This window comes from Sceloporus occidentalis, unplaced genomic scaffold (assembly GCF_023333645.1).
Source record: "Sceloporus occidentalis isolate IW3139 unplaced genomic scaffold, rSceOcc1.0.p SCAF_299, whole genome shotgun sequence".
Taxonomy (NCBI): Eukaryota; Metazoa; Chordata; class Lepidosauria; order Squamata; family Phrynosomatidae; genus Sceloporus; species Sceloporus occidentalis.
The window spans coordinates 563,894-708,072 of record NW_028317279.1 but is presented as its reverse complement, the minus strand read 5'-3'; the positions used below and the strand labels follow the sequence as shown (position 1 = coordinate 708,072).

Below are 144,179 nucleotides of genomic sequence, written 5' to 3'. Positions count from 1 at the left end.
ATCTGGCGCCAAACAGAAGATCCCGCCCCGAGCAGAGTCAAGGCCACGCCTCCAGACGTCCATCACGTCCACGGCGCCAGCCAGAAGGAGTAGCTGCGCCCCTAGTGGACGGACCGGCGGCCGGACAGCAGGTAAGGGAACCCCTCTGGGATCCGACCCTCCTTCTCCCGTGTCGGCGGTCGGTCTGTTCGCCGCCGGCACGGAGAGAACGTGTACATCCCTCGGGTGCCCGTGCGCCGCGAGCGGTAGTCCGCTCGCCGACCACGGGTCCGGAGAGAGAAGTATCGGGTCCCCGTGATCTGCGAGCAGACCCCCGCCCGCGGCCCAAGGACGTGACAGAGACACAAAATGGGCCCAAAGTGTCAATATTTTGTGTTGCCACCATTATTTTCCAGCACTGCCTTAAACCTCTTGGGCATTTAGTTCACCAGAGCTTCACAGGTTGCCAATGGAGTAATCTTCCACTCCTCCATGGCAACATCACGGAGCTGGTGGATGTTAGACAGCTTGTGTTCCCCCACCTTCCGTTTGAGGATGCCCCACAGATGCTCAATAGGGTTTAGGTTTGGAGACATGCTTGGCCAATCCATCGCCTTTACCCTCAGCTTCTTTAGCAAGGCAGTGGTCATCTTGGAGGTGTGTTTGGGGTCTTTATCATGTTGGAATACTGCCCTGTGGCCCAGTCTCTGAAGGGAGGGGATCATGCTCTTCTTCAGTATGTCACAGTACATGTTGCATGCATGGTTCCCTCAATGAACTGTAGCTCCCCAGTGCCGGCAGCACTCATGCAGGCCCAGACCATGACACTCCCACCACGATGCTTGACTGTAGGCAAGACACACTTGTCTTTGTACTCCTCACCTGGTTGCCGCCACACACGCTTGACACCATCTGAACCAAATAAGTATATCTTGGTCTCATCGGACCACAGGACATGGTTCCAGTAATCCATGTCCGTAGTCTGTTTGTCTTCAGCAAACTGATTGCAGGCTTTCTTGTGCATCATCTTTAGAAGAGGCTTCCTTCTGGGACGATTTGATGCAGTGTGTGGCGTATGGTCTGAGCACTGACAGGCTGACTCCCAACCCCTTCAACCTCTGCAGCAATGCTGGCAGCACTCATATATCTATTTCCCAAAGACAACCTCTGAATATGACGCTGAGCACATGCACTCAACCTCTTTGGTCGCCCATGGCGAGGCCTGTTGTGAGTGAAACCTGTCGTGTAAAACCACTGTATGGTCTTGCCCACCATGCTGCAGCTCAGTTTCAGGGTCTTGGCAATCTTCTTATAGCCTAGGCCATTTTTATGTAGAGCAACAATTCTTTTTTTCAGATCCTCAGAGAGTTATTTGCCATGAGGTGCCATGTTGAGCGTGCAGTAACCAGTATGAGAGGGTGTGAGAGCGAAAACACCAAATTTATTACACCTGCTCCCCATTCACACCTGAGACCTTGTAACACTAACGAGTCACATGACACCGGGGAGGGAAAATGGCTAATTGGGCCCAGGGCCAGCCTTAGGGGTGTGCGACCTGTGCGACCGCACAGGGCGCCATGGTAGCAGGGGCGCCTGCCCGGGACTTAACTTAAAACATTGTTTTTTTTGTTTTTTGTTTAAACTTTATTTAACATCATTCATGTTAAATAAAGTTTAAAAAACCCCCCCCAAAAAACGATGCTTTAATCTAAGTCCCGGGCAGGGGCACCGAGCGGTTGCTCGTGAAGTTCTCAGCAACCGCTCGGCGCCCCTTACTCTCCGTCGCGGTGCCGGCATCTCATGTTGAGCGCCGGACTATTCCGTCGCTAAACATGAAATGCCGGCACCGCGGCAGAGCGAGAAGACGGATGCCTCCTGCTCTCACCGCAGGACTCCGGCAACAAGGTAAGTGTGGGGGGGTAGTTTGAAGGGGCAGAGGGGGGGTAGTTTGAAGGGGCAGAGGTGGGGGTAGTTTGAAGGGGAAGAGGGGGGGTAGTTTGAAGGGGCAGAGGGGGTAGTTTGAAGGGGCAGAGGGAGGGGTAGTTTGAAGGGGCAGAGGGAGGGGTAGTTTGAAGGGGCAGAGGGAGGGGTAGTTTGAAGGGGCAGAGGGGGGGTAGTTTGAAGGAGCAGAGGGGAGGGGTAGTTTGAGGGGGGGTAGTTTGAAGGGGCAGAGAGGGGGGGTAGTGGGGGGGGCGCCAGAGGAGTAGTCCGCACAGGGCACCACAACGCCTAAGGCCGGCTCTGATTGGGCCCAATTTGGACATTTCCACTTAGGGGTGTACTCACGTTTGTTGCCAAGGTTTAGACATTAATGGCTGTGTGTTTGAGGGGACAGCAAATGTACACTGTTAAACAGGCTGTACACTCACTACTTTATATTATAGCAGAGTGTCATTTCTGCAGTGTTGCATGAAAAGATATAATAAAATGTTTACAAAAATGTGAGGGGTGTACTCACTTTTGTGAGATATTGTATCTTTTGATTTTTCTTTTAGATTTTGCCAGAACTGGATGGTTCCCCTGATGGTGACATTACTGCAGAATCGGCACTGTTTAAGCTTAGGAGGTGATCATTGATATTATTATGTAATGCTTTTTTAATGCCATGGCATGCCAGGCATGTCATTAGTCGTTAAGGGGTTAATACATACTTAAAATTTTCCACATTTGTGAAAGCCATGAGATCTGTGTTTTAGCCAACTATCAGGTCTTAAATCTTTAACTTGCAGGATGCTTGGACACAGTAGCGTACCTAGCGGGGGGGGGTGCCGCTCATCAGGGGGGTGCCACCACGCCGGCACCCCTCCAGAGATGGACACTAATGTCCACCGCTAGAGGAGCAGGCTCGTTTGGGGAGATTGGACAGAAAAATTCAATAACAATATTAATTTATACATGATTGCTAACAGCAATCACACTCCTATCATGACCAGGCAACCCATACATGCTAGAACCTGGACATGATAGGAGTGCGACTGCTGTTAGCAATCACACTCCTATCATGCTAAGTCAGCCAGTACATGCTGGAATCTGGGTATGCCTAGGCATGATAGTATTGTGATTGCTATTAACAATTATATATATATTTTGTTATTGATTTTTTTGTCTAATTTTGGCGTTACTTATTTTAAGGTTAGGGGGGGTATTTTCGGTTTCGGTCCAGAATTTCCATTTCGGTGCATCCCTACTATACACTAAGCCAGACACTGAAGCGGTTGTCCTACAGCACATCAATGTTTGGCTTAGTATACAGTGAAAGGGGTTATGCTGCATTATTGTAAATGTATGGCTCAATGTATAGTGATAGGGATTATGCTGAACCACCGTCAATGTGTGCCTCTGTATATAGTGATTGGTGTTATGTTGTACCCCCATCAATGTTTGCCTCAGTATATAGTGGTTGGTGTTATGCTGTACCCCCGTCAATGTTTGCCTCAGTATATAGTGATAGGTGTTATGCTGTACCACCGTCAATGTTTGCCTCAGTATTGTCAGGAACTGGGTCCATACAGACGACTGTAATGACCCAGAGCGCCCAAAGATGGAGTTCAGGAGGTATGGCGCAGTAGTGGAGCTGGACAGGGCCTGGTGCAGAGCGATTGCACTCTCCAGGGTTTTGAGCACCCAGGGTTTTGCGGCCACATACCAGGGCCCTGACATAGCAGCTGATGTTGTCCAGAACAAAGCAGAACTTGGAGATATCCTGCAGGCCCCCTGGAGCAGGCATGTGACATAGCACTAGAATCATGTGCAGGATGCTGCAGACTGAGAGTACGGAAGCTAAGCAGAGTATCAATAGAAATCCTCGGAGGCTTCTCCTTTAAGCAAGGATAGGACATTTTAACTGGGACATGGGGAGAGGAGAGAGGAACAGAAATCCTCAGATGATTCAGGGTAGGAGGGCAAAGGTACACAAATGGACGCAAATGACACGCATGGATCCAGGACTAGCCTAAGACTATAAGGCATTTCTGGAGGCAGGGAGACCACTGGTAGACCACTGGTCTCCCTGCTGCAACAATTCCAACAACAAAGTCGCTGATACGGACATTAAACTGATTGATTGATGGAGCAGGGAGACCACTGGTCTCTGCCGGACAAGTTGCTGCATTAGGATTTTAAAAGCCTGTGCGAGTGACCCCCCCCCCCTGCTGGCGACCAATAGAGTTGCTCATACGGACATTTAAATTCTTGGCGCCAGAGCTGCTGCGGTACGCGTTAACCCCGTAATAACCCCTTATACAAAACCGGAAAAAACGAACACGAAGAATGTCCGCGAATATTTGCCCGAAGAGAATACAGGAACGGGCGAATATTTGCAGAATATGAAGATTTTTTTTTGCCGAAGACCTCCCTGGTGCCCAAGTTTAATAGAAACTATGCAGTTTTAAAGTGTGTGTGTGTGGGGGGGTGCCACATACAGTATCCGCCCGAGGTGCCAAATACTCTAGGTATACCCCTGCTTGGACATAGACGCCTTTAATATTTGGGGCTCTTCTGAAAACAAATTTAGATCTAGAAGGTAAAACAGCCTCTAAAGCTGGATCATAAAGTAATATTGGTTGAAGGGTGTTGAATTTTTTTTTACTCTTACTTGTCCCTGAATTAAAATTAGTTATAAATAGACAGCTATGAGGCCTATTGGACCTATTTTACTAATAAGTCTTTTCTATTCAACTTGAAGGCTTTTTCATCTCGTCAAGAAGTTTAGTATCGGGGTTTTAAAAAAAAAATTTATTCCTCAAGATTTGTTTTTGTTCTAGAAACACACTATCAAGGAGTGTTATTCAGCCATTTGTTGTGGTGGCAGCTATTCCTTTTGATATAGCTGTGAATATCCACCTTTTTTTAAAAAAGTTGATGTCCCCAATTAACTATTTTTAACATAAAATGTGACATCAAAAAGTTAATAGATTGGGGTTGGAAGGGGCAGCGCAAGGACGCGATGACGTAATGCTGCCGGAAGAGGCAGGGAATAGGCACCCGCTGCGATGAGGCGCCCGCTTTGGAGAAAAATTCAGAGCAGCGTGTAACGACCTCGCTGCATCAGGACACCGCCATGTAAAGATCCTGCTTCTGTCTATTTATTTTTTTGTGTTTGCTCTCTACCGTTACCACCGTTGCCCGGAGAAATACTTACCGGATAATTGGTTGACTGAATGCCAACAGCAGGACAATATCGGGCACAGTTTGGGAACATGCAGGAACATGGCTGAGGCTCTGTCTCTCTTTGTCTCTCTCAGAGGTCGAACGTCGAACGCTGAAGGAAGCCTGAGATAAGTCCTTTATTATTTATTTAATACTCTGTCAGAGAACTTCCGAGTACTTCTATACCTTGGGGTTCCAAATTATGTAGATATCTTTATCGAGCGGCCCGAGAGAAATCAGACACACAGACAAGAGTGTTTGTATAATAAGATTCCTGTTTATTATGACGTATTATGAATATATTTATAAAATCATACCAGAAATAACGCCCTATCCTAAACCAATCATAATACATAAAATAGTTCTATGCCGTTATTAGTAAACATATTTATATAACTAATATCGAAGAAGGTCAGGATGATGTATCCAGACAAACCTTAGTGCTTAGTATCCAAACAAACTGGTGTTATCAGTAGTTAGTGGAAATATTCTGTTCAGGAGAACAGAATATGGGACATAGGTCATCCTGTATTCTTCCACAACTCTTTTATTTGCATCTGGCTGAATACACTTCATAAGGGGAGTAAAGGAGAGAAAGAGAAGAGAGGTGGTGGAGTGAAGGGAAAAAGAAAAAAAAAGAGAAAGGAATCTTCGTATTACCGACGGGCAGTTTATCACTAAATAGGGGAACTCTGTATGTTGTATGCGGATACCCTGAGTCCTCAGGCTATTTTGCAACATTTCCTTCTGATGTACTTTTTGTATTAAATAACAGAAATGGCACCAAAAAGAATACAGTAGCCCTAGTAACCAGGTGCCATATTTATCTCATGAAGCCCTGGAAGATCTGAATGTGAACAGAGATACAATTACACAGGAATTCCTGACTAATAAATTAGACTCCCTTCTAAAAACTATCAAAGAAGAAATAAATAACAGCTCTGAAATAATCAGCAGGTAGATTAAAAATCTGACGACTAAGATTACAATAATAGAAAAGAATGTGTCTTGAAGAGAAACAGAAAGAAGCCTCTAATAAAATTGACGTATTGGAGTTAGATCTAGGAGGAGCAATGTGAGACTCAGAAACATACCAGAAGAGGTATCTCAAGAGTCACTTGAAGAATACCTATTGGACTAGATATAACTGGGGCTTCCCTTCTAATCTAAAAATAATATGGAAAGACTCTCCGATCATCTTTGACTCTCCAGAAACGGTGGAAACCTGGCTAAAACAAATGAAGATCTTATAATGAGTAGAATTTAAGAATGCATGACGTTTTTTTTTCTTTTTCTTCTTGAAATTCTGATAAGAGGGGAGTTGGGGGTGTGATATAAGGATCATAATACACAAGTATCTTAGAGTAATAGAATTATGTAAGTCACAGCAACATATACACATTAAAGGAACACATAGAAATGGATACTTTATTATAAAAGTAAATAAGACAAAAACGAAGCGACTTTTGAGAAACAAATTAAAAAGCACTTTATGGAAAGAGGGTAAAGCAAGATAGACTGATACACTCATATTGTATGACTCATTCGAGTGGAAACACTAAATAATACTTTTGGGAAATACACTAGTTCACAAATCGGATAGGACAGACGTTCGGATATTTCAACATTAGAAGACACTTACTTAGAGGGGTATAATTTTATGAAACTTTATGAAGAGGAGGTTATAAAAAAATAAATAGTTTTACCTTGTACTCACTGAAGAGGTATATAGATGAACTCTTATATATACACTAAAGGAACACATAGAAGAGAACTACCAAGAACGAACCTCTCTAATATAAAAATTTCGAAATAGAAAATGATACTCTATCATAAATGTAAATAACACAAAAGTGGGGAGGCTTTTGAGAAAAGTAAGCTAAAAAGCATTTTTTGGTAATAGAAAAAAAAGCAAGATAGACTAATACACTCATATTGTATGATTCACTGAGAGAAAACACTAATAATATAATTTAGAAATATACTAGCTCTGAAATTGGACAGGATTGGAGTGAGAATATTTAATCATCACAAGATACTTACTCGGAGGGGTATAATCTCCTCTGTTATATGCCCATTTGGTTGGGTGAAATGACACGAAGAGGAGAGTATAGAAAAATAAACTCCAATAGTAATAGTAATAATAGAATAACGGAACATTCACCCCGTACTCACGGAAGTGGTATTCAGGGGAAATACTAACCTTTTTTATTATTATTATTTATTTATTTTTATGATAGAAGTTTCTTTAGAGGGGTGCTCACATGACGGGAGGATGCCTCCTGCTTTGTGTCTTATTAAATAGACACAGATTTTGCATCAATGGAAATCGGTTGCGAAAGGATGGTTCTGGGAAGGGACACCAGAGTCCAACCAATGACTGGGAAGGGTAGAAGGTTCACTAATTCTGTGACTTCGATGTTTTATGTTGTCCATGTCATGGCGCGGGACAAGGAGCGGGGAATAAATAGCGGACCCAATGCTGCAGGTTTCTAAGTCGCTCTTTATTAAGATTTGGAATACACGGATGGATGCACAGGGCAATTCTATCCATGTATTCAGATCCCTCGGCTAGGGTAGTAGGCCCAAACCTCTGCTCTCCATGGTTCCATTTGCGAAACGGCACCCGCCAGGGGTGCCCATCATCACCACTTTTATACATACTATCTATAGAGCATTTAGCTATTAATATCAGAAACAATGATAAGATCAAAGGATACCAAACTAGATCAAGAAGCTTAAAAATGAACATGTATGCAGATGATGTACTAATCACACTGACCCGGTCGAGTCTCTGAAATATCTGATGGAGGAAATTAGAAGGTATAGTGAGGTTTCATACTATAAGATAAATACAACAAAAACTGTTCTGTTGGGGAAAAATCTAGATAGAGTCACACGGGAGATGATAAACCAACGATATGAGCTCACCTGGGCAAAACGGGATCTTAAATATCTTAAATTGGAGGCAGCCTAATCCTCGAACAGATGATCTCTCTTTGGGAGAATCAAAAAAACCAATGGAATATAGATAAAAAATTGACTAACCTCCATCGATTAGATACCTTGGAATTTAATATGGATGACCTATAAAGAGATGGAGACAACAAGGTATTAACCCTACTGATCAATTGGTTGTAGGAGGTGAAATAAAAACCTTCCCTAATCTACAAGCCAAATTTCAGCTCCCGGCAGCAGAGATCTTTAAATATCTGAGAATAAAAAATGTCCTCAGGGGATCTTTCATGCAACCTACAGTGTTAACTGATCATCTTAGCGAGTAGTTCGAGTAATAGCTAAAGTCCTGAAGCTAGTACGAGAATGGGACAAGATAACAGACCTCCCTTATTTAAAATCATAGGAAAAGGAGCTGAATTGTAAGATCCAACCGTCTGATTGGTTCCAAGCACAATTGAATACAAATAGGGCTATACACTCCTTAAATCTTTTGGAGACCCAATATAAAGTCTCCAATAGATGGTACCTAGTCCCAACTAGAATAAAGACAATGTCCCTATCTAGTTCTTCTGTTTGTTGGAGGTGCAACAAGGAGAAGGGAACTTACCTTCATGTTTGGTGGAGGTGTGAGGCGATTAATAATACTTGGAAGAGGGTTTTTGATTTGTTAGAGTCCCTAATAAAAATTAAATTAAGACGATCACCAGAAATGGCACTACTCCACCTAAACTGGCTAAAGCTAGGAAAGAGAGACAACTTATTGCAAACCCACTGCTTAGTAGCAACAAAGATTACAATAGCTCACAATTGGAAACATCCTTCGCCACCCTTGTGGAAACAATTTACTGATCAATTAGTTTTTCACGTCAGAATGGAGAGAGCAATAAGTTGGCCTTTCTTAAACTCTTTTAAATCTTCCCAAGTGTGGGACTACTGGCTCAAAAAACTTGAGGGGTTGTTCTGACCAAGTAGGTGCATTTGCCCTGTCATATTCGATACTCCTTACTACGTATATTATAGATCCCCCCGCGCGCCATGACCGTTATATATATGTTATAGGGAGGTGTCAAAAACACCATGGGAGAATATGATGGGGTGAGAGTTTATGTCTGGGAAAGCAAAACTACCACAACTGTATTTGATTGAACATATGTAACTCCTCTATATGTTTGTGTACGTATGTTTTTATTTTTGTATTTTGCAAAATAAAGACAAAAAAAAAAAGGTTAATAGATTCTTTACTAAACTCAAACGTTTGTTTTATATTAAAATTGTTATTATTAAAGATCATTTTTAAAATATTACTTCCTTTCCAAACACAAAACATGTCATCTTATATAATTAATTGTATATAATTCTTTACTTGGATCAAATTATTTAATCTTCATTTGTTTTTAGAACCTTTGCCTATTTGGTACCATCTGTATTACAAATTGTGCGTAGTTATTTATGTATTTATTAATAATTTATTAATAAGAAGCAACTTTCAAGTGTAAATAGAAATTAATGATAGTAAGTAGCTTCTATCCTCCCATGAGATTCTGTTTTTAAACAATTGGTTAATTCAGTGCCCCTCAACCCTCTCCTCAAGGCACACTTAACACTCCAGGATTTAGGTATTACGCAGGTGTGTTTAAGGTGTTTTTGTTTTTTAATTTTGCAACACCTTAGACACACCTGAGTAATACCTAAATCCTATACTGTTCGGCGTGGCTTGAGGAGAAGGTTCAACCACACCACACCTTTTAATAAGTACTGCCACTTTAAATACAGAGTTAAACAATGACATTTGACATGCTCCTGAGAAAGCCCTATTAACGAAACGTGTTAGGTAGACGAAGCTACGTCCCATAAGTTGTAACATTAACACAAAGGCATGCTGCTTTGTATGTGACCCAAACTTTGTGCTGTGGAAGCAAGAGTTCAGTGAACTGCTTCACAATTTCCGGTTGTTAAAAGCAGGAAGGGACACTACATGCATTCTAAGTGCTACGTGTATATTCAAACGTAGCCTGCTTTGTGAGTAGTTTTTCATTTGTTAATAAATTATACATATTTACTCTACAGAATTACACTATTGTATCTTCCTTCCGATTACATATCACTTATAGACCAGGATCTCGTAACACCGAGGCGAACTCGCTCTCACATATGTTTGAATCACCAACCTCACTTAAATCCTCAGGAAGGGGGCACTGTACTAAAACCGGGACAGTTTCTGACTGTCACGCAATCCTTATGGGAAGATTTCATTCCTCCACTTTGACTCCTTCTGATACCACAAACATGCAATTAAGAGAAGGCTTATACTATCATAAAGACATGATCTATGTTCCTCCTGAAATACGTCTGAAGGTGAAGCATTTCCATGATACTCCTGCGGCTGGGCATGGGGGCATCAATCAAACCAATGATTTGATACAAAGAACATTTTGGTGGCCAAAGCTCAAAGAAGATGTCCAAAAGGTTGTACAAATCTGTAACATCTGTGCCAGGTCTAAAGGTTCTCGTAACAAACCTGCAGGCCTTTTGTGTCCACTACCTGTTCCTATGAAACCATGGTCCGAGATTTCCATGGATTTTATTACAGATTTACCTCAATCCAATACACCACTCTCATGGTTGTGGTAGATAGGTTTACAAAGAAAGCTCATTTTATTCCTGCCAGACATCTGCCTTCAGCAGACGAAACAGCTGATTTCTTCGTGAGAGAGATCTTTCGTTTACACGGATTACCGGAGAATATAGTGTCTGATAGAGAAACACAATTTATTTTAAAGTTTTGGAAGGCCTTTTGTGATGTTTTACACATTCAGCGTTCATTATCCACAGCCTTTCATCCTCAGAGCAATGGACAAATGGAACATACAAACCAGACATTGGAACAGTATCTCTGTTGTTACACCTCTCATCTACAAAATTACTGGTTTCAACTCCTACCATTGGCAGAATTTGCTTATAATAACCATATCCATTCCTCCACTCAAATGTCCCCATTTTTCTCCAGCTATGACTTTTACTCTTGTATGCTTCCTGGTTCTCCTATCCCCAGTACAGTACCCTCTATGACAGAACATATCACAAGGATGACTGATGTCTATAAGACATTACGTACTACTCTTATCATGGCTCAACAACGATACAAACAGCATTCAGATAAAGATCGTATCGCTGCCCCCATTTACAGACTTGGTGACAAAATATGGCTGTCGACTAGTCATCTCAAGTTGAGTTGTCCAACTAAAAAATTAGGACCCAAATTCATAGATCCATATACTATCATATGAGCAGGCCCGGACTGGCCATTAGGCCGGGCCAGTCTAGCTGTAATTGGGCTGTAACGTGAATAGAAAAGCGGACGCGGAGGAGACAGAGGGGGGCCTAGCAACCGCTCGGCGCCCCTCAGTCTCCTCCACCAGGCCTCTATCTCCGTCACGGTGCCAGCATTTCATGCTGAGCGCCGGCATATGAAGTCATATTCCGGTGCTCAGCAGTGAAGCCGCGCGCATCGCAACAGAGCAGGGTGATGGAGGCCTCGCACTCCCACAGCAGGACTTCAAGGTAAGTGAACTACAGGGAGGGGGGAGAGAGTAGATTGTGGGTAGGGGAGGGGGATCAGGTGTATAATTGTGAAAAGGCAAAAATGGCACAAGCAGGTGTTGGAGCCATGGGGACCAAGATGGTGTTTATGGGACAAAGATGCATAGGCCAGGCTGTTTGGGGACAAAGTTGACTCATACTGGGCTGTTTGGCGCAAGTCCTATATGTATAATTTGGGTTAGCTTTGGGGTGTGCAGCCTGTGATCTATGCCTGTAATTTAGGGGTTTTAGCTATACCGTTAATGCTGAGTTTTTACAAGTGAATTTCAATTGATCTATACATGCAAAGCTGGGTTTGTGTGTTAATGTGTTGATCTATAGCTGCTATCGGCATCAAGGTGTAATATATATATATATATATATATATATATATATATATATATATATATATATATATATATATATATATCGGCAGCAGGGTCTAGTATTAAAGAAACTGCCAGTTCAGCTGTTATTTTGAAATCATATTTCAAGAGATAAATACTTATTATGTAGTTAAAAATGCATGTCTAATCCGTAAATGTGATGGGGCCATCACATAAATCAATAATAAAGGGAGGGGCTTGCTTGGGGCATTAATACAAATAGTGCTGGCTGGAGGCGATCATCTGGGGGCACCACATTAATTTATACTAAAAAGGTGCTGGCTGAGGCATCAATACACAAGGGACAAAAACACTAAGGGGGGGTATCAACGACAATGCAGTGTGGAAAATCCTGGTGTAGATCTCTGTGTCGTAGATTGTGTCCTGCTGTTTGTGTGTTTTTGGTTATCAGTATAGCAGACCTGTCCTGGTGTGTGTGTGTATGGGTGTTGGTGTGACAGAGCCGGTCCTGGTGTGTGTGTTTGGATGTCGGTGTGGCAGAGCCTGTCCTGGTGTGTGTGTTTGGGTGTCGGTGTGGCAGAGCCTGTCCTGGTGTGTGTGTTGGGTGTCGGTGTGGCAGAACCTGTCCTGGTGTGTGTGTGTCGGTGTGGAAAAGCCCATCCTGGTGCATGTGTTTGGTTATCTGTTTCCTGGCACTTAATTTACAGTAGGAACTATTTCATTTTTACTTATCCAGAGATAAAACGCCCTCCTGAATTTGTAGTGACTTCAGGGGACAAAACATTCAAGGCCCTGAAATCATTTAGTGGAAAAGATAAGGTAATGTGTTATTATTTCAAGGATTAGTCGCACTAAATTGTGGCTTCAGGCTTCCCATGTTGAATGAATGAAGTATTATGTATGTATATGTAAATATATGTTTTTTTCATAAAAATGGGCTACTCAGCCTTAAATGCCCGGGCCTATTTTTTTGTCCCAGTCCGGGCCTGCATACGAGTACTCTCCCCGGTGAAGGGGTAGAATTGCAACTACCCCTTTCTATGAGGATACATCCTGTATTCCATGTAGCATTCCTGAAACCCTGGAAGGATAATCCTTTCCCTGGTAGACATCCTGACTCTCCTGCTCCTGTTGTCATCGACAAATCTGATGAATACGAGGTTGAACGGATACTTGATTCCAGAAGGCATAGAGGTCTTCTTCAGTACCTCATGCAATGGAAAGGTTACGAGGTCAATGAGAATTCTTGGGAACATGCATGCTGACAAGTTGGTTCGTGATTTTCATTCAGCTCATCCTCTTAAGTCTGGTCTATGATGGGAACGACCTGTACCAGAATAAGTAGCCTTCTTCTTACACAGTCTCTGTGTGGGAAATGTAGTAAAACATATAATAGGGGAAATCAGTAGAAAGTGGGTCCATGTACCTACTTCACCAAGAACAGAACCCCTTCCAATGTCAGGGCCCATTGTCAGCAGGCAAGAGGCTAGCCATCAGTCCCCTCCAAAAGCCCCAGTAAACGGAAGGTTCCGCCACATGGTCCCTTGAGAGTCCGGAGGTTTCTCTTTAAGGGGGGAGCCTGTCACAGTCCATGCCGCAGTCTGTCTCCCGCCTACCCGCATCTAGCGGGTACTCGTTACTTACAGTGGATATAAAAAGTCTACACACCTGCTGTTAAAATGCCAGGTTCTGATGTTAAAGAATAAGACAAAGAAACCATGTCAGAACTTTTTCCACCTTTAATGTGACCTATAACGGGAACAATTCACTCGCAAAACAAACCGAGGGGTGGGATAAAAACTCACAATAACCTGGTTGCATAAGTGTGCATACCCTTAAACTAATACTTTGTTCAACCTTGGTTTCATCAGACCATAACACATTTTCCCACATGGTTTTGGGGGACTTGATGTTTGTTTTTGCAAACTTCAGTCGGGCTTGGATGTTTTTCTTTGTAAGAAAAGGTTTCCGTCTTGCCACTCTTCCCCATTGTCCATTCATATGAAGAATACGGGAGATTGTTGTCACATGTAGCATGCAGCCACTACTTGCCAGAAATTCCTGAAGTTCCTTTAATGTTGCAGTGGGCCTCTTGTAAGCCTCCTTGACCAGTTGTCTTCTCGTCTTTTCATCAATTTTGGAGGAACGTCCAGTTCTTGGTAATGTCTCTGTTGTGCCATATTTTCTCCACTTGATGTCTTCACTGGGTTCCATGGTATATCTAATGCTTTGGAAATTCTTTTGTACCCTTCTCCTGACTGATATCTTTCAACAATGAGATCCCTCTGATGCTTTGGAAGCTCTCTGTGGACCATGGCTTTTGCTCTTGGATGCAACTAAGCAAATTTCAGGTAAATCCTACTAGAACAGCTGAACTTTATTTGTGATTAATCAGTCACTTTAAATGATAACAGGTGTGTAATGAATTATATATAACAAGAGTTTGATCACAGCCACAGCCCCAGTTACAAGAGGGTGTACACACTTATGCAACCAGGTTATTGTGAGGTCCCCCCCCCCCAAGATTTCAGTTTGTTTTGCAATTGAATTGTTCTTGTTATAGGTCACATTAAAGGTGGAATAATTTCTGACACGATTTAGCTATGTCTCATTCTCTAACATCACAAGAACCTGGCATTTTAACAGGGGTGTGTAGACTTTTTATATCCACTGTACCTTCTCCCCCGTGGTCCTGGAGATGAATAGTGGCCGCAGTCTGTCTCCAGAGTACCCGCATCTGCCAGGTGCTCGCTGTCTTTCTCCTCCACTATCGTCTCTCCCCGTTGTCCGGGAGGTGAGTGGCGCATCTCACCTCTCTTCTTATCCTTTGCCACCCTGGAGGCGACGTGACGAGCACAATGTGACGTCAGGTACCAGAGGCGGGGCTTGGGAGAGCGGTAGATTGAAAAACTGAGCACTCACTTCCATTCAGTGCTTGGTTGTTGTATTGGCTTTCTAGGCCACTGTCTAGCTTTGAACAGCTGTGTGTTATGTCCTCTGAACCCTCTCACCTGTTATCTAGAATTTATGCCCTGCTATTGAATGAGTATGGCAGTACTACATAGTAACATAGTTCATAAGGTTGAAAAAAGACCAAAGTCCATCAAGTTCAACCTATATACATATTGTGTCCCTAATGTGTTGATCCAGAGGAAGGCAAAAAACCCTTAAAAAAAAAATTATAAAACCCTTACATCCCATTGCCCTAGCATAACATCTAGCCAGTATAACCCTCCTGCCCCCGTTCAAAATCCCCAAACCCGTTAAGCCATAGGCATAAAAATTATACAAAAAATGTACACCTTATAGTATGCCCCCTGGTGTTGGGAAAGTATGGAAAATCTATATAAATTAGGTATTTCTGAAATCAGGACACCTGAATTGATAAACTTGGAGGGGATTTTCCATCACTTTACCTAATTTTGTGAGGGAAAATGTAAAAATTTTTTTTTCTAATTTTCACTAGTTTTTACTAAATTTCTCATTCTAAATTTTCAGCTAATCATCCAACTATGGTATCAAAAGAAAGCTCTATCTCTCTTGAAAAAACAATATATAGTTTACATGGGTACACTATTCACAGGAAAAGAGAATAATCTCTGAACTGACATAGCGCAAAATTGCTCTGGGCTTTGAGGTACCAAAAACCCCTGGAATTGAAGGGGTTAAAACTTAGTTTGGAAAAAATGGAGAAGGTTCTGGAAGGATTGCAGGGGATTTTAGTTGTGTTCCAGATGAAAGAATGGATAAAAGACGTGGGAAAGGGAAAGAACCAGACAAACACACAATTAAACAATTGTATCCTTGAATACGCTAATAAAAAATACAATTTGTACGGTACTTGGAGATTGAGTAATCAAATGGTGCTCTTTCTTCTCTGGAGCACATTGAAGAAATTACAGAATAGACATGATAATGGGTAATCCTTATGTTATTAATAAAGTTACAAAGTCAGAAATTAAGCCATTCGTCTGCTCAAACCACAACATATTAGTAGAAATAAAAGAAAGAATTTGTTGACCAATAACTACGTGGAGGCTAGACGAATGCATTTTACAAAATAAACAAAACAGTTTTTTTTGGACGAAAATAATATAGAAGGGATAGAAGCCACCACATTATGGTGTACTTATAATGCGGGTACAAGAGGCATAGTATAAATTTGAACTATACATCCGGTTCTATAAGCTAACACAAGAAAGAAAAAAGAGGACCCTAACTTTAATAAGCATGAAGAACTAAGTTGAATTAAAAAGAGTATAAAAGCAAAAATCTCTAAAAATGAATTATTACTTTAAACAAATTAGAGCAGATAAAATCCTAACAAATAAGCTAAAAAAAATAAAAGAAAATAGAATTGACAAGTTAATTATAGGTGAGACTCTTTGTAACTCTCCAAAAGAAATAGGGAGATCTTTCAACAATTTTTATGAAAAAGTATATAATTTACCTACTGCAGACTCTAATATCATCCAAAATCTAATATCATCACACTTAGCAAAAATAAAAATTCCAACAATAACTCCAGAACAAAATAAACTTTTAAATGAAATGATTACTAAAGAAGTAAAAAACATGATCGATAAGATAGTTCAAAACAAAACCCCAGGTCCAGATGGACTAAGTAATGCTTTCTACAAATTGCTGACATAAAAATATAATAGTATAATATAATATAATATAACATCTGGCATCTACGTTCACTCAGGCAGTAAAAAACAGCAGTTTCCCACCTGAAATGCTAAAGGCTAATTTGTTACCAATACTGATGCCTGAAAAATCTCCGACAGAGATTATGAATTACAGGCCTATCTCCCTGATTGACATGGATGTCAAATTATTCGCCTCAATCCAGATATAATACATAAGGATCAAATAGGTTTTAACCAAGGACGCTTATCAAGTCACAACACAAGAAGGATAATAGAGGTCTTAGATTTAGCTGCTCATTCCAGGAGGCCTCTGCTGACCCTGTCATTGGATGCTGTTAAATTTTCTTTTGAGGGAACTAGGGAATTGTGTTATTAAAATATCAATCAGATGGATTAATGCTTTATCTACAGCATACCATCTAAAAGACTTATGAATGTGTTATGTGTTTAAGATTACAACTGATCCAACAACAGATACATCCAAACACATATCAATGAAATCACAATATGTATTCGGATATATCTCCTGAAGGCTAATGTGTTTTCTAGCTACAATAACTACACTTATCCAGGTGAATGGGTGTATGAATACACTTATGAAATATGCACCGATAAACCCACCCACTGGCTTATTAAGTTAAACAATCCCTGTTCTATCTCTTCTAACTTTTAAGGTTTGAACTGAAAACTTTTGCTTCTTCCACAATGCAACAGAATATTTTGAAACAACAACAGGATATCCAAGAATCCACAATGCGGCTATGATACAACAATACAAACTTTTACTAGAACGTTCCAAATATAAAACAATACAAATAACAGTACAATAACAATAATCCCCACATTAATTGACACACTTACAACAAATATATATATAAGTTCCTATTTACAATATTCAAACATGCATGTTCATAGTTACCTTCCCTGAGAGCTCCAGGTTAGTGATGTTCCTTTGTCTCTTTACTTTCTCTCCTCCTTTCCTCTTTCACTACCTGTCCCTTGATATACTAGAGGGTCCCAATTGAGTCTACTGGGAGATCCCTGATTGGACCCTGTGGTTGCCGTAGTTACCCTTTGAAGTTATTCCCTTTGGCCAACACCACACCCTGGGGTTTTTACAATCATGGGGCAGTAAAACCCAAAGATCTCCTGATCTGATTATTGACATGACACTCTATTTTTACAATCCATTTCATGCGAAAACCTGTCTTTCTTCCACACACCCTTCATCACGCATATCAGTGTTATCTAAACTAAGATAAAAGGTTTCCCAAATATTTATCATTCCCGGCCACCTCCCATGCATCTTGATTTAACTAGTATTAGCAGAAACCATGATATATATATATATATATATATATATATATATATATATATATATATATATATATATATATATATATATATATATATATATATATATATATATATATATATATACATACACACACATACATACCTACATATGCATATCTACACACATGTACATCCATACACCCGCATACACGTGTCCATATACATATTTATTCACACAACTGCTTATAGTGTAACAGTCGCCCCCTTGTGACCATTCAACTTGATGCATGGTCACACATTAGACAATAATTGTTTCTGCCTAAATGCAATTAACATTTGCATCTTCTGTCTTTGGATTTTAAAAACCTTGTTTAAATAGATGACCATACCGATTACCACCATTAACACAACCACTTGTCCTATTAGCAGTCCTCGCAAACCAACTTCCATCCAAGTATTTGTTAAAACCAAGCTCACATCACCATCATGTAACAATTCATTCAACTCCACTCCTGCCTTCTCTATATTATTGCTTATTTGGATTAGATGGGTATCCTTTCTTTCTAACAATTTATGTAAATTCAGGGACAGTGGGTCTATGTGGATGTTAAATACAGGGACATATCTTCCTGGTTGGATATTGTCTGGTACACTGTCGAGGTACATATCATTCTTATAGATAGGGATTGGTGTAATAACGACCCCCCCAATGCTAGTGTACTCATGAGGTGTAAAGCAAAAATTTGGTCTGGGTATAGGACACCGCTGATCCCCATAGAGATACTCCCCGACATTGGTCACCACACAATATTGCCTTTCATGGTTGTATGTGACTTTTACCGTTGGTGTTCTCCATTTGGTCAGTTGGATTGGGCATCCGTTCCCGGTTATAGGATTGGTTATATTTGTTGTCTTGCTGGTTTCAGTCCTGGTTTTGGTTCTGGGTTCTGGAACTGGACTGTTGGTGCCCTTTATCTGTTCTTCTTCTGTTATGACCTCACTTTGACTTAGGCTACATATTGGAGTGATGCTCTTGAATACATCAGAACGACACAAGTACTGGCTGTCTTTACTAACGCACCATGCTTGGGCACCTTCCAATTCCCTTGAACTTTCGCCAATAGTTTTGCTTCAAATATCCGATAGATCTTACAGATGCCAGCGTGCTGACCAGATCTTCGCTTGGGTTGAAGATCGGTATTGACATGGTAAAAGACACATACAAGCCGTTAATTGAACAATTGGTATGACTTCCACTGCAAGGGTGCGCACCTCCAATCGGATGCGGCGTGACAATACCCAGATTACGGATTACTGTTACCGGTAGAGGTGTACAGTTCCCGTTGCTATAGTACCCCTGAGGACAGTACCAGCGGGTGAGGTCCTTATCCTTCAATATATCTGGAATTTTCCCTGACTGTATATCCCTTATAATATTACTTATTTTATTCAAAACAAAGCTCCCATAGGCTGTACATACAATCTCTCGCCCTTCTTTGTTTTCTGTAACTCTCTGATTGTTTTCTTCTATGAGCGCATTCAGTTTTACTTGCGTTCTGGAAAACAATTTTGCTGTCATGCATGTTCAATATTGTAAACGTTTCCTCTGCTGCAAGACCCTCGATCCCCTGCAGGACAGGTTTCAAAACGTGCTTTCCTTCTTGTTGTTCAAACTTATTGATATGAGCCCGTATTGCCTTTAAATCTGCCCTATTCCAAATGGACATCCCTGACCCAAAAAGTCCCGTGGCTGTCCCAATTATTCCCTCCAGACTCCTTACTCTCCTCAGCCTATAAGTACCTTTTAGATGGGAAACCTCCTGCCCTGTGAAGGGATCTTGAGTCCTGCGTGCATAGGATAAAACTAAATTGGCTAATAATGACGCTTTCACAATACCCGAATTCCGCCATATCCCACTTGGACAAATTTACCACCACCGGTACATGTATGAATTTTACATTATTATACAAAGTTCCAGGAATGGAGATAGCCGTGAGGCCACTTGTGGACCCTTCCTGTGTTACCGGGCATTCCATGGATCTCTTTGTTTTATGTCCCATGGTTGTTGTTGCCACCGTTGCAGGGACAGTTGATGACTTTGCTCTAGGGTATACCTTGAGATAAATCGTTCCAGGGACCTAAGACTCTGTGCTTTGTGAGGAAAGGTTCACGATAAAATAATATGCCCACTTCTCAGTATCCTCAAGGCGTGCGTCATGGAGCAACAGTGACCCATTCGGAAAAACGGTGACTCTATCTTTGTAGGTCGTAGCTTCCCCAACCTTTCCATTGGTCCACGCCATCTCCTTGTCAGCAGGCCCCCACCAAGAGATTTTATGATCTCTTGTTCCTTCCACATAGACAGGGAGGAAGACTGCTTCTCCCTCATTGCAGAATACTGGATCTTTGTCTTTATTGTTTCTTATGACGGGTTGTTGACATGCAACCACGCCCACGGCCCTCATCTTCCTGTATATGAGACAAACAAAAATTTTAAGAGACAGACACATGATCACCATGTCCTATATCATTTCTATATTTTCCTTTCTGTTACGTCAAACTGTTAATTTGTCAATTTCTTTTTAATCTCGGGGTCCTGTATTTGAACTTCTGATATATCTGGTGTTATAATTGTTAGCTTAGTTACGGCACAAACAGTGGGGCACACAGTATTTGTTTCTGGTATGTCCCACACGTCGCCCCCTTGTGCTCCCTGTTTTGCTAGTAAGTCAGCAGTCACATTTCGTTTCCAATGTGGTGAACGTGTTGAATGTGCCTTTATCTTGCATACTCCAGGTACGTGTGAAAACTTTTGCGCCATTGATAATAAAACATATCAAGTAGTTTACTAGTCTTAGAAAAGATCTTATAGTAGGAATACTGACAGGTAGAGGTAAACAAAGGATGGATTTTACCTTTTCTGACGCCACTGCTCGACCATCTGATGTGATGGAAATTCCTAAAAATGATACAGACTCACGTGATATCTGAGCTTTTGTAGGGTTACCCTTCACTCCAGCCTCTTTCAGGATTCCCCGAAGTTCATCCAGGAGTTGTATACGTTGCTGTTTATACCTAGTCACTAGGAGTAAATCATCCACATTATGCAAAAGATTCTTGTGGGAAGAGAATTTGGTTAAGTGATCCCTCATTTTGGAATGTTTTCCTAAAATGGCTTCTAATACTTCTTTGTCTGGATGGCTCTCTGTTAGTTTTAACAAATCATATTTAACACCATTTAGTTTGATGGCTGCTATTGCATGTGAATCTGGAATTACCACGGTCTTCGTACCTGTGTTGGGAGAACTTTGTAACAACATGAGGTTAGTCAAATCTAACATACAATCATTGGTTACCAAAAAATCAGATCCTAGCAGACTTGTACATAATGGTTCCCCTGATGATACTGGTGATTCTTGATGATGTTTAGTATGTAAAATGGAAATGGCAGCTCCTGTGTCAAGTATCATTTTGCACTGATGACCCCTTATCACTACTGATACTTGAGGGTGCCCACACCTATCCAGAGTTATAGGTGCAACATATTTGGGGCCTGTTCCCATCATTGATTATCTGGGACCAGGTGATGCTGGGAAGCCTTTAAATCACCTGCCTGGTCCTGGGTTTTTAATTCCATCTCTTTTAATTGTTCTCTTAATTGATGGTAAGATGGAACTGCATTGTGGGTACCATCTGTTTTGCCCTGTTCTGTTTGCTGTTGCAGTTCCCTTAATTGTTTTTTTAATTCAAAATAGGACGGAGTGTTTTGTTCTCTATACCTTTTGTTTTGATACCAGGTATGAGAAAAGTCCCTTCCTCCTTCTTTCCATTCAAGTCTAACCCAGAAAAACCTGTTTTGAGGCTGTGACCTTTTTACCCACTTTGGATTGTAGGGAGTGTTATCTTCCACTGGGCAGTATGGGCCTTCTAAAGGTTGTAAGGGTTGATTATGAATTGGTGCATTATATAATGTTCTCCCTGTACTGTCATAACCCAACATTGTATCATTTCCTCCTGTAGAAGGAAACAGACATGTTCTTATGGAGACAGGGGTTTTCATTGTCTCAGCCTGCCCATTCTCAACATTCTGTTGTTCTATCAATATGGAACATTCTCCCCTACTGTGTGGGTCAACAACTTCCCCTAATGCAATTGGTACACAATTGTTTGATTCAGTAGAATCATTGTCCCAGGTGTCTGGGTAGGGCTCCTCCCAATCATTCATTACGTATGCACACGTAGGAGCAGATGGTTTACATTTCAATTCCTGAATCATCATGTTTTGTTCTTTTAAAACAACAAGTGATTTTAACAACTGAATCTCTCTTTCTCTACATGGGGCATGGTCTATAGACTTATCTTGCCCCGCAGAACTGAGCTGGATGTGCATGTCCTTAAGACGTTTCTGCTCAGTCTGGCTCTCTGCTAGCATTACTTTATATTCACTATTTTCTTTTTTAACAACTTCATTTTCTTGTTGTGTCAACTCATTTTCTCTTTTTACTTCTTGGATGGTTTGCTGACACTCAATTAATTTGCCGTTCATTGCGAGGCATGCAGCAAAGAGACTAGCCACTGCCATGCCTTTCTTATTTTTCTTTTTCAATTTCTTTGAGGTAGTAACCTCTGTATCAAAAAGCTCCTGGACATAGGCCCAAGGATCATTTTGTAATTTTGTCTCACAAGCAAACTCTGAACTTTTGTGTTCATCAATATATTTGATAACAAAACTTTCTAATTGTGAAACTGCTTCCATATTTTACTCAAATCAAAGCTACCGCCAAACTAATTTTTTTAAACTAATTATTCAACCAGATTACACTGGCATTAAAACCAAAATCCGAATTTAAGATCAAAATAAAACCAAATCAATTACTCCAAAGTTACAAAATTATAGGCTAACCAATAGAAACCAAATAAAACAAAACCATAAGTCCTTTTAACTTTACGGATAACAAAATCAAAATAAAACAAAAAATATAGGCTTTTACCTTTAAGCAACAAAACAAAATAAAACAAAAATAGGCTTTTACCTTTAAAACAAAAAATAAAACTAAAAACCAGGCTCTTTTACCTTTGGGTTTTTAACCCCTTAACGACAATTGCCGGTCCTGGCACGACACGGAAAAGCATGTGCTTTACGACAATTGACGTGCCAGGACCGGCACGTCTTTAAACGGGTGCAGAAAGCGATCTGTTTTCGCTTTCTGCACCCAAAAAACGTTGCTGAATGCCTCGACCTCGAGGCATTCAGCAACGCCGCGATCGGAACGAAGGGGCCATCTCTGGCCCCTCCACGGGGCGTCAACATCCGCCATACTTTGTATGGCGGCGGACGCCCGTTTTAAAAGCGTTTAGGAGGCGATCGACGATCGCCTCCTAAACTTAAATGGTGTCGCTGGAATGCCTCGATCAGGAGGCATCCAGCGACACCAAACACTTACCTTTCGATGGGCTGTGACCGCTCCGGAGAGCAGTCACAGCCGCAGCTGCCGATGATCTTCGCCATCAAGCAAGATGGCCGCTGCCCTATAACAGGAACCAACAAATTTTAAAAGTTCGCTAGATGGTCCAGACCATCTAGAGAACTTTGGCTCCACTTGCAGGTTGAATACAGGTACTGCATTCACCATGCAAGTCAATGGAACCCAGCTTTCTAATCACAGTGTGATTAGTAAAAATAAATTAAAAAATAAAATAAAATTAATAATTAGAAAAAAAATAGTAAAAAAATAGTAAAATGTAAAAATCATTTCCCACTGATGTCACTATCAGGGGAACCTCCAAGTTGAAAAAAAATGTTAAATTTTTTTTTAAAAAAAGACAAAAAAAATAATATATATATATAAAAAATATATTTTTGTGAGCAAGTCCTAAAATTAGCATATTAGCTTAAAACAATTCTCACATGGAAAGAGTTAAAATACTGGCATATTAAATGCCCGTGGGGTGTCTACTTTTAAAAAAGGTATGATTTGATGGGGTAAATTGAATTGGCCAGGTTCAACAACGTCCCAATTAACACCGGGGGAAGGATGGCCACACACCTAATTTCCAATTAGAAAAATGCACACGTACCAAATGTGGCCTTTTAGTTCCCACAAAAATGACACACCCATGCATGTGGGATATCACTGCACTCAGGAGATGTTGCTGAACACATTATGGGGTGTCGTGTGACAGCGGCATATACCAGGAGCTGTAAATTCATACATAAAGTAGGTGTGTGTGGAAAAAATACACACACAAAAATACTACTGCAAACTTTGAAAACATGCTGGTGGTAAACTGTGTGCATGCAAAGAGTTAAAATACCAGCATTTAAAATACCCTGTGGTGTCTAGTTTTCAAAAATATATGGTTTTGTTGGGCACACTGAAATGGCCCAGCTCAAAGATGTACCAAATAGGGCATGGGCAGTGGATCCCCAAATGCCAAAGTTCAACATTGAAAAATGCGCATGCCCCAAATGTGGCCCTTTTGCCCCCAAACGCCCAGGCAAAATCATTCATGTGAGGTATCGCTGTACTCAGGAGATGTTGCTGAACACATATTGGGGTGTTTTGTGATAGTGACATAAACGAGAACCTTTTAATTCATACCTGAAGTAAAATGTGTGTGACAAAACAAATGCAAAAAAATGACTACCACAAAGTTTGACAAAAACTGGTGGTAGATATGGTGCATGGAAATAGTTAAAATACTAGCATTTGGAATACCCTGGGCTGTCTAGTTTTCAAAAATATATGATTTGATGGGGTAAATTGCATTGGCCGGGTTCAAAGATACCCGAAATGGCACATGGGGGGAAGAATTACCAGATTTGGAAAAAATGGCTTTGAAATAGCAAAACGCTACCTGTACTTATTGCCCCATAATGGGTAGAAAAAAGCAAAAAAACATAAAAACATTGGGTATTTCTAAACTCAGGACAAATAGTAGAATCCATTTAGCAGGTTTTTTCATTACCTTTTATAGATGAGTAAAAGATTTTTCAACTAAAAGTTAGAAACAGTCATTTTTTTCTAAATTTTCACCATATTTTATACTTTTTTTAGTAGTAAATAATATGATACAATCAAAACAATGTCATCTAAAGAAAGCCCTTCTTGTCCTGAAAAAAACAATATCTAATGTGTGTGGGTTCAGTAAACGGGAAAGAAGAAAATTACAGCTAAACACAAGCAGCGCAGAAATGTTAAAAAGGCCATTGTCACGAAGGGTACAAAAAGTAAAATCAGCCTTTGTCACGAAGGGGTTAACAAAATAAAACAAAACATCAACAAAAAAAATAGGTTCTTTCACCTTTTAACCCCTTAAGGACCGGGCTCATTTTTCGTTTTGTACCCTGTGGGACCGAGGCTGTTTTGACACTTTTGTGGTGCTTGTGTTCAGCTGTAATTTTCTCCTCACCCATTTACTGTACCCACATAAGTTATATATTGTTTTTTTCAGGACAAGATGGGCTTTCTTCAGATACCATTATTTTGATCATATCATCTTATTTACTATAAAAAAAAAATAAAAAAAACATGGTGAAAAATTGAAAAAAAACACATTTTATGACTTTTATTTGAAAAATCTTTTACTCACCTAAAAAAGCAAGTAAAAAAACTAGCTAAATAGATTCTACTACTTGTCCTGAGTTTAGAAATACCCAATGTTTTTATGTTTTTTTTTTGTAAGTTATAGGGCAATAAGTACAAGCAGCGTTTTATGATTCCAAATCTTTTTTAACAAATCTGGTCAGTCTGCCTCCATCTCCTCTTTGGAATATCTTTGAAGCCGGTTAACTCAATTTAACCCATTTAAACCATATATTTTTGAAAACTAGACACCCCAGGGTATTCCAAATGCGGTTATTTTAACCCTTTCCATGCACCAATTATAGAACTACACTTTGTCAAACTTTGTAATAGTATTTTTATTTTATTTTTTTTCACACAAATTGTACTTTAGTTATAGATATACAGGTCCTGGTATATGTCACTGTCAAACAACCCCCCAATATGTGTTCAGGAACATCTCCTGAGTACAGCGATACCCCACATGCATGGGTTTGTCAGAATGTTGGGCTGGTAAAAGGCTACTTTTGGGGCATGCGTAATCCAGGTGGTCATTTGGTCATTCTGCCTCCATCTCCTCTTTGGAATATCTTTGAAGCGGGTTAACTCAATTTAACCCATTCAAACCCTATATTTTTGAAAACTAGACATCCCAGGGTATTCCAAATGCTGTTATTTTAACCCTTTCCATGCACCAATTATAGAACTACACTTTGTCAAACTTTGTAATAGTAATTTTTTTTATTTTTTTTTCACACAAATTGTACTTTAGTTATAGATATACAGGTTCTGGTATATGTCACTGTCAAACAACACCCCAATGTGTGTTCAGGAACATCTCCTGAGTGCAGTGATACCTGACATGCATGGGTTTGTTGGGTTGTTTGAGATTTAAAATGCCACATTTGGGAAGTGCGCTTTTTTTCTCCATTTTGGTCAGTCTGTACCTATACCCTATCTTTGAGCTCGGCCACTCCAATTTACCCCATTTTATATATTAGACACCCCTTGGGTATTTGAAGTGCTTTTATTTTAACTCTTTGTTGAGATTTTTGAAATTTTAGCACTTGCTCAAAATAATAAACTTTATTTTTTTATTTTATTTTATTTTTTTAATACTTTTGTTATATTTTTTTTACACATTTTGCTGGTACTGGATGGTTCATCAAGTGACATCACTGCATAATTATTTTTAAATGTTAGCACATTTTTTTTTTTTTCCATTTTTTATTATTTTTATTTTTTTTGAATATTTTGCTAATCACATAGTGATTAGAAAGCTGGGTTCCATTGACTTGCTTGGTTGAATGCAGTACCTGTATTCAACCTGCAAGTGGAGCCAGAGTTCTCTAGAGGGTCAGGAGACCGTCTAGCTAACTCTTTCTTCTTTATTGTTTTTTTTCCCGGGCCGCCGCCATCTTGCTGATGGCGAAGATCACCGGCAGCTGCGGCTGTGACCGCTCTCCGGAGCGGTCACAGCCCATCCAAAGGTAAGTGTTTGGTGTCGCTGGATGCCTCCTGATCGAGGCATTCCAGCGACACCATTTAAGTTTAGGAGGCGATCGTTGATCGCCTCCTAAACGCTTTTAAAACGGGCGTCCGCCGCCATACAATGTATGGCGGCTGTTGACGCCCCGGGGAGGGGCCACACATGGCCCCCGATGCCGATCTCGGCGTTACTGAATGCCTCGACATCGAGGCATTACAGTAACGCCGTTTAAGCGAAGAAAGTGATCGTTGATCACTTTCTAAGCTTATTTAATTTTTTGACGGTTCAGGACCGTCAAAGGTCATTTAGTGACCTTCTTGTCATAGTAACATAGTAACATAGTTCATAAGGTTGAAAAAAGACCAAAGTCCATCAAGTTCAACCTATATACATATTGTGTCCCTACTGTGTTGATCCAGAGGAAGGCAAAAAACCCTTATGAAGCAGATGCCAATTGCCCCATACCAGGGGGAAAATTCCTTCCCGACTCCAAATATGGCAATCAGAATAAATCCCTGGATCAACGTTCTGTCCCTATTAATCTAATATCCATAACTTGTAATATTATTGCTTTCAAGAAACACGTCCAGGCTCCTTTTGAACTCTTTTATTGAGTTTACCATCACCACTTCCTCTGGCAGAGAGTTCCATAATCTCACCGCTCTTACTGTAAAGAACCCCCGTCTGTGCTGGTGTAGAAACCTTCTTTCCTCCAGCCGTAGAGGATGTCCCCTTGTTATAGATACAGTCCTGGGTATAAATAGGTCCTGGGAGTGATCTCTGTACTGTCCCCTTATATATTTATACATAGTTATTAAGTCCCCCCTAAGCCGTCTTTTTTCCAAACTAAATAACCCCAATTCTGATAATCTTTCTGGGTACTGTAGTCCTCCCATTCCCCTTATTACTCTGGTTGCCCGTCTTTGAACCCTCTCCAGCTCCACTATATCTTTCTTGTACACTGGTGCCCAGTACTGTACACAGTATTCCATGTGTGGTCTGACTAGTGACTTGTACAGGGGTAGAATTATTTCCTTGTCGTGGGCATCTATGCCCCTTTTGATGCACCCCATGATTTTATTTGCCTTAGCAGCAGCTGCCTGACACTGGTCGCTACAGGTAAATTTACTGTTAACTAAAACTCCTAAGTCCTTTTCCATGTCAGTCGTCCCCAGTGTTTTCCCATTTAATACATATTCCCAGCCTGGATTTTTCTTCCCCATGTGCATAACCTTACATTTATCTGTGTTGAACCTCATCTGCCACATCCCAGCCCAAGCCTCCAACCTATGCAGATCCATTTGTAATCGTGCGCTGTCCTCTATTGTGTTAACCACGTTACAGAGCTTAGTATCGTCTGCAAAGATTGATACTTTACTATGCAATCCCTCTACAAGGTCATTAATAAATATATTAAAAAGAATAGGACCCAAAACTGACCCCTGTGGTACCCCACTAGCAACAGTCACCCACTCAGAGTATGTACCATTAATAACCACCCTCTGTTTCCTATCACTGAGCCAGTTACTTACCCACATACACACATTCTCCCCCAGCCCAAGCATTCTCATTTTATGTACGAGCCTTTTATGTGGCACCGTATCAAATGCTTTGGAAAAATCAAGATATACGACATCCAGCGATTCACCCCGATCCAGTCTTGAGCTCACCTCCTCATAAAAGCTGATCAGGTTAGTTTGACAGGACCGATCCCTTGTAAACCCATGCTGATATGGAGTCATACACTTATTTTCATTGAGATACTCCAAAATAGCATCTCTTAGGAAACCCTCAAACAGTTTACACACAACAGAAGTTAAACTAACAGGCCTATAATTCCCCGGGTCACTTTTTGTCCCCTTTTTGAATATTGGCACAACATTTGCTATGCGCCAGTCCTGGGGAACAGACCCTGTCACTATAGAGTCCTTGAGTCATGACGGTCCTGAACCGGCAAAGGTCGTGAAGGGGTTAAAATAAAACTAAAAACCAGGCTCTTTGACCTTTGGGTTTTTAACAAAAATAAAACAAAACATCCAGTGGTCTTACTGTCCTCTTTTCAGTGTTCGCTAGCTCTTCTGAAATTATCCAACATTTGCCACCTTCAAAACTTAATGCAGCTGCTTCTTTTAATATTTAAAACCATAAACCAACAAAGTTGGGACATGGTGGTTGGCTGCTTCAGCCTGAAACCCTCCAAAACCCTTCAATGTCATACAACAAAGCTAGGTGTTGATCCTGGAAAAATACAAAAGATTTTCAGTCCCTTCGTGGTCGCCAATGTTACGTTTTCTTTTGAGGGAACTAGGGAATTGTGTTATTAAAATATCAATCAGATGGATTAATGCTTTATCTACAGCATACCATCTAAAAGACTTATGAATGTGTTATGTGCTTAAGATTACAACTGATCCAACAACAGATACATCCAAACACATATCAATGAAATCACAATAGGTATTCGGATATATCTCCTGAAGGCTAATGTGTTTTCTAGCTACAATAACTACACTTATCCAGGTGAATGGGTGTATGGATACACTTATGAAATATGCACCGATAAACCCACCCACTGGCTTATTAAGTTAAACAATCCCTGTTCTATCTCTTCTAACTTTTAAGGTTTGAACTGAAAACTTTCGCTTCTTCCACAATGCAACAGAATATTTTGAAACAACAACAGGATATCCAAGAATCCACAATGCGGCTATGATACAACAATACAAACTTTTACTAGAACGTTCCAAATATAAAACAATACAAATAACAGTACAATAACAATAATTCCCACATTAATTGACACACTTACAACAAATACATATATATAAGTTCCTATTTACAATATTCAAACATGCATGTTCATAGTTACCTTCCCTGAGAGCTCCAGGTTAGTGATGTTCCTTTGTCTCTTTACTTTCTCTCATCCTTTCCTCTTTCACTACCTGTCCCTTGATATACTAGAGGGTCCCAATTGAGTCTACTGGGAGATCCCTGATTGGACCCTGTGGTTGCCGTAGTTACCCTTTGAAGTTATTCCCTTTGGCCAACACCACACCCTGGGGTCTTTACAATCATGGGGCAGTAAAACCCAAAGATCTCCTGATCTGATTATTGACATGACACTCTATTTTTACAATCCATTTCATGCGAAAACCTGTCTTTCTTCCACACACCCTTCATCACGCATATCAGTGTTATCTAAACTAAGATAAAAGGTTTCCCAAATATTTATCATTCCCGGCCACCTCCCATGCATCTTGATTTAACTAGTATTAGCAGAAACCATGATTATATATATATATATATATATACACATATACATATACACACACACATACACATACATACCTACATATGCATATCTACACACATGTACATCCATACACCCGCATACACGTGTCCATATACATATTTATTCACACAACTGCTTATAGTGTAACAGATGTCGAGAAGACCTTTGACAGGGCAAGCTGGAGCTTTATGAAGCAAGCTTTAGAAGCCTCAGTATAAAGGGCTGGATTCAGACCATAATCTTGTCCCTATACGGAGCTCCTTCTGTCAGACCAAGTGGCTTAAATATCTGCTCCGATTGGCTTCATCTTAGAAACGGAACTAGGCAGGGATGTCCCCTGTCCCCCATCCTCTATGTTATAACCATAGAGATTATAGCTATTATGTTTAGGCAAAATAATCTTATCAAAGGATACCCATGAGGCAGGCTGCGGCAGTGTAAAAATAGGGAAGTACTTTGCTTCTTATTTCATTTTGATTTCTCTGCTTCACTTTATTTTTGACACGTGACAGGGTGTTAAAGGTTTATATTTTCCACCCTTCATTTCTTACAATGGGAACGTGGGAATGCCTATAGTTGAGTTAGTTTATAAAGCATCCTTAATTGCCCATATCTCATTATTACAAAAAGAGGCGGTTAAAAAAGAAAGTTGGTGGAGTCAGAAGCTACTTAAATACTCAACTTGGAGACGCCAATATGGGACTCAAGACCTAACCATCTTTCTCATAATTTGATATTAAAGCAACAGATCCCTATATGGGACAAAATAATAAAAAGGCTTGCCATTAATAACAAACTCTTAGCCTTCCAATCTACAGCCATTATCGAACAAAAAGTGGAAAACTTATCCCTGAAAACTTGGACAAGTAAAAATATTAGTTATGGAGTGTGTATAATTATATATATATATATATATATATATAAAAAACATCCAAAAATAGTTACCGGCACTCCAGGGACTTCTTTAAATAATCACTCCAGAAACTGCAGTTTTCCAATCAACGTTTCAGTCTATTTATTAGACTTTCATCAGGACATGTCAGAAAAGCAGTGTGAATCATATTTATAGCAAGAAATATCATCAACAAGACCTACCACACCTGTAGTGCTCGAGGTATTCAAGCCCGGTGTGTACCATTCCCAGATACGCATGTGCATAATATCAGCAATGCTTCCGGGTCTCAGACACACTGTGTGAGATCCGAATCGTCATGGCAACGTTTCCATTTACTCTGCATAATACGTGTCTCATATGCCGGTAAGTAAACCTCTTATTTGTGCCTTTATATTTGTGTATATAATGCTGTACTCCTGTATACAGGATCAGCAGTGATAAATTTGTGAATAAATATACATAAAAGGACAAAATTATAATGATTAGACAGTGTTGTAAAGAATAGTGGATATCTGTATTGTAAAATTAATAAATAAATATGTGAATGTGTGTATATATTATGATTATATATATATGTGTGGATTAACAATATACTGTCTTAGATCTGCAATCTGATCTCTGAAGTGTTGTAACAACTCGTACATTTGAACTGCAACTAATCTGCATACTATGTATCTCCTGTGCCGATCTGTGAATCCCTTAATTGTACTTTAGTGTGTATATATAGAGTGCTTTATTCATGTATACCACATCTACTATAATCTTAAAAAATAAAGAATATCAAGAAAGAAAAAACAGATCTAATTTTAGACCCTCTCTCTAATCTCCAGGTCGTCATGACAACGCTTACCTTTAAACTGCAGTGAATCTGCATGATGCGTGTCTCCTGTGCCAATATGTGAACCTCTTATTTATACCTTTACATATACATATATATACACACATATATATATATACACACACACACACATTATATATATATATATATATATATATATATATATATATATAGAGTGCTTTCTGTGTGTGTACAGAATCACCTGAGATGTATATATTAGAAAATACAGAATATCAAAACAAAAAAACTTAATATATATACTAAAATAAAAAATGGTGAATATGTATAATATATAATCACATAATATATATGTTAATGTGCTTGTGTAGATATGTTATAGTTACATATATATATGTATCAATTATAATATATAAAAGAACCTATAAATAATTATATGTTTAACCCAAATGTGTTGAAAACCCAGAATCATGTGAAAAAACCATTCATGTAAATATGAATAAATAATGTGATCATGTACCAAATAATAAATAAATGAATTAGTGCTATTTTGTGTAAAATCATCTTATTGCCTGATGTTGTATGTCTATTGATTAGAACACTAAATAATCATTACCCATTAAAATAATGCACTACATAACACATTATAGAATTATTCGAAACATATCAAAAAATATCGAAAAATACTTAACATCTTTCTAAACCTCAGCATATATACCAATTCCATCAAATTAATCTCTCAAACTGCTATATCTGAGAACTAAGTTAATCAACCTAATTTAGTATTATAGGTATGAAGCAAATGATAATTTCTCGTTTAGCCCACCTGGCGCCATGGTTTTTAACTGGACTATCCAAAATGTCTCGCGTTGCAATAGAATTTTACCTCTATCCCCCCCCACGTCGAGATTCAGGGATGTGATCTGTTGCTATAAACCGCAATGATGGCAAGGCATGTTGTTTCTCTAAAAAATGTTTAGCTACTGGTTTATCTGATACTCCATCTCTGTATGCAATTCTGATGCTTGAACGATGTGCCCTAATCCGTTCTCCTAATGTATTTTCTGTTTTACCAACATATGACAATCCGCATGGACAATGTATTTTATATATTACATGTGTTGTTTTACATGTAATCCTATGTCTGATATTAAATATCTTTCCTGTATGTGGATGGGAGAACGTTTTGCTCGGTATCATATGACTACATGTGACGCAACCCAAGCATCTTACACTACCATAATTGCTAAATTGTTTGTTTTCTTTGCTATAGCTATCGACCGGATCGACTTTTACTAGTAGATCCTTTAAGTTCTTATTACGTCTATAGCTGCTCACTGGTCTATGCCTAAATGTAGTGGGCAACAGAGGACTCTAAATTATATTGTATGACTACATATAATGTTAACAGCCATGAGCTCACTAACAGTATACATAAAAACTGGAATATGGTAGCTAAAGACAACACACTCCCCACTACATTTAGGCATAGACCAGTGATCAGCTATAGACGTAATAAGAACTTAAAGGATCTACTAGTAAGTCGATCCGGTCGATAGCTATAGCAAAGAAAACAAACAATTTAGCAATTATGGTAGTGTAAGATGCTTGGGTTGCGTCACATGTAGTCATATGATACCGAGCAAAATGTTCTCCCATCCACATACAGGAAAGATATTTAATATCAGACATAGGATTACATGTAAAACACCACATGTAATATATAAAATACATTGTCCATGCGGATTGTCATATGTCGGTAAAACAGAAAATACATTAGGAGAACGGATTAGGGCACATCGCTCAAGCATCAGAATTGCATACAGAGATGGAGTATCAGATAAACCAGTAGCTAAACATTTTTTAGAGAAACAACATGCCTTGCCATCATTGCGGTTTATAGCAACAGATCACATCCCTTAATCTCGACGTGGGGGGGGATAGAGGTAAAATTCTATTGCAACGCGAGACATTTTGGATAGTCCAGTTAAAAACCATGGCGCCAGGTGGGCTAAACGAGAAATTATCATTTGCTTCATACCTATAATACTAAATTAGGTTGATTAACTTAGTTCTCAGATATAGCAGTTTGAGAGATTAATTTGATGGAATTGGTATATATGCTGAGGTTTAGAAAGATGTTAAGTATTTTTCGATATTTTTTGATATGTTTCGAATAATTCTATAATGTGTTATGTAGTGCATTATTTTAATGGGTAATGATTATTTAGTGTTCTAATCAATAGACATACAACATCAGGCAATAAGATGATTTTACACAAAATAGCACTAATTCATTTATTTATTATTTGGTACATGATCACATTATTTATTCATATTTACATGAATGGTTTTTTCACATGATTCTGGGTTTTCAACACATTTGGGTTAAACATATAATTATTTATAGGTTCTTTCATATATTATAATTGATACATAAATATATCTAACTATAACATCTACACAAGCACATTAACATATATATTATGTGATTATATATTATACATATTCACCATTTTTTATTTTAGTATATATATTAAGTTTTTGTTTTGATATTCTGTATTCTCTAATATATACATCTCAGGCGATTCTGTACACACAGAAAGCACTCTCTCTCTCTCTATATATATATATATATATATATATATATATATATATATATATATATATATATATATATATATATATATATATATATATATATGTAAAGGTATAAATAAGAGGTTCACATATTGGCACAGGAGACTCGCATCATGCAGATTCACTGCAGTTTAAAGGTATGCGTGGTCATGACGACCTGGAGATTAGCGAGAGGGTCTAAAATTAGATCTGTTTTTTCTTTCTTGATATTCTTTATTTTTTAAGATTATAGTAGATGTGGTATACATGAATAAAGCACTCTATATATACACACTAAAGTACAATTAAGGGATTCACAGATCGGCACAGGAGATACATAGTATGCAGATTAGTTGCAGTTCAAATGTACGAGTTGTTACAACACTTCAGAGATCAGATTGCAGATCTAAGACAGTATATTGTTAATCCACACATATATATATCATAATATATACACACATTCACATATTTATTAATTTTACAATACAGATATCCACTATTCTTTACAACACTGTCTAATCATTATAATTTTGTCCTTTTATGTATATTTATTCACAAATTTATCACTGCTGATCCTGTATACAGGAGTACAGCATTATATACACAAATATAAAGGCACAAATAAGAGGTTTACTTACCGGCATATGAGACACGTATTATGCAGAGTAAATGGAAACGTTGCCATGACGATTCGGATCTCACACAGTGTGTCTGAGACCCGGAAGCATTGCTGATATTATGCACATGCGTATCTGGGAATGGTACACACCGGGCTTGAATACCTCGAGCACTACAGGTGTGGTAGGTCTTGTTGATGATATTTCTTGCTATAAATATGATTCACACTGCTTTTCTGACATGTCCTGATGAAAGTCTAATAAATAGACTGAAACGTTGATTGGAAAACTGCAGTTTCTGGAGTGATTATTTAAAGAAGTCCCTGGAGTGCCGGTAACTATTTTTGGATGTTTTATGATTTGCTGTTGCACCTACTTGGCACCGGGATAAAAAGGTGGTGATTGGTGTGCAATTGTTAATTTTGGATATATAATACATACATACCGTATTTGCTCGATTATAAGACGACCCTGATTATAAGACGACCCCCCAAAATCTAAATATTACTTTAGGAAAAAAAAAAGCCTGAATATAAGACTACCCTATAGGAAAAAAGTTTTACTAGTAAATATTCATTCATGAAACAATTTTTTCATATTTAATAAAAGCTATGCTGGAGAAAAATATATATATTTTTATTTTCTTTTATTTGCCAACCTGCCCCCCCCAGTTATGCACATCTGCCCCCAGGGTCGCCACTCTGCCTCCAGAAATGTCTTATACCTTCCTATATGCCACTCTGCCCAATGATATGCCTTTTAACCCCCAATATGCCAGAGTGGCATATAGGGGGTTAAAAGGCATTTCTGGAGGTGTGTATATATATCTGCTAACAGCAATCACACTCCTATCAAGCCAAGGCAGCCAGTACATGCTGGAACCTGGGGATGATAGGAGTGTGAGTACAGCCTCCCTATGCCATGCTACCACCACCTTACACATCCATGCTATCATACACACACATTCACAAACATTTAAATACTCATTCATTCCATTAATCACACATACTTGCTCAAAAACCCTCCCCCACCCCCTTACCTGAACTGCAGATCTCTCACTCGAAGACTTCTGCAGGGGCCCGGCTGTGCGAGCAACTTCTCTGGCCCCGCCCCCAGAGGAAGGAGGGGGGAGGCAGAGCTATGTGACACTCTGCTGGCTTCCTGTTATCCTGCTGCTAGTAGAGGAGACGCTGCTCGCGACCAAAGCACCGGTAAGCAGCCTGACCCCAGCGGACATTTTTTTGAGGTCTGATTAGAAGACGACCCCGATTATAAGACACGATAAGGAATAAATTTCCTTTTCATTTACAATTTTGCTATTATTAATATATGAAATGAGCCTTAAAAAGGTAAATGATTTTCTTTTTTAGTACTTAAAAATATACTATATATTGTAAGCAAATACTAATTTCACGTAAAATGCATGTGGTAAACTTGCATGCTCCAAAGTACCCAAATAATGAGTTTTATATGCATCTATATGAAACTCTGAACGCACTAGCCACTTTTGGTATTGTAATAGGCTGGGATTTTTTAATACCATACTGGACAACAGACTGGACAGGACAGGACCAAGTGCAGGGACCTTGACCTCAATAAAAAGATATTCACCACCATCTGCACTCCTTACGCTTAGTGGACCCATGGAGTGTCATGCACTCCACACAAAAGGAAAACACGTATGTCCAGGGGTTATAACTCCTTGTCCAGACTGGATATAATCCTGTCATGACCAGTACTACACTGATTGATCCTATAATCATCTCAGTTTATGCCCCAAACTCATGCTCCAACTTCCATCAGTGTCATGTTTTCATGCACTTGCGGTGTTTCCCACAATTTTTACTAAAAGGATTTCTGGGTCTTTTGGTAGCATCTTGGCCCAACTATCAGGATGACAACCTAGAGCATATCGACAATCCCTTCCTTTTCTGGAAAGCATGCAAGGCTGTCATACAAGGGCACAATCTCCTTTGAGGCTAAAGATGAGCCACATAAGACCAAATATATACGTGGTCAGCTCTTGCACGCTCTATTACAGGAGAGAGCACAATATTACTTAGGTCAGGAAAACTCTTGATAACAAATAATTTATATAGTGATCAAGCGCTAAAGTATACTGATATATAACTCCAAAAAATATAAATACTACTAAAAAGAATAAGTGGATGCTGCAGGAAAACTCTTGGCCAACATCTCTAAATCCCAGACACCATATTTTAAGGATTATATTAGCTAATGGGGAAACTCTTGTAGCATTTGATGCTATTAGAAGGGCCTTCACCTCATATTTTAAAGCATTAAACGTTGCCGATCAGGATGTGAACCAGGGAATCAAATTATTACTGGCAGTGAATTTAGATAAATTAACTAATGATCAGAGAGCTACTAAACTCTGAAATCACTCAGTCAGACAATAAAATCACTCAAATGGTAAGACCCACAGCCCAGATGTATTCTCTTCACCTTTTAGCCCTGCACATTATACCATGTCAAACACTGAACAATAACATATTTTTACACAATTCCTTGTAGAAACTCTAAACACTGCTAGAACAATTGTATTACCTAAGCCGAACAAAGACCTTGCTAAAGTGCAGTCTTATAGACCCATCTCGCTTCTCAGCCAGGATCTAAAGATCTTTACTAAATGAATAGCTGTAAGATTGCAATAATAGCTGCTGCAATTGCTAGTGCAACATCAGTTGGGATTTGCGAGGTAGCATCATGCCGTTAAAGGCATACGCGCAAAGCTAGCTGCCATAAGGCTAGGTTTCCACTTTTTTTTTTGCTAAAAACGCCCATAAAAATGCCAATAGCGCCACCTGGCTTTTTTTTTGTGAAAAACGCTGCAGCCAGATGTTAAGCTGTTCTTCAATAGGAAATCGCAGAATGCCATATCCACTTGGCGTTTTTTTGTTCGGCGTTTTTTTCAGTCCTCTTTGGCGTTTTTTTGCTTTTTTGGGCTCTGGCAGTTTTTCAAAATCGCAGCATGTTGACACTCTGGCGTTTTTTGCAAGGAAATCTTGGCGTTTTTCTCCAATAGAAGTCAATGGGGGAGAAAAAACGCCAAGTTTTTTTCCACAGTTACAATGCAGAGGATGGACCCAGTATCTGTGTGTCCTACGAGAAATAGGCTGGAAACAAACAGTTTCACACAAAACAAAGTTCACAAACCACAGAAAAGAGACAAAAGGGTCCGCCGGGGCGTTTAAGTAGAACTCTATCAAGTAAAGGACATCAGGAGGGGGCAGATACTTGCCATTTATCCTAATCCCTTTTAGCTGGGTGAAACTTCTAACTTGTAAAGGCTGGAAAAACTGCCTAAGGTCAAAAAAAGCAATTTCCACAGAAAGGCTAAAACGCCAGAAAAAACGCCAAAACGCAGGTAAATGCAGTGGCAGTTTTCTTGGCAGTTTTCGTGGCGTTTTTCATCAAGAAAAAAACGCAGGACAAAAACCCAAGTGGAAACCTAGCCTAATACAGTCCCAAGACACACCTCTCAGAATATTATAGAATAGTAGCATGGCCACACCTTTACAGAATACTCAAAAATAGATTTGTTAGACAGAATTTACACACTAACCTGAAGACCTTGATAACCACTAAAGGGCTTGACTCTGCCGAGTTCCATCTGGGCCTGTGGGGCTTGCCAGGGCTGCCCATTGTCACTACTTCTTTTCAACATAGCCCTTGACCACTTACTAAGAATTCCAACTTCCTCAACAGGGTTCAAAGGTATTCACATTGGCGCTAGGGAACAGAAGCTAATTGCCTATGCAGACGATATACTCTAATACATCTGACACACTGTCCCCCCAATATCCTTACATTACTAAATTTGTATGGCCCGGTGATGGGTTTCAATCACAATGCCCAGTAACACTCCTGGCTTTGGTTTTCACCAGGCAGTGTATTCTATCAACTATCTAGGAGTCAGGCTCCCCAAAAATTTGCCTCAGCTCTACTCCATAAATGTCTCCAAAATCTTGAATGATGTTATAAATGAGGTAATTAAACAACAATTGTCCAAAATGTGCATCCCCTAATTCCCTTCACTGCTTCTGGCAATGCCCACTTAAACAATCTTTCTGGGTGCGGGAGCATAACTATCTCCTCACGCACAAGATGGCATCTCTCACACGATCTCCTTAATTGGCAATATTTGGAATGAGACAACTGTAACAAGATTACAACAAAAATGGGCCATAACACAACTGCAGTAGCAAGAAAAGTATTTTATAATACTGGATAAGACCAGAACACCCCACGTTGGCAATTTTCAAATCCAAACTATATACTCTATTTAGAATGGCTTGCATAGAGGCCACTCTGGATAAATAGTAAACTACTAAAAAAAAATTTTGAACTCTCAGGACCCTATATTAACACTGTTATGTAAATTGATAAAAGTAACCTTTCAACACACTGCTGGTACAGCCTTCAATTGCTTAAACAAAAACTCCTTATAATGCCCCAAAATCTGCAATAACTACCTTTACCAACGTGACTTTTAGACGAGACCTTAGCTAAACGATGACAGGGTGAAATCCTACCTTCAATGTTTATAGTACACGGATTGAGTGGCCTCTGATGGCTGCTAAGGGAAAGTTGGGTGCCCTTGAGTTTGTTTTTCTCTTTTTTTTCCTGTTGTCTTCATGCACAAATTATGTCATGTGTTTGTGACTGGTGTTTCTTTGCCCAGTTCTCCCTCTACTTTATTTTAAACTATGCACGTTATACAAGTACAGATCTGTAGCCTGACCTTTTATGTGGATTGACCAACGATCGATTATCTGGACCTGACCATCAACAGTTTAAAGCAGAGGGAGCAGTATGGAAAACAAGACTCAATTAGTTGCATAATCTTATTGCTGTGACATAACATACAATTTTGTACCATAACATACAATTTTGTACCATTGCTTGGTGTAGATAATGTTAACACAAATAGCTAATCAGCCAATCACATGGCAGCAACTCAATGCATTTAGGCATGTAGGCGTAGTCAAGATAACTTGCTTAAGTTCAAACAGAGCATAAGAATAGGGAAGAAAGGGGATTTAAGTGACTTTGAGGGTGGCATGGTTGTTGGTACCAGACGGGCTGGTCCGAGTATTTCAGAAACAGATAATCTACTGGGATTTTCACGCACAACAAAGAATGGTTTGAAAAATATCCAGTGAGCGGCAGTTGTGTGGTTGAAAATGTCTTGTTGATGTCAGAGGAGAATGGGCAGACTGGTTAGAGATAACAGAAAGGCTCAAACTCAAATAACCACTTGTTACAACCAAGGTATGCAGAATACCATCTCTGAACGCACAACACGTCAAACCTTGAAGCAGATGGGCAACAGCAGCAACGGGTGCTACTCCTGTCAGCTAAGAACAGGAAACCGACGCTACAATTCTCACAGGCTCGCCAAACTTGGACAATGGAAGACTGGAAGAATGTTTCCTGGTCTGATGAGTCTCGATTCCAGCTGTGACATTCAGATGACAGCGTCAGACTTTGGCGTGAACAACATGAAACCATGGATCCATCCTGCCTTGTATCAAGCGACTACTTCTAGCAGGATAATACACTGGGTCACAAAGCTCACATCTCAAAACTGAATTCTTGAACAGGACAATGAGTACGCTGTACTCCAGTGGCCTCCATAGTCACCAGATCTCAATCCAATAGAGCATCTTCCTGGTGGAAAGGGAGATTTGCATCATGGATGTGCAGCCAACAAATCTGCAGCAAAACCTCTGAGGAATGTTTCCAGTACTTTCTACAAAGTATGCCAGAAAGAATGAAGGCAATTCTGAAGGCAAAAGGGGGCCCAACCCGGTACTAGCTAGGTGTACCCAATAAAGGTGCCAGCGAGTATATATATCTGGTTTGCCCTCCAACAAGCAAAAAAATGAGTTGTGAAAGTGACTATCGATATTTGTTCTAATGTGATTGTATTTGACTTACTGGAAATTGTTACACACCCGTTGTAGTTATGATCTTCACTATGATGGTTTTTCTTAGTAAGGAGCATTGTATATTTACACAAGATCACCACCCATTTAACGTATATTATTTAGTGCCCCTAGACATGAAAAAAATGCTTTTTCCGTCATTCGTATGAATTAACGAAGTATACAAGTTTCATTAAAAATTTACATTTTTATAAATCCGAATGCACAGGTCTATTAGATATATTCATATTGTCATAAGTGTGTTTTTATCTTGCTTTCTGCAAGGGGCGGTTGTCACTTTTTTGGTCACTCTAAAAATACACTTAAAGGTTTGAAAAAATACCACAACATAAATACTGATATTTCACACTATTTATTTTGACAATTATATTGAATGATGCATGCAAAACATGCAGGAACTGTTTCAGCAGTGCTGGATCTTTCTTGGTTCTACTGCCTCAAGATATGGACTGCACGCAACATAGCAAAAGTTGTGCTCCTTAGTGACCATACCTAACAAAAAACAAAAAACAAGATTAGGATTATAGTGTCAAACATGCACCACTAGCCACCAGAGGTTTAAGGTAAAAAACAAATGCCTAGCATAACCGCAATTAGAATTAAGGACACAATTCTAATTGTATTTTGGAAAACTTGCACCTTGTAGCTACTCTTCTACAAGAAAAAATGCTCAATAAAGCTTTGCAGGCTCTTTGTTATACAAGCAGGATGCGTATGTCTAATTTTACAGATTAATCTGTAAAATCAGGTTTTTGTTCAGCCTTCTTATAAATCAAATTTAAAACGAAAAAATGCTCTGAGGCCGTGGCAGCATTGTGCTAGTAAGGAATCCTCTGACTTCGGAAAATGTGGGGATATTCTGAACTGGCATATAACTGTTGCAAAAATCCTAAACAACTTAATGAGTATGTTCTGATTTGCATCATGCGATTTCCAAAGGGAAACAAAAAATGAAGAGCACATAGCCTGTGCAAAAAAGTCCTAAGCAATACAGAACTGTTTTTCAAAAAAGGCATAGAAAATGATTACAGCTGCAAAACGTCTTCACAACAAGCAAACGCCCCTTACATTTTTTAAGGTGCGTCCTGGTGCATTACTTTATGTACTATAGACTGCAAGATTTGTATACATTATAATAAAACGTTTTTAGTTTATGTTGCAGGCTTTGCAGTGTGAACATTTTATATTGTTTCCATTAGTATGTCTTTTTTGATAGTGCTTGACATCTCACTCCCTCCCAGTAAGCTTGTACATAGGAGCTTTTTTATATGGTGAGCTTTATTTTTTCCCAATGGAGTTTGATTGAGAGCGCATATATTTGTTTCACATTCTTCCTTCTCTGAGTAAAAATAAAACTGAAAACTTAATATTGTGTACATTCAGATGTGTCATATTGGAAAGCCCATAAAGCTTTGGAGGCTCTTCATACAACACGCCTAAAGACTGAAATTAATCCTTGCTAGAGGACCAGTTAGCACAACTGGAGGCTAACCCCTCCCCCCAGTTGCATTACTAAGCGCATCGATAACATATGGGAAATCCACTAACAGACTTGAGACAGCGTAAACAATTATTTTATGCTGAAGGAAATCAGACAGATGCTAGGAAACTTACTGATCTTGAGCAATACACCAACTGACAAGCATTTTCCAAAAAATAAAACAGAAAAAGGACAGAGCAGTGTGATACAAGAACCCAACTACTTTTGATGCTGTGTTCATACTTTCTATACTGCAATATATAGATGACTAACTCATTTTATATACTTTCCTATCTTAGGTTTAGTGTATTGAGCATTTTTTTGTACGCAGAGAGAAGCACTTAACATAACTCAAATCAACCAATGAAAAGGAGAGAGCAGAGAGCGAGAGCGCAATATCTCTATGTGTGTAGCAAGTATATTGTTTGTGTAAGGATTCTATCTAAACTTGTGTTTGAAATGTGTAAGTAAAGCCTTATAAGATAAAAATGTTCTAAAAAGGTGCCCCTTACCACTTCCACTATAATAATACCCTACCTCCAAACCTTAAGTCAATAGTATTGAAAATACATAATATAGGGTAATATGTAAAGCATGGGACGTAGCCCTCTGTAACATAAAAAATATGTATGGGGGTATGATTAATCAGCAGATAAGTGGCTAAACAAATTGGGTCACTGTTTAGCTGTGGCAACTCCAGTATAGAAGAAAACATAAGATAGCAAAAAAGTGATTTTTTTTCAATTTTTATATACTTTTTGTAATCTATTAATCACTAATAAACATCTATGTATGTCTATTTTAAAAGGACCTACTTCTCCTCATCAAATAAAAAGGGGAATCATGCTTTAAACAAATATCAAGTTTTAGGTCTAGGCTCAAAGCTATGGCAATTTAAGAAAATTTGACATACTTCTGAAACTCCCATTCTCGATTATCCAACGGACAAACCTGCCGAGTCTTCAACCAGCGTGAGATGCAGTGGAAGTGAAATGCATGCTATTAAAAAAAAAAAAAGGGAAAAAAGTTTCATTAACATATGATTTGCACATGTGAAAAAGGATCCGAAATATAATTCAGGTCATGAGTCCAAATCAGTCACATTGAAAATGTTGCTGCTGTACACTCTGCTGGTAAAGTCATCTATCCTTACAACTTAGAAATAAAAATGCAAAAGGGCACTGTTCACAGGTATGGAGGGTCTCTTAAGAGCAGAATTTAGTTATTAAACAGTACTACTAAAAGATATAGTGAAGTAATGTGTACATATAGTGTTTGTGTACACACCCACTCGTGGCCAACAGTTTTGAGAATAACATTAATTTTCACACAGTCTGCTGCCTCAGTTTTGATATACTCCATGTTATAAAGAGTGATCAGTTGAATTGCAATCAAGCAAAGTCCCTCTTTGCCATGAAAATTATCTTAATCCCAAAAAATGAATAAATTCCACTGCATTTCAGCCCTGCCCCAAAAGGACCAGCTGAGCATTTGAAGGAGGATAGAGTTGGTGAAAGTCGGACAGCCCAGGAAGAGACTTCCAGAGGGTTGGTGCTGCGCAAGAGAAGTCCTGTAGGTGGGCATGGGAGGAGGTGATAAGTGAAGATGCGAGGAGCAGGTCATTGTTGGATCTTAGAGGGCGGGCTGGAGCATATTTGCTAATGAGGGAGGATAGGTAGGGGGGGAGCGGTGTTAGCGAGAGCTTTGTAGGATAGAGCGAGTCATTTGAATTTAATTCTGCTATGGATGGGAAGCCAGTGGAGGGACTCGCAGAGAGGTGCGGCAGATGCAGAGCGTCGGGTGAGATAGATAAGTCTGGCAGAGGCATTGAGGACAGACTGGGGGGGGGGGGAATAGTCAGGAGAGATGGAGGCCACTAAGTAGGTAATTACACTAGTCTAGACGGGAGATTACAAGGGAGTGGATTAGTTGTTTAGCGGTGCTGGCAGTCAGGAATGGACGGATTTTGGAAATGTTGCACAGTTGGTTGCGGCAGGATTTAGAGTGATTTGACGTGATAAGTTTGAGTCAAGAGTCGGTCCGAGGCAGCGGACATGTGGTGAAGGAGAGATAGTGGTACCGTCGACAGTGATGGAAAGGTCAGAAGGGGGAATAGAGTTAGAGGGAGGGATTAGAAGGAGCTCTGTTTTAGACATACTTATTTGGAGGTGGTGAGAGGCCATCCAGGAAGAGATGCCAGATAGACATCTGCTGATCTGAGATGCAGAGAGATTGGGGGGTGGAGAAATAGATTTGTGTGTCGTGTGCATTGAGGTGGTATCTGAAGCCAAAGCTGTTGATAAGTTTTCCAAGTGAGAAAGTGTAGATGGAGAATAGTAGAGGACCCAGGACAGAATCCTGAGGCACTCCAACAGACAGAGGCATTGAGGAGGAGGAGTCACCAGCAAAAGACACAGAGAAGGATCTGTTGGAAAGATACAAGTTAATCCAGGAGAGCGCGCAGTGTCCGAGACCTAGAGAGCTGAGAGTCTGGTCGACTGTGTCAAAAGCAGCAGAGAGGTAGAGTAAGATTAGGATAGAGCAGTGGCCATTGTTTCTAGCAGATAGAAGGTCGTTCGTGACCTTCATGAGAGTGGTTTCAGTTGAGTGCTGTGGGCAGAAACCAGATTGCAGGGGGTCGAGTAGGAGTTTGAGGACAGAAAGTTGGTTAGACTGTCAAATTAGTTTTTGTAAGAGTTTAGATGTTATAGGAAGTAGTGATATGGGGCGGATGTTAACAGGGGAATTTGGATCAAGGCAGGGCTTCTTGTGGATGGGAGTGACCTGTGCATGTTTGAATAGGGATGGGAATATATCAGAAGAGAGTGAGGAGTTGAAGATGTGAGTGAGGGCAGGAGTAAGGCTAGAGGACAGTGATGGCAGTAGGTATGATGGGATGGGGTCTAGAGGGCATGTAGTGAGGTGTAAGGAAGACAGTAGAGCGTGAGCTTCGTCCACTGTAGTGGGGGGGGGCGCAGGGAGAGGTAGAGGGCTTGATCGCGGAAGGAGGAAAATGGAGACCATGCGCTGGAATGTTGTTGCGGATGGATTGTGTTTTTGTTTGGAAATAGTCCGCAAGATCCTAGGCGCTAAAGGCAGATGAGGGAGGTGGTGTGGGTGAGGAGAGAGCAGAATGTGGGGAAAAGTTGTTTGGGGTTGGAAGAAAGAAGAAATGAGGGAAGAAGAGTATGCTTGTTTAGCTAGCTGAAGGGCAGATGTGTAAGTGTGGGGGATGAACTTGTAGTGGATGTAGTCAGCTTCGGAGCAAGATTTCCTCCAGACACGCTCAGTAGTGCGTGAGCATTTTTGTAAATAGCGCGTCTGTCTTGAGTGCCAGGGCTGAAGCTGATGACGTGGAGCTTTGCGAAGTTGAGGGGGAGCAAGTGTGTCAAGTGCAGTTGATAGAGTGTTATTGTAGTGTGCTGTGGCAAGGTTATCGTAGAAGTCTGGAAAATGCCAAGTTGAACATCGCGCAGATTTCTACAGGTACTGAGGCATGAAGGGGGGGGGGAGCAGGTTTGGGTGTTAGTGTGAGATTGTAGGTGAGGAGGTGGTGATCGGAAATGAGGAAGGGGCGACAGGTGAACTCTGATATGGAGCAGAGATTAGAAAATACAAGGTCTACACAGTGTCCATCACGGTGAGTAGGGGTTAGAGAAGATTGTAGGAGACCAAATGAGGATGCGAGAGAAAGAAGTTTAGTGGCAGCAGGGGAGGGTGGGTTATTGACGGGGATATTGAAATTGCCGACGATTATGGTTGGGATGTTTGGAAAGAGAAAGCAGGACAGCCAGGTGGCAAAGTTGTCCAGGAACTGTGAGGTAGGTCCACAAGGGCGATATATGACTGCCACTCTGAGGGAAAACAGGCGTATGGAGTGAACATCAGAGGAGGAGAATGACAGAGACGGCAGGTGTTAATAGGAACTGGAGGGGGAGAGCAGGATTCCAACACCTCCCCCAGGTGTCTCTCCTGGCCTAGGAGTGTGGATAAAGTGGAGGCTGCCATATGTGAGAGCAGCAATGAAAGCAGTGTCAGAGGAGGAAAGCCAGGTTTAAGTAATAGCTAGGAGGTTGAAAGAGTTTGTAACAAATAGGTCGTGGACGGCTGTGAGTTTGTTACAGACTGAGCAAGCAGTCCATAGGGCACAGGAAAATAATGGGGATGAGAGCTGTGGTTTAATGGTAGTGAGAAACTTGGCAGTGCGGGACCTGTGATGTTTTCTGTGGTAAGGTGAGCAAGAAAGGATGAGACTCTGCTACAATGTAAAGTAGTCAGTGTATAGCCTGTATAACAGTGTAAATTTGAAAGCAACACAGCCATTAATGTCTAAACTTTGGCAACAAAAGTGAGTACACCCCTATGTGGAAATGTCCAAATTGGCCAAAAATTGTCAATATTTTGTGTGGCCATCATTATTTACCGGTACTGCCTTAACCCTCTTGGGCATGGAGTTCACCAGAGATTCACAGGTTGCCACTGGAGTCCTCTTCCATTCCTCCATGACGACATCACGGAGCTGGTGGATGTTAGAGACCTTGCGGAGGTGCCATGTTGAACTTCCAGTGACCATTATGAGAGAGTGCGAGAGCGATAATTTAACACACCTGCGACCTCATAACACTAACGAGTCACATGACAACGGGCAAGAGAAATGGCTAATTGGGCCCGATTTGGACATTTTCACTTAAGGGTGTACTTACTCTTGTTGCCAAGGTTTAGACATTAATGGCTGTGTGTTTGAGGGGACAGCAAATGTACACTGTTATACAGGCTGTACACTCACTACTTCACTTTGTAGCAGAGTGTCATTTCAACATCTCAGGTGGTTGCCTTCCTACGATCAACCAGTGCACCTTTCAGAGGAAGTTAGTCAGAACCTCCGTTAATGGCTCCACCACATGGAAGCCTGGGAACGGTCGAGCAATATTTGGAGATCAACCATATTTTATTCTAGAGTCAGATGCGAGCCTGATTGGTTAGACAGCAGTTTCCTCTACGATGGCATTTGGTCTCCGGAAGAAAGACCAAACTTCCGGTGAACGAGCCCGCCTGGAACTGATGGCGGGCTCGTTCACCATCAGGAGGTTGGCCAAAGATCAAAGGAATTTGTGTCTGTTAAAAAATGGACAATGTTCAACGGTTTCTAGGGACGTGATGACGTAGGACGCGCACGGAGGAGGAGCGCGTTAGGCGAGGGCAAAGGAAGAAGCGATGAGGCTCCCTATCGTGGACCTGCTGGTGCTGCCCGGAGCTGCTACGCTATGACCGAGACGCCTGATGCCGCCGATACCGCTGCCACCATTGTTCCTTACCACTGCTCCGTAAGAGTACCGGTAAACAGCTGCTGCTGATACGTCCGCTGTTACTGCCGCTGGTGCTATCCCCGCTGCCGTTTCGTCGCTGCTGCCGTTATTACGATCACGGCCACCACTGCTACCACTGCCTTATTACTGGGGTCCTGCATAGCGGGTGCCTCTGGCTAATTGCGTCATATATCAGCCCCGAGGCAGATCGCACGAGGACGCCGAAAGGCCGAAAATAAATATACAAGAGGAGGAGGCCATTGACGGAACGTGGAAGGCTGAGAAAGGCCGGGGAGCTAAGAGACGGCGTAATAAAATAAGAGAAAGCAGGCGAGCGGTAAGAAGAGCGGAGAATAAGACAAGACAAACACGGAGATACACAGTGGGAATAAAAGATGAAAAGATTATTCTGACGTACAGAAACTACAGACATCTCAAGGGAAGTATTCAAGCAAGCTTTTAGTGCCATACTTGATGTTGCTAAATATCTATACTAATGAATTGGAACTTTCTGCTTAAATAAGAGGATCCATTTGATTACTGATATATATTTAATATATGAATTTATCATAAATTTATATTATTTATTTACAATCTATTTTTCCATAAAATGAATTGACATAATTTTGACGCAAGTTGGAAAAAGTAGAGAAAAAAAAAAATATAAAAAAAAAATAAAAATCGCTGGACCATATTATTCAGGATTCCTGATTAGTAAGATAAGATTTCGATCTGCGCAAAGAAAGAAGAAGAAGAGTTATCATTATGGCGACGAAAAAAGAGGAATCTAAATATAAAAAAAGAGAAAAGAGTTAAAAAGAGTTAAAAAGATTACAGCTTTATTTTCACCTCAAAGCTCAAAAAAGTTAGAGGAATCACTATGCTTATCTGATATTACAATTGAAGAACATGGAAGACCATCATTAAGCCCGGGCGTACAACAAACACAAATGATTACTAAAGAGTATCTTCAGCAATGTATGGACTCGCAGCTTAACCTTTTTAAAGAAGAGATTTTGAAGTTACATAATGAGTGGAAAGAGGAACATAAAAAAATGGATGATTGCTTAAAACTAAACGAACAAAAGATGGAATACGAGATTAAAACTATTAAAGAGGAACTCAACTGTAAAGAGGATACGATCAAACACCTCGAGCAAAGATTAGTAGATACAGAAGATAGATCTCGTAGGAAAAATCTAAGAATCCGAGGTATACCAGAGGATATAAAACAGGAACATATTAGAGGATATCTGAAAGAGCTATTTAAAGACATGGACATCCGAGGAGGAGAAACAGAAGAAGAAATAGAGCGAGTACACAGGACAACTAAGCCAAAGAATATAGCAGAAGCGATACCACGAGATATAATTATACGTTTTTCATCTTTTTTGTTGCGTCAAAAAGTTCTTAAAGCATCAAGGAACTATGTGTCAAAAAAGGACAAATTTCAAAATTTATTGTTTTTTCAGGATCTCTCTTCATATACTAGGCAAAAAAGAATGGAATTTAGAGAAGTAACCAAAACTCTTAGAGATCGTAATATTAATTACAACTGGGGATTCCCAGTAAAACTGATTATCAGAATGGGAAAGCAAGTAGTAAAAATGTCTTCCGTGGATGAGGCTAAGCAATGGTTACAGGATAATCATATGAAAGATTCATGATAGGGTAGCAATTTAATAGAGGCTGGGAGGGTAATATTTTATTATTTAGGTTAATGTTTTTTTTTTTGTTTTTTTTTCTCTTCTTCCATGGAAATGTAATAGATTAGTATGTTATTGAGATATTGGAAATGCTGATTTTGGAGATGACATATTTGGATAATTAACTACGCTAGTAAGATATATGTTTAGTATAAGAGGTATAATGTGAACACTGAAAGATATGAAATAACACTTATTGTAGCACTTTTTTCCCCTAACACTATTTGACATTTAGAAGTGAGAAGTAAATACCGAGTATGATTCACGGATGTCCGAAACTATGATTGAGAAGATGACATATCTAGATAAGTAATTATATTAGTAAGTTAAGGGGTTAATATAAGAGGTATAAATATTCACTGTAGCATTTTTTTATTTTATTCTTTCTTTTCTATTCTTTTATATAACACTATTTGATATTTGGAAATAATTAACTAGGATGATACACGGATATTTGAAATGAGGATTTTGAAGATGACATATATGGATAACTAAATACACTAGTAAGATATATGTTTAGCATAAGAGGTATAATGTGAATATTGAAAGCTATAAGATACCACTTATCGTAGTATGTTTTCCTATTGTCTTTTATTTATTTTTTAACACTATTTGATATCTGAAGCGGGAAGTAATTATCTAGTATGATATACGGATAGCTATAAGGATGATTTTGAAGTTGACACGTCTGGATAATTATAATAGTAAGGTATATGTTTAGCATAAGAGGTATAATGAGAACATTGAAAGTTATAAGATAGTATTTATCGTAGTACTTTTTCTTATCTCTATTTTTTTTTTTTTTTTAATTCTATTGGATATATGGAAGCGTGATGTAACTATCTAGTATGATATAGGGATATCTGAAATGATGATTCTTAAGCTGATATATTTTTACATTATGAAGATATATGTTCAATATAAGAGGCGTAATAGCAATATTGAAAGACAGATTATATATATATATTGATGCATTGTGTGTTTTTTTTTTTGTTTTTTTTCCTCTCTCTTCCCTGCCCCCCAGCAGATGGTATAGAATATAATGACTTTGCGTCTCGCCTTAATAGTTGAGGACGTACTTGAACCCCGGAAAGTTTTTGGGTTTATTTCCGTTTTTTGTATTAAGTACTTAGTCCGTTGTATAAATGGGTTTTAGCAAGAATAGTATGAATTAATTTTGGATGGTAAGTAAGAGAGCATGGTTTGAGAAAGAGTGGAATATGGCATTTTCAAAAAGGGGGATTTCGTTTGATATATCATGATGTTAAGAAAAAGGGAAGACTGGATTAAAATTACTTCGTTGAATGTACAAGGCCTTAATCTTCCACATAAAAGATTTTCTTTATATGATTATATAAAGAAGGAACATATAGATGTGTGCTGCATACAGGAAACCCATTTAAAGAACAGTGATATACATAGACTGAATAATAAGAAATATATGGTAGCAGAATATTCATCGTTACCAAAAAAAACAAAAACGTGGGGTAGCAATCTTAATATCTAATAATATTAGAGATTATGTATAAACAAAAAGATTTATACGCTAGATATGCCTTCTTAGTATGTAAATTAGATGATAAAACATTTTCAATATTGAATATTTATGCTCCCAACACTAAACAGATACATTTCTTAAACAAAACACTGAATGAAATTCAGAAATTTATTCAAGGAACTTTTATATGTTTAGGAGACTTCAACTGTGTGATAGACTATGAATGGGATAGTACAAGCAGTAGAAAATTAAATAGATGTAACCAGAATAGGATGTCTAATGTCTTCCAAGAAACATTAGGGAAAAATGGTCTATATGATATTTGGAGAACTTTAAGACCACTAGACAAAGAATATACATATTTTTCACAAAGACAAAGTATTCACACGTATTGATTTAATACTAACTAAGGCCAATTCAATAAAAGAATGTAAAAAAATATCGATTGGGAATGTAGCATGGTCAGATCATGACCCTGTTTGTCTTGAAATTAGTAAAAAATATAAACAGAGTTTTCAGTCATGGAGATTAAAGGATTCTTTTTTAACTAATAAAGAGGATTTAGAATACATTAACCAACAGACATCTCAATTTTTCCAAGAAAACCTCACTAATGAAACTAGCCTAGGAAATGTGTGGGCAGCTTATAAATGTGTTATGAGGGGTTACCTAATTAAGAGAGATGTATCTTCAAGAACAAGAGGAAACAAAAAATTAGCTGATTTGTATGTTTCTTTATATAACACAAAAAAAAAAGTAGAGAAAATCTAAACGATCAAGATATTTTAAATATGATTAATATAAAGAAAGAGATTGAGGATAGACTTATAAGTATAGCAAATTATAATGTGATTAAAATGAAACTAAAATTTTATTATACAGGTAATAGAGCAGAAAAACTCCTTACAAACCAATTAAAAAAAAGGAAAGGGAAAACTAGAATTTATAAAGTTATAAAGGGAGATAAATATGCGTATAGCCCCGAAGATATAGGGCAGGTTTTGGGGGATTTTTATTCTAATTTATATAACATACCTTCCCAAAATCAAGATAGAGATAAAATTAGAAAATATTTAATAGAGTCCAAGCTACCAAAAATATCAGAGAATGAAGCAGAGCAATTGGACCTTCCCTTTTCAGAGACAGAAGTAAGTAGAGCAATTAAAAGATTAAAACAACATAAAGCACCGGGCCCAGATGGCTATACAGCTCTGTTTTATAAAAAAATAGATAAGAAAATATTACTATATTTAACCAATGTATTTAATGAGATACGTATAAATAAAACATTTCCTAATGGTATGTTGGAAGCAATTATACTCCCCATCCTGAAAACAGGGAAAGACGAAATAAATACAGCAAATTATAGACCGATCTCATTGATCAATATAGATACAAAAATATATTCTATGATATTAGCAGATAGACTAAAATTGATTTGCCCTCAGTTAATACATGGTAACCAAACGGGATTCGTAAAAGGAAGACAATCAAACGATAATGTTCGGAAAATAATAGATTTAGTGGAATTTGTCTCTATACAAAAGATTCCCTCGCTGTTTCTGGCCCTGGATGCGGAGAAAGCATTCGATAGGGTTAATTGGCTTTTTCTTGAAGAGACGCTATATGCATATGGTTTAAAGACGGGGTTTATTGATTCAGTATTATCATTATATTCAAATCCGATTGCTAAAGTTGTGGGACAGGGCTTTAGTTCAAAGTGGATTAATGTTTATAATGGAACTAGACAGGGATGCCCCCTTTCACCTCTCTTATATATCCTTATTATTGAACCTTTGGCATCCAGGATTAGAAACAATGGGGAAATCAGAGGTATAAAAATTGGGGACATCGAAAATAAGATCAGTTTGTATGCAGACAATGTTTTAATATCAATGTATAACCCTATAGTTTCGTTAGGCAAACTGATAGAGGAAATCTCAGTATTCAGTAAACTCTCAAATTATAAAATAAATATAAAAAAGACTCAAGCAGCCATAGTGAATATCCCGGAACAGATAAAAATAAGGCTAGAGGGAGAATATGATTTTTCATGGGAAACAGTAAAGTTTGAATACTTAGGAATTATCATCCCATTTAATATAACACAAATCATAGATATTAATTTTGGGAAGCTGCGAGATCAAATGCTAAAACAGATAGAATGGAAAGGGCTCTTTATTTCATGGATGGGGAGAATGAATGTGATAAGAGCATATATAATCCCTAAATGGTTTTATCTATTACGAATGATACCGATTAAACTCCCTAACTCATGGATCCAAATTTTTTAAAAAAATGCTGAAAAATTTATATGGGCAGATAAGAGACCTAGAATCTCAAAAAAGTTTTGTATACAAGCAAAAATAAAGGAGGGTTGAATGTCCCCTGCCTCGAAAGATATGCACAGGCGAGCATTTTAATGCACCTATTAAAGTTACAATATAAAAATAGTGTAAATGAAGATTGGTTCATGGTTGAACAAGAACTGTTGGGAATGAACAATTTAGAATGTATTTTATGGAAACAACATGATAGAATGAAATCAATTATAAACACGCTTCCGATATCTTTAAAAAGTGCAATTGAGTTTTGGCTTGCTTTTAAACAACGAATAGGATGTCATAATAAAATAATTGTAACAGCGCCCTTAGAAATCCTTCAAAATAACATCCCTCAATTAAGTCTTAGGAAATGGAATAATTTTAGAAGTAAGAGAATTGAAGATATCTATACATTAAAAAAACTAAATCCTTTCTTCCGATTATCGGAAGATTTTGATTTGGATAAATCAGAATCTTTTAATGTATGTAGAATTAACCATTATTTAAAGTTCCATCTATATGATAGTGAAGAAACGTTAATAAATCAAAAGATAAATGATATGTTCTCTCGTGAGCTAATTTTAAAATGTATGAGAAAGTGGTACCTTTTATTAGAAGAATTAGAATTGCCAACTGAAAGCTCTGCCTTAAAAACCTGGAAACAGGATTTGAGACTTCATATAGAACAAAAAGAGTGGATAAGCAGTTTAGTGGAAGTCAGCAAATACTCACACTGTTTAAATATGATAGAGCTCCAATATAAGGTTAGTTTAAGATGGTATATGATACCTGAGAAATTAGCGAAATTTAATGTCAATGTAGTATCTACGTGCTGGAGGTGTGAACAAGAAAAAGGCACATATATGCATATCTGGTGGTATTGTAATGACCTCCAGAAAATCTGGTTTGAGTTATTTAAGTTCATATCGGGAGTATTAAATTGTCATATAATTCCCACCCCAGATAAAGCCCTGTTACATCTGAACTTGATTAATCTTTCCTATAATCAGAAAGCACTGTTTATCCAATGTGTGCTGGCTTTGAAAATAATAATTACTAGACATTGGTTACAAAATAAATATACAACAGGTTATTAATCAAATTAACTATCAATGTTTAATGGAACGCGGATACTATCAAGCGCAATACAAATTATACAAATTTCATAAAGTTTGGAGACCATGGCTGTTAAAATATTCTAACTTAGTACCTCCTGAAATAAACGAAATCTGAAAGAGTATAAACTACATATGAATGGAAATGCCTATGGAATGAATGATGAGAATGTCCAGTATGAATGGGAGTAAACCTCATCTTTTGTTAATTTAATTTATTATAATTATTTAATTATTATTTCAATTTCTTTTCTGACTCTTTCTATGTTTGTTTGTTTTTTTTCTTCTCCCTATTTTCATTGATAATTATGACTAGGAGATATCTTATGAATAACCTAGTCTAAAAAAAAAAGTAAAAAAAAAAAAATGGACAATGTTTCGGCAGCGCTTAGGAGGGACTCATTCAGAACTTCTTACGGAATTAACGAAACAAATTTATATATTTAACTGTGACCATGAGGTACCTATGCGTTTGTGCCAAACCCCCTTCGAGTAGTTATTGCCAAAAAACTATTTTGGTTTAATCTGACCATAGAACCCAAACCCATTTTAAGTTCCAGTAGCATCTGGAAAACCGAAGACAGTTGCGTTTTCAGATAAAAGTAGAAGCTTTTTGTTCTTGAAACTTTTCCAAACAGTGGTGCAGGAGACATCTGTTTGTAGTTTTGGGGGTCTCTCTGAAATCTGGCATGTGTTACCCAATACTTAACCCTCTGTGAAGCAAGAAATCAATGGTAAGATACCTCAAATAGTTTTTCCCATATGAATTAATACAAGTGCCAGTACTTGCGCATGCAATTATTTTGGTATCCATGAATAGTTTTGCATTTTGATCTTTTCAACAAAAGGTGTTTTTTTTGTTTGTTTGTTTTTTTTACACAACCTTTGCGCATATTTTCCACGGTTACCAATATCGGCTACCTACCTAAGCTGAGAGTTCACAATTAAATGGAAAAGACTCATATTAAATATTAAAACATATTTTTAAGACAGACATCGAAGACGAATACAAAAAACCCCTCCAAAAGAAAATAAAAACAAACAAGGGTTAAACACAGAAAACCACACCTAAGTAAAACAACCCTTGCGACTCTCCAGGTGTTAGAGCCTTGCGAAAATAAGAGAATTCAAAGTCTTTTGTCCTCAATTGGCATTCTTATAGGAATAACTTTCCTTTGTCTCTAATAGAGCATCCATCTAGTGGCAAGGGAGTGTGTAATCCCATGTCCAAAAACCACCTCATATTTAAAGGTCAGTTATATAACCCATTCTTACTGCCCAAGCCCTGTTTAACACCCTCTTGTTGTTTCCTATCATTCTGGAGGGCATACTGTCAGCATACAGAACATCTTTGTTACGATTAATTGATATTTGACAGGAATAATAAAAGTCAGTGCTTCTATATAATGAAGAAGGTAAAAACAATTACAGAACAGCACAAAAATAAAAGTAAAAACATGTGGCAATCTCACTAAATCCAGTGGCAAAATTATGTTACAGGAAATTCAAAGTCAAATTCTCTGGTTCCCATTCTCATAGAAATGTTTTGTCTCAAGAAGAAAAAACATTTTGACACTGACTTCACGGTGGGGTTTGAATATGAATATTAAATGGCCTAATCAAAAGTTATATTGTCTGGTATTCATGCATTTGTGCCTTGTTATCTCTTCCTACTTCCCAAATGTAGGCATTCTGCATAAAAGATGGTGTTATTGCTTCAACAGGAAATAAAGGATTCTTAATACACAAGTACTTGTCATACAAGGCTCCTGCTTCAATCTCCAATGTAGAGGACAAGTAGTATGGCAGGTGCCTTTCAGCCTTAACTGTACAATATCCAGCAACAAAAGGGATAGTCCTGTCCCGGATGCAACAAGAGTACTGAAGACGAAGGTGGTCCTGAATTTAGAGTTCCTCGATCTGAACAAAGACACTTGTTTGGCTGTACTACAGGTCACAGTCTACCTTTAGGATCATTCATGGGCCTCTTACAGATAAACTCCAGCTACCATAAGCATTGTAGTGTATATATCACTGCCAAGAGGCCATATTGAATGGATGTGGTGTTCCTTTTCCAAATGCAAGTTAAATACAATAATTTTATCAATTGCATATTATATATATATATTTATATATATATATATATATATATATATATATATATATATATATATGCGCATGTATTTGCCAGTCCCCTGCACTCACACTATTTTCTGCACAGGTAATGCTTAAGCGATGCATGCGACATACTGCCAGTGTGCTCCAGTGCTGGCTTGGTGAATGGTGTGGGCAGGGCCGGCACAAGACAATGTCGCCTGGGGCGGTTTAAAATGCCGCCGCCGCCCCCCCCCCGGGTCATTATCTACCCTTCCTCTCCCTCCCTCCCTATTATCTACCCAATTCCCCTCCCCTTTGCACTTACCTTGCAGCAGTCCTGAGGCAAGTCTCCCTGCTCTGCCACGGTGTGCGCTGCTTTACTGCTGAGCCACGGAAACTACGTCATTTTCCTGGCGCTCAGCATTACAAGCCAGCACCGAGACCGAGCTAGAGGGCTCTCAGAGGAGAGAGGGGTGCCGAGCGGGTAAGCTAATACCCCTCTCTCCTCTGCAAAAAAAAAGAAAAATTATATATATATATATATATATATATATATATATATATATATATATATATATATAGCTGAAACGAATCGATAAAATCGATAATCGATAACGGAAATCGTTGTCGACGATTTCCATTATCGATTAATCGATTCGTTGTTGGAGCACTCGGCTCCTTTTACTTACCTCCGCGAGCGTTCCCCTCTTCCGCTACACGCTCTGCACTCTCCGCCTTCTTTTAGTTGCGTGACGGATGTGACGCGTTCCGGAGGTAAGTATTCTTCATGTCTGTGCGAACCGCTCTGTGCGAGTGGCTCCGTTCGCACAGAGCGATTCGCGGGGGTGGGGTTTCAGGGGATGCAGGGCAGGGTGGGGGGGCAGGCCAGGGTAGGAGACTGAGTGCAGGGCAGGGTGTGAGTGTGGGGGCAGGGCAGGAGACTGGGTGCAGGGCAGAGTGGGGGTGGGGATGCAGGGCAGGGTGTGATTGTGGGGGCAGGGTGTGATTGTGGGGGCAGGGTGTGAGTGTGGGGGCAGGGTGTGAGTGTGGGGGCAGGGCTGGGTGCAGGGCAGAGTTGGAGACTGGGTGCAGGGGCACAGTGCAAGGTGCTGGGTGCAAAGTGCCAGGGCTGGGTGCAAAGTGCTGGGTGCAAAGTGCTGGGTGCAAAGTGCTGGGTGCAAAGTGCCAGGGCTGGGTGCAAAGTGCCAGGGCTGGGTGCAAAGTGCCAGGGCTGGGTGCAAAGTTTCTTGAACAGTAATAGTCCACCTCTTTTCAGAATGTTTGGGGTTATTTTGTTTCATAAATATTGTGTTTGGGTTTTTGTACTTTGAAAATATTGTTTTTTTATTACATCATAACAAAATAAGAATGTTAATGTAAATTTTAAGTTTTTTAACATCCAGTTCATTAAATTATTTTAAATAAACGAAATTTGCATATTTTTTTTTTTTATCCGATTAATCGAAAAAATAATCGGCCAACTAATCGATTATTAAAATAATCGTTAGTTGCAGCTATATTTATATATATATATATATATATATATATATATATATATATATATATATATATATATGTATGTGTTTGGGGCGGCAAAGTGCCCCACTCTTCAAAAGTGCCCCACTCTTGTCCATGGTAGGGCCGGCCCGGGGTATGGGCCTGTTTTAGACTCCTGCGTGCATGCAAATAAATCGTTCCCGTTTGTTTGAATCCCTAATGGAGAACTTTAAGAATACGGATTGGCCGCTTTGAGCAGTGGCAATTATCAATGGACAGAAGAGGCGGCTGGCAGCTGTACTTACCTCAGGCAAGTAACCTTTCTTCAAATTTATTTACAAGGTAGTTTTGTACCGTATGTTTAGGAAGCTCCTTGGGTCCCTTTAACATAGGATTATTTTGGAAACAGTTTTCTTTGGGCTGCCCTTCATATGAGTCATCTCAACATTAATAAAAACATACTCCAACAACTTGCGTGAGAAAGCAAAAATTCAGTTTAAATAAAGCTATAAGTAAGACAGCATATAAAATGTTACCTGAATGTACAGTGCCATGAAAACATTTGCTGCTTCATGATTTCTTCTATTGTTTGCATATATGTCTCAAATGTTTAAGATCATCCAACTAACTTTCATATAAGACAATGAAAAATACAAAGCATGCATGGAAGGGGGGAAAAAAAAGGCTATCGCCAGCAGGCCATTTGTGACCAAGTAATCTCAAAATCTTGCCAATTTGATTTACCACATCATATACCAGCAGTGCCCCCGCGATCACCACGATTGTGGAGACATTTTTTTGGGCTGACGTACCAGGTATGTCACAGAACCTCCTGGAGTATATGAGTTTGGAAATAATTACACTAACTAAACCCATTAGATTTAATTGATTAAAATCTGCTGGAGATTTTGTTGACTAAAACAATTCAGATGACTAAAATACGACTAAATCTAAAATGCCATTTGTGACAGAATGACCTGTCATAAAGGGCCCCAAGGTACTTAGAGATGGCTCCAGCCTGGCTGCCAAACAAAGATGGCACAGGTAGGAATAATCCCATCAATAGGATTGCTGCCAGGGGAATTGAAGGTCGGGTTATATACATGTATCTGTTAATCTATGTTAATGCAGTTCTGTGGATAAATGTTCATTCTTGCTGTACTCAATTCAAGGTAGTTGTGTCTACTTTGGGTACACATAGCAGGGTTCCAATGTAAGCATGCTGACTGGTAGCAATTTCGGGGACAACAGGAGGATACATCTGGGGGATCTCTGGAAGTGACTACAGCTCTTAGTGAACCCGTTACAGCATTTCAGTCAAAAGACTGACTAAAACTAAATCGAAATTTCCCGTCAAAATTAACACTGCTCAACATCGAAGCATTACAGCAAACACCATTTGGGGGAAGAAAGCGATTTAAAGTCATGATGTACCAGGCATGTCAGTTGTCATCAAGGGGTTAAAATTAGTTGATCTGAAACATTTAAATGTGAAAAATAAGCAAAGAAAAAAAAGCGGGAAGAATTTTTTTTCTAACAGCACTGTTTCATACACATGCTATTTCATCCTCCAGCATAAAATAGAGTGCTTTCTACCATACCATGTTGACTTGTGTTATCTGATAACTTGACCTCCTTTTGTAGGTATAAGCGTCTGGGTTTTCAGTGTCAGGAAAAACGCTGCCATTGAAATGTTTGGAAAGCCAGTGCTGGAGCTGACTGGCAATAAGCATGAAATGCAGCTGTGTGCTCACCGTGGGTGCTGCCCTAGCCTTGACCCAGGTCAGTCTCTCCTCACTGAGTGCTGAAAAACATTATATCCTGGCTCTTCCCAAAAGGCAGGATTACCAGAGAGCCCACTTTGCCTCCCTCTGGATTGTGGCTCTGACAAGGACAGCATTACATTACATTATATTTATAAAGCGCCAGCCGACTCCGCAGTGCTGTTACATTCATTGGATTAATTTATAAACATATACAATAACAAACTGGTGCAAAGGAGAAGAGGGCCCTGCTCTTGTGAGCTTACAATCTAGTCGGTGGCTGAGGGGAGTGAGACAATAGGAGAGGAATGCTTTTTGGATGGGGATGAGTTGATCTGGTTGTGATGTGTTGAAGCTGTTTGTTCCTAATCAAAGCCATTTGATGATGGTTGGGAGCACTGTAAAGGAATGTTGTACGCTTCGCTGAACAAGTGGGTTTTCAGAAAGGTTTTTAAAGTCGCGTACGAGGCAGAAAGTCTGACGGAACGGGGAAGGGAATTCCACAGGAGGGGAGTGGCACGGGTGAAATCCTGAATACGGGCGTGGTAAGAGGTAACAGTAGAAGAAAGCTGCAGGTCGGCGGAGCGAAGAGGGCGGGTAGGGGTGTATTTGGATAGGAGGATAGAGATGTAAGGTGGCGCCGAGTTGTAGAGGGCTCTATAGGTCAGAGTCAGAAGTTTAAATTTGATTCTGAAGGGTATGGGGAGCCAATGAAGTCATTGACATAGTGGATGAGGAGCGGCGGCAGAGAAAAATGTATCTAGCTGCAGTGTTGAGGATGGATTGAAGCAGTTAAAGGCGGGAGAGGGGGAGACCGGTTAGTAGGGAGTTGCAATAATCCAGGCAGGATATCACAAGGGAGTGGATTAGTAACTTGGTGGTGTCTTGCGTGAGGAAAGGGCGGATTCGTGAGATGTTTTTTAGGCGGAGGTGACAGGATTTGGTGAGGGACTGAATGTGAGGGATGAAGGAGAGAGCAGAGTCGTGTGACACCAAGGCAGCGAACCTGGTCTGTTGGTTGGATAGTGGAGTTGTCAACAGTAATAGAGATGTCTGGAAAAGCGGACAGAGCAGATGGCGGGATTACCATGAGTTCGGTTTTAGAGATGTTGAGCTTTAGGTAACGCCATCCATGATGCAATTCCTGATAGTCAGTGAGGCGAGTTAGGGGGAAAGGTCAGGAGCAGAAATATGGAGTAGGGTGTCATCTGCACATAGGTGGTACTGGAAACCAAAGGAAGAAATGTTTTCCGAGGGAAGAAGTGTAGATGGAAAATAGCAGAGGCCCAAGAACTGAGCAGTGTGTAAGTAGTGGAGCTTCCCATCATGTTTAGCGTTGCATTCATTTCTGCATGTTTGTGGTGGGAGTAGAGTCTAAGATGCGCACTCTGGCAAGGGCCTTCGAGAGACTGTTGTCTGAGCATGCAGTCTGAATTACAAATGCACAGCCTGACAGACGCATGAACAAGCGGGTGTGAGACGGGATCAGTCCATTTTGATGCTAATGCTCTACCAACATCAATGAAGTAGAAATGACTTTTTTGGAACTTGCCAGAAGAGGACATTGAACACTTATGAATCTCTTTTGGACATTGATAAACATATCTATGAGATTTACCTTTTTTGTGTATTATGTATTTGATGTTTATTCTGGACCAATTGAGATATTTTACTAGATTACAGATTTGCGAGAATATTTTGAATACTTAAATTTGATCATGTGCTCCGATTCATTACAATATATACCTAAAATCATGCCCATTTAGTTAGATTTATTTCCTCTTATTTGAAACCAGGTATTCATTGTAGGCATTATGAACCTCTTTTGTTGGGACATACTGAATTTTGGTCTGTGCATTCTACCGATTTTCAAGGAAATAAGTAAGCAATTCCTATGGTGTATATAAGAGCAAATAAATTAGCAATTCATATAGTGGAAGCTGTGGTATAGGTTAAGTACATTTCTCATTAGAGTATACAACTCTGTAATCTACATTTGAGTGTTACTTCCCAAATGCCCTAACCACTTACTGTATTCGCCAAAGTTTTGTCACTATGTTGTCAAGTATGAGTTCTCAAAAAGGAAAAGCTACGTACAACTTACATTACATACTCCCCATGCTACAGTACATTCCTCTGACGTAGCTGAAGCCTGGTTTGCTTGACATTCTATGCCTGCGAAATACAGAAGGTAGAAAAGGTTGCATTAAGCACGTATATTTAGTAGAGTAAAGGCGGATTGTAAAGTCAGTCATTCAGGAAAATACCAGTACCCTTAATTCATGTGGCAGCCCAACAATAGGTTAATCTGCTGATCCTACTGCAGATAACATGCAATTCCTACAATGAAAAGTCCTCTTCAAATCCAGTAATTACTCCGCCTCATCTACCTAGGGGTGTTGCGTAAACATGGACCAAAAATGTACCGCCAAACAATTAAACAGGCTGCCATTAAGGACCCTGATCCCAGAAAAGCGGTAGCTCAGTGTTCTGGTGGGAATCGCCTATAGATCACGGGAATGTATTAAAGAAAATCACTACACTGCTACAAGGCAATCACCTTATACAATCCAACCATAACTATGACAAAAAAAATGGATGACAATATCATGTTTTAATGAAGCAAAGAAATGTCTGCATGAAAGATACAGTATCCCAACCAAAAAGACTTAAGGTATTTTGGCTGAAGCAATGGACACTAAAATTTATATTATATATATATATACACATATACACATATACACACATACACGGACAGAGCACAGTGCAAAAGTTTTAGGCAAGCGTGAATCCAATGCTGTAGAAGAATGCTTTCAAGGTCAGGTTGCTGAAGACAATAAGACACTGCATGGGCTTGGCACAGAATGGGTTAAGGATTTGACTACAGGGCTCAGTTTTTTATTTTTATTTTATTTAAGTCTGTTTATTAGCATTCGTTCATAAAAATGAAACAGATACAGAAAAGCGTCACATATGCGTACAAAACAGGATTGTCACAAAAGGTCTTTACCAAGATTACCATTTACCCATAACTGCACAGAGCTAGGGACACCCATGGCTACAGTATCTGCTAACAAAAATGTATCATGTCAACCATGCTTGTAATTTGCTTTCTATTTACCGTATTTGCTCGATTTTAACACAAGGTTTTTTCCAGAGCAAATGCTCTGAAAAATACCCCTCGTCTTCTAATCGGGGTCGTCTTATAATCAGACCTCAAATAGGTCTGTCTATGAGACTAAGATCCAGATCCCCTGGATCCTCCGGTGTATGCCCCCCCCCTCCCAACTTAACGGTGCTTCTGAGTCTCCCGGTACTTAGTCTGGGCAGCGTGGACAGATGCAGGGGACCTGGATCCTCCTGTGTTATGCCCCCCCTTCACAGAGCTCTACGCGATTCGCGTAGATCGGAAGTTGTCTACGTGAATCGCGTAGAGCTCTACACGCTGCCCGGACTAAGCACCGGGGGACTCAGAAGCACCGGTAAGTTTGGAGGAGGCGGGAGTGTTAAATGGGGAGCATAAGGCATTTCTGGAGGCAGAGCGCTCTGTGAAATGCCTTTTAACCCTTAATGCCACTCTGCCTCCAGAAATGCCTTTTAACCCTCTATACGGCACTCTGCCTCCTGAAATGCCCTATACCCCCCCCATTTGCCACTCTGCCCCATAATATGCCTTTTAACCCCCTAAATGCCAGAGTGGCATATAGGGGTATAAGGCATTTCTGGAGACAGAGTGGCACATAGGGGGTCAAAAGGCATATCATGGGGCACAGTGGCATATAGAGTGTTAAAAGGTGTATCAATGGGCACAGTGGCATTTAGAGGGTTAAAAGGCATATCATGGGGCACAAGGCATTTCTGGGGCAGAGTAGCAAGCCTGGGGCAGATGTGCATAACTCGGGGGCAGGTTGAAAAAAAGGAAATAAAAACAAATATTTTTCTCAATCATAGCTTTTACTAAAACAATTGTTCACATAGTTTACATAAATTAACATTTACTGGTAAAACTTTTTTCCTATAGGGTCGTCTTATATTAAGGCTTTTTCTTTTTTCATGAATATTCAGATTTTGGGGGGGGTCGTCTTATTATCGAGCAAATACGGTATTAATGTGAGAGGGGAAACCGACTCAAAAGGTGCAACTTTCTCCGCGTTAGAGTATGTAGTAACCCGGGGGTCCCAGATGGCATCAAATGTATGCATTTCATTGTGTAGCTTAGCTGTGATCTTCTCCAAGGTAATGAGGTTCCAGATATTGGACTGAAGTAGGGCTGCAACAACTAATCGATAAAATCGATAATCGATAATGAAAATCGTTGCCAACGAATTTTATTATCGATTAGTTGAATCGATTTTATCGATTATAAAATGAGGGTTTTTTCAGAGCAAACGCTCTGAAAAATCCCCCTCATTTTATAAACCGTTTCAGTGACTCACAGCAGCAGCTCCTACTTACCAGTCCCTCTCTGTAATCACTGTGACAACTGGCCCCGCCCCCTTCCTTCTCCCAGAAGGCCAGAACCACATGGCTGTGACACTCATCTAACTGTAAGTATAAAATTAATATTTGGGCTGCTGAAAGTTAGGGGAGGTGGGGGTTAATTTAGGGGCAGTTATGGTTAATGGGGTGTTTAGGGTTAATTTAGGGGCAGTTATGGTTAATGGGGTGTTTAGGGGCAGCTATGGTTAATGGGGTGTTTAGGGTTAATATAGGAGCAGCTGTGGTTAATGGGGTGTTTAGGGTTAATTTAGGGGCTGTTGTGGTTGATGGGGTCTTTAGGGTTAATTTAGGGGATGCTGTGGTTAATAGGGTGTTTAGGGTTAATTTAGGGTAGTTGTGTTTGATGGGGTATTTAGAGTTAATTTAGGGGTAGTTATGGTTAATGGGGTGTTGAGTGTTAATTTAATGATGAGGACTGAGGGTTAATTTAATAAAGTTTAACTTAAGGCGCAGTTAGAGGTAAAGGGGGGGCAGACTAAGGGGAATCTAAATCCTGGGGGCAGTGAAGATTAACCCAGTACTTATTTATAAAACTATGGTGTCAGTGTGATGCGAACAGGTCTGTGACTCTGAGGGGACTATGAGATATCTGGGGGTATAAGGCATATCTGGGGAGGATGGAGAGACATATCTGGGGGTATAAGGCATATGTGGGGAGGGCAGCGTGGCATATCTGGGAGGCAGTGTGGCATGTCTGGGGAGGATGGAGTGGTGTATCAGGGGGTATAAGGCGTATCAGGCACAGTGGTATATGTGGGGATAGAGTGGAGTGGTATATGTGGGAGGCAGCGTGGAGCGGCACATGTGGGAGGCAGCGTGGAGCGGCACATGTGGGAGGCAGCGTGGAGCGGCACATGTGGGAGGCAGCGTGGAGCGGCACATGTGGGAGGCAGCGTGGAGCGGCACATGTGGGAGGCAGCGTGGAGCGGCACATGTGGGAGGCAGCGTGGAGCGGCACATGTGGGAGGCAGCGTGGAGCGGCACATGTGGGAGGCAGCGTGGAGCGGCACATGTGGGAGGCAGCGTGGAGCGGCACATGTGGGAGGCAGCGTGGAGCGGCACATGTGGGAGGCAGCGTGGAGCGGCACATGTGGGAGGCAGCGTGGAGCGGCACATGTGGGAGGCAGCGTGGAGCGGCACATGTGGGAGGCAGCGTGGAGCGGCACATGTGGGAGGCAGCGTGGAGCGGCACATGTGGGAGGCAGCGTGGAGCGGCACATGTGGGAGGCAGCGTGGAGTGGCACATGTGGGAGGCAGCGTGGAGTGGCACATGTGGGAGGCAGCGTGGAGTGGCACATGTGGGAGGCAGCGTGGCATATGTGGGAGGCAGCATGGAGTGGCATGTCTGGGAGGCAGCGTGGCAAGCCTGGGCTCAAATGGGCATGTGGGAGTCAGCGTGGCATATGTGGGAGGCAGGGTGGAGTGGAATATGTGGGAGGCAGGGTGGAGTGGAATATGTGGGAGGCAGCGTGGAGTGGCATATGTGGGAGGCAGCGTGGAGTGGCATATGTGGGAGGCAGCGTGGCATATGTGGGAGGCAGCGTGGAGTGGCATATGTGGGAGGCAGCGTGGAGTGGCATGTCTGGGAGGCAGCGTGGAGTGGCATGTCTGGGAGGCAGCGTGGAGTGGCATGTCTGGGAGGCAGCGTGGCAAGCCTGTGCTCAAATGTGCATAAATTGGGGGGGCTGGTTGGGAAATAAAGACAAGAAATGCATTTTATCAGTTTGTTTTTTTTTTTATTCTGCGTTTGTATTTAACATCATTTGTTTATTAAATTATTTTAAATAAATGAAAAATGTACATTAATTTTTTTTATCCGATTAATCGATCAAACGAAAAAATAATCGGCCAACTAATCGATTATGAAAATAATCGTTAGTTGCAGCCCTAGACTGAAGCTCCCCTAACAGCTGCACATATCCTACGAATAAGCTTCTGATTTGGTACGATCAGTTTCGGTGCGGTGACATCCATCAATAGCAAAGCCGCTTCTGGTGAGGGTTTCACAGCTGTCCCCAGAGCCCTACAGATCTGTCTAAAGAATTCCTCCCCTACGGGAAAGACAAATCTACAATACCACCAAGCATGCAGGTAGGAACCGCTCATCCCACAGCCCAGGAAGCAGCGATCACCTTCACCCATGACCACATAGGTCGTCCTCACTTTATAGTGACTTTATAGGCTCTTTGATCAATGTATTGGTAGTTTTTGTATGTTTACAGTTGCCTTGCACCACTCTGCATCTGAAACTTCTTTGTAATTCTTCATGCCAGACATTCCTGTATTTCGGGGGACCACCGTGTTTAAGTGTTAATAAGAGTGTAGAGCAAAGAAAGAGTGCCTTGCCCTTATACGAGCCAGGAAATGCCTTTCGAAGACTGTCAGTGCAGAAAGACCCCCCCCCCCGATCAACTGCGAGTGTACAAAGTGCCTGATTTGTAAAAAGCGGAAGAGTTCTGTATGGAGGTATTTTCTTGATCTGTACCAGTGCACCCAACCATCCCAGGCCAGCTTCAATCCATCTAAACTTATTCACTGCCCTTCCCTCAGAGAATAACTGATTACAGATCAGAGGCGATAGTTGGATACCTTTCCCATTAGTTGTAGGCTGCTTCTCATTCTCCTGCACAAGCAGTAAGAGGATTTCATGGTTGATAGGATGGTGGTTCCAGGTAGTCCCAGGAGTTACATCCAGAGGACTAATTGTAATTGATGGTGGGAGATGCAACTACGCTCAATATCTACCCACAGTAATGTGCCGTTGGGGAAAGACCAGGCTTCCAACTGCGATAATCTAGTTGCGAGGTAGCACAGGTAAATAAAAAAAAAAAAAAAGTTCGGCACTGCCAGGCCTCTCCGCTCTTTAGTTACATTCTCTTTCTCTATTAATTCTCGCTCTTTGATCTCCCCATATGAACTGGAATAGGCGAGTTTGAAATGCGGCAAGATCTTCCTTTTGAATAGGGGTGGGTATGGCCCGAAAGATAGAGCAACCTTGACAACATATTCATCTTTACCGCATATATGCGGTCCATCCAGAATATAGGCTATCAAGACCACTGCCTCATTTCACGTCGGAGCATTGCCAATCATGGTAGTTTCTGCCATATAAACTAAGTTCAATGGTTCAATAAGGTTTATGTTCAGGGCTTCACATTTAGAGTTATTGATTTTGTAGCCTGAAATCTGGGAAAAATCATGGAGCATGTAGTATAGATTCAGGAGAGAAATCTCTACAACATGGTTGGATGATAGCTATGACTGGGCGGTTAACATACAGGGGTATAGTCTATTCAGGAAGGATCGGAAAAAACGAAAAGGGGGAGGAGTTTGCCTTTATGTAAAGTCCAGCCTAAAGGCCACACTGCGGGAGAATATATGTGAGGGAAATGATAATGTGGAGTCATTATGGGTAGAAATATATGGAAAGAAAAATAATAAAATACTGATCGGGGTTTGCTATAAGCCACCAAATATAATGGAAGCAGCAGAAGATCAATTATTAAAGCAAATAAACAAGGCAGCTGATCACAATGAGGTGGTTATTATGGGGGACTTTAACTATCCCGACATAAACTGGGAAACAGAGACCTGTGAATCTCATAAAGGAAACCGGTTTCTCACTATAAGTAAGGATAATTATCTGTCCCAAATGGTACAGGACCCGACCAGAGGGGGCGCCCTACTGGACTTAATATTAACCAACAGACCTGACAGAGTAACTAATGTGCAGGTCAGGGGGCATCTAGGAAATAGTGATCACAATATGATGCATTATAACTTGTCCTTCAATAAGGGAACTCTTAGAGGAGCCACAAGAACTATGAACTTTAGGAAGGCAAAGTTTGATCAACTAAGAGAAGCCCTTAACACTGTAAATTGGGAAAATGTCCTCAAAAACAAGAGTACAGACACTCAATGGGAGATTTTTAAGAATATCTTAAATTCTCACTGTGAAAGGTACATACCGTATGGGAATAAGAGTCAGGAACAAGAGAAAACCAATGTGGATAAATAAAAATGTAAATGGCAATAAATGGCAAAAAAAGGCATTTAAGCTACTAAAACAGGAAGGCAGTGAGGAAGCACTAAAGAGCTATCGGGAAAAAAATATGTAAAAATCAGATAAAAGCAGCAAAATTGGAGACAGAAAGACTCATTGCCAAAGAGTAAAACAAACCCCAAAATGTTCTTTAACTATATAAATAGTAAAAAGGTTAAAAATGAAAGCGTTGGCCCCTTAAAAAGTAATGAGGGAGAAGTTATAGATGGGGATCAGGAAAAAGCTAATCTATTAAATATATTCTTCTCTGCTGTATTCAGAGGAAAATGAAATGCCAGGTAATATACAGCAGGATGAGATAAATGCCCCGTACATGTCACCTGTCTAACCCAGGAAGAAATGCAGTGCCGCCTAAAAAAAAAATCAAAAAAAAAAAAATCAAAATAGACAAATCACCAGGCCCAGATGGCATTCACCCCCGCGTTCTAAGGGAGTTAAGTAATGCAATAGACAGACCCCTATTTATAATATTCAAGGACTCTATAGTGACAGGGTCTGTTCCCCAGGACTGGCGCATAGCAAATGTTGTGCCAATATTCAAGAAGGGGACAAAAAGTGACCCGGGGAATTATAGGCCTGTTAGTTTAACTTCTGTTGTGTGTAAACTGTTTGAGGGTTTCCTAAGAGATGCTATTTTGGAGTATCTCAATGAAAATAAATGTATGACTCCATATCAGCATGGGTTTACAAGGATCGGTCCTGTCAAACTAACCTGATCAGCTTTTATGAGGAGGTGAGCTCAAGACTGGATCGGGGTGAATCGCTGGATGTCGTATATCTTGATTTTTCCCAAAGCATTTGATACGGTGCCACATAAAAGGCTGGTACATAAAATGAGAATGCTTGGGCTGGGGGAGAATGTGTGTATGTGGGTAAGTAACTGGCTCAGTGATAGGAAACAGAGGGTGGTTATTAATGGTACATACTCTGAGTGGGTTACTGTTGCTAGTGGGGTACCACAGGGGTCAGTTTTGGGTCCTATTCTTTTTAATATATTTATTAATGACCTTGTAGAGGGATTGTATAGTAAAGTATCAATCTTTGCAGACGATACTAAACTCTGTAACGTGGTTAACACAATAGAGGACAGTGCACGGTTACAAATGGATCTGCATAGGTTGGAGGCTTGGGCTGGGATGTGGCAGATGGGGTTATGCACATGGGGAAGAAAAATCCAGGCTGGGAATATGTATTAAATGGGAAAACACTGGGGACGACTGACATGGAAAAGGACTTGGGAGTTTTAGTTAACAGTAAATTTACCTGTAGCGACCAGTGTCAGGCAGCTGCTGCTAAGGCAAATAAAATCATGGGGTGCATCAAAAGGGGCATAGATGCCCACGACAAGGAAATAATTCTACCACTGTACAAGTCACTAGTCAGACCACACATGGAATACTGTGTACAGTACCGGGCACCAGTGTACAAGAAAGATATAGTGGAGCTGGAGAGGGTTCAAAGACTGGCAACAAGAGTAATAAGGGGAATGGGAGGACTACAGTACCCAGAAAGATTATCAGAATTAGGGTTATTTAGTTTTGAAAAAAGACGGTTTAGGGGGGATTTAATAACTATGTATAAATATATAAGGGGACAGTACAGAGATCACTGCCAGGACCTATTTATACCCAGGACTGTATCTATAACAAGGGGACATCCTCTACGGTTGGAGGAAAGAAGGTTTCTACACCAGACGGGGGTTCTTTACAGTAAGAGCGGTGAGATTATGGAACTCTCTGCCAGAGGAAGTGGTAATGGTAAACTCAATAAAAGTTCAAAAGTAGCCTGGATGTGTTTCTTGAAAGCAATAATATTACAAGTTATGGATATTAGATTAATAGGGACAGAACGTTGATCCAGGGATTTATTCTGATTGCCATATTTGGAGTCGGGAAGGAATTTTCCCCCTGGTATGGGGCAATTGGCATCTGCTTCATAAGGGTTTTTTGCCTTCCTCTGGATCAACACAGTAAGGACACAATATGTATATAGGTTGAACTTGATGGACTTTGGTCTTTTTTCAACCTTATGAACTATGTTACTATGTAAGGGTCTCGTCAGCATAAGCAGGATATCGCCGGCAAAGAGTCCCAGTTTATATTGCTGATCACCCACGCTTATATCCATAATGTCCCGAAGTTGCAGCCAGTGGTTCAAGACAGCGCGAACAAGAGAGGGGAGAGCGGCATCCCTGCCTTGTTCCATTTCGTATCTGGGTCGTGTGCGACTCACATCCCATCAATGCAATAAAGTGCCGGAACCCCCTGCAGGAAGCTCTCCATGAAGCCAAATGCCTCCAGTACTTTCCACATATATTTCCAAGTATAAATTGGGGAGAATAAGAAGCCTACCTCACCACCCTTCCTGTCAGGTCTGTCACCATAGGAGAGAGTAGCAGGAGTATATTAGATTAGTGTCATTGTGGATTACAGTACATAGGAAGTATTAGACCCCTAAAAAATTAAAGTTATATATATAAAAATGTAAAAGATATCCAAAATGAAATAAATTTAGCGGGTATTCCAACTACAGACTCTACATCCAAATAGTCTAAGGCTAATTTTGATCTCTAGGTTTTTTGGTTTTTTTTATTATAAATTATAGAAAATCCAATTTAAGTGTTCAAATATTTTTATTTGATTCAAAACATAAAATGCTAAAAAACCTCAACCTGATTAAATAGTAATTGATTTTAAGATACAATTTAATGCCAAGCTTATTTAATTTTGAGCACATTTTAAATACATTTTGCATATAAAACATAACAGAAAATAGATCAGATTCTTCCCATTACAAGGTCAACTCTCCTCTTCAGTTCACCCAACAGGTTTTCTAATGGGGTTCAAGTCAGGAGACTGGGATGGCCATGGCAGGACCTTGATTTTATGGTTGTTAAAAAAAATTTTGTGTTGCTTTTCTTTAGGATCATTGCCCTGTTGGACAATCCAACCATGGCTCCATGATGCCAAGTATTCTAACAACGTCCAGATGGTTTAGCAGAAAACACAGCATTAAAGAGCCACCATCAAATTCAAACGTGAGCAGGAGGTTGTCATGACTAACTCATGGGATATATTGGATGCAGGGAAGGGTAATCCAACAGAGCTGGTTAGTTTCTTTGTTTAGGCATTCAATTAGTTAATCTATTGGATTTAAATCAGTTTCTTTGTGCATGCCCTCTGTATCTGTTCTGGCTAGGAGGACCTAGCCAGAACAGATACCCCTAGAACAGATAACCCTGTTCCCAGGACCCCTGTGGTGATTCCTGGCCTAACTGATAAGGATCCCGAGTTATAGGAATTCCATCATAGCTTAAGTGGATGGGGTTTTCCCATCACCTTTACCCCACCATAAAAGGTGTCTTAATTGGTCATGTGGCCAGAGGGGTGTTTTCTTGCAAAAGTCTGATTTAGGATAAATGCAACCTCAAATTAGAACTCCACAATTTACTCTCATAGGAACAACATCGTGAGAAGCCATCCGGACTTTCCACAGGGCTGCTTATTGATGAAACATGAGTGAGGGTCCTGTGTTTAAGTCCCATTGGTTTTAAGAACCGTTTGCTTGTTTTGTTACATTTGTTGGTCTTTTTTGTAATTGTGGCACTGTGTAATTTGTCTTTGTTATTAAAATAATCCAATTCTTATATATTACCGCAGGGCTCGACAAATCCCAATGCGCCAGGTTGCCATGGCGACTGATAATTTTGTCCCGGCGCCTAGGTTTGCGAGCCAAACCGGTGGCCGAAACACATCTTCGGCAAAACGCAGAAATAAAAAAATAAAAATAAATAAAAGACGAAAATAATCACTGCTCAACTGTGTTGTACTGTGCAAGCAGCGTCTCTTGTGCTGGCCACAGGAAGCCAGAGGAGTCGCATGAATTCATCTCACGTCACATGACTGCTCCATTCCTCCTCCCAGTGGGCGGGACAAGAGAAGTTCGTGCGAAGAAACAGAATCAGCAGGGCCCCTATGGAAGTCTGCGTGTGAGAGATCTGCAGTGCAGGTAAGGGGTGTATGAATGAGTATATGAATGAGAGTGTGCGATAGCATGGATGTGTAAGTGGGGGGAGGAGCACGGCACAGGGGGCTCTAAGTGATATGCAGCAATAATACACAAGGGGGGGGCAGCAAGCCAGGTTTCAGCATGTACTCCTATCATGCCCAGTCAGCCAGTACATGCTGGAACCTGGGTATGTCTGGGCAGGACTGTGATATATGAGTGCTGGGGCAAAGTGTGAGTGCTGGGGCACAAAAAAAAAAGTCCCGGCTCCTAACTTTTTTAGATGGCTCCTATATTTAAAACAAATTTGTCAAGCCCTTTATTACTGTATTTGCTCGATTACAAGACAAGGTTTTTTTTTTTCCAGGGCAAATGCTCTGAAAAATGAGGTCTGACTAGGAGACCAAGATCCAGATCTCCTGCAGCGCTGCACCAGCAGAGGTTGTCTACGTGCATCGCCCATACCTTCCCGGCTGCCAGAGAGGAAAACTCCCTGCAGTGCTGCAGGGAATTCTCTGTCAGCCGGCGAACATGCGCTCGGTGGATGCAGACAACACCCACTACTGCTTGTACTTCCGCCGTAGCTTCTATGATGCAGCACCAGCGTCGCATGACCTTCCGGTGCTCATAGAAGTTCCGGCGGAACACCCGCAGCCCCCACCAGACAGCAGAGAGTCAGAAGCACTGGTAAGTCGGGGGGAGAGTGTTGTATGGGTGGCATAAGGCTTTTCTGAGGCAGAGTGCTCCATGATATGCCTTTTAACCCCCTGTATGCCACTCTGCCTCCAGAAATGCCTTCTACCCCCCTCTCCCCTATATGCTACTCTGTTCCATGATATGTCTTAACTCCATATATGCCAGAGTGGCATTTAGGGATATAAAGACATATCATGGAACAGAGTAGCATATAGGGGAGAGGGGGTATAAGGCATTTCTGGAGGCAGAGTGGCATATGGGAGGGTAAAGGGCATATCAGGGAGGCAGAGTGGCATATAGGGGTGTATAAGGCATATCAGAGAGGCAGAGTGGCAAGTCTGGGGGGGGCAGGTTGGCAAATGAAATAAAAACAAAATATATTTTTCTCAATCATAGCTTTTATTAACCCTTTAACGTCAAAGCCTGTACATCGGCGGCTTTGCAGCATCCAGCATATAAAAGTTAAAGGGAACAGAAAATTTTTAAAAGAGCCATCGTCCCACAATGTACTACGAGTTAGAAACATTGTCTTTAAGGGGTTAAATATAAAAATTAAAAAAAAAAAAAAAAAACTTTATATGAATTAATATTTACTAGTAAAAAAAATTCCTATGGGGTCATCTTATATTCAGGCCTTTTTCCTAATATTCAGATTTTTTTTTGGGGGGGGGTCGTCTTATAATGGAGCAAATACGGTTATATATCTAGATCTATTGCTATCATATCTCTCACATATATATATATACACACACACACACACACCGTATTTGCTCGATTATAAGACGAGGTTTTTTTTCCAGAGCAAATGCTCCGAAAAATACCCCTCGTCTTATAATCGAGGTCGTCTTCTAATCAGACCTCGATTAGGTTGCCAGGCTGCTTACCGGTACTTTGGTCGCGAGCAGAGTCTCTTCTATTAGCAGCAGGAGAACAGGAAGCTAGAAGAGTGTCACATAACTCTGCCTCCCCCCTCCTTCCTCTGGGGGCGGGGCCAGAGAAGTTGCTCGCACAGCCGGGCCCCTGCAGAAGTCTTCGAGTGAGAGATCTGCAGTTCAGGTAAGGGGGTGGGGGAGGGTTTTTGTGATTAATGGAATGAATGAGTATTTAAATGTTTGTGAATGAGTGTGTGTATGATAGCATGGATGTGTAAGGGGGGTGGTGGTGGTGGTAGCATGGCATAGGGAGGCTGTACTCACACTCCTATCATCCCCAGGTTCCAGCATGTATTGGCTGCCTTGACGGGAGTGTGATTGTTGTTATACAGATAGGAGTGTGATATATTATACACACCTCCAGAAATGCCTTTTAACCCGCTATATGCCACTCTGCCCCATGATATGCCTTTTAACCCCCTATATGCCACTCTGGCATATAGAGGGTTAAAAGGCACATCATGGGGCAGAGTGGCAAATAGGGGGTATAAAGCATTTCTGGGGGCAGAGTGGCAACCCTGGGGGCAGATGTGCATAACTGGGGGGGCAGGTTGGCAAATAAAAAAAATATATATTTTTCTCAATCATAGCTTTTATTAGATATGAAAAACTGGAAGTTCTACTTACCGAGAGCTTCTTTTCCCTGTCAATCCCTGGTGACACTAAGGATAGACTCCTCCTCCGTACCTGATAGGGCAGGACTCAAACACTTTAAAAGGGCCCTCCCCTCCTACTAACACCAGTGAATACCAAAGACCACACAGGCAAAGCAATCTGATGCAACAAAATTTATTGAAAAGAAGGGAGGGAACAAAAACGTGTCACCAGGGATTGACAGGGAAAAGAAGCTCTCGGTAAGTAGAACTTCCAGTTTCCCTGCCATCCCAGGTGACACTAAGGATAGATTTACCAAAGAAGGGTGGGCAAACTAAGGAGACAAAACAGCCTCAAGGACCTTCCGACCGAAAAGAGAGTCCTCCTGAGCCATTTGGTCGAGACGGTAATGCTGCACAAAGGCGTGGAGAGTCCGCCAAGTAGCCGCCTTGCAGATCTGGTCGGGCGAAAGACAACATCTTTCAGCCCAGGAAGTGGAGACTGCCCTAGTAGAGTGGGCACGGATCCCCACAGGAGCAGGTCGGCCGGCTGCAGAATATGCCAAGTTGACGGTTGCAACAATCCACTTAGCGATGGAAGACTTGGAGATACTGATGCCCCTGTTGGGCCCTGAAGAGGCCACGAATAAACGAGAGGACTTACGCAGGGGTAGAGTCCGTTCCAAATAGATGGTGAGGCATCTCTTCAGATCCAGAGTATGAAGAACTTCTTCAGCCGAGCCAGGAGCAGGAAAAAAGGTAGGCAACACGATCTCCTGGTTTTTGTGGAAAGCCGACTGAACCTTGGGTGCGAACTCTGGCGGCAGAGAGAGAACCACCTTATCTGGGAAAAAACGCAGAAACCGTTCCTTCATAGACAAAGCCTGGAGTTCACAAATCTGACGAGCGGAAGTAATCGCTACTAAGAAGGCTGTCTTCAGCGATAATAGATACAGAGAAACCGAATGAAGAGGCTCAAAAGGAGGTAATATGAGTCTTCGAAGGACGAGATTCAGGTCGTTCGGTCACCATCCTGGTGACCGAACGAGGACGTATCCCGACGATGGCCTTGGCAAAACGTCTGATCACAGGCAGAGATATAAGCTCGAACCCGAGGAGAGCACTGATGGCAGAAATCTGCACCCGGATCGTAGAAGGCTGAAGTCCACAGTCGAATCCTTCCTGGAGGAAATACAGAACAGAGGCAGAGGAACAGGAAGTTGGCAAAATCCCCTTGGAACAACACCAACTGTGAAATCTCTTCCAAATCTTAATGTATCGCAGAGAGGTAACCTTCTTTCTACTCTACAGAAGAGTCTCAGCCACATGACAAGAAAAACCTTGAGCTCTCAGCAGTCCGCGTTCAATCTCCAGGCCGTCAGGTGGAACACGGCAGGGTTTGGGTGTAGGAATGGACCCTGATGTAGAAGGTCTTTCCAAGCTGGGAGCTTCAGAGGGGGAGAGAGACCTAGAGCGATCAAGTCGGAATACCAGACTCGCTTCGGCCAGTCTGGTGCTATCAGGATCACGGAGGCGTGGTCCTTCTTGATCTTCTGTAGGACCCTGGAGATTAGGGCAAACGGAGGGAAAACGTATGCGAGACGGAAATTCCATTCCTGTGAGAAGGCATCTATTGCCAAGGGATGATCCTGAGGCCTGAGGGAAAAGAAGACCGGAATCTGAGCATTGTCTCTGGATGCCATCAGGTCTATCTCGGGCAAGCCCCACCGTTGGACGATTAGATTGAAGGCTATCGGATGCAGAGCCCACTCGCCGCTTAGCACAGGAGTTCTGCTCAGGAAATCTGCTTGAGAATTCAAAGTTCCTCTGAGGTGAACGGCGGACAGAGTCATGTGATGGAACTCTGCCCAAAAGGAAATCCTGAGCGATATACGGAGAAGCCGAGGACTTCTTGTGCCCCCTTGTCTGTTGATATAGGCTACCACTGCTTGATTGTCGGAACGAAGCAAAATGTCCTTGCCGGCGAGCAGATGCTCCCAGTGATGCAGAGCTTTTTCTACTGCAAGTAACTCCAGACAGGTCTTGATACGTAGCTCCCCATCCCTTGACGCTGGCGTCGGTGGTAAGAAGTACCTTGGAGACAAGAGACCATCTTCTCCCTGCGGCAAGGACGTTCTGTTGGAGCCACCAGGAGAGGGAAGCTCTGACCTGCGGAGTTAGACAGACACGCCTGTCCAGAGCCAACGGGTTGTCTTCCAGATGGTTGAGGACAAATCCCTTAAGTATTCTCATGTGGGCCAAAGCCCAGGGTACTGCATAATTTGCGGAGACCATCTTGCCCAGCAGGGACATACATAACCTTAAGGAGCTGCGGTGCGCAGAGCGAATCCTGCGTACTAGGAATCGAATCCCCTCTATTCTGGCAGTCGGCAGGAAAGCTTTCCCGGAGCAGGAATCCAGACGAAGACCCAGGAACACTAGATGTTGAGAGGGAACGGTGCAGGATTTGTCCCAGTTCAGAATCCAGCCGAGATCTTGTAATGTGTTGACCACTGTGGAAAGATGAACTCGAAGAATCTGCGCCGACCGGGCATGATAAGGAATGACTGAAATTCCCTGGACACGGAGATGGGCCGCCACGACTGCCAAAAGTTTTGTGAAAACTCTTGGTGCTGCCGACAATCCGAATGGAAGTGCTTGAAACTGGAAATGCTGGACAGTTGAACCCCGAGGAATCGCCACTCAGGAAACGTTGATGAGACGGATGGATGGGAACGTTGAAATATGCATCCTTTAGGTCTAATGAAGCCATGAAGTCGTTGAGGCATAAGGTGTCAAGGGTGGATCTTACGGTTTCCATCCTGAACCTGATGAACTGGAGGTGACTGTTCAAAAAACGCAAGTCTATGATTAAGCGAAGACCACCCGGTCTCTTGGGGACCAAAAAAACCGGAGAATAAACCCCTTGGCCCAATTCTGGCCAGGGGACAGGAACCAGGACTCTGAGGTCTGACAACTGCTGAATGGTGGATAACAGGACCGACCGCCTTGCCTGGTCTGGAGGAAGGTGGGAGATCAAAAAACGGTCTGAAGGTCTGGTCCGGAATTGAAGTTGATAGCCGTGCGATACAATGGCTCTCACCCAGGGGTCTCGGGTGAGTGAGAACAAACTGTCGGTGAAAAAAAAACGGAGCCTTCCTCCCACCGGAATGGAGGAGGCGTCATGCAGCGTTCTTGGGGTCTTGAAACGCTTTGGGGAAGGCGATCCTGTCAAATCTCCCCCTTCCACGAGGGAATCTGCCTCGAAAGTTTTGTTCTCTAGACGAGGGGTTGAATCTAGAACTATGGCCTCTAGATTGTCCCGGGAAAAAAGGCCGAAAGGACTGCCGTCTTTTTGAAGGAGGCTTTCGTTGAGGCATCCAATGCTTGTCCCCTGTGGTCTTCTCCAAAAGGGACTCCAGCTCTTCCCCAAATAAAGTCTTGCCCTTAAAAGGGATATTAAGAAGCTTGTTCTTAGAGGCATTATCCGCCGCCCAGGCCTTAAGCCACAAGGCTCTTCTAGCTGCCACCGAAAGCGCCGAAGCTCTGGCCGTCATTCTGATGTTTTCAATTGAGGCATCACAGAGAAAATCCATGGCCAATCTCACGGCAGCAACATTATTGAGGATAGTCTCCCTGGAGGTTTTGGGAAGCAATATCCTCCTCGATCTGGGAGAGACAAATTTTGACAGCTCTGGAAACTGAGGCAGAGGCAATTCCAGGTTTAAAGGTCGCAGCTGAAGCCTCGAAAGATTTCTTAACTGCAGCTTCGGCTTTCTTTTCCATATGGTCAGAAAAATGAGAGCCATCCTCAAGCGGCAGAGTAGTCTTCCTGGAGACCTTCATAACAGCAGTATCCACCAGCGGGGTAGCACAAAAATCAGCAAAGTTCTCATCAAAGGGAAACATGCGTTTAACCCGTCTGGACAGGTTAACCCTCCTTTCCGGGTGGTTCCATTCCTGCTTGATAATGTCAGAAAGCGCAGGATGAACAGGAAACGAGGCAGACTGCTTGGAGAAGCTGGCACCAAAGAAAGTCATTTTTCTGGGTGGAGGCCTCCTCCAAATGCATAGCTGACCTCACAGCAGAAATTAAAGTCTCAATTTCCTCCACCGGGAATAAAAAAAAAGAACTTTCCTCCCGGATCTCTCCTTCCTCTGAGGAACCTTCCTCTACCTCAGGATAATCAAACTCAGAGTCTGAGAACAAAGGCTGAAGCCCCAGGAGAGCAGGGTCTTGTACCGCGGGAAGGTGATGATAGGCAGGAACAGGAACAGGAAACGTCTGACGGAAGGCAGAGAAGGTAGACTGCATTTCCTCTTTAAGCCAAAAATTCCCTACCCCCAGACGGCTCAGAATCCGCTACAGATCTCAGGCAAGCGGAGCAGAGTTTCTTCCTTGAATCCTGCAAAGCCTTGTGACACCCAGAGCATTGGGCATGTTTAGACTTCATAACAGCTTTCTTAGGCTTGTCCTCAACAGAGGGCGGCTCAGAATTGTCAGGGGCCGACATGATGAAAGATGCAACAGCACCTGACCAAAAGAAAACAGAAGGAACACACACAGCATCCAAATCACTTACCTTCTATATATACAGTGAAAAGGAACTGAAATTAGGCTGGAATCTGCAACAGCAGAGAGTTTGCCGCCAAAATTTTAAATTTTGACCAAAACGAGGCTTGGAACGCACAACCAGAAGAACCGGAAGACATCAGATGCCATATTGTCCGAAGCCAGTAAGCCGCAACAGCGGCATCTAGACGCTGAATAGCCAGACCGGCAGGCGTCCCCGGCTAACCACCAGGACGGCGGCCACGATCACCGCCGGGACACCGCCGGTGCAGCCGAACACCGCCGGGACACCGCCGGTGCAGCCGAACACCGCCGGGACACCGCCGGTGCAGCCGAACACCGCCGGGACACCGCCGGTGCAGCCGAACACCGCCGGTGCAGCCGAACACCGCCGGTGCAGCCGAACACCGCCGGGACGCCGGCGCCACCGCAGCCCGATCACCGCCGGGACGACGGCGCCACCGCAGCCGCGAACACCGCCGGGACAAGCGTTGGGCGACGCAGCACCAGCCATCAGGCCGAGGTGCAAGGTATCCCCCAGGAATGGGGGCTTAGCCCGGGGAAACGGCTCAACCTAGAGCCTAGAAAAATAATAAAAGGTAAACGTGTCCCCTACCTGGTAGGGCAGGAAAAAAACACTGGTGTTAGTAGGAGGGGAGGGCCCTTTTAAAGTTTTGAGTCCTGCCCTATCAGGTACGGGAGGAGGAGTCTATCCTTAGTGTCACCTGGAATGACAGGGAAAATTGTTTACATGCATTAATATTTACTAGTAAAACTTTTTTCCTATAGGGTAGTCTTATATTCAGGCTTTTAGTTTTTTCCTAAATTAATATTTAGATTGGGGGGTCGTCTTATAATCGAGCAGATACGGTATATACACACACACGTATATATACATACATACAGTGTAGGTATTTGTGTGTTTGTAAGCTGGTGTGTGTAAAGACAGGGGAGTGTACATGTTTATGGGCACGTGTGTAAAGGCAGTGTATATGGATAGGTGTGTGTAAGAGCAATGTAGGTGTACAGTATATACGTGTAAAAGGGCTAGTGTGTGTGTAAGGGCAGTGCATGTGTATATGCGTATTAATGGGCAGGTGTGTGTATGTGTTTATAGGCAGTCATTTGTAAGCTCAGTGTGTGTGTGTTTCTAGACAGGTTTGTGTAAAAGGCAGTGTGTAAGGGCAGTGTAAATAAAACAAGCTCAGAAAAAAATAAAATTATAAATAAATAAAAAGCTAGGGGGCATAATATTCCATTTTTGCCCCCGGTGCAAAAGGAGCTAGCTACGGCTCACCAGCACCAAAACAAAAAATGACCACAGAATCAAATATTTAGAACCAGAATAATCTATAATGTATGTTTAGCGCACAAACTGCTTTTTCTTTACTTAGGGATTACAATAAGTGGTGGGTATCAATGTATCGGTATTATACAGCTATAGGGAGGGACAGCAGGGAACCATGAAGATTGGAGGGTATGCATCTGGGTTTACTTCCAACAGATGCAGATTTTTTTATAAAATCTGGAAGAGGGTCAAAGGTACATTTTCTTAAATGTTGGCAGAGGTTTAAAGCACAGAATCAAATTAGTCAAAATTATAAGATTGACACTTACACAAATCCATGATATGGTTTCTGCAGATGGCACAATTGTCAACTACAATGTCCCAGGCCCAGAGTGCAACCGCATTCCACTACAAACAAAAATGGCATTAATGAGAAAATATTTTAAGAGTAATTAAGCATATCACTTAAAATGTAGAACGGAACATCTTTTCCCCAAAGATCAGTATTTTGGACTCTCCACACCCACCGCCCAATTTTTAATGAGATATTCTGATAATTTCACAGTCAACAACACAGATGCAACCAAAGATCCCTGGGCATGCAGTACCTGGACACTGCACAAGGTAGACTACACTGATCTCTGAACGAGGGGGAATAGCCCCACAGATCCTTTAGTGGGTGGAGAGTGGGCATTAGTCTCTACTGCAGCTGAACAGAGTGAGATCTGTACACCACTGCATTTCCTACCTGTGATCAGCCAGCAAGAGAACTTACTTTGATCATTGTTTTGAACAGTATTGGTGCCTCACACCACCTTGATCATCTGTGTACCGATGGGAAAACATGCCTGCCAGTTCAAAACACATTCACCTGCACAACCAGATCATCAGGACTCCATTAGCATGGTCACACCTCCAGGGATGTGACCGCATAGGACCAAGGCCTGTTCGTTGTGCGGATGAGCCTCTTCAACCCAGTATTGTGATTGCGGGAAACATGGGTGTCATGATTAACACATAATGATAGTGGATGCATGGAAGGGTAATCCAGCAGAGGTGGTTAGTTTGTGTTTTAGCATTCAATGGGTTAATCTGATGTTGATATTGTAAAAAGGCATGATTGACAACCAACTGTATGCCAATGAAGTGAAATGGTTAAGTGTCTGATGCAGAGATCCAAAGGGCACATCCTCTCTATACAAGACCTTAAAACTGTCTCAAACATTAATGTAGATTCTCTCTGCAGAGCACATGGCAAATCATTTAAGGCCTTTGGTCACCTTCCACTCCCTCCCCCAGTGCAATAGCCTTTCCCTTTTCTATCACCTTGGTCTTTAAGGGTCACTGGAGAAGTTGGGTTACCAGGGGAGTGCCCAGCAGAAGGAGGGGCACTTATTGTGTGTATAAAAAAAGTCTTGCTAACTCACTCTGAGTCTGCGTGGAGATGATCACAAGGGAGTGGTAATTGTATCACATCCTGGTGTTTTTGTTATTTCCATTCAATCAATGAATAGATTTGGCAACAGCACATACTAACTTAAATCAACTTGTATATGTACTGTTAGTTTGTTTAGCCTCTCAATAAATAGTTTATTGCAGTGTGGACTGACTTTACACTGAATAGTTAGTGGTTATTGATGGCATAACAGTGTGTAGATACATACATAGACCATATTTGCTCGATTATAACGCAAGGTTTTTTCAGAGCAAACTCTCTGAAAAATATGATCGGCATCGTCTTATAATCAGACCTCAAATAGGTCTGACTATGAGACTAAGATCCAGATCCCCCGCACCGCTCCTGGGGACCTGGATCCTCCTATCTGGTAACCTAAACGTAGGCAACTTCCACTGCAGCCATAAGGAGGTGCGGTTTGCAGCGGGGGTTTTCTGCGTCCATCGTGCAGGCCTTCCCTGACTGTCAGAGGGGAGAGTTCTCTGACAGCCGGAGGGTGTATGCGCAATGGACACAGACAACCCCCGCTGCTAACCGCACCCCCTTCCGGCTGCAGCAGAAGTTGCCTATGCAAATCGCATAGAGGTCTACCCGCTGCCCGGACAACACACCGGAGAGTCAGAAGCACCGGTAAGTTGGGGGGGTGTTAAGTGGGGGGCATTAGGCATTTCTGTAAGCAGGCAGTATGCTATACGATATGCCTTTTAACCCCCTTAATGCCACTCTGGCTCCAGAAATGCCTTATACGTCCCTATATGCCACTCTGCCCCATAAGGCTTGGCTTTTGCAGTTGCATTTAGCTTGGACACAAGCGAATACTGAGCTGGGGCGAATCTCCTAAGTGACATCTCTAAGTGAGGAGTTACAAGCAAAGAAGGAGAGTATATTCATTACTATTGCAAGGGGGAGCACTGTTTGTTTGTGTTGTGTTCAGTGTAAAGTTTTGTTGAAAAAAGCAAAAAAAAAAAAAAGGGGTAAGGGCTATTTCAGGTGTGTTGCTAATTAAGTAACCTTCTCTGTGAGTTCTGCTTGGCTTTTGCAGTTGCATTTAGCTTGGGCGAATCTCCTAAGTGACATCTCTAAGTGAGGAGTTACAAGCAAATAAGGAGTTAAAAAGCAAGAAGGAGGGTAAAGTATAAATCCTTGTGATTCCATATATTTATATATATATATATATTGCACCTTACTGTCTGTTTTTGCCAGTTATTTGAGCTATCCCCATTGCCAAGATGTCCTCCATGTTTGACAATGCGGTCAGGTGTACATCTTGCTCAATGTATGCAATCCTTGATCAGCGCTTCGAGGGGCATATTGCTGTGCGAGATGTGTGCGGGTTGCTCATTTGGAAGCACAAATCCTGAGTCTAGAGGAGCAACTGGCAACACTGAGATCTATTGACAACTTGGAGAGGAGTCTGCTGCTCACTGAGCAAGCTCTCTCGGGGGTAGAGGTGGGGGAGGATAGCGGGATGGAGGTACAGGACAGTCGGGCAGCTAGCTGGGTTACAGTTAGAAGGCGGGGTAGGGGGAAAAGCGCCAGGGAGGCTAGTCCTGATCTAGCACACCCCAACAAGTTTGCCCAGTTGGCAGATGAGGGGGATGTTAGTTCAGAGTTAGCAGTACTGCAGCAAGTCACTGCCTCTGACCACCAGAGGGGTGTCTGCTCCAGTAAGGAGGGAAGGAGGAGGGCAGGCCAGACAGGTGCTGGTAGTGGGGGACAGACAGGGCGATCTGTCACAAAGACCGGGATCGCCGAACAGTGTGTTGTCTGCCTGGCGCTCGCGTTCGGCACATCGCGGATCGGGTTGACAGATTACTGGGGGGGGGCTGGAGAAGACCCAGCAGTCATGGTGCACATTGGCACCAATGACAAAGTGAGAGGTAGGCGGAGTGTCCTTAAAAATGATTTCAGGGACTTAGGTAGCAAGCTTAAGGCAAGGACCTCCAAGGTAGTATTTTCTGAAATATTACCTGTACCACGTGCCACACCAGAGAGGCAGCAGGAGATTAGGGAGCTAAACAAGTGGCTCAGAAGCTGGTGTAGGAAGGAGGGGTTTGGGTTCATGGAGAACTGGCCCGACTTTTCTGTCGGATACAGGCTCTACGGTAGGGACGGGCTGCACCTCAATGGGGAGGGTGCAGCTGTGCTCGGGGAGAAGATGGCCAGAAGGGTGGAGGAGTGTTTAAACTAGGTAAAGGGGGGAGGGAAACTACAATATAGAAGGGGAAGATAGTGTAGATAGAAAGCTGGGGCTTATAAATGTACCTGGGGGTGGAGCGGAGGGAGGGGTTAGAATAGTCAATAGGGATAGGCTTCATAGGGAAAAAAACCATACACCTCTAAATTGTATGCTTACTAATGCCAGAAGTCTGACCAATAAAACTGACGAACTGGAGTTAATAATGTCTGAAGAAAACTATGACATAGTGGGTATAACAGAGACATGGTTGGATGATAGCTATGACTGGGCGGTTAACATACAGTGTTATAGTCTATTCAGGAAGGATCGAAAAAACGAGAAGGGGGAGGAGTTTGCCTTTATGTAAAGTCCAGCCTAAATGCCACACTGCGGGAGAATATATGTGAGGGAAATGATAATGTGGAGTCATTATGGGTAGAAATATATGGAAAGAAAAATAAAATACTGATCGGGGTTTGCTATAAGCCACCAAATATAATGGAAGCAGCAGAAGATCAATTATTAAAGCAAATAAACAAGGCAGCTGATCACAATGAGGTGGTTATTATGGGGGACTTTAACTATCCCGACATAAACTGGGAAACAGAGACCTGTGAATCTCATAACGGAAACCGGTTTCTGACTATAAGTAAGGATAATTATCTGTCCCAAATGGTACAGGACCCGACCAGAGGGGGCGACCTACTGGACTTAATATTAACCAACAGACCTGACAGGGTAACTAATGTGCAGGTCAGGGGGCATCTAGGAAATAGTGATCACAATATGATACATTATAACTTGTCCCTCAATAAGGGAACTCTTAGAGGAGCCACAAGAACCATGAACTTTAGGAAGGCAAAGTTTGATCAACTAAGAGAAGCCCTTAACACTGTAAATTGGGAAAATGTCCTCAAAAACAAGAGTACAGACACTCAATGGGAGATTTTTAAGGATATCTTAAATTCTCACTGTGAAAGGTACATACCGTATGGGAATAAAAGAGTCAGGAACAAGAGAAAACCAATGTGGATAAATAAAAATGTAAAGGGGGTAATAAATGGCAAAAAAAGGCATTTAAGCTACTAAAACAGGAAGGCAGTGAGGAAGCACTAAAAAGCTATCGGGGAAAAAATAAAATATGTAAAAATCAGATGAAAGCAGCAAAAGTGGAGACAGAAACTCTCTTTGGCAATGAGTCTAAGACAAACCCCAAAATGTTCTTTAACTATATAAATAGTAAAAAGGTTAAAAATGAAAGCGTTGGCCCCTTAAAAAGTAATGAGGGAGAAGTTATAGACGGGGGATCAGGAAAAAGCTAATCTATTAAATATATTCTTCTCTGCTGTATTCACAGAGGAAAATGAAATGCCAGGTAATATACAGCAGGATGAGATAAATGCCCCGTACATGTCGCCTGTCTAACCCAGGAAGAAATGCAGTGCCGCCTAAAAAAAAAATCAAAATAGACAAATCACCAGGTCCAGATGGCATTCACCCCCGCGTTCTAAAGGGAGTTAAGTAATGTAATAGACAGACCCCTATTTCTAATATTCAAGGACTCTATAGTGACAGGGTCTGTTCCCCAGGACTGGCGCATAGCAAATGTTGTGCCAATATTCAAAAAGGGGACAAAAAGTGACCCGGGGAATTATAGGCCTGTTAGTTTAACTTCTGTTGTGTGTAAACTGTTTGAGGGTTTCCTAAGAGATGCTATTTTGGAGTATCTCAATGAAAATAAGTGTATGACTCCATATCAGCATGGGTTTACACGGGATCGGTCCTGTCAAACTAACCTGATCAGCTTTTATGAGGAGGTGAGCTCAAGACTGGATCGGGGTGAATCGCTGGATGTCGTATATCTTGATTTTTCCAAAGCATTTGATACGGTGCCACATAAAAGGCTGATACATAAAATGAGAATGCTTGGGCTGGGGGAGAATGTGTGTATGTGGGTAAGTAACTGGCTCAGTGATAGGAAACAGAGGGTGGTTATTAATGGTACATACTCTGAGTGGGTTACTGTTGCTAGTGGGGTACCACAGGGGTCAGTTTTGGGTCCTATTCTTTTTAATATATTTATTAATGACCTTGTAGAGGGATTGTATAGTAAAGTATCAATCTTTGCAGCCGATACTAAGCTCTGTAACGTGGTTAACACAATAGAGGACAGTGCACGATTACAAATGGATCTGCATAGGTTGGAGGCTTGGGCTGGGATGTGGCAGATGAGGTTCAACACAGATAAATGTAAGGTTGTGCACATGGGGAAGAAAAATCCAGGCTGGGAATATGTATTAAATGGGAAAACACTGGGGACGACTGACATGGAAAAGGACTTGGGAGTTTTAGTTAACAGTAAATTTACCTGTAGCGACCAGTGTCAGGCAGCTGCTGCTAAGGCAAATAAAATCATGGGGTGCATCAAAAGGGGCATAGATGCCCACGACAAGGAAATAATTCTACCACTGTACAAGTCACTAGTCAGACCACACATGGAATACTGTGTACAGTACTGGGCACCAGTGTACAAGAAAGATATAGTGGAGCTGGAGAGGGTTCAAAGACAGGCAACCAGAGTAATAAGGGGAATGGGAGGACTACAGTACCCAGAAAGATTATCAGAATTAGGGTTATTTAGTTTGGAAAAAAGACGGTTTAGGGGGGATTTAATAACTATGTATAAATATATAAGGGGACAGTACAGAGATCACTCCCAGGACCTATTTATACCCAGGACTGTATCTATAACAAGGGGACATCCTCTACGGTTGGAGGAAAGAAGGTTTCTACACCAGCACAGACGGGGGTTCTTTACAGTAAGAGCGGTGAGATTATGGAACTCTCTGCCAGAGGAAGTGGTTATGGTAAACTCAATAAAAGAGTTCAAAAGGAGCCTGGACGTGTTTCTTGAAAGCAATAATATTACAAGTTATGGATATTAGATTAATAGGGACAGAACGTTTATCCAGGGATTTATTCTGATTGCCATATTTGGAGTCGGGAAGGAATTTTCCCCCTGGTATGGGGCAATTGGCATCTGCTTCATAAGGGTTTTTTTGCCTTCCTCTGGATCAACACAGTAGGGACACAATATGTATATAGGTTGAACTTGATGGACTTTGGTCTTTTTTCAACCTTATGAACTATGTTACTAATATGCCTTTTAACCCCCTAAATACCAAAGTGGCATATAGGGGTATAAGGCATTTCTGGAGGCAGGGTGACAAGCCTGGGGGCAGATGTGCATAACTGGGGGGCAGGTTGGAAAAATAAATTCTCAATCATAGCTTTTATTTAAAAAAAAAAAAAAAGTTTACATGAATTATTTTTTCTATAGAGTCGTCTTATATTCAGGCTTTTTTCCTGAATTAATATTCAGAGTTTTTTTTTGGGGGGGGGGTGTCATCTTATAATCGAGCAAATGCAGTGTATTCATACAGTAAATGTTATTCAATAACTACAGAAAGATTTATAAAATAGACTTGTTTGGAACAGATCTAAATCAGTTCCTTTGTGCATGCCCTCTGTATCTGTTCTGGTGATTCATGGCCTAACGATAAGGATCCCGAGTTATAGGAATTCCATTCCTAGCTTAAGTGGAGGGGTTTTTTACCACAACTTATTGGCAGACAAAAGATGGGAATCAATTCTTGGAAAAGTAGTCACAAGATTTACTCTCATCAAAAGGAACCACAGGCCTGTGTTATATCCTTAACGTAATAATGCAATGACCATTTCAACATGTAACTGATGCTTTTATTATACTGTCTGCTAACAGTTACAAACAAAAACTGGCACATGGCTTTATATACCTGCCAGCTCTGCACAGTTGACATGCTTGTATAGAAGCCTGTGTCATCCATCCAAGCAGGCAGCAAGCACAACACTACATCTCCTTTCCTACTTTTTTTTTTGTTAAACGATAACTTAAACAAAATAATTAGTCATCTGTAGTTTCCTCTTGTGTTCACTTGAAAGCCATTTCTGGTTTCTTATTTTGACAAAGCTTCCTTTGGTATATGGCATGTTGTCTCTGGCTAGTGTCAGAGATTCTCTTCTGGATAGCAACTAGCAACAGGAATACTTCTTCTGGAGGTACGAACATAACAAGTCTGGTCCTGGTTATAAATGGACTCGTTAAGGATTTCCTCTTTACTGGCATTACAATGATGATCCTCATCAGATTGTTCTCTCTTCTCTAACCTTGGTCATAACTGATTCACATGACGTCGACACACCTGATTGAGTGTTTATCACATACATCTTTGGGCCTTCAACCCGCCCAATTAAGCCTGGTGCCCATCTTTCATTTTTATGATACAATCTATACCATACCAAGTCTCCTTCAGTGTATGTTCTCAAAGGGTTTCCCACTCTTTATCATGCATGATGCGGACTGTTTCTGTGACATCTGGTGTGACTAAATCTAGCTTTGTATGGATCTTCCTGCCAAACAATAGTTGAGTAGGTGCAACTCCTGTGGTGGGGAGTTGAGTAACTATATTGTTGTAAAAATTGTAAAATGTTATTAGTATTTAACTGTTTTTTCTGATTTTAGAGCCTTCAATGTGGACAAAACTCTGCTTGTCCATTTGTGGCAGGATGATAGGGTGCCTAATGTGGATAAGACTTCAGTATTATAGTACGTGTCATTGTGCATCAATTATTATTAAGTATGAAATTCCATCAATAGGACCAGCAAAGTCCAAATGTCATCTCTCCCAAGGTGTATTAGGCCATTCACATGGTTGTACAGCTCCTCGTGGCAGCTGTCCTTGGACTTGAATGAACCCTTTGCATGACATGACAATATTCCTCAATATCTTTATCAACCGATGGCCACCAAACATAACCCCTAGTATTTTGTTCCATTATAACAATGCCAGGGTGATCTTCATTAAGGAGATGAAACAAGGCTTGACGTAACTTATTAGAACGCTTTTGAACGCTTTTGCCCCATAAAATACATCCATCGCGTAGTGCGAGTTCTTTGGCTCGTAATACGCATGCTTGCTGTACATCACAGCTTTTTCTTGGCCATCCTTCAACTAATCCAGTATCACAAACTGTCTCATTGGTAATCCTAGCGTGTATTACACCTGTAAAAAAGACTTTTCTGTACAACTGGTGAGGAACTCTTTAGTGAAAGCCTTCACATGGCATCGGCATTACTATGGAAATTACTTCCCATGACAAGCCCGATATTTGATAAAGTAGTGATATGCACCCAAGGTTAAAGCGTATTGTTGTAATTTGGTGGCTGTTGTAGTTGAAATTATTTTTCTTGGATTAAAAATGGTTAACGGTTTATGCTCTGCAAACAGTAAATATCTTGCCATAAATGTAGTTGTGTAATTACTTTGTCTAATTGATAATTCTTCTTGGCTGGTGTGTGATAAGACAGCCCCCTAAACCATACAGTGAAGCATCACATGCTAATGTGAGAGGATATATACCGTATTTGCTCGATTATAAGACGACCCCCCAAATTTGATTAAAAAAAAAAAAAAAAAAAAGAAAGCCTGAATATAAGACGACCCTATAGGAAAAAAGTTTTACCAGCAAATGTTAATTCATGTAAACTATATTTTTAATAAAAGCTATGATTAGGGCTGAAACAACTAATTGATAAAATTGATAATCAATAATGAAAATCATTGTCAACGATTTTCATTATCGATTAATCGAATCGATTTTTATCGATTATAAAAATTATAATCCGACCTCAAACAGAGATTGGATTATAACACTAGAATCCAGATCCCCCGCAACGCTGCAGGGGACCTGGATTCCCCTCACTGTCGGCCGGTCTCTCACTCCCCGTCTCTCTCCCCCTCCCATACACCCCTCTGACTCCTCCCCCCTCCCATACATCACTCTGCCTCTCTACCCGGTTCCGTTACTGACTTCATAGAAGCCTCAGCGTAAGTGAAGGGCAGTATCGGAGGGTGTCTGTGCGCATCGTACAGACCCCCACCGGCTGACAGAGGATCATCCTCTCTGTCAGCCGGTGGGGGTCTGCATCGCACAGACAGCCTCCGTTACTCACCTTCACTTACGCTGAGGCTTCTATGAAGCTGCAGTGAGAGTTCCTGTCAGTAACGGAGCCGGGTAGAGAGGCAGAGCGGTGTATGGGAGGGGGGAGGAGTCAGAGGGGTGTATGGGAGCCACCCTTCCATACACCACTCTGGCTCCTCCCCCTCCCATACGGAACTCTGCCTCTCTACCCGGCTCCCTGGTGTCTTGTGAACCTCCGTGGCTGACAGGAGGCAGAGTGGAGTATGGGAGGTGGGAGGAGCCAAAGTGATGTATGGGAGGGGCAGGAACCAGAGTGATGTATGGGAGGGGCAGGAGCCAGAGTGGTGTATGGGTGAGTTATAGTGGTGTATGGGGGGGTATTATGAATTTCAGGGCATATAGGGGGTATAAGGCATATCGATATTAGGCATATCAGGGGGGTATAAAACATATCTGTGGGTAAACAGGGGGCTCAGTTGCATATCACTGGCATATAAGAGGTATAAGGCATATATGGGGGCACAGTGGCAAGCTGGGGGTCAGATGTGCATAACCGGGGGCAGTTTGGTAAATAAAATTTAAACAAGGCTTTTTTCTCAGTTTTTATTAAATATGAAAAATAGTTAACATATGAATTAATATTTACTAATAACTTTGTATTTAACCCCTTGATGACAATTGCCAGTCCGGGCACATCACGGAAAATCATGTCGTTAACGACAAATAACGTGCCAGGACGTGTCAGAAAAAAAAAATAAAAAAAAAATAAAAAAATCCGTGATCGATTTTTTTTACCCAAACGGCGTTGCTGTAATGCCTCGACCTCGAGGCATTCAGCAACGCCATGATCGGAATCAGGCGCCATGTCTGGCCCCTCCCCGGGGCGTCAACATCCGCCATACAATGTATGGCAGCGGACGCCCGTTTTAAAAGCGTTTAGGAGGCGATCAACAATCACCTCCTAAACTTAAATGGTGTCGTTGGAATGCCTCGATCAGGAGGCATCCAGCGACACCAAACACTTACCTCTTGATGGACTGTGACCGCTCCGGAGAGCGGTCACAGCCGCAGCTGCCGGTGATCTTCGCCATCAGCAAGATGGCGGCGACCCGGGAAAAAAATAGGGGAAGTTGAAAAAAAAATTAAAATATATATATAAAAAATATATTTTTGTGAGCAAGTCCTAAAATTAGCACATTAGCTTAAAACAATTCTCGCATGGAAAGAGTTAAAATACTGGCATATTAAATGCCCATGGGGTGTCTACTTTTAAAAAATGTATGATTTGATAGGGTAAATTGAATTGGCCGGATTCAACAATGTCCCAAATAACACGGGGGGGGGGGGGGGGGGGTTTGAGGATGGCCACACATCTAATTTCCAATTAGAAAAATGACAAACCCATGCATGTGGGGTATCACTGTACTCAGGAGATGTTGCTGAACACATATTGGGGTGTCGTGTGACAGCGGCATATACCAGGAGCTGTAAATTCATACATAAAGTAGGTGTGTGTGGGAAAAATACACACACAAAAATACTACTGCAAACTTTGAAAAAATGCTGGTGGTAAAATGTGTGCATGCAAAGAGTTAAAATACCAGCATTTAAAATACCCTGGGGTGTCTAGTTTTCAAAAATATATGGCTTTATTGGGCACACTGAAATGGCCCGGCTCAAAGATGTACCAAATAGGGCATGGGCAGTGGATCCCCAAATGCCAAAGTTCCACATTGAAAAATGTGCACGCTCCAAATGTGGCCCTTTTGCCCCCAAACAGCCAGGCAAAATCATTCATGTGGGGTATCGCTGCGCTCAGGAGATGTTGCTGAACACATATTGGGGTGTTTTATGATAGTGACATATACCAGAACCTGTTTATTCATACCTAAAGTAAAGTGTGTGAAAAAACAAATGCAAAAAAAATGACTACCATAAAGTTTGACAAAGGCTGATGGTAGAATTAGTGCTTGGAAAGGGTTAAAATATTAGTACTTGGAATACCCTGGGCTGTCTAGTTTTCAAAAATATATGACTTGATGGGGTAAATTGCATTGGCCGGCTTCAAAGATACCCGAAATGGCACATGGGGGGGAAGAATTACCAGATTTGGAAAAAAAGGCTTTGAAATAGCAAAACGCTACCTGTACTTTTTGCCCCATAATGTGTAGAAAAAAGCAAAAAAACAAAAACATTGGGTATTTCTAAACTCAGGACAAATAGTAGAACCTATTTAGCAGGTTTTTCATTACCTTTTATAGACGAGTAAAAGATTTTTCAACTAAAAGTTAGAAACAGTCATTTTTTTCTAAATTTTTCACCATATTTTATACTTTTTTTAATAGTAAATAATATGATACAATCAAAACAATGTCATCTAAAGAAAGCCCTTCTTGTCCTGAAAAAAAAACAATATCTAATGTGTGTGGGTTCAGTAAACGGGAAAGAAGAAAATTACAACTAAACACGAGCAGCGCAGAAATGTTAAAACGGCCATTGTCACAAAGGGTACAAAAAGTAAAATCAGCCTTTGTCACGAAGGGGTTAAACCTAGTTTGAGAAACTGTGTTTGGGTTCTTGTAGCTTTTATTATTATGTCAGTAAAATAAGAAGGTGAATAGAGAGAGGCCATTGCAATAAAGAGATGAAAGTGTAAATTGTACGTTTTTTATTACATTATTTTAAATTGAAAAAAAAAAAAATTTGTTTATCTGATTAATCGAAAAAATAAATCGGCCAACTAATCGATTATTAAAATAATCGTTAGTTGCAGCCCTAGCTATGATTGAGAAAAATATTTTGGTTTTATTTCCTTCTATTTTCCAACCTGCCCCCCCAGTTATGCACATCTGCCCCAGAAATGCCTTATACCCCCTATATGCCACTGTGCCCCATGATATGCCTTATACCCCTATATGCCACTCTGGCATTTAGAGGGTTAAAAGGCATATTATGGGGCAGTGTGGCATTTAGGGAGGTTTAAGGCATTTCAGGAGGCAGAGTGGAGTATAGAGAGTTTAAAGGGCATTCCTGGAGGCAAAGTGGCATTAAGGGGGTTAAAAGGCATTTCACAGAGCACTCTGCCTCCAGAAATGCCTTATGCCCCCCATTTAACATCCCCCCCCCCACAAACTTACCGGTGCTTCTGAGTCCCCTGTCATGTAGCCAGGGCAGCGTGTAGTAGACAACTTACGCTGCAGCCGGAAGGAGGTGTGGCTAGCAGCGGGGATTGTTTGCTCCCATCGCGCAGACCTTCCCCAACCAGTGCGGGGAACTCTGATCTCTGACAGCTGGGGAAGGTCTGCGCGATGGACGCAGACAACCCCCGCTGCTAGCCACACCTCCTTCCGGCTGCAGCGTAAGTTGTCTACGCGAATTGCGTAGACATCTACACGCTGCCCCGGCTACACACCGGGGACTGCAGCTGCGGGGGATCTGGATCTTAGTTGTCTCATAGTCAGACCTATTTGCTCTGAAAAAACCTCATCTTATAATCGAGCAAATAAGGTATATCATAGTGCATTAACATACGAGAAGACAAGTACCGTATTTGCTCGATTATAAGACGACCCCTCAAAATCTGATTAATTTATGAAAAGAAAAAGGCTGAATATAAGACGACCCTATAGGAAAAAAGTTTTACCAATAAATGTTATTTCATGTAAACTATGTAAATAGCTTTTATTAAAAAAAAACCTATGAATGAGAAAAATTGTTTTTATTTCCTTTTTTTCCCCCCCAACCTGCCCCCCCCCAGTTATGCACATCTGCCCCCTGGCTTGCCACTCTGCCCCAGAAATGCCTTATACCCCCTATATGCCACTGTGCCCAATGATATGCCTTTTGACCCCCTATGTGCCACTGCCTCCAGAAATGCCATATGCCCCCATTTAACACTCCCTCCCCCTACCTCCTCCAAACTTACCGGAGCTTCTGAGTCCCCAGTGCGTAGTCCGGGCAGCGCGCTATGCAATTCGCGTAGACAACTTCATCCATCGCGCAGACCTTCCCCAGCTGTCAGAGCATGGGGAACTGGTAAGTGGGGGGGGGGGTTTGGAGACAGGAGGATCCAGGTCCCCTGCATCGCTGCGGGGGATCTGGATCTTAGTCTCATAGTCAGACCTAGTTGAGGTCTGATTATAAGACGACCCCGATTATAAGACGAGGGGTATTTTTCAGAGCAAATACAGTAGGTTCTTGGAATCCTGGAAAGAACCAGCGTTGATTTGTCTGATGTAGCGGGTGTAAGATATGTGCTAATCATGGAAGAAAACTGTGGTAACAGTCGAGTAGACCCAGGTATGATCCCAACTGTGATGCATTTTGTGGTACAAGAGCTTCTTGCAAGGCCTCGACTGTCATCAGCAGAATGGATACCACGGCAATCAATTACATGGCAACAAAATTCTAGTTTGTCGCACATGACAGCACAGTTCTCTAGGTTGACCTTCAATCCGTAGGTCATTCGTCTCTGCAGTACTCTCTACGTTGTATCGGTGTTCTTCCTGTGTTGCCCATGATTAACTTGTCATCTAAAAGGCACCGAACAAGGGGCAAGCAATTTAACAATTTTTTTCCCACTGAACCTGGATTGATATCGACAAGGACCAGTTGGACCACAGCAACAAGTAGTGGTAAACATAATGGTTGTATTATTCTGAATAGAGGTGAATTTTGTCTACTTCAATATAGAATTCCCTTCTGGGAAATAGTATGTGGCATTATTGTATATGACGGCTTGCGAGACTGCAGCTTATAACCTGTGATAATGACAATCACTGATACTCTTTAGACATAAAAAAACTGTCATATTAGTAAGCCTAATATAAAGAGAGATAGTGATCTTTTTATTACCACCTTGATTATTATTTCTGTTTGCCGAGTGGTGTGGAAATTCATTGATTTGATATTAACAAATGCCATTTATATAAGGTGATAATTGATCAAGCTAAAATGTTTATACCATGTGCTTTTTCACCTGTTGCATTTTGTATCTGTCAGACTCAAATAATTCATATTTGATAACTCAATAGTGTATTTTGGATTTGATTGATTTTGACATGTTTTAAAGATAATTTGTCTGTTTTATATTGTGCACAGCACGAGTAATATCGATATTTTGTAGATTTGTTTTTACAATAAATAAAATTTGGATTAACTATCGTGGTGATATAATCTCAATATTAATATTGTGGATGTGGTCCTACAATAATGAACTATGATGAACTGGTGATATAATCTTTAACTCTAACTTTCTCAGTTCAGGATCAACTCCTGCCTTTAAAGCAAATGGTACTGTCCGAGCTTTGCAAAACGTCTAGCTCCAGGTTATAAACTTAATCAAACCCTTTTGTTCTTAACTTTTCCCAGAACATCTTCAAACACTTGTTTAATTTTAATGTTCTCAATCAATTGAGCACGATCAACTTCCATAAATTGGACTTTAGTGTTGCTGAGACTCTCAGGCATACCAAGGGCCCGTATCCAGTCTCTTCCATATAGAGGTGATCCACCGATTTAAGTATGTACAATGTAAGATTTGAAGTTTTACCATTTGTACACACAGACACAGATGCACATCCTACCGATGTCAATATTTCTTTAGTATATGTCTGTAGCGTCAAAGTAGTTGGCTGTAGATATTGGAATATTTAATGTTTTCCAGACTTTAACTGAAACTGCAGCCCCAGTATCTATGTCCATGGTAAGATCTTTCCCTTCCATATTAACCAGGATAGCCAAAAGCTCAGACCTTCCTACCATGGTGTATACAGTTAACCGCTGAACATTCAGGTCCTCTTCTGAATCTGATGTTTCCTCTATAAGCCATGTGATAATTTCCTTTGTCTTTTTTTTTTATACATTCTGCTGATACCCTCTGTAAGTCTTCCTTAAGTGTCCTATTTTACCACACGTCGCCAATTATGTCCTTAACATAATAATGCAATGACCATTTCAATATGAAACTGGTGCTTTTATTATACTGTCTGCTAACTGTTACATAGACAGTTGTTTTTCTTTGTATCTGCCAGCTCCGCCCAGTTGACGACATCATGCTTGTACGGAAGCCATCATCATCCATCCAAGCAGGCAGCAAGCACAACACTACAATATATACACACACTGGTTGCTAGGTACACACCTTGTTAGTACTGGGTTGGACCCCCCTTTTGCCTTCAGAACTTCCTTCTTGGTATACTTTCTACAAGGTGCTGGAAATATTCAATTGGTACTAATGGGCCCAAAGTGTGCCAAGAGAAGTATCCCCTCACACCACCACTAGCCTGAACCATTGATACGAAGCTGCACACAGCTTTTATATGCTCAATTGCATCAACATGCAAAGGGGGAGATCCACGCAAAATGAGGAAGCAGTCGGCCAATATAAAACATACAGCAGAAAAAACTGGAGTATGTTTTTTTTTGTTTTGTTTTGGTTTTTTTTTTATGAGATTTGTTAGCAGATCCTATACAAATTTTTTCCTCCTGAGGAAGACAAGCTTGAATTTGGCAAAACATGTTGAGTTCTGGACTACTATATTGATTTGATATATTTATAAGGGCTGCAACTAACGATAATCTATTAGTTCGCCGATTATTTTTCGATTAATCAAAGTAAATTTTTCATTTATTTAAAATTTAACAGGATGTTAAAAAAAAAAAAAAAAAAAAAAAAACCCAGCAGAAAAAGAAGAAAAATGCATTTATTGTTTTTATTTCCCAATCTGCCCCCCTCCCCCCCCAGTTATGCACATTTGAGCCCAGGCTTGCCCCACTGCCTCCCAGATATGCCTTATATCCCCCATATGCCAGTGTCCTCTGATATGCCTCATACCCCAGATATGCCACTCTGCCCCTGAATATGCCTCTCTTCATATGCCTTATACCCCCAAATATGTCCCCCCAGACTTGCCCTCCCCACTCCAGACTTGTGCTCCGACCCTCAGGACCACAAAACACTGTATCCCACTACCCAGGCAAAAACCCACTCACTGACTTTTCCATGGAGCTACTTGTCACTGCAAGGGACATGAAAGAACTGACGAGTCTTCTGGTGTTTTATAGGTAAGGGGCAGGGTTTTTAACTCTGGTGGAAAGAACAACCCATACATACTGCCACTATACGTAAGGGGGGAAAAAAATATATATATAATAAAATAGGTAAAATAAGACAAGAGGATAAGATCCTTAGAACTCCAGTGGAAATAGGACAAGCCTTTAATAGTTATGAACAACTTTGTAATTTAAAATCTACAAGTTTAGATATACAAAAATCTCTCAGAAGTTAAGACTCCAACTATACCCCAGGGCTTGACAAATTTGTTGTGAATCTAGGCGCCAGCTAAAAAAGTTAGGAGCCAGGATTTTTATTTTTTTTTAAACTAACAGTTGGTTCGGAGTGATCTGATCATCATCATCAGCCCACTTACTAAACTCACAGTATTTGACCTGGAAGCACCCTGGACTTTCAGGTCAGTGCTGGTTTTTGTTGGGGTTTTTTTTATTTTTCTTTTCAATGCTGATGTTCCATTGGAGCACAGCATTGACTGATATTTAGTCCCCACAAGCTTGTGGGGACAAATGTTAACCCCTGCAATGCCACGAATGTGTTATACACAATTGTGGAATTGAAGGGGTTAACGCTGCACTCACTCTCATGGAGCGATCAGGCAGCAGGGGGGTGTTGGGGCTGGCCTCCACACTCATGTGGAGACCAAAGAACTAGGGCTGCAACAACTAATCGATAAAATCGATAATGAAATTCGTTGGCAACGATTTTCATTATCGATTAGTTGAATCGATTTTTATCGATTATAAAATGAGTTTTTTCAGAGCAAAAACACCCCCTCATTATATAAACCGTTTCAGTGACTCACAGCAGCAGCTCCTACTTACCAGTCCCTCCCTGTAATCACTGTGACAACTGACCCCGCCCCCTTCCTTCTCCCAGAAGGCCAGAACCACATGGCTGTGACACTCATCTAACTAAGTATAAAATTAATATTTGGGCTGCTGAAAGTTAGGGGAGGTGGGGTTTAATTTATGGGCAGTTATGGTTAATGGGGTGTATAGGGTTAATATAGGTGCAGCTGTGGTTAATGGGGTGTTTGGGGTTAATTTGAGGCAGTTGTGGTTAATGGGGTGTTTAGGGTTAATTTAGGGGCTGTTGTGGTTGATGGGGGTCTTTAGGGTTAATTTAGGGTAGTTGTGTTTGATGGGGTATTTAGAGTTAATTTAGGGGTAGTTATGGTTAATGGGGTGTTTAGTGTTAATTTAATGATGAGGACTGAGGGTTAATTTAATAAAGTTAACTTAAGGCTCAGTTAGAGGTAAAGGGGGCAGACTAAGGGGAATCTAAATCCTGGGGCCAGTGAAGATTAACCCAGTACTTATTTATAAAAGTATGGTGTCAGTGTGATGCGGACAGGTCTGTGACTCTGAGGGGACTATGAGATATCTGGGGGTATAAGGCATATCTGGGGAGGATGGAGAGACATATCTGGGGGTATAAGGCATATGTGGGGAGGGCAGCGTGGCATGTCTGGGAGGCAGTGTGGCATATCTGGGGAGGATGGAGTGATATCTGGGGGTACAAGGCATATACGATATATAAGGCATATGTGGGGAGGGCAGCGTGGCATGTCTGGGAGGCAGTGTGGCATGTCTGGGGAGGACAGTGGTGTATCAGGGGGTATAAAGCATATCAGGCACAGTGGCATATGTGGGGGTAGAGTGGCGTGGCATGTCTGGGAGGCAGCGTGGCGTGGCATGTCTGGGAGGCAGCGTGGCGTGGCATGTCTGGGAGGCAGCGTGGCGTGGCATGTCTGGGAGGCAGCGTGGCGTGGCATGTCTGGGAGGCAGCGTGGCGTGGCATGTCTGGGAGGCAGCGTGGCGTGGCATGTCTGGGAGGCAGCGTGGCGTGGCATGTCTGGGAGGCAGCGTGGCGTGGCATGTCTGGGAGGCAGCGTGGCGTGGCATGTCTGGGAGGCAGCGTGGCGTGGAATATGTGGGAGGCAGCGTGGAGTGGAATATGTGGGAGGCAGCGTGGAGTGGAATATGTGGGAGGCAGCGTGGAGTGGAATATGTGGGAGGCAGCGTGGAGTGGAATATGTGGGAGGCAGCGTGGAGTGGCATGGGGGGGCTGGTTGGGAAATAAAGACAAGAAATGCATTTTATCAGTTTGTTTTTTTTATTCTGCGTTTGTATTTAACATCATTTGTTTATTAAATTATTTTAAATACCGTATTTTTCGCTCTATAAGACGCACCTGCTGATAAGACGCACCTAGATTTTAGATGAGAAAAAAAAGGAAAAAATATTTTGAGCTAAAAAATGGGCTAAAATATTTATTACAATAACTGAATAAGCTATGAACACAGTAAGACACACACAGACACACAGTAAGACACACAGTAAGACACACAGTAAGACACACAGTAAGACACACACACACACAGTAAGACACACACACACAAACACAGTAAGACACACACAGTAAGACCTCCCTCCCTAACCCCCCCTTCTCAGGATCTCCCCCCCCCTTCTCAGGATCTCCCCCCCCCGCCCCGGTCACTTACCTTAAACTCCTGTGTTGGAAGCGTGAGGCGTTTGTCTCGGGTGCCGGCGCTTCACTGCTGAGCGCCGGCGTCTGACGTCATATGCCGGCGCCCAGCGTAAAGCGCCGGCACCCGAGACAAACGCTTCCAACACAGGAGTTGAAGCGCTGAGGCAGGCGGCGGTGGCGGCCGCCGCCAGCAAAGGATTCCTGTATATCTGTCAGGCAGGGGGGCCCGAGAGTTGCCGAGCGGTTGTCTTCAGCAACCGCTCGGCACCCCTTGGGCCCCCCTGACTGGCAGAAATCCAGGACTCCTCTGCTGGCGGCCGCCGCCGCCTGCCTCAGTTGCGACCCCGGATTTATCGGCGTATAACACGCAGGTAGGGTTTAAGCTCCGGATTTTAGTTAAAAAAGTGCGTGTTATACGCCGATAAATACGGTATATCGTTGCCCCCCCCCCCCTCCCTGCCTGCATCTTCGCTCCATAAGACGCGGCTGATTTTTCATCCTACTTTGGGAGGAAAAAAACTGCGTCTTATGGAGCGAAAAATACGGTAAATGAAAAATGTACATTCATTTTTTTTATCCGATTAATCGAAAAAATAATCGGCCAACTAATCGATTATGAAAATAATCGTTAGTTGCAGCCCTACAAAGAACCCTCTCCCCCTGTCCCTGAAGCTGCCTCTGGCAGCTGGGATGCAATTGCTGGTCTATAGACCAGCCATTGCAGGGGGGGTGGTCTCTGATGACTGCTGTAGGCTTCCATGCCTACAGGAATCAAAGGGCTTGTGGGGGCAGACCACCAGCAGCAGAGCCCCATACAAAACGTGAATTAACCCCTAAAATGCAGCGATCGCGGCATTGAAGGGGTTAACGCTGCACTTTCAGGCAGCAGGGGGATGTTGTGTCAGGTCCCCACACTTGTGTGGGGACCCAATCATCACTCAACCCCCTTTCCTGAAGCTGCCTGTGGCAATCGCAGTTTCAGCCTACAGAATCACTCCGTGGGAGTGATCTCAGGCTCGGGGCCGGGCTTTGAGTGGCTGTGCTGTCTGCCCAGACTCCTGTCTGTCCTTCTCCGGTAACTGTCCTTCCGGGAATTATCCATCCAGATCAGAGTTTATTCCTGGAAGGGCAGCAAGTAATAATGTTCGGCATCTGATTAAGGTGCTTGATGCCGCATCCTGAGAAAACAGATCAGCTGGAGTTTTATGTATGCGGCTCTAAGAGCCTTTCGTTTAGCTGGATGGATTCTCTCAGCTATTGGAACTTTATATGCTTCTCCATCTGCAAGAACAGTAGGACCAAATGTATGTTCAAATACGCGCCCCCAAAGAATGGCACTAGACAGGGGTGCCCATTGTCTCCAATTTTATATACAATAACTATTGAAATAAATTGATTTAAGGACAACCAACATCACAGAAAGATCTTAAAATCTCTTTCTATGCTGATGACATTTTGTTAATTGTTGACCCGGTTAAATCGCTTCCTTTAGTTATGAATGAAAGACCTATAGTAGGGTCTAAAATTATAAATTAAATGCAGCAAAGTCTTCAGCTCAATATATCAATGTGAATAAGAGTGAAATTAGATTTATCCAGGACAAATACAAATTTTATCACCCAAAAAGTTTTATATATCTGGGAGTGAAAATTACAAAACATTTAAAGAAAATTATGGAAACAAACGTTATGCCTCTTAAGAGAAAACTAATAACTTAAGAGTGGCGTTCGATGGAGATAAAATGTTAACTCTACCCCACCATAAGAGCATATATTTTGCCCAAATGGACATACCTATTATATTTTAACACGACTGATCCCACTATGGAGTAAGATTAAAAGAAGATTGAACATAGAAACAAATACTAGATTTTTCTAGTCGAGATGCAAGTTAAGTTATTAAATAAGTTGTATCTAACACCAGTAAAATTAGCTAAAATACATTCTTCGCATGAAGACTGGTGTTGGAGGTGTAAAACGGGAAAAAAAGAAAATTACCGTATTTGCTCGATTATAAGACTAGGTTTTTTCCAGAGCAAATGCTCTGAAAAATACCCCCTCGTCTTATAATCAGGGTCGTCTTATAATCAGACCTCAACTAGGTCCCGACTATGAGACTAAGATCCAGATCCCCCGCAGCGATGCAGGGGACCTGGATCCTCCTGCCCCCCCACACACACACTTACCGGTACTTCTGAGTCCCCGGTGCTTGGTCCGGGCAGCGTGTAGATCCCCGGCTGTCTGAGATCAGAGTTCCCCGTGATCTCTGACAGCCGGAGAAGGTCTGCGCGATGGACGCAGACAACCCCCCGCCGCTAGCCGCACCTCCTCCCAGCTGCAGCGGAAGTTGTCTACGCGAATTGCGTACAGCTCTACACGCTGCCCGGACTACGCACCGGGGACTCAAACACCAGTAAGTTTGGAGGACGGAGGGTGAGGGAGTGTTAAATGGGGGGCATAAGGCATTTCTGGAGGCAGAGTGCTCTGTGAAATGCCTTTTAACCCCCTTAATGACACTCTGCCTCCAGAAATGCCTTATACCTCCCTATATGCCACTCTGCCCCATAATATGCCTTTTAACCAGAGTGGCATATAGGGGTATAAGGCATTTCTGGAGGCAGAGTGGCACATATGGGGTCAAAAGGCATATCATGGTGCACAGTGGCATTTAGAGGGTATAAGGCATTTCTGGGGCAGAGTGGCAAGTCAGGGGCAGATGTGCATAACTGGGGGGGCAGGTTGAAAAAAAGAAATAAAATTATTTTTCTCAATCATAGCTTTTAGTAAACAATTGTTCACATAGTTTACACGAATTAACATTTACTGGTAAAACTTTTCCTATAGGGTCGTCTTATATTCAGGCTTTCATTGTTTTCCTACATTAATATTCAGATTTGGGGGTCGTCTTATAATCGAGCAAATACGGTATATACCCCTTTGGTGGCAATGTATTAAGATTAAATCTTTGTGGGATATGACTTTAAAAATAATGCAGAGATTAGGAATTGTGAAACTCCCAATAAAACCTGAAACAATACTTTTACATTTAAACTGGCCTCTTTTAAGTAACACACAAACTACTCTATCTACTCATTGTTTAATTGCAGCAAAAATTTTAATTGCAAGGAACTGGAAAAATGATCAAAATTTCTATGAATTACATCTTAAACAACTTATATCAGCTGCAAAAGGAAAGAGTTAGTAGAAGATCCCAGTTGTCAATAAGCGACATACAAATCTGGGATAGGTGGATTGCAACATTACAAAATTGGGAAGAACTATAAAGTTTACGAAATCTAGATGACTTTGCATTGTTTACATGGAAATAGAGTGTGGGACTCCCAGTGGGCTGTTTTTTTTCCACTCTGATAATATACCGTATTTGCTCGATTATAAGACGACCCCGATTATAAGACGACCCCTCAAATTTTGGATCTTATTGGGGAAAAAAAGAAAAGGCCTGAATATAAGACGACCCTAATGGGAAAAAAATCAAAACCACTGTTTTTGTGTTTTTTTCTTTTTTCTTTCTCACCTGTCAGTGGGAATAGCAGATCTATATGTCCCATCAACATGTCCCATGCTCCTCAGTCACGCTTAAAGGGGTCTGGGAATCATGGGAAATGTAGTTCACTAGGTTGTGCCCCTAATTGAACCAGCTATGCAAATCATTCCTACCTGACAGTCTATGCTCCTCTTCACAAATTGTGAACAGAAGCACAGACTGTCAGGTAGGACTGATTTGCATAGAATCATAGGCACAAAACGTAAAAAACGAAGCTGGGTCAGGTGAGAACAGCGCGACCCACGTGACCCGCGCATCTGTTATGGTCACAGCTTCCGATTCGGCCGCATTGGAGGATGCTGAAGCCGCGGATTACGGAGGCGGCGGCTGCTGCCGCGGATTACGGAGGCGGAGGCGGCGGCTGCCGCTGATACGGAGTCGGCGGCTCCCGCGAATACAGAAACGGCGACGGCTGCCGCGAATACAGAAGCGGCGGCGGCAGCTGCCGCGAATACAGAAGCGGCGGCGGTGGCTGCAGCTGATACGGCGGCGGCGGCTGCCGATGGAATTGTGAGGTATCGTGGGGGATGATCTGAGGCCTGATTACAAGACGACCTCGATTATAAGACGAGGTCGGTTTTTCAGAAGTTTTTTTCTGGAAAAAACCTCGTCTTATAATCGAGCAAATACGGTATTATGTATTCTTACTCTTTAACCTGTATGACTAAATATTTTTACGTTTATTCATAATGTATGAGTATTGTTAACTTTAGATCTTTCTTCTCTCTGTTTTAAAAATTGAAATATAAAAAACAAATATATATATATATATATATTATATTATATTATATATAGTTTGATGGAGTAAATTGAATAAGCTGGGTAATTAAACTCAGGACAAATAGTGGAATCTAGTTAGCTGGTTTTTTTGTTGGCTTTTTCAGATGAGTAAAAGATTTTTCAAATTTTGTTTTATATAGGAAATTAGATAACATGAACAACAATATATAAAACTTGTGTGCGTATGCTAAATGGGAGAGGAGAAAATTAAAGCTAAACACAAGCATCGCAAAAGTGTTACAACAACATTGGTCCCTAAGAGTACAAAACATAACAGCCTGGTCTTTAAGGGGTTAAAGTAAGCATCCTTACATTATTATGTCTCCACCCCTCTATTATATTATGACCTATTTCAAACATTTCTCCACCTGTATCTTTGTAAATATTTAAATGTGTCACATTTCCCCTCTCTCTCTCTCCTCCAAGCTATAAACAGAAGAGGGTCATGCTGTTGCAAGCTTTCAATCTACCGGTACTAGGAGGTTGAGGAGAATAAGAGGGAAGATGAGGGACTGCTTTGGCAAGGATTTTACTAAAAAAAAAAAAAAAAAACAAAAAAAAAAAACATATTGAAAAGTCAATGGTGTAGAGAACCTGAAGATGGGAGAGCGGATTGATCTCAGGTAACAGGTTGGTGCAAGTGTCCAGTAGACATACCTTTTACATAAAACCCAGAGCGCAGCCAAAATGACCGTCTTTCAGATTAAATATACCAAACGTCAGCATATTAAAATAAGTCTCATTAAACAAAATAAAAAAAATACGAGTCTCGAAACGTTACCCGTGTTAGTACCCTTTCAATTGACGCACATATGCGGCAGTATATTTCAGTTCCACGCGTTGTCCTGTAACCAGTTTGAAGCACGAAACAACATTACGCAAAACAAAATTAAAGCGGTAAAGACTTAAAATGCGCTAAAAAGCCGCAACACAGTTAATCGAACCTCTCCATCCGTGGTTTTCGGCGCAGATAAACAACGTTTATACAGTCAGCAGAATATCTATAAGATCGTTCAGCTGAGACAATATTTCATAGTGACAAACACGACAAAAACACGTTGTACACTGCAGAGTGTTTCGAACAAGTCGTACATACCTTTTTCACCTCGAAGCGCTTTTTACCAACGCTATTATTTGTTCCACTGGGTGTATCAACCTCCATTGCAGCTGCCATTATCCTTTCTTTCAAGGAACTCAAACATCAATTTGCGCGTGCGCTTACAAATATCGCCTTTAAATAACGCGTGATTTGGGCAGGGGGCGGTGTTATATATGCACACAATGTCTTGTTAAGTTTCTTCTTTAATGCAGAATCACGTTTTTAAAAGACAGACGAAACGTGTAGTGTAAGTACTCAATATAAAGGCACGTCTGCTTTGCATTACCATTACTTTCAGAGATTCATGAAAGGTGTGTTTTTGGTTTTGCCTATACCTTTCAGCTAAGTGCCGTTTAATTTTTTTGTGGGACGTACTTAAAGGAGGGAAATGCCCTTACCCTGTAATAAGAAAGAACTGAAAAGTGAGTTCACATCACACTGTAAATATAGTGTAATTAGTGATGGGAAGTTTAAATCAGTAAAGTGAATCGGTTCATTTCGAGTGATTTATTGAAATGAACCGATTCATGGGTTCACTCAGTTACTCACAGCAGTTACTGCTTTCTAGTGCCTACCTGCAGTCACACTGAAGATTGGCCCCGTCCCTTTCCTTAGTCTATGAATCCTCCTGCCTTCTACACAGAGGCGTATCTACTGAAAATAGCGCCTATGGCAAGCACTGAAATTGCGCCCCTGTCCAAATATCTAAAACCCATTTACTAGCCCCTGCTGCCTATATATATATATATATATTAGTCCCTGCTGCCGATAGCGGGTATAGATCAACACACAAACCCAGATCAATTGAAATTCACTTGTGATCTCAGCACTGAAGGTATATATCAAATAAACAGAATCAGACATACAAGTCCTGTATTTGCAGGTATTCAATAATAATATATGAAACGTAGCATCGCAGGTATAGATCAACTGAATAAGACATATTAACCCTGTATTTGCAGGTACACATAAATAATGTATGGAAACATAGCATAGCAGATATGGATCTACAGAATAACACAAAAACCCAGCTTTGCAGGTAAAGATCAATTGGAATTCACATAAAAACACGGCATTAAAGGTATATTTAAAACCCCCTAAATTACAGGCATAGATCACAGGTTGCACACCCCAAAGCCAGCCCTGGCGTCCACACTGCCCACATAGAACCTGACCAGCGTCCAGATTACACACATAAAATTTGCAATCTTTGTCGCCAAATAGCCCAGCACAAGTCAACTTTGTCCCCAAACAGTCCGGCCAGTGCCATCTTTGTCCCATATACACCCTGCCTGTGCCATCTTGGTCCCCAAGGCTCAAACCTCCTGCTAGTGCCATCTTTGCCCTTCCACAATTATACATCTATGATACACAAACACTTTTACAGTCACTCACTAATTCACACTTTAATTCAGACAACTCATCCACACATTAACTCATGCTCTCCCTCATTCACTCAATGCATCCACACATTAATGCACACTCTTTACTTATATCTACCCCCTCTCCCTCATCACTTTTTAACCCCCTCCCTCCCTCATCACTTTTTAACCCCCTCCCTCCCTCATCACTTTTTAACCCCCTCCCTCATCACTTTTTAACCCCCTCCCTCCTTCATCACTTTTTAACTCCCTCCCTTCCTCATCACTTTTTAACTCCCTCCCTCCCTCATCACTTTTTAACTCCCTCCCTTATCACTTTTAAACCCCTCTCCCCCCCTTCTCTCTCACCTTGAAGTCCAGCGACGGGAGGACGATGCTTCTGTCTTCCTGCACCGCTCGCTGGTGCCCGCTGCTTCACTGCTGAGCGCCGTAATATGACGTCATATTTCGGCGCCCAGCGGTGAAGCAGCGGGCACCAGCGAGCGGCTTTTAAACGCTGTCTTCTTTTTTTTTTGATGCGGGGGAGAACGAGGGGCGCCAAGCGGTTGCTCGCTGGTGCCGGTATTTCATGCAGAGTGCCGCAATATGCCGGCATATTGCGGCGCTCTGCATGAGATGCCGGCACCGGGACGGGGGTAGAGGGCTCGTGGAGGAGAATGAGCGGTTGCTAGGCGCCCCTCTCTCTCCTCCGCATCAAAAAAATATAAAAAAAAATGCCGGTGAGCGGCATTTAAAAGCCGCTCACCGGCGCCCCCCTTGAGATGGCGCCCATGGCACGTGCCATGGCTGCCATACCCTACATACGCCTCTGCTTCTACAACAACGTAATATGTGTCCACACTACTCGGCAGCTAAACTCAAAGTTAGTATAAGATTAATACTTGGGGTGCTGAAAGTTAGGGGAGATGGGGGTTAATTTAGGGGCAGTTATGGTTAATGGGGTCTTTAGGGTTAATTTAATGGTGAGGACTGAGAAAGTTGAATTAATTAATTTAATAAGATAAACTTTCGGTAAGGCGGCGAAACTAAGGGGAATCTAAATCCTGGGGGCAGTGAAGATTAATCCTGTATTTCAGGGCTGTAGGAAGGGTGAGGCAAGAGAGGCACTCGGCTCAGGCACAGCTGAGAGGGGGCGCACAGCCGCCCGACCAGCAGCTGCAGCCTGCAGGACTGGATGGGGAGATCACGGATCTCCCTAACCACTCCAACTTTAAGGTAGCCATCTAAATGCATGGGCAGTTGCCCACGGGCCCCACGTTCTAGGGGCCCCTTGGTGAATCCTGTGAAGAACCTGTGAAGAACCTATGTCTGATCTTCACTGTTATTATTATTATTATTATATTTATTTGTACCCTGTTTGAATGTGGCTGCAGCTCCAGCCTTCAAAGAGACGATCCTATAATCTGGCTGGGGCTCTTAATCAGCCAGCACAGCCCTGTCTGCCCAGACGGCACCCGCACTACAGGGGGGATAACACAGGTGGGGGAACCCATTGTATCCCTTAATCCCCTCACCTGATACATCCTCTGTATACCGATGGGATTTGTGAGGGGATGTGGCTGATGGGATTTGTCATGGGATGTGGCTGATAGGATTGGGGGTTGGGTTCGGTGCACAGTGAATGTAGATTGGATATAAATTCTGTGTGTTTGTAATAAAGAGAGTTCTGTTTTTAACCTCAAAGCATGAAGTCCTGTCTCATGATTGAGGGAAGTGCTGGTCTGTGACTGCTTTCTTCGGACAGCCGCAGCGCGTCCGCTTACTGGGAGAGGGAAGGAGCTGACGGGCGGATGTGTCCAGTCTGGGGCACAGGACGATCCGTCACATTTGTGGCAAGCGGTGGGATCTAGTCCTTCCAGACCAGAGCGGACCAAAGCAACTAGCCGCAGAAGAAAGTTATACCCTGGCGAGGAAGAGCCAAAGGGATCCACAGATGGAGTGGATTGAACAGTCACCGGGATGCGAGGTGACTTGGAGGGGAGTCGAGACCCTCGAATCGAAGACTCCAGTATGGGAGTTTGAGAGACGGACCCGAGCCCGGCTCGTGAGATGGAGAGCGGCCCTAGAAAAGTGGAGCGCCCACCGAGGTACACATCTGCCCACCCTAGAACAACAAATCAGGGACCAGGTGAATGGGAGGCTCTACTTGTTCGGGGGACCTGCGTCTCCAGGTGAGGTTGCAGAGCTAGAGAGGCTGGTCCGACAGGAGATTGGGCTCAAAGAGGAGTACCGAGCCATATACTGGGAAGCCCGAGGCCTGCAGCGAAAATCCAGAAAGCCCCATTCTTCGGAAGGGATGGATGTTGGTGGGCCTGGCCTGTTGTGGGAGGCATTCGAGGAAAGGGGTGTCTTTGGCAGTGGCAACATGGACCGATGGTGGGACATTAGTGACAAGCGCCGGAGAGCCCTGCTGCCCACTGCAACAAGTTAACTTGAGAGACTAGTAGACAGAGAATGGTGTCTCGAGGCAGAATACTTGGCACTGTTCGAGGGGAGCTACGCCCTGCAGTGTGAGCCGACAGATGTCACAGAGCGAGCTCCGGAGGCCGCTCACTGTAATTGGCAAGCCTCCGGACTTGAAGGTTCAGCCACTCTGCCCCTGGTATTGCAGCCAGAGCCCGAAGAGGTGAAAGTGGGCAATCACTTTTGGGAGGAAGTCTTCAGGGCGATTATGGACCGCATGCAGTCGCCGGAATTTGAGGCAGCGGTCTATGGGTTTCCACTAGAGGCGGCAGAAGCGCCGACAACAGGGCAGAGAGACGCTGTTCTCTGCCCAGCACCATGTGCCCCTCCTACTCCGGCTGAAGCGCCGGCAGCGGGGCAGAGTGCCGCTGGCCTCTGCCCGCCCCACAGTGAAATGTCCCTGCCTGCTAGCAGGGACCCACCAGGACAGTGCGACGCGATCCTCTGCCCAGCACTGCAAAATGCCAGACCGGCAGAAGAGCCGGCCACGGGGCAGAGTGCTGCTGGCCTCTGCTCATCCCCCAGAACAGTGTTCCCGCCGGCTAACGAGGACCAACCAGAAGTGCTGGCACCCAGAGAGAGAGTCGCTGATCTCTGTCCTGCACCAGCAATCCTCGCTCTGGCTGAAACGCCGGCAACAGGGCAGAGGGACGCTGTTCTCTGCCCAGCACCATGCGCCCCTCCTACTCCGGCTGAAGCGCCGGCACCGGGCAGAGTGCCGCTGGCCTCTGCTCGCACCACAGTGAAAGGTCCCTGCCTGCTAGCAGGGACCCACCAGGGCAGTGCGACGCGATCCTCTGCCCAGCACCGCAAAAGGCCAGACCGGCAGAAGAGCCGGCCACGGGGCAGAGTGCTGCTGGCTTCTGCTCATCCCCCAGCACAGTGTTCCCGCCGGCTAACGAGGACCAACCAGAAGTGCTGGCACCCGGAGAGAGAGTCGCTGACCTCTGTCCTGCACCAGCAATCCTCGCTCTGGCTGAAACGCCGGCAACAGGGCAGAGTGCTGCTGGCCTCTGCCCGCTCCACAGCGAAGAGTCCCCACCTGCTAGCAGGGAACCACCAGCGGAAGAGCTGGCCACAGGGCAGAGTGACGCTGTTCTCTGCCCAGCAACGTTCCCTGCACCAGCAGAGGCACTGGCAACCGGGCAGAGAGTCGCTGACCTCTGCCCTCCACAGCTTACACCCCCATTATCTGGCTCTCCCCAGCACGAGCATCTGGGAGGGGGCGCAGGCGGCGACCCTCCCCAGCGGCTGTCACCAAGTATGGGAGGAAGGGCAACCGGCACTGCTCCCCAGCGGCATGGTCCAGTGGGCAAAACGAGCCCCAGCTCGGAGAGCCAGGTAGGGGTAAGTGAAACTGCTGCTGCTTTGGAGTGGGCTCTTGTTGTTTGGGTGGGGGAATGTGGAGCTGACTCGGGACAAGCCCGTAGTCAGGGTAACCATGGGAAGGTTCCATCAGGTTGGGAGGGAGCCGAGTCTGGGCTGAGGGCCCAGAGGGGAAAGGAAGCCCTGGAGAAAGGTCTCCCATGCCTGCAGAGGAGACTAAAGAGGGCTGCCCACTGGAGAGGCTTCTGGGCTGGCCTCTTACCCTTTGACTACGGGCCAGGCCTAGGAGCCTTGGTGACTGACATGGGGCTGCCAGGGTGCCCCAGAAGCCGCACGCCCGCTCTCCCTACCCCGCAGGACTAGAGACAGTAGGGATCTGGCTGTGTCTGCCGGACGTTTGCACAATAGGGGAGTAATGTGAAGAACCTATGTCTGATATTCACTGTTATTATTATTATTATATTTATTTGTACCCTGTTTGAATGTGGCTGCAGCTCCAGCCTTCAAAGAGACGATCCTATAATCTGGCTGGGGCTCTTAATCAGCCAGCACAGACGGCACCCGCACTACAGGGGGGATAACACAGGTGGGGGAACCCATTGTATCCCTTAATCCCCTCACCTGATACATCCTCTGTATACCGATGGGATTTGTGAGGGGATGTGGCTGATGGGATTTGTCATGGGATGTGGCTGATAGGATTGGGGGTTGGGTTCGGTGCACAGTGAATGTAGATTGGATATAAATTCTGTGTGTTTGTAATAAAGAGAGTTCTGTTTTTAACCTCAAAGCATGAAGTCCTGTCTCATGATTGAGGGAAGTGCTGGTCTGTGACTGCTTTCTTCGGACAGCCGCAGCGCGTCCGCTTACTGGGAGAGGGAAGGAGCTGACTGGGGCACAGGACGATCCGTCACACAACCTATTAGCATTCTATGAAGAAGTTAGTAAAAATATAGACCTGGGTGTGGCTGTAGATGTGATTTATCTGGACTTTGCTAAAGCATTTGATACGGTTCCACATAAAAGGTTACTCTACAAATTACCGTATTTGCTCGATTATAAGACAAGGTTTTTTCAGAGCAAATGCTCTGAAAAATACCCCTCGTCTTATAATCGGGGTCGTCTTATAATCAGACCTCAAATAGGTCTGACTATGAGACGACTAAGATCCAGATCCCCCGCAGCTGCAGGGGACCTGGATCCTCCTGTCCCCCCCCCGCCCCACTTACCGGTGCTTCTGAGTCCCCGGTGTGTAGCTGGGGCAGCGTGTAGATGTCTACGCGATTCGCGTAGACAACTTCCGCTGCAGCCGGAAGGAGGTGTGGCTAGCAGCGGGGGTTGTCTGCGTCCATCGCGCAGACCTTCCCCGGCTGTCAGAGATCAGAGTTCCCCGCACTCTGATCTCTGACAGTCGGGAAGGTCTCCGCGATGGACGCAGACAACCCCCGCTGCTAGCCACGCCTCCTTCCGGCTGCAGCGTAAGTGCGTGGGATCTACACGCTGCCCCGGCTACATGATAGGGAAGTCAGAAGCACCGGTAAGTTTGGGGGGGGGGGGGGAGTGTTAAATGGGGGGCATAAGGCATTTCTGGAGGCAGAGTGCTCTGTGAAATGCCTTTTAACCCCCTTAATTCCACTCTGCCTCCAGAAATGCCTTTTTAACCCTCGATACGCCACTCTGCCTCCTGAATGCCTTAAACCTCTCTATATGCCACTCTTCCCCATAATATGCCTTTTAACCCTCTAAATGCCAGAGTGGCATATAGGGGTATAAGGCATTTCTGGAGGCAGAGTGGCACATAGGGGGTCAAAAGGCATATCATGGGGGACAGTGGCATATAGGGTTAAAAGGCATATCATGGGGCACAGTGGCATTTAGAGGGTTAAAAGGCATATCATGGGGCACAGTGGCATATAGGGGGTATAAGGCATTTCTGGGGAAGATGTGCATAACTGGGGGGCAGGTTGGAAAATAGAAGGAAATAAAACCAAAATATTTTTCTCAATCATAGCTTTTATTAAAAAAAAATAGTTTAGATGAATTAACATTTACTGGTAAAACTTTTTTCCTATAGGGTCGTCTTATATTCAGGCTTTTTCTTTTTTTTTCTAAATTAACATTCAGATTTGGGGGGTCGTCTTATAATGAGGGTCATCTTATAATCGAGCAACTACGGTAACAGAAATAGGCTTAGGGGCAAATGTCTGTACTTGGATCGGAAACTGACTAAAAGGTAGAACGCAGAGAGTTGTTGTGAATGGTATTAAGTGAGTGCTTCAGGGGTCTGTCCAGGGTCCTCTTCTTTTTAATGTATTTATGAATGATCTCCCAAGCTGCATTGAGAGCCATGTCACAGTTTTTGCTGATGACACAAAATTAGGCAGGGTTATTCAGACTAATCTTGATGTTTCTTCTTTACAGGAAAATTTAGACAGAGTTGGGGACTGTGTGTGCAAGTGGCAGATGAGGTTCAATATAGAGAAATGCAAAGTTATGCATTATGGTAAAAATAATAAAAGTGCAACCCATTCTTTAAATGGAATATCCTTGGAGAAAACTACCAATGAGAAGGACTTAGGAATAATGGTTGACCAGAGTGCGCAATGCCATCAAGCAGCTGCGAGGGCCAATAAGGTTTTGGCATACATAAAAAGAGGTATTTATTTAAGGCAGGAGGATATTATCTTGCCTCTTTACAGGTCAATGGTAAGACCTCACCTTGAATACGCGGTACAATTCCGGGCACTGTTCCTTAAAAAGGACATTATGGAACTAAAAAAAGTGCAAAGGAGGGCTACAAAATTAATAACGGGATTGGGAGATACTAGTTATGAAGAGAGACTAAAAAAGTAAAAATGCCGTCTCAGAGGGGATATGACAACATTATATAAATATATGCAGGGCCAATATAACAAACTCTTCAGTGACCTGTTCATTAACAGAAATGTACAAAGAACAAGAGGTCACCCTCTGAGACTGGAAGAACGGAGATTTCATAGACGACAAAGGAAGGGATTCTTTACAGTGAGGACAATACAGTGTTATTTTATTGTTATCAAATACATTAGATGCCTTCAAAAGGGGTCTGGATATTTTTTTAGAAAGGCATGACATACAGGGCTATAAATAGAATATTTTAGAGCTTCTTGATCCAAGGAGAAATCCGCCTATTGGAGTCAAGAAGGAATTTTTTCCCCTGATGGCAGAATTCGAATTAGCCTTCTTGTGGATCAAGAATAGGAAGGTTAGGTAGAAGGGTTGAACTTGATGGACTTAGGTCTTTTTTCAACCTTATGAACTATGAACTGTGTGTGTGTAAGGCCAGTGTGTGTGTATGCGGACGACCCTGATTATAAGATGACCCCCCCAAAATGTAAATATTAATTTAGGAAAAAAAGAAAAAGTCTCAATATAAGACTACCCTACTCAGGCACACTGGGTGTAATCTATCGTTCCCACTCTCTGGAGTTCTATTACATTGCGCTGTCTTTGACCTGCCTGCTCACCTTCATTGGCGCTTGCTTGGTATTCCACCGGACGGGACTTGATGTCACTCTATGTTTATATTAGGTTTCATTCACTGCTCCACATGCAAATGCACTTGTATCGCTGTGTCTGGACTGGACTGCGATTATTACGTGAAACATTCTGTCTTAGTATACTTATTATCATCTTCAGCAAATATTTTGTAAGATGTAATACTTGTGTTCAAACCAATTCATCAAGATTAAAATGGATTTTTGATGAATTTTGCAATTTTTGTATTCCTTTTGTGCTTTTGGGTTCACATGCCATGAAGCCTCCAGTCCCCTGATGTAGCCTGCCTATGCCTCGTGCGATAGGCATAAGGATCCTATTTGGCTCAATGCTGCCGTGCTTACTAAAGCGCTGGCTGAGCCTCCCATTTGAACCCTGTTTGCACAGTAAAGCCTGTGCGATCGGGGGAGGAGCTCCCAGCCGTCAGCCAACACACTCCCCGCCCAGCCCAGAGTCTTCCCTCCCTCCCCAGTGACTGACTGCAATCCTGCAGTCACATGGCCCCGTCCCTTTCCTAAAGCGTCCACATGGCTCAGCAACTCATCTAACTGTGAATATAAAATTAATATTTGGGCTGCTGAAAGTTAGTTAATTTAGGGGCAGTTATGGTTAATGGGGTGTTTAGGGTTAATTTAGGCGCCGTTATGTTAATAGAGTGTTTAGGGTTAATTTAGGGGTAGTTATGGTTAATGAGGTCTTTAGGGTTAATTTAAGGGCAGTTATGGTTGATGGGGTCTTTAGGGTAAATTTAGGGGCATTTATGGTTGATGGGGTGTTTAGGGTTAATTTAGGGGCATTTATGGTTGATGGGGTGTTTAGGGTTGATGCTTGAGCGGAAGTTGTCTACGTGAATCGCGTCGATCTCTACACACTGCCTGGACTAAGCCCCGGGACTCAGAAGCACCGGTAAGTTTGGAGGAGGGAGGGGGAGGGAGTGTTAAATGGGGGGCATAAGGCATTTCTTAAGTTGGGGGGGATCTGGATCTTAGTCTCATAGTCAGACCTATTTGAGGTCTGATTATAAGACGACCCCGACTATAAGACTAGATTATAAGAGCATTTGCTCTGGTAAAAACCTCGTCTTATAATCGAGCAAATACGGCATATATCACAGGTATGAAAAAGCCATGGTTCAGGCAGCGAAAAAGTGGACCCTGACACCGCACCTATAGGGATAGATACCCTTCCACACAGAGATACCGCTCTCCACCTAGACCACACTCTCCCCTTACTTCCTCCACCCAGATGGAAAACAAAGATATAGAAAGAGAGGTTTTTTTAGACAGGGGGCCATCCCGAAAGGGTGGCACCAGCAGAAAGACCACACCACCAGACAGGGAAGTACTGCAATTATACCACAGCCCAGGAAAGAAAAGGAAATTAAAAGACGTAGGGGAAAGAGAGGAGGAAAGAAGGGGACACCACATTTAGGAATGAAACCAGACGATTTAGGGATAATTAATATATCAGGAATAGAACTAGAACAAAGTGAAATTCAATTATTAGGACAAGGATTAAAATTTCCTCCAGCGAAAGAACCAAATCAGTTTGACTTATTCATAGATACACAGAAATATTTAAGGAAACTAACTGTTAAAAGTATTAGGAAGTGTACAGAATGATCAAATACAAAATTAATTTTTACATACATCTTTAAAATCCAAGTCCAAATTCTTCCCACAGAACGAGAAGAGTGAACAGATTGAAGTGTTTCGGATATCATACTTAAAGATTTTGAAAAACTACAGTTTAAAAATAAAACATTCAATTTAAGTAAATTAGAACAAAGACCAATAAAGGATCTTAAAGAGAAGCATGATCTGGTGGTAAAACCAGCCGACAAGGGAGGAGCCACGGTTATCTTGAGCCGTTCATACTACCTGAAAGAAGCCTCAAGAATTCTAGTCGACACGGAGACATATAAAATGTTAAAGTCAAACCCTACAAAAGAATATAGCAGATTACTACATAAAAAATTACAAGAAGGTATGACTCAGGGAATACTAACACAACACGAATATAAATATTTAAGGGAGGAACATCCAAAGATTCTGGTATTTTATTTTCTGCCAAAAATACATAAGAATAGAATGGAACCTCCTGGTAGACCTATTATTAGTGGGATAGGGTCTTTAACATGTAATACATCCGAGTACGTTGATTCCTTCTTACAGAAATATGTCCCAAAAATTCCAGCCTATATAAAGGATACCACGCATTTACTAAATATTCTGGACACAATAGAATGGTCAGAAGGGTGGTTATGGGCAACAGTGGATGTGTCCTCTCTCTATACAGTCATCAGACACAACCAAGGCCTTGATGCCATTAACCAGACACTTACACACGACATAGAGATGATTGATGTACAAAAGGATTTCATTCTTAACTGTATTGAATTTATACTAAAATACAATTATTTTTGGTTCGAAAACAATTTTAATTTGCAATTATGCGGTACGGCCATGGGGACCAGGTTCACCCCGAGTTACGCAAATATTTTCGTGGCTAGATGGGAACAGGAATACATCTGGGAGAATAACCCATACGGGGTGGACCTGGTCCTATGGAAACGGTTTATAGATGATGTCCTTATAATATGGAAGGGTAGTCTAGAGAATTTACATTTATTTATGGAATATACGAATAATAACCAATATAACCTAAACTTCACCTCTAATATACAGAAACAGACCATAGAGTTTTTGGACATAGAGTTGTTCACAGAGGGTAAAAAGATTTGCTCTAAAAATTACATAAAACCGACAGATGCAAATGGGTATAACTCCCATCTTGGCTAAATAATATCCCAAAAGGGCAAATGATAAGGATGAGGAGAAATTGTACACGAGAAGAAGAAATTAGGGTACAAACATCTGAAATAAAAAATAAATTTTTAGAAAAGAAATACCCGCCACATCTGTAAGAGGAACATTTAACGGAAGTGGAACAAATGAATAGGTCCGAGTTATTAAAAGGCAAACCAGAGAGTAGAGGGCAGGAAAATAATAAGAAAGACTTTAGTTATTCTTTTATAACCAAATATAATACTAAGACATATCAAATAAAGATAATTATGCAAAAACACTGGCATATCTTAAAAAATGATGCAATTTTGGGTCCAGTATTACCAGAAAAAACACAAATTATTTATAAAAAAACTGATACACTAAAAAATATTTTTTCTCCTAGTGTTCTCCCAAGGGTAAAACAAAAACTCTCTTTTGGGCACTAAACTGATGGGTTTCTTCCCGTGTGGAAGATGCAATATGTGTGTATATTTACCGAAAAAAACAACTAGCTTTTCATGTACTGAGACTGGAAAAATATATGACATAAAAAAATGTATAAACTGTAATATAAAATATGTAGTATATTTACTACAATGTCCCTGCGGACTACAATATGTAGGCTGGACCATCAGACCTCTAAAGGAGAGGGTTTTAGAACATTTAGGGAACATCAGAAATAACAATTGAAAACATAGTATACCAAGACACTGTAATGTATGCCCAAAATTCTCAGTAGAAACACCTAAAATTATGGGCATTGATGTAGTACCACCAAGTTGGGAGGGTGGGAATTTTATAGAGAATATTTCCAGGAAGGAAAATGAATGGATCTTTAAATTAAAAACACATCAAAAAGGAGGCTTAAAAACTGACTTGGGTATATATATATTATCTTATATGTTCTTGAAATAGATTCTAGACATCTCTTCTCATTTTCATCTATATAAACACAACATTCTGTGGTGATATATTCACATTGGGAAAATTATGTTTGGAGTATATAAACCTTCTCTTTACCTGATATATTGCACAAGAAAATCGGGTGTGCATATATCTTTAATGTTATTATATAATTATAATTTTCTAGGTGTTTTGTTCTGTCCTTCATTTTTCCCCTTTTATTTAAAAAGAATTATACAGGGGATAATTGCTGCATCTATTGTATTATCATTTTTTTCTTTGCATTACAGACTACATATAACTTACCTTGAAGAAAAACGGCAGAGGCTACCTCTGACAAGCACGTTTCCATGGCGAGATGCCTCCCCTCAACTGTCCGTCAAAGACATTCCAAAATCACCTCCCCTACACACACGCAGCTGTTGATGTACGTGAAGACGAACGCGGAAATACGGGAACGAGACGAGACGGCATAAAATGAGGAACAAGCTGAAGAAAGAACTTATTACGAATATCTTCTGAGGAAGCCTCGGTGGCGAAACGCGTTAGAGGACTTTGAAAAGGTCGTTGTATGGACTTTTATTGATTTTATTGATTTTTATATATATATAAATAGATCAATTTTATTTATTTATTTATTGAGACCGAATTTGAGCTAGTCCCAGAATAAATATACCATTTACACAGTGGCGCTTTATTTAATCCATTGGCAAGAGAAAGAGGAAGAGAAGAATACACTGAAGAACCTATTGGGATACAATCAGATTTTTTTGCACACGGTTGGATGTGCAAAACCCCATGTGAGTGCAATCGTTTTATTATTTATCAGTCACTAGATTGACATACTATACCATTCTGCTCTTGGCTCTCTCTTTTAGTTGGAATTGCAAGAAATACAAAGAACAGGCTTGAAAATCACAGCTCCATTGTGAGTGTAATGATTGAATTTCACATTGAATAATTTGTTATTATTGTCTACACTATTTGTGTTGTTTCTTTCCTTATTTCTTAAATGAGCGCCCCCAAGTGGATTTGTTTTTATATAAATTAATATACAAGATAATGTAGGAAAAAAACCAGTAAATAGCTCCAAAGTTTTTAGACGAAACGTGTTGGTGGAGACTCGTCAGCTTCCATAGACTTTATCGTTACTGGGAGCTGTGGCCAAGTTTCGGGAGTCGTGAACGCCAAAAATTCCAGACCTGCATATCTGCCTACAGAGTGGCATCAATCTGTTTCCTCCACATATACTGAGGTCTTTGGAGCTTCCGATTAGTGTATTTTGACTTTATTAAAGACAATCATATCTATGAATAGAAGTTCTCAGCTCTTCGTTTGCTCTCCATTTGTTCATCTGTTTGTTGTATTTATTTTGCCTTTATAGGTAGTTCCATGTTTTGGAGCATCTTTTGTGAGTGCCGTTTCATCTTTATTTATTTTTGAAGAACCATCTTTCATCATTTTGTAATATGTGGTTTTGTATTTTTTATTTTTTTTTAGTTATTCCTTTGATTAATATTGGGAAGGTGTTTATACATTGACTTCATTTTATGGTGCTATTTTTCTTTACATTTGTGAGTTGATTTATTACTTTTGTCACTTTATGGTGGTTTTGCTGGTTTGGGTGTTATCCTTGCGCAGGGTTATGCATTAGTTTACTGTATTTGTTGTGGTAAGTAAAAAAGTTGTTGGTGTTTAAAAGAAAACTCGTGCTTGTGTTATTGCCCTTGATGTGATCTTTGCATAAATGTATACTTTTGTTTATACATGTGTACAAAAATATACTTGGCTGTACACATATGTAATAAAAAGATACACCAATCAGCCATATCATTATAACCACTGACAGGTGAAGTGAATAACACTTGTTATCATTGCACCGGTCAGAGGGTGGGATATATTAAGCAGCAAGTGAACATTTCGTCCTCAAAGTTGATGTGTCAGAAGCAGGAAAAATGAGCAAGTGTAAGGATCCGAGCTACTTTGACAAGGCCCAAATTGTGATGTCTAGGCGATTAGGTTAGAGCATTTCCTAAACTGCAGCTCTTCTGGGGTGTTCCTCAGTGGTCAGTACCAAGGAAGGAAAAGCCGGTAAACCAACAAGAGGGTCATGGGCGGCCAAGGCTTATTGATACATGTTGATTAGCTACAGACCAGTCTGGGTGCCTATGCTGACCCCATCCACTACCGAAAGCGCCTACAATGGGCACGAGAGCATAAGAAGTGGACCACAGAGCAATGGAAGGTTTGATGAGTCATGTTTTCTTTTACATCACTTGGGCATATGTATTAGGCAGCTTTATTTTCTCAGGCAAAATGGGTAGAAAGAGATTTAGCTAACGCTAAAAGGTCCACAGGGTCGCAAGAAACGTGTTGAGAATAAAAGATGCAAATAACTGCCAGAGATTTTACAAGAATCAAACATGAATCTACCAGGAACCCATTATCCTCCAGTTAGGGCTGCAACTAGCGATTAGTTGGCAGATTAAATTGGGTGTTAAAAACAAACAGCAGAATAAAAACTTAAAACTGACATTAACATCGGTCAATGTATCTCATGTATTATGACAATAGCATTTCTCTAATCGCCTTACTATTTTACCGACATAGTAATAAAAGCTATATTTTAAGGGTACAAGAACCCAAACATATTTCTCAAACTAGATTTTATTACCTAAAAAAGCTTTATTAGTAAATATCAATTCACATGTAAACTATTTTTTCATATTTAACAAAACCTATAATTGAGAATAATGCATTTCTTGTTTTTATTTCCTTTTATTTTCCAATCTGTCTCCCAGTTATGCACATCTGCCCCCAGGCTTGCCACTCTGGCCCCCAGATATGCCACTCCACCCCACCAGATATGCCTTATAACCACCAGATATGCCTTATGCCCCCTATATGCCACTCTGACCCTCTGATATGCCTTATACCCCCCTATATGCTACTGTGCCCCCTGATATGCCTTATACCCCCCTATATGCCACTCTGCCCCCCAGATATGCCTTATAACCCCCTATATGCCACTGTGCCCCCTGATACGCCTTATATCCCCCCCTATATGCCACTGTGCTCCCTGATATGCCTTATATCCCCCTATATGCCACTGTGCTCCCTGATATGCCTTATACCTCCAGATATGCTACATGCTCCTCTGGTATGCCACTCTGCCCAATGCGCATAGATAAACCTCTGCTGGTGGCCGCGTGGGGCTTCTATGGTGGAGCGCCGGTGTGGCATCTCCTTTCCGGTGCTCCATCATAGAAACCCCAGTGTAAGTGCCGGCAGCAGCTGAGGTTGTCTACGTGCATCGCGCAGACATCCACTGGCTGCTAGAGAGTGCTGCTGGAGGAACCAAGTCCCTTGCAGCACTACGGGGGACCAGGATCTTAGTGTTAGAGTCCGACCACTATTTCAGGTTGTATTATAAAATGAGGGGTATTTTTCAGAGCATTTGCTCAGAAAAAAACCCCTCATCTTATATTCGATAAAATCGATTCAACTAATCGATAATGAAAATCGTTAACAATTTTCATTATCGATTATTATCGATTAGTTGTTGCAGCTCTACCTCCAGTGCTGTCATATTCCAGAACTGCAACCTACCTGGAGTGTCCAGAAATTCAAGGTGTTCAGTGCTCACATGGCTACGGTACGAAAGGCTGAAACCCGATCACCACTGAGCAAGACACATAAGTTGAAACGTCAAGCCTGGGCCCAAAAAAATCTGAAGACAGATTTTTCAAAGGTTTTATGGACTGATGAGCTAACTCTTAACTCCCGATGGATGGGCCTGTGGCTGGATCAGTAACGGGCACAGAGCTCTACTTCGACTCAGACGGCAAGGGGCTGGCGTTCCAAATATCCTATTTTTTCAGGTCTTAATAATTTTGAGCTGTAATTCCTTTTTTACAATGGAACAGAACTTGTGATCTCACTTGTTCACAAGATGGGAGTAATTGTGTTCTTCAGTTTCTTGTAATAACCAGTTTATTTGCTAATAAACTATGGAGGATGAGCACTGTCTCTGTTATTAAGTCTAATTTAAATGTATAAGGGCCATACTAGTGTTGGGTCTGAAATTTAGACCACACAGTCTACTGTGGTAAAGTGTATGGGAAAGTGGTGGATGGGATATATATCTCACCTGGTTTCCTCAGCCAGGCACGGTAGTAAACCCAGGAGCCCTCAGGTGAGGCTTGCTATGCTCATTACTGGGGAGGAAGCCTTAAAAGAGAGGGCTGTTGGGTTTGCAGGAGAAGGAGGGACTGAGGCCAGCGCTGCAGCCCACCAGGTATGAAGCTTTACCCATGCAAAACCTGTTACTTTGCTTTGTGCCAGACCTTAGGCTTGTAGAGAGGTATCCGAATGTTTAGTTAGAGCCGGACAGGCTTAGCGTTTGTTTTGTTTTCAAGGTGCTCTGTGCCTACATCTTCTAAATAAACACGCTTGACTTTTGAAACCTGTGTGAATACAGTCATTGCCGCCCCATGTGTGAGCTGTCCCCTACACTACTAATATTCTGAAAAACCTCTGACCATAAATATTTGTAAGGGGCAGTTCCAGCAGCGGGATTCAAATTTTTTAGTAACCACTTCCGAGCTTTCTAACTAAGAAATAAAAACCTCACACATAGAGTTAGGCAGTCTCACAGACTCAGGCAGTCTTACACACACAGAGACTCAGGCAGTCTCTCTCACACACACAGACTCAGGCAGTCTCTCTCACACACACAGACTCAGGCAGTCTCTCTCACACACACAGACTCAGGCAGTCACACATAAATAAGTAAAATGTACTGTAAAAAAAGGCACTTTGACAAAGTGTTCAATATACCGTATTTGCTCGATTATAAGACGACCCTGATTATAAGACGACCCCCCAAAATCTGAATATTAACTTAGGAAAAAAAAGAAAAAGCCTGAATATAAGACGACCCTAAAGGAAAAAAGTTTTACCAGTAAATGTTAATTCATGTAAACTATTTTTTTTAAATAAAAGCTATGATTGAGAAAAATATTTTTTTTGTTTTTATTTCCTTGTATTTTCCAACCTGTCCCCCAGTTACGCACATCTGCCCCCAGGCTTGCCACACCAATATGGCACTATGGCCCATGATATGCCTTTTAACCCTCTATATGCCACTGTGCCCCATGGTATGCTTTTTGACCCCCTATGTGCCACTCTGCCTCCAGAAATGCCTTATACCTCTATATCCCATTCTGGCATTTAGGGGGTTAAAATGCATATTATGGGGCAGAGTGGCATATAGGGAGGTATAAGGCATTCCAGGAGGCAGAGTGGCATTAAGGGAGTTAAAAGGCATTGTATAGAGCACTCTGCCTCCAGAAATGCCTTATACCCCTATGTGCCACTCTGGCATTTAGGGGGTTAAAAGGCATATTATGAGGCAGAGTGGCATATAGGGAGGTATAAGGCATTTCAGGAGGCAGAGTGCTCTATTAAATGCCCCCTTAACGCCACTCTGCCTCCTGAAATGCCTTATACCTCCCTATATGCCACTCTGCCCCATAATATGCCTTTTAACCACCTAAGTGCCAGAGTGGCATATAGGGGTATAAGGCATTCCAGAAATGCCCTATGCCCCCATTTAACACACACACACACACACTTACCGGTGCTTCCAATTTCCTGCTGTATTGCCGGGGCAGCGGGTTGACGTCTCCTTCCGCTGCAGCCGGAAGGAGGTGGAGTTGGCAGCGGGGGTTTGTCTGCGTCCGTCGCGCATACCTTCCCCGGCTGTCAGAGATCAGAGTTCCCCGCACCGGTGCGGGGAACTCTGATCTCTGACAGTCGGGGAAGGTATCCGCGACGGACGCAGACAAACCCCCGCTGCTAGCCACACCTTCCGGCTGCAGCGGACGTTGTCTACGCGCATCGCGTAGACGTCAACCCGCTGCCCCGGCAATACAGCAGGAAGCACCGGTAAGTGTGTGTGGGGGGGTGTTAAATGGGGGGGGGGATCCAGGTCCCCTGCAGCGGTGCGGGGGATCTGGATCTTAGTCTCATAATCAGACCTCTATTTGAGGTCTGATTAGAAGACGACCCCGATTAGAAGACGAGGGGTATTTTTTAGAGCATTTGCTCTGAAAAAAAACCTTGTCTTATAATCGAGCAAATACGGTAAGTCTGGAAAAGGTATGCACTGGTGCTTTTTAGATATTTGATTGTGACATTTGATTTGTTTATGTGACAAATGCTATTTATAAAACATTTAAAGAGCCACTAAACATTTTTTTTTTAATCTACTTGGAAACAGGGTAAAAACTAGACTTAGGCGATGGCCAACTCTTCGTGTTCGTCTTCATGGGGGAAAAATCTTCATATTCCTGTGTTCGGTTCGGGCAAATATTCGTGTACATTCTTCGTGTTGGTTATTTGACTTTTTTTTTTAGAAGGGGTTAATACGGGGTTAACGCGGTATGCACTACGCAGCAGTTTTGGCGCCAGGATTTTAAATGTCCGTACGAGCAACTCAGCCTGCAGGGGCCTCTGCCATCAACCAATGAAGTACACCTGTACTTCATTGGTTGATAGCAGACGAGCCCCCTGCTAGCGACCAATAGAGTCGCTCGTACAGACTATCACTGGTCTCCCCCCGCTCCTAGAGTTAAAGGTCCATACGAACGACCAATAAAGTCGCTTGTATGGACCATGGTCTCCACAGGCCAAGTTAAGGGACCGTGCAAGTGAGTGTATTGGTCGCCTGACGGGGAACTTGGCATGTCTCCCCTCTAGAAGAGTTAAAGGTCTTTAACTCCTGACGGTGATCCTATGGAAGCGGAAATCCGTCAGGAGTTAAAGGGCCATAAGAACGACTCTATTTGTCGCTGGCAGGGCTCCTGCATGCGACCAATAGATTTGGCCGCATGGCCCTTTAACTTCTGATATGGAACTTGGCCTATGGAAACCATGGTCTCCCCGTTCCAAGAGTTAAAGGTCTGTATTAGCCACTCTATTGGTCGCCGAAAGGGAGCTCCTCTGCCATTGGTTGAAGGCAGACGAGCCCCCTGCTGGCGACCAAAAGAGTCGCTTGTACAGACTCTTAAAATCCTGGTGCCGCTAATTTGGCTCCAAGAGTTAAAGGTCCTTTACCTCTTGGAGCAGGGCCCAGGCCATGTTGCGCCATCAGGAGTTAAAGGGCCTTGTAAGTGAGCCTATTGGTCGCCTGCAGGGGCCTCCTCTGGCATCAACCAGCACAAAAATCCAGATTAGATTAGGGAGTGGCTGATTGACAGAAAACAGAGGATTGCAGTCAATAGTGTGTATTCAGAGCAAGGTCTTGTTACCAGTGGGGTACCTCAGGGATCTGTGCTTGGACCTATTCTCTTTAATATTTTTATTAGTGATATTGCAGAAGGTCTTGATGGAAAGGTGTTTATTTTTGCTGATGAAACAAAGATTAGCAACAGGGTTGATGTTCCTGGAGGGAGAAGCCAAATTACAAATAATTTAGGTAAACTGGAAAAATGGTCAGATTTTAGGCAACTTAATGTGGATAAATGCAAAGTAATGCATCTAGGACATAAAAACCCAAGGACAGAATATAGAATATAGTCCTAACCTCAATGTGCCAGGAAAGGGATTTAGGGGTAATAATTTCTGAGGATGGACAATGCAATAGAGCAGCAGGAAATACTAGCAGAATGCTTGGTTGTATAGCGAGATGTATTAGCAGTAGAAAGAGGGAAGTGCTTATGCCGTTGTACAGAGCACTGGTGAGATCTCACTTGGAGTATTGTACAGTACTGGAGACCGTATCTCCAGAAGGATATGTTTGAAAGTTCAGAGAAGGGCTACTAAAATGGTTCATGGATTACAGGATAAAATTTACCAGGACAGGTTAAAGGATTTTAACATATATAGCCTGTAAGAAAGACGTGCCCAGGGAGGGATATGATAGAAACATTTAAATACTTAAAGGGAATCAACAAGATAAAGGAAGAGAGTTTATTTAAAAGGAGAAATACTACCACAACAAGAGGACATAGTCATGTAAGAAATTAAGTATATGTTTTAAAAAGTATATAATGAATTAATAGCAATGCATAGTGAAACTTCTTTAGCAAGTAAAAGAACAAAAGAGTTACCAGTTGCTTCAGCCAGAAATAGCACATGTTCAGATAAAGATACATTTTCTTTTGGTTCAGTGTTCAGCAAGGTTTTTCATAAATCTATAGCTAGGTTTGTTTTGAAAGCAAAACTATATTTGGGTGTTTTTACAAATAAGATACTTGGCAACTTAGTAGTAATCAAGGACGGGTAAATTTAAATTCTATTGTATTCGGTTTAGGCGGTCGGGATAGGCTGTAAACTCTGGTGACTCTATCAAATGGGGTCTCAGAGGAGGGACTAGGGTTATAAAAACTCGCCGTAACTTGATAAGAGTGTGCCTACTACATAATTTTTAGTATGGTCACCCGTTCTTGCAAGATCGTATAATAAATTCTACTATCACTTCATTTGCTTTGTCGGATGGGGGCTCCTCCGGGATCCAGTCATCGAAGACAGTCACAGTTTTCCATGTGATCTGAGGAAGACGCGTCCTGCTGATTTCTGCAGTCTTCGGCTCCATGGTGAGCGGGGTGTCTCGACTGACAAAAGATCCTGAGACTACGGACCAAATGAACTGATACAGTTAAAGGAGAGTAGGCACAATTTTCTGCAGCGATCAGGATACCTCGTGCATGGGCCAAGGTAAGAAAAGTGACTATTAAGTATTACCTTGGTGATCGGATGGGTGTTATAGTTCAGGTCTGTGAATGAGACTGAGATATGAAGCGAGTGTGGAGTCCTGATCTGCGGTTCCATCCTCCTGTGAGGGAATTGGCCAGAGATGGACGCACATAGCTTAAAGCACATGTGAGACCGAATACAAACCTACACCATGGGAATAATTTAGTCGAAGCTGAAGGAAAGCTGAAGGCGGCTTTGCAGCATCCACGGAAGCCTCACAAGTGAGGCTGACCGCGGATCCGGGGAGGAAAGCCCTTTGCTGGGTGCTGCGCTCGCCTGCACCACACCTCACACATTTGACACACATTTTTTATTTTTTTTTATACATCCGCGTTGTACGTCTCTGGATTGCGCGGCTTGCTCGTGGTTGCCACTCCCACGGCATGACACTCCTGTAATCCTACGGACACAACCTGATGCTCTCCATGAGTACCATTGTATCTGTGGCACTTGCTTTCTCACGCAGTCTACGGGTGCCAGCGAACGGTGCTCGATGAGGTCTTCTCTGCCCTTTGGGCACTGGTTCTGACCACTCTATGGCCGCTTTCGTTGTGCAATGCATGCATACCTCACGCATGGGGCGGGTAACGAAGCAGGTTGCATTTGCCCATAGCCCCTTGAGGACGATGGCCGATGATTTACATTTGTGCAGCCGCTCGCTGGACACACACACACTGGCACGTCCTGCCACACATACCTGTGTTATTATGCCTGGGCACACGCACCAACCTATCGCTCCTTGGCTGGGTGCTGCGCTCGCCTGCAACACACCTCACTAATTTGACACACATTATTTTTTTTATTTTTTTATTTTTATTTTTTTTACACTTCTGGGTTGCATCTGTCCTTCACACTATCTGCTCGAGGTTGTCGCTCTCCAGCCCTATGGTTTTTGACTGCATCACTATGCCTCAGTACTGGCTGGTGAATTACATTGATGCACCCGTTCACTGGACTGGATCTGTATTGTACTACATCCATTGACCTCTCTTGCCTGTCCGGCTGATCTCGTTTCTATGTTTACTTCTGCTGAATGGTCGCGTACCGTTGACACAACGCGATTCCTCTCTCCACACACGCATTACTCCTCTAATACATTTTCCTGACCCCCAACTGGCCACTCCAGTTGCACCACCACGTGTTCTCTTAATGCTCTCACTGCTGTTGAGCGATGGCGGATGCCGTCTCTGTAGTTATTTTTACTTCTTACTAAATCCCTGTGCCATTTTTTCCCTTGGGGCTGTGTAGGCCCTGTCACTTTGCGCCCTCTTTTGTAGGGGCTGGGTGGCTCCTCTCTTGCCTTGGCGTAGCGAGGTTTGTTCTCACCCTTCCTGGCGCACTTAGTGTCTTTTTTTCCCCCCTCCTCGTTCTTCCCTGCCTCCTCTTCTCCCCTTTCCCCCTACTGTACTTATTTTTCCTTATCTACTTCCCCCCTTTCTTTCTGTGTCCGCTCTTCCTCCTCTCTCCACTCCCCCCCCTTTTTTCTTTTCTTCTTTTTTTCCTGGACCCTCGTACCCACAATGCCTCCCCCTGCTCGAGAGAGCCCTCTCACGTTCCTCTCCATTAATGCCCGGGGACTGAATATCCCGGAGAAGCACTCCCACTTTCTCTGCGACCTACCGCGGGAGTTGATGTGGCCTTTATTCAAGAGACGCATTTTCGAGAGGGTTCTGCTCCTCGTCTGTCCAACCATTATTACCCCACGGGCTTCTTTAGCAATGCCTCTGGTTCCAAGACGAAGGGTGTTGCCATCCTGCTATCCAAATCTGTACCTTTCCGAGAACTGGCCGTGTTGGCAGACCCCGATGGCCGTTTCCTATTTCTCAAATGTCTCATTGCTACCCAGACCTATACCCTTGCTAACCTCTACTTGCCCAACCGGGGCCAACATGTCGCCCTGAGGTCTGCCCTTGGGCGTCTAAACGACTTTAGTGAAGGTGTCTTGGTGCTGGGCGGCGATTTCAATATCGCCCTCCACCTGTCCTTTGACACCTCCACCAGCAACTCCCGTTCCCCTACGCATGTCTTGCGCAAGGTCCTTTCCCTCCTCTCTCGATTTCGCCTTGTTGACTGCTGGAGGGCCCTCCGTCCGGCTGACCGGGACTACACGTTCTTCTCTGCGCCCCATGGCTCCTACTTCCGGATCGATTATTTCTTTCTCCCGTACCACCACGCCGCCTTCTTACGCAGAGCCCGCATAGGCTTGACCACATGGTCTGATCACGCCCCCCTCTGACTATCTCCATTAGCTCTCCCCTCCTTCGTTCTTCTGAGCGCACTTGGTGCCTCAAGGAATCCCTCCTGGCGGATGCCAGCATCGGCGCAGACACGGCTGACGCGATCACCCAATACTTCCGTGACAATATCGCGGACGACATCCCCCTTCTCGCTGTGTGGGAGGCCCATAAATGTGTTTTGAGGGGGCGCCTTATCAGTCTCTGTTCACAACGTAAAAAAGCGGAGAGCCTGTCGATCTCCTCTCTCCTTACCCAGATAGCAGCCGAGGAACAAGCCCATAAAGAATCCTTATCTGGAGAGTACCTGCAACGTTTACTGTTGCTTCGGAAGGACCTGGCTTCTCTTCTGAACGCCAGATATCACAGGTCTTATTTACGCAATAGGGCTCTTTTTCATGAGCACGGAGATAAGTCGGGTAAATTCTTAGCGAGGGCTCTCCGGCAGTCTCGCCGCCTCACCTATATACCCAGGATCCTTTCCTCAGATGGAGTGGTGCGTCTCCTCCATTCGGACATCTCGGCCAGCTTCCTCAAATATTTCACCGACCTCTACAACCTTCCCTCTCCCAGGGGGGATTCACCCACTCGGATTCCACGCATCCGCGACTACCTCTCACGCACCCTGACTCGGCATCTACCGACCGAGGCTGCGGCAGGCCTGGACGTTCCCATCTCTCCCGCGGAATTTTGCCTGGCTATCAAATCCTCTGTCTGGGAAATGTCCCGGCCCAGATGGGTTCTCCCTGAAATATTATTCATGTTTTCGCGAACAACTTGGTCAGCACTTTGTGGATGCTTTTAATTCCATATTGGACGACGGATACACCCACACTCCACTTTGGCATCCATTACTCTTCTACATAAGGAGGGCAAGGATCCGGAACATTGCGGCAGCTACCGCCCGATCTCGCTGCTTAATGCGGACCTCAAGCTGTTCGCTAAAATCTTGGCAAGCAGACTGAAGCCCTTTCTCCCCGTCTTGGTGCACCCGTACCAATCGGGCTTTGTCCCCGGCCGAGAGGCCAGAGACTGCACCATCCGCGCCCTAAGCCTGCTACACTTGGCGAGGTCCTCCTCCATACCTTCGTCCTTCCTCTCCACGGACGCCAAGAAGGCGTTCGATCGCGTGGATTGGACGTTCCTGTTGGCCACCCTTGAGCACATGGGCTTCAGGACGGGCTACCTCTCTTGGGTCCGCTCGTTGTACACCGCTCCTTCGGCGCGGCTTCGAATTAATGGGCTCCTATCGGACTCTTTTCCTATTCGTAATGGCACCAGACAGGGCTGCCCCCTGTCTCCGTTATTGTTTGTGCTCACCCTTGAACCTCTTTTACAGGCTATCCGGATGAATCCTGACATTGCTGGCATACCGGTGGGCAACACCCAACATAAGGTCCTAGGCTACGCCGATGATCTTCTTTTCTCCATCTCTCGGCCCCGGTTGTCTCTGCCCTCCATTTTAAAGGAACTGGATCTCTATGGTTCCCTATCTAATTTCAAAATTAATATGGCCAAATCTGAAATTCTTGGGGTGGATATTTCCGCAGCGGAGAGCGCCTCACTCGCGACAGCATTCCCGTTCCGTTGGTGCGACGCGAAACGGCGCTATCTCGGCATTTGGTTGTCAGCGGACTCCCAACTCTTTTCTATAAACTTCCTGCCTATTCTCTCTGCGTTGCGCACTGACCTTGCTAGGTGGTCTCGGCTCACTCTCTCCTGGGTGGGAAGGATTAATTCGATCAAAATGAATGCGATGTCTCGGCTCCTTTACTTGTTCCATTCCCTTCCCATTCGCATACCATCTTCCTTTTTCACTTCACTTCGCACGCTCTTCCTCCCGTTCATTTGGGCCCGTGGCTCCCCACGGAATAAACATAGTGTACTCGTTCTGCCGAAGGAGAGGGGTGGCCTGGCTCTGCCCTGCCCCCGCACGTACTATCGGGCCTGTCACCTTCTGCGTGTGCTTGAATGGTCATGTGGGGTGCGGCGTAAGCTGTGGGTGGGTGCCGAGAGTGCTGCACTTACTGTTCCAACGAGTTCGTTACCTTGGCTCACCACTGCCTGTGCTCGTTGTGTAGCTGCTTCTCACCCTTTTGTTTCAGTGACGCTTGGAATTTGGCACTCCTTGCTCCGCACTACCACCATCTCTACCATTCCTTCCCCCTTACGCCGATCCGTGATAACCCTGACTTCCCCCCAGGGTTGGGTGTGGACCTGTTCCCTGGGGTGGCTGCTGGGGGGTGTCGGGGATTCGGGCCTTCTTGTCCTCTCGTGGCTTGAAGCCGTTGGTGGACCTGGTGGCTGCTGACCCACCGACCCCTCTCGACCGGTTCCACTATGCCCAAATGGGCAACTTCTTTCGGACTCTGGTCCGTAAGCACGAGATTTTCCGGGACCTTACTGTCTTCGAGAATCTTTGCGTCCGAGACGAGATCCCGGCTCACGGTGTGTACTTGCTTTACGGACTTCTTCTGCCTGCTGTTTACCCTGCTACCCCGCCCCATGTAGGGAGATGGGAGGGCTCATTGAATCTGTCCCTTACGGAGGGGCAATGGCGTAAGATATCGATCCTCACCCACCAGTGCTCCATCAATAACAGGGACCAGGAGATGTCCTATAAACTCTTGGCCGGTTGGTACCGCCCTCCATCCACATTAGCCCGATACAATCCCGACATACGTGATGAATGCTGGAGGTGTGGGGCTTCCCCGTGCTCGAACCTTCACTTATGGTGGTCTTGCCCTCGGATGCACTCTTTTTGGACTACTGTCCACTCCACTGCTCAAACTCTTACTGACAAACGGCTACCGTTCACCCCTGAGTTTCTCCTATTGCTGCACATGACCTACCCTGTCTCTTGGTACAAATCCACGATACTCCGTCATCTCCTAGTGGCGGCCAAATCTCTAATCCCACTACACTGGGGTGACCCTGCCCCACCCTCGGTCCGGGAGTGGATCCTGCAGGTAGAGAGGAGACGTGTCCTTGAGGAACTGATGTGCTCGGTGGACGACAGGTCTGACAAACATCTTCGTCTCTGGTTTCACTGGGTGCAATACATATCTGGCCCCCAGATCCGCCCTCTCCTAGAGGCTACACCCGCTCCGTAGCCACATATTGCCCCATCTTGCCTTTCCTGTCCCTCCCACCTTTCCTCACCCCCCTCTTTTTTTTGTCTCTTTTTTTCTCTCTTTCTCCCCACTCCCATCCGTTCCTACCCTCTGTTTCCTGTCTCCCTATACACCACTCTGGCTCCTCCCCCTCCCATACGCCACTCTACCTCTCTACCCGGCTGCCTGGTGTCTTGTGAACCTCCGTTGCTGACAGGAGGCAGAGTGGGAGGGGGCAGAGTGGAGTATGGGAGGGGGGAGGAGGCAGAGTGGAGTATGGGAGGGGGGAGGAGGCAAAGTGGTGTATGGGAGGGGGAGGAGCCAGAGTGGTGTATGGGAGGGGGGGGAGGAGGCAAAGTGGTGTATGGGAGGGTGGAGGAGCCAGAGTGGAGTATGGGAGGGAGAGGAGCCAGAGTGGAGTATGGGAGGGGGAGGAGGCAGAGTGGAGTATGGGGAGGGGGAGGAGGCAGAGTGGAGTATGGGAGGTGGGAGGAGGCAGGTGGGAGGAGGCAGAGTGGAGTATGGGAGGGGGAGGAGGCAGAGTGGAGTATGGGAGGGGGAGGAGGCAGAGTGGTGTATGGGAGGGGAGAGGAGGCAGAGTGGAGTATGGGAGGTGGGAGGAGGCAGGTGGGAGGAGGCAGAGTGGAGTATGGGAGGGGGGAGGAGGCAGAGTGGAGTATGGGAGGGGGAGGAGGCAGAGTGGTGTATGGGAGGGGAGAGGAGGCAGAGTGGTGTATGGGAGGGGGAGGAGGCAGAGTGGTGTAATGAATTTCAGGGAGGCAGAATGGCATATCTGGGAGAGTTAGAGTGGTGTATAGGGGGAGGTAGAGTGGTGTATGGGGGGTATAATTAATTTCAGAGTGGCATATCTGGGGGAGGCAGAGTGGTGAATCAGGGAGTATAATGAATTTCAGGGTGGTGCAGGGCATTTATGGGGGGCGGAGTGGCATATCAGGGTGCACAGTGGCATATAGGGGGTATAAGGCATATCGATGTTAGGCATATCAGGGGGGCATAAGACATATCTGGGATAAAAGGTATATCAGGGGGCTCAGTTGCATATCACTGGCATATAAGGAGTATAAGGCATATCGGGGGTACAGTGGCATATCGGGGCACAGTGGAATCTCTGGCATATAGGAGGTACAAGGCATATATGGGGGAAGAGTGGCAAGCTGGGGGTCAGATGTGCATAACTGGGGGCAGTTTGGTAAATAAAAGAAAATATAAACAAAGCTTTTTTCTCAGTTTTTATTAAATATGAAAAATAGTTAACATATGAATTAATATTTACTAATAACTTTGTATTAAAACCTAGTTTGAGAAACAGTGTGTTTGGGTTCTTGTAGCTTTTATTATTATTAAGAACACTAGGGGGCGCTCGTGTATACCGGTTTCAATGAACAATGAAATAAAAAGAAAAGAATATAATTGTGTGATATTAAACGCAAGTGATATCGCTGCAAGTCTGTGTAATGCACTTACAGTGTTTTACACGTATTCAGGCTTCAAGAGACAATCCAGTCTTCAAAAATGGGTGTATGACAAATATGCAAAAAAACAGAGAGACAGGTAGGGACCCCAATGGTGTGTTATCACTCAATGTATGTACCACGCAAAATACCAAAATGTACTTACACTTTGGAAGGGGTTTAAAAAACCCTTACACAGCAAATGTCTTTCCTCTGCTTCTTTTGTAACTGCTTCAGATGATCTGTATATGTGGAGCTGTATCCAATGCTGGAAACAAATTACATCCACTATATGGTATAATATAAAACCTATTTATTCAAGGCTTATAGGCCAAAATGATAAACGATTCACAAACATCCACTAAGGGATGCTAAAATCCATAAAAAGTCCAGATAAAAAAGTAAAAAGAGCTCTATAGTATCCTCGACGCGTTTCGCCAGTTCCGTGGCTTCATCACGATTAATCGAAAAAATAATCGGCCAACTAATCGATTATTAAAATAATCGTTAGTTGCAGACCTAATTAATAATTTCCACCATTAAATCATACCACTGAAAAAACATATATATATATATATATATATATATATAAGCCTGAAGCAACAATTTAGTACGACTAATCCTTGAAATCCTTTAAACAACACAATACCTTAACATTTGCACTAAATGATTTCAGGGCCTAATATTAGCTCCTGCTGCTGATATATATATATATTAGCCCCTGCTGCCCATATATATATAAAAATGTATATAAATATTAGACCCCGAGGGGCGTGTCCGACCGCCGAGTAAGATGGACGCTTGAGCCATTGTCTCCGCCGCCGCTCGCATCTTCATCTCGATAATCCGCGCTCATCGCCCTCATGGGTCGCTCCAAGAAACCGGCCGCTGATCCCTCTACACCGGGGGACCGCTCGCGCTCCTCCAATCCTTCCTTCTGCGAGTATTTCCGGACGCCGGCGGACCTGGCCTCCCAGGCCCCTGAGGAACACGAGGCCTCGTCTCCGGCCAGTTCCTTGTCGGTTGAAGGACCGGCTCCGGCGCTGCACTTACCGCCTGCATCCCAGCCTCCGGAGGTGGTGAGTCTCTTCTCCTCGGCACCGTGGAAATCCGATTTTTCGCTGCTTATCGCAGAGCTTAAGCAGGTGGTTCGCGATGAGGTCTCTGCTGTACGCTCCGATCTAGCTACGTTGGAGAAGCGTGTGCAGACCCTTGAGGCCTCCGCGACACAACACCACCTGACGCACACTCAGACACAACAGATGACTACTCAACACACTCGTTACCTGCAAGAACTCCGCCGCAGGATCGAAGATCTTGATAACAGGGGTCGTCGCCACAACGTACGCATCCGTGGGATTCCGGAGTCCGAGGGCCCAGAGGATGTGACAGCGCTCCTTACGCGACTCTTCAATGACCTCCTAGGTCGTTCGGCTGACTCCTTGATGCCCCTGGATAGAGCTCATAGGGCCCTCCGCCCTCGAGGTGGACCTGGGACCCCCCCAGAGACATTATCTGCCACCTTACGGACTTCTTGGTGAAGGAGGCCATCATGCGTCGCGCTCGTGAGGTGGGCACTTGGCTGTTTGACGGGCACCAGGTGTCCTTCTACCAGGATCTCTCCGACCTGACTCTGCAGGCCAGGAGGGCCCTGCGGCCGCTGAAAGCTGAATTGCGGAGGCTGAGTATACCATACCGTTGGGGGCACCCCTTTGCCCTGATCATCCGTCACGACAATCAGCCTCTTGTCATCAGGCACTACCAGGATGTCGGTGGCGTTTTGCAACATCTGGGCTTCCCGGACCTCCGCATCTTGGACTGGTCGTCTGCAGATGTGGTTCTTGGCTCTCTTCGCACCCCGGCTTTGCCGCCTCGGAGCCGTGGTCGTCTGGATCTCGTCCGCAGGGATTCTCCTCGACGTCGGGCCTCCCATGCGCAGCACACCCTGGCTTCTCATCGTCGGGGTGACATTGAAGAGTAGCGGGTTGTGAGTCTCTGCGCTGTTGCTACCATCGCCGTCGCCTCACCTGTTGTTATTCACCCCACACTCACTAGACTCTTGTTGGGACTCTCTTGTTGACAGTTGCCTCGTTCTTGGCTTCTGCACCGCCGTTGTACACATACATTCTCTTTCCACACTCTCTTTTTTTTTTTTTCTCTTTCTTTCAGTTTTCTGCACCCGCATGCTCTCGACGCATCTCTGTGGCTGCTACCCTCGCTACCCGGATGCCATACGTGCCTCATGTGCACGGTTTACTATGTTTTTACTACGCTCATGTTTGCGCTAAACATGCTTTCGTCAGGTCTATTGGGTGGCTCTTTCCATCTCCTTTGTGATGGTGAGCTCCATATGCAATGATTTCTGTTTGTGCTGCATTCTATGACACGGGTGGGGGGTGGGTTGGGGGGGGATTTGTTTGTGGTTATTGGGGGGGTGTTTTTTTTTTGCGCCACCTTCACCTACATGCTCTCACCGCGTTTACTTGGCTGATATTGATATTGCCATCCTAGTGCCGAGCGAGCTCAATATACGCAGATTGCTGCCTGTTTTCTCCACATGCACTGCGCTCCTATACATGCCTACCATGGTTTTGCCACGTCTACTTGGCGGCTATTTTCCTTACCTCTGTGTTGATGGACTCCGTCTGCAAGGATTCTTGTTTGTGCTGCATTCTATGACACGGGTGGGGGGTGGGTTGGGGTGGGATTTGTGGTTATTGGGGGGGGGGGGGTTGGTTTTTTTTTTGGTTTTTTTTGCTAAAACTACCAGTTGATTAGACACCTCTTGTGTGTGTGGATACCTCTTGTACCTTATTGAGAGTGCTCGGCTTTGTTCGTGGGTCTCAGCACTTTGGTTCGCACTTGGTGACGTACGATGGTTATTGTTACTCTTGTTTACATGTTTCTTATCACTGTGATATGCCTTAGGGTTTCTCTCCGGGGCGGTTATTTCCGTCACTCAATACCCAGGTTGTATGGCCTGGCTATCGCTCTTCACCCCTCCCCATTTACTCCTCTCTTTGCGGTCCTTATGCTTTCTTATGGGTCTGCGAGCGGCGGCCCTTATTGGGCTCGTCTCTTTTCTCCTCTTTTCCCTTTTTTTTTTTTCTCTTTTGTCTCTGGTTTCCTCTCTTTTCTTGTCGGTCGGCTCCTTCCCCCTACACGATATCGCCCTTCAGTTACTGGGTGCGGTTTTCCCGGTGGGTGTAGTTAGTGTCTTTCTCCTCCTTACCCCTCCCCTTTCCTCTTCCTCCACCTTCTTGCCTCTCCCGCCCCTCTTTTCCTTCCTTTGGCCCGTTCCCCCCCCCCTTTTTTTTTTCTTTTTTTCTTTTTTCTTTCTTCCTCTCTCTCTTCCTCTCCTTTGTTGTCTTAGTTGTTGTCATTGTAACTGTCGTTGTTTGTGCCCCTCTCCGTCTGTGCGTGATGTCCGCAATGACTGCTGGTTTGAATCTGCTCTCTATTAATGCACGTGGTCTGAATACTCCGGAAAAACGCTCCTCCCTTCTACGCGATCTCAAGCGTGGGGGAATTGATGTTGCTTTCGTGCAGGGGACACACTTCTTAAAGTCCAAGGCCCCCAGGCTACTTTCTCGATTCTTTCCCACTGGGTTTTTCAGCGATAACCCTTCTGCTAAGTCCAAGGGTGTGGCGATGCTTTTTTCTAACCGGCTTCCGTTCCATTTGCTTGATACTCGAGAGGACCCTGAGGGGAGATTTTTGTTGGTGAAGGGGAGGATTCTGCAACAAACTTATACGTTTGCCAATGTCTACCTCCCCAACAGAGGTCAGCCTGTTCTTCTACGCCGTGTCTTTCGGGAGTTGGAGGGCTTCCAGGAGGGGATCCTTGTGCTCGGGGGTGATTTTAACGTGTCTTTACATCCCGCCCTGGATACTTCTGCTGGCACGTCCAGGACTCCTCGTCACGTTCTCCGTAAGATTTCGGATATCCTCTTAGAGCACCGGTTATTGGATTGTTGGAGGGCCTTGCATCCTTCCGACCGGGATTACACCTTCTACTCTGTGTCTCATCACTCCTACTCCCGAATTGACTATTTCTTTCTTCCCTGTCAACATGCTTCTCTCTTACGTAGCTCCACTATTGGGGTCACTACTTGGTCTGATCACGCCCCGGTTCTGCTTTCCTTGCTATCCCCTCTGGCCCGCCCCCTGGAGCGTTCCTGGCGCCTCAATGAGGCGATTCTCTCTGATGCCGCTGTCGGTGCAGAGGCTCTGGAGGTCCTTCGTCGCTATTTTGAGGAGAACTCGCTCCCTGAAACCCCGTTGTTGACTGTCTGGGAGGCGCATAAGTGCGTGATCAGGGGTCACTTTGTCAGCGTCTGTTCTCGTCGTAAACGTTTGGCAGCGGCCAGGGTTGATGAGCTCTATGGCGAGATTGCAGAGGCGGAACGGGCTCATAAGTCTTCTGGTTTGGGGGCTGACCTACAGCGCTTGCTTGCTCTGCGGGGTGAATTAGCCTCTATTCTTAACGAGCGGATGCAACGATCCTTTGCCCGCTCTAGAGCTTTGTTTTATGAACACGGGAATAAACCGGGCAAATACCTTGCTAGGGCTCTGAAGGCGTCTCGCAAGTCGGTGTATCTCTCGAGAATCCGCTCCTCTGACGGCCAGCTCCGTTCACTTCCCTCCGACATCGCTGCCTGTTTCGAGGCATATTATGAGAGGTTGTATAATGTGCGCGAAGGGGGATCGCCTTCGTCACCCCGTGTGGAGTCGGACGAAGTCCGGCGTTACTTGGAGCGGACAGTTAGCCGTACGCTCACTGCAGAGGCGTCTGCCTCCCTTGATTCCCCGATCACGCTCCCTGAACTTTTGCTGGCCCTTAAGTCCTCACCCTCTGGTAAATGCCCTGGTCCGGATGGGTTCCCGCTGCGGTATTATTCCACATTCAAGGATCTCCTCGGCCCCCATTTTGTAGCCGCCTTCAATTCCATCCTCGCGGGTGGCCATATTCACGATCATACGTTGCTGGCCTCAATCACCCTCATTCCCAAAGAGGGCAAGGATCCGGATCACTGTGGCAGCTACCGCCCTATCTCCTTGCTCAACTCTGATCTTAAGTTGTTTGCCAAGGTTCTTGCCAATCGTATTAAACCTTTCCTGCCCTCTCTGCTCCACCTTGATCAAACTGGTTTCGTTCCTGGTCGGGAAGCGCGGGACAGCACTATCAGGGCTCTCTCTCTGATGCATTTTGCTCAACATGCACATGTCCCAGCGGTCTTGCTGTCTATTGATGCAGAGAAGGCCTTTGACAGAGTTGATTGGTCCTTTCTGTTTGCCTCTCTAACGCGAATGGGCTTCGGTCCCGGGCTGCTCACCTGGATCCGCGCTCTTTACTCCACTCCAGCGGCGCGTGTCCGCGTCAATGGTATCTCCTCTGCCCCTTTCAGTATTAGAAATGGCACGCGCCAGGGTTGTCCGCTATCCCCCCTTTTATTTGTTTTATCCTTAGAACCCTTGTTGCAATCCATCAGGGGTAACCCGGACATCAGCGGTCTATCTGTAGGGGGCACGCACCATAAGGTTTTGGTGTACGCGGACGACCTCCTCTTCACCATCTCTCAACCGCGGCTGTCTCTTCCTATTATCATGCGCGAACTATCGCTTTACGGTGCTCTTTCGAATTTCAGGATCAACCCATCCAAATCCGAAATTCTCAACGTTACCTTGCCTTGTTCTGAAGTTCGCTCCATCTCGCCCTACTTCTCTTTCCGTTGGAGTGCTGATAGAATTAAGTACCTGGGGACTTGGCTCTCCCCTGACTTCTCCCAGCTTTTTCGCTATAACTTCCTGCCTCTACTTGCTGGGGTGCAGGCAGATTTGCTGCGGTGGAGATGTCTGATGATTTCCTGGGTAGGCCGTATCAATGTTATTAAAATGTCTATCATGCCTCATATACTATACCTTTTTCAGACCCTCCCTATCTCTCTTCCCTCGTCGTTCTTTGTGTCCTTGCGGCAGACTCTTTTGCGGTTCGTTTGGGGATCTCGGGCCCCTCGTGTCCATTTCTCCACTCTGATTTTGCCCAAATCTCAGGGGGGCTTGGCGTTGCCTTGCCCTCGTTCTTACTACAGGGCATGTCACCTTCTCAGGGTCGTGGAATGGGCCCATGGCCCTAGTCATAAGCAGTGGGTGGCTGTTGAGTCTTGCCTCTTGGGATCCCCTGCTGGTGTGCTACCCTGGTTGTCGATCCCGACGGCTAGGTCCCTAGCCGCGCCTCACCCATTTATACGGGCCACGCTGGACGTCTGGCATTCCGTGCTCCGGCACACTCGACTTTCCACTGTTCCCTCCCCTCTGACCGCTGTCAGGGATAACCCTTACTTCCCACCTGGCCAGGGACAGTTCCTTTTCCCTGCCCTTCCCTCTGATCGCACTGGCAGTATCCGCTCTTATTGGTCGACTGCGGGCCTTAAGCCCCTGAATCAGCTCTCCCCCTCTTCACCTCCCTCCTTTTCCGATGTTTTTAAGTACGCGCAGCTTCGTAGTTTCTGTTGCTCTCTACCCCGGCAACACAATCTTTATCGTGCCCTCACTGTGTTTGAGGATATCTGTGTGGCGCCCTCCTTATTGGCTCATGGTGTTTCCATTCTGTACGGCCTCCTCCTCGACGCTTTTAACCCCGTGCCACCGGCGTTTATGGGTCGTTGGGAATTGGAGCTGGGACTCACCTTCACGCGGCCCCAGTGGGAGAGGATATGTGTTCGCAATTACCGCTGTTCCAGGAGTGCCAAGGATCAGGAAATGTCGTACAAGTTACTGGCCCTCTGGTATCGACCCCCTGCACTACTCTCTACCTACCGCCCTGATGTTCCTGACCGTTGTTGGCGGTGTAACGCCACCCCAGGTTCCCTCCTTCACATCTGGTGGGAGTGTCCGGGTATTATCCCTTTCTGGACTGCTATCCATTCCACGCTTCACCGCTTTACGGACTCAGTTCCCCCTCTTACTCCGGAGTGTTTCCTTCTTTTCCATATGCCCCAATCCGTCAAGAGCTTTCGGAAATCGGTACTTTGCCATCTGTTGGTGGCCGCTAAGGCTTTAATCCCTTTACACTGGGGCTGTCCTGCCCCCCCCACGTTCGCTGAGTGGGTGCTCAGGGTGGAGCGGATTCGGGTCCTGGATGAACTTCATCATGTTGCTTCTGGGAGCATGGAGCGGTATCAGGCCACGTGGTTTTATTGGCTGTCTTTCGTGAGTGACCCTGTTATTCGTCCCTTGTTGGAGTGATTTGTGTACTGTACGTCTTTGCCATCTTCTTTTCTCCTCTTTCTTCCTCTGTCTTTCTTTGTCCTTGTGTTGTAGCTTATCCCTTTTTTTTTTTTTTTTCTCCTTCTACTCTTCCCTTCCTCTCTGGTCCTCTCTGTTTTCCTCTCCCGTCTGTACCCTGTCCCTCCCTCCTTTGGCCCCCCCTCCCCTTTTTCTTTTCCTTCCTTGCCCTTTCTTTCTGGTCTGCTCTACGCATCCCTCTGGCATGTGAGCCCTTGGGTTCCGGCTCTTCCGAGAGCTCTCGCGTTGCCTGTTGGTAGGGCTCGCATTACACTTCCAATTTATCCTGAAGTTACACCCAAGCTAATAAATTTAAATGTTGCAGCCTGGCCTTGCTCTACCTCTAAGTGCCTTACCATTCCCGGCTTTGAAAGCTGGCAAATATTACGAGAATTTCTACGCAACTGTTCACGATCCTCATATATATGCTATGTCCGGCTAGGTGCACGGGATGGTTCTTCCGCATTGTGTTTCCGGACTGTGGTTCCTTCGTTGTATGGGCACTCCGTGTGTTCTTGCGTGTGATCTGTCTATGTACACTATTATTGCCCTTCTTTTGTAATGCGTTGGCGCACTGTGTATTGCCTATATGGATTCTTTTCCCCTCCCCTTCCCCTCCCTTTTTTCCCTTCTGTACCCCTTCCCTGCATTATTTGAAAATTACAATAAAATTCTGATTTACCCTTAAATATTAGACCCTGCTGCCGATAGCAGGTATAGATCAACACATCAACACACAAACCCAGCTTTGCATGTATAGATCAACTGAAATTCACTTGTGATCTCAGCACTGAAGGTATATATCAAATAAACAGAATCAGACATAAAAATCCTGTATTTGCAGGTATACAATAATAATATATGAAACGTAGCATTGCTGGTATAGATCAAATAAATACATGGAAACAGCACTGCAGGTATTAATCAACTGAACAAGACATACAAACCCTGTATTTGCAGGTACACATAAATAATGTATGGAAACATAGCATAGCCGATATGGATCTATATAATAACACACAAACCCAGCTTTGCAGGTATAGATCAATTGGAATTCACATAAAAACACGGCATTAAAAGTATATTTAAAACCCCCTAAATTACATAGATCACAGGTTGCACACCCCAAAGCCAGCCCTGGCATCCACACTGCCCACATAGAACCTGGCCAGCACCCAGATAACACACATAAGATTTGCCATCTTTGTCCCATATACATCCTGCATGTGCCATCTTGGTCCCCAAGGCTCAAACATCCTGCTAGTGCCATCTTTGCCCTTCCACAATTATACATCTATGATACACACAAACACATTAACTCATGCTCTCCCTCATTCAGACAGTTCATCCACATATTAACTCATGCTCTCCCTCATTCAGACAATTCATCCATTTTAAGAAACTACACCCCTTGGAGCTTCAAATGAGGGGCTACATGTATTTCTAGGACAAAAGTTGAGTGCACAAATAATGATGGAATATGTCGCTTTGGCTAGAAAATATGTTTTTTCTATCCATAGCGGCATGTTCATTTGTCTCTAGCGCACTCCAGGTTTGTACTAGAAACACATGCAGCCCCCCATTTGATGCTCCAAGGGGTGTAGTTTTTGCAAATGTGTACTCTTTGTGCCATAATTTAACTTCTTACGTGAGCAGTAGTGCCACGTCACGGCTTCAACTCTAATTACTGATCATTCACACGCCTTTCATATCTCCATTCACTCACAGAAGCACACACCATACTTTCCATACATTCACTCACAGAAGCACACACCATTTTTCCCCCCTTACAATCCCAAAGAAATGATGGTAAAGGGAGGGAAAAAAAATCACTTTTACAGCAAAAATAAGTTTTGCAGTAAAAATGCAAGGCGCTCCAGGGATGAGATGGTTACTCACGTACCACACAGGCTAAATGGCTGATTTTAATATTTGCAGTTCATCAGGATTTCAAAAATTGCCTCCCTCTACCGTTGGCTAAATTTAACCCCATGATCAAAGGGGTCATGGGATTAAAAATTAGTATCGGCCATTTTTAAAAAGGGAATGTGACTTTTTATAGCTATATGATTACTGTGGTAACATTGGCTACCACAGTGATCATTTAGCTAGAATACTTAAACTTTTTTTTTAATCTTTTTTATCTGCCTTTAGAGACCCCCAAATCATTTTTTTTTTTTTTTTTACATTTTTAACTTAATATTTTTTTACAAGCTATATACCGTTGGAAAGGTGAGGCGATTACCTTTCCAACGGTATATGTTGGTGGTCTGTAGTAGAGCCCTGCGCTGGACTGCTTTTTGAATCCCGCTCCCGGCCGCTCCTGCTGTTTTGAATCCCGCTCCCGCAATGTGGGTGTTCCGCTCCCGCCACATTTGTGGCCAATCCCGCCCGCTCCCACCACATTTGTGGCCAATCACGCCCGCCTCCTTACCTGATTTCCCGCGCAGTCCCGCAAGGCTGCCCTCGAGTTGTTCCCTCACAGCGTCTCTTCTCTCGCCCCGCCCAGGAACAAGGCGGAGTCACAGGAAGTGACATCACATCATGTGACTCCGCCTTCTTCATGGGCGGAGCAAGATAGGAGACACTGTAATGGAGCAGCGAGAAGGCATCCTTGCGGGACTGCGTGGGATTACCGGGACCCGCAGGTACAGTGCCTGACCGCCCGCTCCCGCCCGCAGCCCCAGAAAGACTGCCCGTGCCCGCAAGTTTTTTGGCGGGTCCCATGGGACCCGCAGGACCCGCCTCCCAATGCAGTCCACAGACCTCCATCAAGGTAGGGTAGTGCTAGCAACGGCATGGTGCCGTTGTTAGCACCTGACTGGGACTGCTAGCGAAGGCACTATGCCGTCGTTAGCAGTCAAGGGGTTAAAGTCCCATTGCGGGACTGTCCTGGGTGGTTCCAAATTTGGCGGGGGGGGCAACAGGGGGGGCAAGGAGTAACCCTGTAGCGACGCCACTGGTGCCCAGGATTATAATAGGCATATGGGAGGGGTAGATAAGACTGACCAGATGCTTGAACCATACTCTGCTTCTCGCAAAGCATATGCATGGTACAAGAAACTGGCAGTCCACCTGATACAGTTGTCAATGCTTAATGCATTTGTCCTGTATCAGGCTGCCCAAGGAGGAAGGCTACGTTTTCCTGAAATTTCAGGAAGCGGTTATTAATAGCCTTCTATCTAGTAGGTGATATTTCAGTAGCTGAGCCAAGTGAGGACAGTGCAAGATTGCATGGCCGTCACTTTGCTGCACATGTACCAGCGTTCCCCGGTATGAGGTGCAGAGTGTGCAGTCACCATGGATATCGTAAAGACACCCGGTACAATTATTAAAGCAAATAAACAAGGCAGCAAATCACAATGAGGTGGTTATTATGGGGGACTTTAACTATCCCGACATAACCTGGGAAACAGAGACCTGTGAATCTCATAAAGGAAACCGGTTTCTGACTATAAGTAAGGATAATTATCTGTCCCAAATGGTACAGGACCCGACCAGAGGGGGCGCCCTACTGGACTTAATATTAACCAACAGACCTGACAGAGTAACTAATGTGCAGGTCAGGGGCCATCTAGGAAATAGTGATCACAATATGATACATTATA

General features: G+C 43.0%; 1 protein-coding gene across 1 annotated transcript; it reads right to left on the bottom strand.

The window, feature by feature from the left end:
- Positions 1-43,579: 43,579 nt before the first annotated feature.
- LOC149275153 (E3 ubiquitin-protein ligase RBX1-like) lies at positions 43,580-105,380 on the bottom strand. The gene is made up of 4 exons (XM_089504942.1): positions 105,303-105,380; positions 80,971-81,049; positions 62,096-62,166; positions 43,580-43,684 (listed from the first exon to the last, which is right to left on the bottom strand). Exons 1-4 carry the CDS (start codon positions 105,378-105,380, stop codon positions 43,580-43,582), a joined length of 333 nt encoding a protein of 110 aa, XP_089361068.1.
- Positions 105,381-144,179: the final 38,799 nt, after the last annotated feature.

Coding starts and splice junctions, on each gene's coding strand:
- LOC149275153 (XM_089504942.1), bottom strand. CDS start 105,380: ATGGCAGCTGCAATGGAGGTTGATACACCCAGTGGAACAAATAATAGC. Junction 81,050..105,302: donor AGCGCTTCGAGGTGAAAAAG/GTATGTACGACT, acceptor TTTTGTTTGTAG/TGGAATGCGGTTGCACTCTG. Junction 43,685..62,095: donor TAGCATGGGGAGTATGTAAT/GTAAGTTGTACG, acceptor TTTTTTTAATAG/CATGCATTTCACTTCCACTG.